Genomic DNA, 144,179 nt, shown 5'->3' on the forward strand with positions numbered 1-144,179 from the left:
CTTTCATGGCCCTATGGACTTATCGGCTTGGCCCATTAGCATTTTAGGTTTGATCCCTTAAGTATATATAGGGATGCATGTTAAGTCATTTTTATCATGAATTCTAGAGTGCTATCTACTTTACTTCCTAACGTGGAAAGTATATATGCAACAATTATAGTTTGACACACACTAACTTTACTGAAAACCTGCCTCATGAACTATTTAGGGGCATTATCTACCCTAGGAAAATGGTTGAATCTAATTTCCCTCATCAGACACCACTCTCTCAACCCAAAATGATGACCATGACCTCTAAGACCATAGAAAAACTTTTGCTCAGTCTACAATGGATTTTGGCAAATATCATGATTAAGGTCAATATGAATAAAAAGAGGGTCCTCATAGATGATCAGGACATTTGACCACATTCTAAAGCATGTGTTTTTAAAAGAGCTTTATGGTCAATGTTTTTTGCAAGTTCTTTATGCTGGAATTTAGGTAAACAAACAAAATTAATACCCTTAAGTTTGCATGCAACCTAAATAGGATCTATGTTATCTATATTGAACCTATAACTAAGAACATCAAAAAGAAACCTGGAAACCCTAGGGTATTTTCGAAATTAACATTAGAGGGTTTTAGGATAACATACCTTTTAGTTGTTATAGGAAATAACTAGAAATTCCCTTTGAAGATCTCTTGGAAGCAAGCACCACAAGTGTCATGCATCTAATGGAATCACACCCAAGCTAGCAAGAGAATGAATTAGGAGAGAAGAGAGGGATTTTCATCAAACGCTTGTGGTGGGAAGGCATGGAAGAAACCAAGGACTAGGGGACTCCATATATATTTGAGGAAACTTGGTGCCAAAGCAATAGTTCAAGAGATAAGCCTTAGATTTCCTTACTTGGTAACCAAGCTGCCCAATCCCCTTGACTAAGGGGCCTTGGACGAAAACTCTTAGGGTTTCCCTATAGATTTTCGTCCACCTCATTCCATGAGGGTTCTAGAGCCTTTCTTTATCAACTATTAATAAATAACAAAACAAACCATGTACTTTTAATTAATCCAATTAATCCCAATATTAATTCCAATTAATATCTGATTAACTATTAATTAAATAATATGATTTCTAATTAATATATTATTTTCATAACACAATAATAAATCATTTATTTAATTTATTATTCACATAATATTTTAATCTCTCTCTCTCTCTCTCCCTCTCTCTCTCTCTAAAATCATCATGTCCAATTGCTAGGTTTGAGGGAAAACCAAAAGGACTGTGCTACTATCAATTCAAGTGTATACCAATTTTAGTTATGGGCTTAGACACCTAATCCAACAGTCTTCCACTTGGATAAGTCTATAACTATAATTTCCAGTATAACTTCTGAATCGATCAACAAATTGTAGCTTCCAAAATCCGTTGTCAAACTCTTACCCATTCAGTTACGTTTCCAAAGAAAAGTGATGATATAATCCTCCATTCTGCAAAATATCATTCGAACATGAGACATGGAATATAATCAATCTCGTTTTCCAAGACTTTGTTTCCTTATTTATGATTTGTAATGACAAAGAACTTCTAATTGAACACATAAACTTAATCATGGTCGGGCCCGACACTATAAGTCAACACCAAATCACCGAGGGGCCCAAATATATCTCTTTTCCCTTTAGGGTAAAAGGAACGAATAAACTTTGACTTATATGTTTGCACCATTTACTCATCAAATCATGCATGACTATACATTTTATAACATCAATTTACTGATACATTTACATATTATCAATGTACAACCGACTTGTAAACTACAACTCATATATCTTTGTTTCAATAATATAAGATATTGTCGTCTCAAAATTACTGATGAATAATTCCTTGAAGTAATTCTCTGAGCGTGGGTTAATTCAATACTTAAATCTCCATTTCAAAGTACTCATGAACATTGTAGCAATACCATTGTTATTTCTAAAACTCCTTAGACAATCTAAATTCAATTCATGACAGTCTTAATTCACTACTTACTTCCAAAAGTATGATAGACTATTGAATTTAAATAATCATATTATTCAGGAAGTAAAACATGCAAAAATGAAACACAAGAATAAATAATTGACAAAAGGTATTAAACAAACACATAAATAATTCTCTATTATTTAATCACCAAAAGTAAAATACATTTACTTTGTTACAAGTATCGAACTAACTATCTAACTACTAAAACTAACATCATCTCTCAGACCAATGCTCCTGGCATGCTAAATGTGTTTAGCCCTACTCATACCCTTCGTAAGTGGATCTGCAGGATTCTCTTCAGACGATATTCTCTTCATAGTGAGGTGACCTTCTTCTACTCTATGTATGATGAAATGGTACTTTCTGTCGATATGTCTTGATCTTCCATGATCTCTTGGTTCCTTTATCAAGGCGACCCCCCCCCCCTTTATTATCACATAAAAGTTCCATCGACTCCATAATTGTTGGAACAACTCCAAGATCTCCGATGAAGTTCTTTAACCAAATAGCTTCCTTTGATGCTTCACTTTCCGCTATATACTCCGATTCATAGGCAGAATCAGCTACTGTCTCTTGCTTGGAACTTTTCCAAGTAACTGCTTCTCCATTAAAAGTAAATACACAGCCAGATTGAGAACAAAAGTTGTCTCTATCAGTTTGAAAGTTGGCGTCACTATACCCAGTTACTCTCAATGTATCACTGCCACCAAGTACTAGGACCCAATCCTTAGTCGTTCGCGGGTACTTGATAATATTATTAACTGCTATCCAATAAGCTTTACCAGGATTTCACTGATAACTACTGACCATGCTCAAAGGAAAGGACACGTCAGGGGGAGTACATGTCATATCATACATGATAGATCCTATGGCGGGAGCGTATGGAATCCTACTCATTTCTGCTAATTGCGCATCGGTACTAAGACTCTGGTTCTTACTCAGTTTGGTATTACTCTGGATGGGCAGTTCTCCTTTCTTGGAATTTTCCATACTAAAACGTTTTAGCACCTTTTCCAAATATGTACTTTGACTAAGTCCAATTAGTCTTTTACTCATATCCCTTAGAATTCTTATCCCCAGAATATAGGCAGCCTCACCTAGGTCCTTCATAGCGAAACACTTTCCAAGCCAAGGATTAACCTCATGCAAAGTTGGAATGTCGTTTCCTATAAGAAGAATGTCATAAACATACAATACTAGGAAGGTTACTATACTCCCACTATATTTGACATATACACATGAATCATCTTCACTTCTAGAGAAACCAAACTCCTTGACTTTCTTGTTGAAACAAAGATTCCATCTACGAGAAGCTTGTTTCAATCCATAGATGGATTTCTCAAGCTTTCACACTCTATTGGGAAACTTTGCATCAACAAAACCCTATGGCTAACTCATGTAAACATCCTCAGCCAACTTCCCATTAAGGAAATTCGTTTTGACATCCATCTTCCATATTTCATAGTCATGAAAGGCAGCTATGGCTAGCATTATCCTAATAGATTTTATCTTTGCCACTGGTGAGAGAGTCTCATCATAGTCAATCCTTGGGGTTTGAGTAAAGCCCTTTGCAACCAGTCATGCTTTGAATGTGTCCACAATATCATCCATGACAGTCTTCTTTTTGAAGATCCAATTGCAACCAACTGTCTTCCAACCAGGTTATTGATCAACCAAATTCCAAACCTGGTTGTCATACATCGACATGATCTCGTTTTTCATTGCCTGTTTCCATTTGGCTGCCTCAGGGCCTCCCAACACTTCCTTGTAGTTCGCAGGTTCATGCTAACTCTACTAGAGAAACAAAGAGGTAATGAATTGTCTACGGGTTCAACTAGAATCTTTTGCTCAGGTTGAACCCTAGCGTCTTCAAAGGTTTCTTCATCGTTTGACTCTTGAATCTCTTCAAGATCAATGGTACTCCCACTGTCCTCTTTGCACATGATCTCTCTCTCTCTCTCTCTCTCTCACGAAAGACTCTTCTTCGTGCTACAAAGACGAGGTTCTCACTAGGTCTGTAGAACAAATATCCAAAGGAATTATGTGGATAGCTGATGAAAATAGATCTCTCACTTCGAGGTTCAAGCTTGTCATGAGCCTCTTGTCTAACGAAAACCTCACAACCCCAAACCTTGATATGTGCTAACGAGGTAACTTTCCCTGTACACATCTCATGATGTAACACCATAAATTTTCAAACCAAAATTTTCATTTTTAAAAGCACATAACACTCATATATTGTATTTCATAAAACCACAAGTGTCTCAAAATGTCAACATAAATCTACAAATAAAGTAAAATCCCAGAATCCTCATCATAGTATTGAACAAGTGTGTAGAATCATGTCGGTACCTTCCCGCGGTCCTGAGAGGTACCTGAAACACATAACACATAACACGGTAAGCACAAAGCTTAGTGAGTTCCCCAAAATACCACATACATAAATAGTAAGCTTCTCACGGCTATAACTCGGCATGGACCCTCTGGTCTCATGCGTCTCGGTGTAGACCCTCCAGTCATATGTATCAGTGAGGACCCTCCGGTCTCACAGCTCGGTTTGGACCCTCCAGTCCAGTATCTCAGTGAAGACCCTCCGGTCCCACAACTCGGTTTGGACCCTCCGGTTCTATCTCAGTAAACACATAATATAGCATATATATCACACAGACAAGATGCATAATATCATATAACTCAAGTAAGCACATAGGACCCTCCGGTCGCACAAAGATACCACTCATGGTAAGTATAGTGAGAAGACTCACCTTGTAAGTAGGCTAAGAAAATGTATACTCCTCGAACACGAATCACCGAATCTAGCCTCCGCCTAATCACACATGATAATTATCTATAATTAACACCTTAATCACACATGATAACACCCCTCCATGGTCTCCATAAGTCATGATTGGCCAAACCCTAAAGTTAACAGAAGTCAATACTCTAGTCAACTGTCCATGTTGACCTGACTCGCCGTGTGTATCTATGTGACTCGTCGAGTCCCTATTGTTCCTCAGATTAACATCGCGAAACCCCAACTTAACTCGTCAAGTTGTCTCATCAACTGGTCGGGTTACCCTTGTCCAGACTTATCAGGGAAAACCCTAGCCAACTCGTCGAGTCCCTTAAGTCAATATCTCATTCAGACGTTTTAAGGCAGATCTACCACTCCAAACTCTATATCTAGCCTCCGAAGGTTCTAATATCACGTAAATCTTCGATCTTTACGTTCATGCATGGCATATTTCCTCCATAATGCCACTACAAGCTCTAACTAAGGTGTTTAAGCACAATAACTCTTTTATGGCTGGATAAACCTTGAACCTTTAGCCTCTATGGACCTCACAAGGTCCAGATCTGATGTCTCAATGCTTGGCAAACACAAGTCATACCAAATCTCAAGTAAATATGGAAAAGGCCCCAAAAGTTCATCATTAACAAGATCTAAACAACATGATGAGCAAGGTGATGGCTTTTACCTTCCAACAGAAACTCGACATGAAAGAATACTAGATCCCACAGCTTCTCCTTGTTCCTTGCTTGTATCTCACTTCTTCCCTTCCAAAAGACTCACCAAAACACTCACATATTAGCTCTATCACTCTCTCTTAGCTCAATGGCCGATTAGGGTTTGACACAGGGGAGTTGGGTAGCTGGTGAGGAAGAAATGAGGGCATAAGTTCCTTTAAATAGGCCCCAACCCTGGAGATTTAGGGTTTCATCTCACAGCGCCAACTCAGCAAGTCGACTCTCTGACTCGTCGAGTCGGTTATTAAACCCACGTGGTCAATCGTCTCTACTCGACGAGTTGAGGCACCAACTCGTCGAGTTCCTCAATAAATCTCAAAATTAAATATATAAATAATATACCTGGGAGTCTGGATGTTACACATGATGTGTTTTAGCAACCTTCTTAGTTGGTACAAGATTAAGTATATAGGTGACAATCTCTAAGGCATACCCCCAGAATAAAATTGGAAGAGGCGTTCGACTCATCATGGAACGAACCATTCCAACAAGGTTCGATTACGCCTCTCAACCACACCATTAAGTTGTGGTGTCCTAAGAGGGTCAATTGTGAAACTATTCCACATTCCTTGAGGTAGTTGCGGAACTCGATACTAAGATACTCTCCTCCTCTATCTGATCAGAGCATATTTATCTTCCTGTCTAATTGATTCCCGACTTCATGTTTAAACTCTTTGAAATTTTCAAAAGTTTCCAATTTATGTTTGATTAAGTAAATATAGCCATATCTACTATAGTCATCTATAAATGTTACATAAAATCTATTTGCATCCCTTGTGGTTGATCTGAAGCGCCCACACACATCTGTGTATGAGGTCCAACAAACCTTCACCTGTTTCACAATATCCAGTGAAAGGTGATTTTGTCATCTTACACAAAACAAGATTTGCATGAATCATCCGACCTTAGGTCAAATGATTCCAACACTCCATCCTTTTGGAACCGCCTTAATTCCCTCATTCAGGACAGATGGAACCATGTTATGGATCTGTTCAAGTTGGTCGATAAATCCCTCCTTTGTTTTCCCCGTCTCTGGGCACCTTAGAAGAGATTTGATTGGAAGGAGGGTGAGGAACGAAGACAGTGGTTTGATTGCTGGGATCCTAATTGCTTAATCGGCATTTCTGTCAATCGGCGGAAGACTCATGCATCCTGGGAGGGTACGACTTCAAGGTATGGACTCAATCGAACGACCAACCACTTTCCATGCGATGCGTTTCTTGTTAACGTGTCTAAGACGACAATGCCACAAGCATGCTTTATCTATACCATTAGATGAATCAATTTGAAATACACTATTTCCTAAATTGTCTACACGCATCACAGTTTCGTACAGACCATCACAAGGTAAAGCTTCAAAATAAAAAACACCATTTTTATCACTAGAAATAGAACTATTCAAATCATTAAATGAATATCTATAACCTTGTTTGAACAATGCATGCAAAGAGATAATGATTGACGAGTAGCAACAATTTATTAAATCTAAACTAACACTAGTACTAAGCACTAGACTATAAACTCCAATTTTGGAAACAAGAAAAGATCGTCTATTTCCCATGATCAATTTCATTCTACCCTACTCCACCTCCTCACTTCTTCTTAGCCCCTGAAAATCATTACAAATGTGAAATCCACATCCTGTATCAAGTACCCAAGAACGAGAAAATGATGAGTTATTAGATGAAATAATGTATATACTTGCAGAAGTTGGCTTCACTTTGCCATCTTTGATATCTTGCATATACTTTGGGCAACTTCGTTTCCAATGCCTCTTATCGTTGCAGTAAAATCAGATGGCCTCTTTGGGATCGGAATAGGGTGGATGATCAGAACAAGACTTTCCTTTAGGGCCACTACTGGATGACCCTCCATGAGACTTTGCCTTCCATTTTTGTTTCGGAGGACCTTTCCTCTTTTTACCCTTTCAGTGTCCAATGCCTAGGACGGGATCACTAGCAGGAGTGAAGGCAATACATTTTCCCTTCATTCTTGCTTTGTGCAATTGAGCCAGGGTGGTCTCACTATTGTTCAGATGGTATGTCATAATGAACTGATCATAACAACTACGTAAGGAATTTAGGGCAATGTCAATAGCCAACTCCTAATCAAAATGCACATTCAGCCTAACAAGGAGATCCATGTAATTATGCATCATTTATACGTGGCCAGAGACAAATTCTCTATCCTTCATCTTGCATTCCACGAGGGACTTGACAATTTCGTACTTTTCTTGATGATTTAGCGATTCCCACCAATAGAAAACAAAATTTAAAAGAAATTAAGTTAAGTGAAATTCCTAGGTCTTTTGAGATTCATTGAAACTATTCAATGGCATGTTTAATCTCATATTATGTTCTTCTACTTGTGACTGGGATACCGAGGATCACAAACAAGATGTGAATAACCATGCAAATGTGATTGGTAACCTCATTGTCATTTATCATCCTAATTGATGTGTTGGTAAACCACACACGCTCCATCAACAATGATAATTTATGAGATACCCATTACAACTTTATTAGTCCCTATCAGTGTGTTGGTTAACCACACACACTCCACAAACGACTTATAAAGTGTAACATGTAATTTCATGGGTTAGCATACAAATTCACATTTTTCTAAAGTAACTAAGATTGGGATTTTTTAATAAAAAAGGTTTAGATACTTTTAATAGCATTATACTTTTAATGAGAATTAATTTGTCCTATCAAATTCGTTCAGATAATGACCCTCCACTGATCAAGGAAGCGGTGGATGAGAGTGGACACCAATTTAACTACCATTTTATAGGCAATTTTCTTATACCCACTTATAGAATACCTTCGTGAATGAGGCGTACTAACGATTTGACTGGCTTAGTCTTATATATAGTAATAAATAAGCTTTTAATTTTACATATAGTATAAGGTGTATTTTAAACCTTTCAAAGTACTAGGATTTATATTATAAATTTCGAAATTAATATTCAATTAATTTAATTTAAAATAAATTAATAATGATTTAATTATTAACAATTAAATAATTAAATCAATTAAGGATTATCAAATTAAATTAATCAAATGATTTAATCCTAATCCTTACCCTCTAATTTTTGAAACTTAGGATATAGGATTTATCCAATTTTATAATTATCCATTTTAATCAAATTAAATTAACAATTATCAAAATATGGAAATCCTAATAACCTACCATATATCCAAAATATGTAGGGAGGAAGGCTAGGGTTTCAAAACCCTAGCCCTTAATTTCAAAAATCAAGGGGTGGAGGCTAGGGTTCTTAAAACTTGTAGCCCTTATCGTAATCATGGCCTCTTAGGGTTTAATTTCAATAAACCCTAATTGATCTATTCTTCTATTATAGCTATTCAATAGAAAAAAAACCAAACGCTCTTATACCACTGATGGAATTTAGGTAAAGAAACAAAATTAAAACCCTTAAGTTCGTGTAATATCCGGTTTCAAATCGCTTCATTATTTGGGGTCGTGGCCCGATTATCAGTTATCATAAGGCTTCAGGCCTTGGGGGAAGAGAGAATTAGCCCTTCTTGGATGTTGGTATTATAGATTAGATTATCCGAGTCTTCAATTGTGTTTCGGAGCCCAAGGGTATAACCTTAAATTGGTAGTTCGGACCTCTATGAATTTTGGGTTTATGTTTGGGAAGTTTTCTGGCAAAGGAGAGTTCATAGAATGGTGGAGCTTCTCTTTACCTTTCCGTGGATATAAGAACGTCAAAAATGGACTTAGAACGAAAGATTTATGGTCGTTTGAAGTTGAGACGTTTTGGAGGTTTGTCTAGTATGCGGGGAGTACTCTTTGAGTACGCAGGGTGCAGTGGAAGACATGATCGCGGATGCCATTTGAGTATATCGGGCGTACTCAGGAGTATGTAGGGCGTACTCTCTTTAGTTAGAAACCTTAGTTTTTGGGGTTTTACCCCTATTTAAGCTCATTATGTTCATGGGGACTTGCCTCTTATCAGCCTTCATACCTCTTAAACCCTAATCTCGACCCTTAGCCACCATCTTTGAGTTCTTAAGCCCTTGTGAGGAATCTTGGTGTGTTCTTGTGCATTTTGAAGAGATTGAAGGTTTTTGAAGAATCATCACTTGGAGTGGAGCTTGGAGATCCATAAGTTTCACATCTTTTGCAACCTTTTGAAGGTAAAAAGCTTTTATATTGACATCTCTTTGGGTAGATCTAGTTTGGGGTAGTTTATGGTACATTTTGGTCTCTTTTGTTGTCTTTATGAGAATGAGATTGCTCTAGGAGTTTGGTCACTAGATCTAGACGTTTTAAGTGTCCCAAATGTATAAAAATGTAATCTTGATGATTTATATCTACCCATGCAAGTGTATTTAGCTCTTTTATTGAAGTTATGAATCTAGGGCTTGGATTTGGGACCATTGAGCCATGAAAAAGCTCAAAGTTAATGACTTTATGGGTTGAGACATGATTTGGAACTAGTTCTAAGCATTGGACGTTTTGGCTTAAAGGTTTAAGACATTTTCTAGATGGGTTAAGAGCACGTAGCGTACTTTTAGACGGGTTGAGAAATGATTCAACCCCCGTGAGTTGGTCAAAACCCGGAGTACACTGGGCGTACTAACTGAGTATGTAGGGTGTACTCAGTCTGGTTGGGCTTCCTTGACTTGTTGACTTTTCGACCTTTGACCATTGACCAGAAGTTTAACCAGGGTTGACTAATGGATATTTTGGGCCTTTTAGGATATTAGGCCTTCTTGGATTAGGCCCATGATAGGTTTTGGGCCCAATTTGGATATTAGGCTTTCTCGAATTGAGGAGAGTCACGGAGAGTCTAGGAATCCTGTTCGATAAGGATTCATGGTTATGTCATGATTAGTTGCATTATTGTTTTTCAGAATGGTGATGAGCATACAGGAAGGACGTTCAGGTTCATGTTCAAGCTCGGGTGCAGGTACTGAGCCGATTGATGAGCGGATATGGGAGTTTATCCCGTCTGAGATCACCCTTGGTATTTTGGAGCAGACTCATGTGATCTTTGGTACGGTCAAGGAGGGGATTACAGAGATGTTGGATGAGCGTTTGGGCACGTTCCGTACTGAGATTTTGGCTATTGTTGGAGCTCGCACTCTTTCTTTCTGTGAGTTCCATGCTTGTGGAGCTCCTGAGTTCCTTAGGGAGAAGGACCCCATTTCTAGTAGGAGGTGGTTAACGGACATGGCAAACGCTTTCCAGACATGTTTCTGCCCTAAGGGGTCGAAGGTCATGATTGCTTCCTATCTTCTGAAAGATAGATCCCGAGATTGGTGGGAGGAGGTAGACTTCTCCTTAGGAATCGAACCCCTGGAGAGTATGACTTGGGATGAGTTTGTGACCTGGTTTAGGGCTGAGTTTGCACCAGCTATTGCGGTGCAACAATTGACGAGGGAGTTTCAGGACCTTCTTAAGACTACTAACAGTGTGGCAGAGATTACTGCCAAGTTCCGGGAGAGGGATTTGCTGGTTCCGCAGTATGTAGTGGATGAGGAGATAAAGAAAGTAAGGTATCATGATATGCCGAGGGCTGACATCAGGTAGTTTGTGAGTATGTCAACGTGCAAGACCCTGAATGATATGATTGGTAGAGCCCATGAGCGGGAGATAGATTTGGAGCACCTGGGGAAGAGGAAGCCAGAGCAGGTGCAGGAAGTTGAGGTCATGCAAAGAGACCCAAGACTTTAGACCAGTGGTTGAAGGGCCAGCAGGGCCAGGGTGAGTGTAGCACGTGCGGGAAGCAGTACGATGGGGTTTATCGTTCTAGGGGTATGGTTTGCTACAAGTGTGGCAAGGTTGGTTATGTCACCAGAGATTTTCCTCAGGGGACAAGCCTGTTATGTTTTCACTTCAACCAACTGGGCCAGAAGAAGGCCGACTGTCCGGAGTTGATGAGAGGAGCAGTGAGGACACCTGCTCCAGCCACTTTGAGGATTACAGATGGACACGAGGGTATCGTGGAGGTTCCTGTAGTGAGGAGCCGAGCATTACAGTCACATGTCAAGGGGATTTAAGTTCCACCCGTCGATGTCGTAGGTGTGTATTGCATTCTTTTCCCTCATTATTTTATTATTTTATTTATGATTGTATATTCATGTGTAGAATGCTATGTGGGTGTATCTAAGTCTCCTCCAGGGATTATATTTTTTTCTTCATGATGGTCTAGACATCTTATCTTGAGAATCTTCATATGCCATTTTGCATACCGAGAGCCATGATTAGGGGATGTTTGGGTGAGCCAGATTTGGATCACGATGTGGGAAACATTGGCTAACACCGGAGAAAGCATAAAGCAAGAAGAAACCAACAGCTTATCCAGTCTTGGGTAGTTTCAGCAACGATTCAAGAAATTCGCGAGGTGGACATGATGGTTTGGGATGATGGTTGCAGTTTTGTATGGAAATTTCTTTAAGTACAAGTAGGTCATGGCATCAGTTGGATACTTGCGTTGATATTGTAGTATTGTTCTTTGTTGCCCAATAAGTCGGTTGGGACTTTGTAGTGGAGTCGGTGGGAAGTGCTTAGGATTTTTGAGGCCGTTGAGATTTCGGGATGTATTCATCTAGTTTTGGGAAGGTGTGTGATCACTAAGAGTAGCTAGTACTGGAATGATAGTTCTTATAAGATCAGGTTGTCAACAGCTTGAATTAAAAGGTTGCCATATGGATGGGAATTCCATTATATCTTGGTGATTGGAAAGGCACAGTCGAATCCAAGTAGGGGAGAATCGTTAGTCTAAGGGATTGCACAAGGATGGATATTTGTGTTTAGTGGAATGGAGTGTTGTAAGACTGCAGGGTGGCCGTAGTGTGAGGTCCTGAAACAGATCTTTACCGATGATCAAGCAACAATCAATCACTAGCAATCAGAATAAGAGTAGAGGAAGAAGATTAATCAAGCTTGCACACGTTTATTGCAGTAAAACGTCTGGTACAACTCGATACAGTAAACCGTAAACACTCTAGCATCAACAACTAGACAAAGACCTACACCTCCACTATATATATTCGACTGGGCCGCAAACTGGGTTTACGGCCGTAAACGTGTTTACAGCCGTAAACTCACTCCCCGACCGTAAATAGCTAAACAACCCACAAAATTACTTTTAAAGACTCAAAAGAACAAATACAATGTAAGCCTAGACCAAACCATTAACTGGACCCTTCACGTAGCATTCACTAGATTGGCAGTATATGAGTGTTGTAAGACTGTGGGGGTGCTCGTAGCATTCACTAGATTGGCAGATGGTATTGGAGTGTTGTAAGACTACGGGGTGGCCTGTAGCATTCACCGGTTCTTGAGTAGTTGTGAGAGCATGGAAAATCTATAAGTTGGCCTGTAGATTCCTTCAGATGGGAATTAGACCATGGTAGGTCAAGTCGTGAGACTGTGGGAAGGCCACAACATTCATGGAATTAAGAAAGGTTGTGGGCCGTTCGAGGCCGGTTGTGGTATAAGACTACAGTTGGACATGTAGCATTCACTTTTAGCAATGGATTTGTTGGCATTAGGTTTGACGGTTGGTTATGATCTGTTGGATCGGAAGGGCTGTAGGAGCCATGATGGCAAGTTCTCTAGGACAATTCTTGTTAGTTAAGGCCTTCGTTCGGAACTCGCGTGGTGCGACTGTGTGAGACTTTTAGCCTCAGCAACCGAGTGGAAATCTGGTAAATCGGTTATTCGGAAGATATGTTGGGACCAGGGAGGTCTCAGCTGCATTTGGAAAGTAACTAGGGGGCAACAAGATGAGCCCGAGGCGGTATTAGTGATTTGTGACTCGTGTATGGAGTCGCTTGTTATTCGGTTAAGCCACTTGCAGCTTAGATTAAATAATCTCAGAGTAATTGATTCGACCCTACTGCGCAGCTCTCGTTTGAGTGTAACCGTTTCAGGGATGAGACTTCTACTCAAAGGATTATCTAAGCCTCCGGTCAAGTAAAAGTGTTATGTAACATTGAATGGTCAGTGACTCTGTTCCCAGTGGAAGCAACATGATAATCGAGGGTTGGAAGTGTTTTGATTAGTTTGGAATACAAAGTGGAGTTGTCCTGAAAATGATTTGGAGTGGGCTGTCTGACAAGGAGTCAGACAAGGTATTAGAATTTCGGATTTCGGACAAGGTGATAATGATTATTCCTCAAGGGATTAACTTTGGAATGTTGTTATATGTGTGAGTTGTTCCTTCAGTTCGTATCAGAGTTGTGGATGGGCTATTCAAGTTATCTTGTGTGGATGGGTGTTAGTAAAGAGCGATTCCATGAAAAAATCTAATTTAAGTGGGGGAGAGTTGTAACACCCAGTTTCGAATCACTTCATTATTCGGGGTTGTGGCCTTATTATCAGTTATCATAATGGTTCAGGCCTTAGGGGAAGAGAGAATTAGCCCTTCTTGGATGTGGGTAATCTAGATTAGATGATCCGAGTGTTCGATTGTGTTTCGGAGCCCAAGGGTATAACCGAAAATTGGCAGTTTGAACCTTTATGAATTTTGGAGTTAAGTTTGGGAAGTTTTCAGGCAAAGGAGAGTTGATAGAATGGTGGAGCTTCTCTTTACCTTTTCGTGGATATAAGAATGTCGAAAATGGACTTAGAACAAAAGAGGTATGGTCGTTTGAAGTAGAGGTGTTTTGGAGCTTTGTCTATTACGCAGGGCGTACTCATTGAGTATGCAGGGCGTAGTGGAATATATGATCGCAGATGTCATTTGAGTACGCTGGGTGTACTCAAGAGTAAGCAGGGCATACTCCCTTAAGCTAGAAACCCGAATTTTTTTTAGGGGGGGGGGGGTTTAACCCTTTTTAAGCTCATTATGTTCATGGGTCCTTGCCTCTTATCAGTCTCCATGCCTCCTAAACCCTAATCTCGACCCTTAGCCACCATCTTTGAGTTCTTAAGCCCTTGTGAGGAATCTTGGTGTGTTCTTGTGCATTTTGAAGAGATTGAAGGTTGTTGAAGAATCATCACTTGGAGTGGATCTTGGAGATCCAAAAGTTTCACATCTTTTGGAACCTATTGAAGGTAAAAAGCTCTTATCTTGACATCTCTTGGTAGTAGGGTTGGCAATTCTCGACACGACCTACGACACGACATGAAATAAATGGGTTTGGATTGAGTTTTTCAACCCACCAACCCGCTAACCCGCCAACCCGTTTATTAAACGGGTCATATATGGGTTTCTCAAAAAATAAACGGGTTGACCCGCCAACCCGTTTATATTTTTAATAAAAAATTTATTTTATTTTTAAATGTATTTATGTATCAAGTATTAATATTTAATAAGTATTATATAATATACACCATTTATTCATAGACAATTTGACTGTTTTGACATTTTGACTCGTGGTGGATGGCCTAAGGTCGTAAGTCGTAACCTGTAAGGCTAAGTCTGTAACGATTTTGCCCGTTTACCCTAAATAATAATATCAAAATCAAATCGCGTATGAGCATATCTCCCTCTTCCAGACTTCCAGTTTCCTAGTCTCCCACAATCCCACTATCCCCTCTGTTACTCTATGATCCCACTCTCCCCTCTATTACTCTGTGATCGAAATCAGGTATCGAAATGGTGTTGAAGAATTGACTTTGTTTTTTGGGAGAAAAAAATAGGAATTGTGGCTATTACTTTAGCACTTGATTTATCTATGTTTGTATTAATGTTTAGTTTGAACATGTTTCTATGAATGTTTTTAATTTTCATTTGGATGTTTAAGACTTAAGTGTGTAAAATTAGAATATGTTTGCATCAACCATCAAGAATTTATTCATGTTTAATTGTCAATTTTATTTATGGAATATGACCCACAAACCCAAATCTGACACATGAACCCGCCAACCTGTGAACTTGTATAAATAAATGGGTTGGCGGGTCATATATGGGTTTATGTTCCAAACCCGGCAACCTGTGACCTGCATATTTAAATGGGTCGTGTTTGGGTTGGCATATTTTGACCCGCCAACCCGCGACATGCCAACCCGAATACGACACGATTGCCATGCCTACTTGGTAGATCTAGTTTGGGGTTGTTTATGGCACATTTTGGTCTCTTTGGTTGTCTTTATGAGAATGAGATTGCTCCAGGAGTTTGGTCACTAGATCTGGATGTTTAGGTGTCCCATATGTATAAAAATGTAATCTTGATGGTTGATATCTACCCATGCATGTGTATTTATATCTTTTGTTTAAGTTATGAAGCTAGGGCTTGGATTTGGGACCCATTGAGCCATGAAAAAGCTCAAAGTTAACCACTTCATGGGTTGATACATGATTTGGAACTAGTTCTGAGCTTTGGATATTTTGGCTTAAAGGTTTAAGACATTTTCTAAATGGGTTAAGAGCACGCAACATACGTGGGGCGTACCTCTTGGTACACAACACGTACCGATTCAACTCCCGTGAGTTGGTAAAAACTCGGAATACACTGGGCGTACCAACTGAGTATGCATGGTGTACTCAGTATGTTTGGGCTTCCTTGAGTTGTTGAATTTTTTTACCTTTGACCATTGAACAGAAGATTGAACAGGGTTGACCAATGGATATTTTGGGCCTTTTAGGATATTAGGCCTTCTTGGAGTAGGCCCATGATGGGTTTTGGGCCCAATTTGGATATTGGGCCATATTAGGATTTTGTTGCTATCAGTTTGGGCTTCGGATTGTGGGCCAAGTGAGGAAAGGGTAAAATGGACTTTTACCCTGAGTATTGGGCAATCAGACTTGGTTTCCAACTTTGGGTTGAGGACCAATCATTTATTTGATGTTATTTGATGTTATTATGGGGATTTTCCAGTTCGGCAGTTCGAGCTTTGTTACTGATATTCAGCAGCTTGAGGTGAGTCTCTTCACTATCCTATGAATCGAAGGCACCAATGCCGGCCCATTGGCTTATGATATACAGGAAGAACATGGGGTGGCCCTTGGCATTTGTATGAAAGACCCGAAGGTGGCTCCTGGCAAATTAATGCAAGACCAAGGATAGGACCCTGGCAAATTGGTGGATAGTTTATATGTATAGATAGTATGCTAGTTGTCTTTGTGATGCTTGCATGGAAGACCGGGAGGTGGCTCCTGGCACTCGTCTGTAAGATCCAGGGTTTTGGCCCTGGCCTGGAAAGGAAAGACCATGATACAACTCGTGGCATAATGACAACACTATGGTTGGCACATAGCATTCTCTATTTTATGTATGGTATGTGGTATTTTGGGGAACTCACTATGCTTTCTGCTTACGACTTATTGTTTATGGTTTCAGGTACTTATGGTTCAAAAGGGAAGGACTCAGTGTGACTTCACTTCATCCACACATGTTTCCGCAGTGTGATGGTTTTGGGATTGTACTCTGATGACTCTTTTATTATAAATTACTTTTGAATGTATGAATAAAAGATAACTAGTGTTTTGTTTGAAATAATAATGAAATTTTTACATTGTGATTTTCGGGATGTTATAGTTGGCATGCAACCTAAATAGGATATATGTTTTCTCTATTGAACCTATCACTAAGAACATCAAAACAAAACCTACAAATCCTAGGGTATTTTCGAAATTAACATTATAGGGTTTTAGGATAACATACATTTTGGTTGTTACAGCAAATAACTAGAAATTCCTTTTTGAAGATCTATTGGAAGAAAGCACCACAAGTGTCATGCCTCTAATGGAATCACACCCAAGCTAGCAAGAAAATGAATTAGGAGAGAGGAGAGGGATTTTTGTCCAAGGCTTGTGGAGGGAAGGAATGGACGAAATCAAAGGCTAGGGGAATCCTTATATAGTTGAGGAAACTTGATGTCAAAGCTAGGGTTCAAGGGATAAGCCTTAGATTCCTTGCTTGGTGACCATGCAGCCCAATCCCCTTGACCAAGGGGCCTTGTACGAAATCACTTTGGGTTTCCCTAGAGATTTTTGTCCGCCTATTTCCATGAGGTTCCAAATCCTTCCTTTCTCAACTATTAATAAATAACAAAATAGTCCCTATACTTTTAATTAATCTAGTTAATCCTAAAATTAATTCCAATTAATTAGTGATTAATTATTAAATAAATAATATGATTTCTAATTAATATATTATTTTCATAACAAATTAATAAACCATTTGTTTAATTTATTATTCACCTAATAAATTAATCTCTCTCTCTAAAATCATCATGTACAATTGCTAGGTTTTATGACAACCCAAAATGATTGTGCTACTATCAATTCAAGTATATACCAATTTTAGTTATGAGCTTAGACAACTAGTCCAATACTTTAATATGGATTTCCTACGTTTATGACTAAACTTAAGGGACAATTTTTTCTCATAAACGAAAAAGAAACCTAAACCTAAATAAAAACTGATCATAAAAATATGAGTTATGAAATTATTGCTCATGATTTAAACATGTTGTACTAAAATGAGTTGTGAAAGACAATTTGATCCTAAATTATGTTTTTCATGATTTTCATGGCATACCCAACAATGTATTAGTATTAAACATATCCGATTTTAAAAATAATAAAGTACGCATGAAGAATATTAGTTATGGCATTCTTGATTAGGTTTTAAAAAGGTTTTTGACCAACACAAAATTTCAAAATTCATTTTAATCTACACGTTACTCTTTTCCACTTTATATAACATTTGGCATGCTCTTCAGTACTATAATGTTCATACAACAATCTTACAATAACAACTAATTAAAACATAAATGTAGATAAAGTAATCTAATAGATTCAAAATAGGGTATACTTTCGAAATTCATTGTGAAAATTACATTAATTTTAAGTTTAGTTGGTGAAAACCTTATATCTATCAATATAGAGCAATTAAATACATAAACTTAACTCTCTTTCTATTAGGTGATGAGTTCTAAGATTGTGAGGATTGTGAGTTGTGTCAAAACCGAGTTATAAGGTACGATCACAGTTTATCAAGATACATATTTAAATATCAGAGACAAATCATAGATATGGAGGGCCTTCTCATAGCTATTGAGGATGCAATGGTGGTTGGGATCATTACAGATGTTCTAGTGGGAGGTGCCGATTTTTCTATTTCACTTATTCTATGTAGATGATGTAATATTTTTGGGTGAGTGGTCTGAATATGAGGTTTCTAACATTTTTAGAGTTTTTAAGTGCTTTTATTTTGCTTCTATCCTTCGATTGAACATTTAAAATCTAGTCTTTTTGGTGTTGGTGTGGAGGCTAATGAAGTGCAAGAATTTGCTTATGTGGTGGGTTGTAATAAGGATGATCAATTTCCTTTTACTGGCTTTGACATCCCAGTTGGTTCTAATATATCTCAAGTTAAAGGTTGGAATAAGGTGGAGGAGAGGTGTGAAAAGATTTTATCCAAATGAAAAGTTCATATGATTTCCATAGATGTTAGTTCTATGTTGTTGCCTTTAGTTCTTGGTTATTTAGGAATTTACTATGTCTCCTTTCTTGACAGTGGCAGAACACAAAAGGGGCTGGGAGGCCATGCCCCCCCAGCTTTTTTAACCAATTAATATTAGAATTTCTGTAATTAATAATCATATAGTAATTATTTGAAAATCAAAACTAATCGACCCCTCTAGGTTTTTATCTACAAAAAACAAATAATTGTGTTCTCTAATTAAAAAAAATCATAACTAATTTAAATAATATCTTATCCAAGGAAACCTAATTTAACTAGGAATAATGAGTCTTATCAGATCGAACACAAAATTAATATTGAAAACTAAGTAATAACTCTATACAAATACCAAAAAACTCAATTACGGACTCCAATCTTCAAAACAAAAGAAAACCCTAAATGTTATCACCACCGCCATGCAACTCACCGGAGCTTTTAATCCGACTTAAATCATAATATTCAGGCTAGAACTTCCCGCATTTGAAAACGTAACTCTTCCATCGGACCACCGCATTGCAACTTATCAGGCCTTTTGCTCTCTCTCCTCGCCAGGTTAGTTGTCTCTTCCCCCCTACTTCTTGTCCTCTATCCTCGCCGAGTTGCTGGAGCCAAATGCCGGTAGAAGTATTGCATTCTATTGTTCGTTCTCTCCTCTCCGTCGGAATGAGGTACGCATGACCTCTATATCTGTTTCAGTCGCTCAAACCTAATAGACTCTCATTTGTATATCTGAACCCGATTAAAAAAAATGCATTTATGAATATTAATATGACATGACTTAGTAATGCAGTAACAACTTTGGAACAAGTAATCTAGCTGTGTATCTATAAGGTTGTAGCCTCTGTCACAGCTATAAAATTACAAATTAATAATAATAATAAATAGTGTTATCTACCTATCTAGATATATTACAATTTACAAATAATTCTTGATTTCAAAATCTATTTATTTTTGAAAAGACGATTAATTTTCAAGCTTTAAAAAAATAGATAAGATCTTAAATTAGTTTTTAAAGATTCTATGAACCAAATTTTAATATAAAAAAGACATTAACTTTGGAGTGGTAAAGAAATTATAGATTATTAGTTTTTTATTTTATTTTTATTTTTATCAAAATACTAGTTTTTTTAAAAATCAATGTATTATTATTTTCATTTAATGTTTGTTAATTTTTTCATGTAGTTTATATTAAAATGAAAATATAGTAATCATAGGTTAATTTTCATTATATAATTTGTCTGAAGTTTAAGTTTCGGCCCCTCTAGCATTATTGTTTGTGTTCCGCCCCTGTTTCTTGATGTCGGTTTAGGTAAAGAAACAATTAGAGTTGCTTAGAGCCATGTTTTTTTTTGGATGGGATAAAAATTCTCGAAAAATACATTGGGTTAAATGGGATATTGTCTTAGCTTCTAAACAAAATGGTGGTGTTTTTATTAGTAGCTTGGAAGCTTTATATTTGGATTTACTTCAAAAGTGAAGATGGAGATTTGTGTTACAGAACATAATTTATGGTTCAAAGCTATTGAAGCTTTGCATTGTGATCATGGATGAGTTTCTTTTTCTCTCAAAACTGAATTGAAGGCATGGTACTTAAGCGATGATTGTTACAGCTAGAAAAATGTTAAACAAAAAAGGTATTATTGTTTTTTCTGACGTAAAAATGGTTCGAAATGGTAATAGTACTAGCTTTTGAAATGATGCGTGATTTGGTAGTGTGTCTTTCAAGTATCGGTTTCATAAACTTTTATTTAAATATTGACAAGGATTGTCTCGTGAAAGATAAATATGTTGATAATAATTGGGTCTTGTAAAAGAGCCGAGATATTAAGGGAGGGGTCGTTTTGGAGCAATTTTACGGTTTGTTGAACATTCTTAATAATATCAAGCTTACAGATGGTACTGATATATGGATTTAGGATGTGGATGGGGCACATGAGTATGTGGTGAATAGCACATGAAATTATATTGATGAGTTCAATTTGGGTAATGTCAATATTCCTACGAGGTGGTCAAAATATATTCCTAGAAAAGTTAATATTTTAGTTTACTTAGCCACGTTAAATTGACTTCTAAGTAAAGTCAACTTATGTGAAAAGGGTATGGTTATCCCATCCAATTTATGTTCGGTGTGTACTTCTGTTGAAGAGTCTTGATCATTTAGGTAGCGTTTGGTATGTGGTACGGAACTGAACTGCACAGTACAAAATCAGTTGATAGGGTGTTTGGCAAATATGGAACAAAAAGTCAATGGGACAAAATATTGGTCAATGGGACTAAAATCTATAAAGTTAGTCCCACCCAAAATGGTGGAACTGACTTGGACAAAAAGACGTAATGCTTACAAAGACCAAAATACCAGGGGCAGAGCCAGAATTTTAGAGTAACGGGGGCTTATGATTTAGCCTATGATTGGCTCCTTAACTATCTAGGCATGTATTATGAACATTTTTCAGTATTATGAACATTATTCCTAATTTTATCACTAACATGATATAACTGTGGTTCATGAACATTTTTTTCATTGAAAAAAAATCGATGATTCTTTTTTCTCATGATTTATCCTATAACCGTAAGAAATTATATTACCAATCCTAATCAAATTATTAAAAACAAATTACAAAAAAATAAACAACTAAATACGATATATAATTAGAATTAAACTAACCTTCTTATTGAATATGAGATTTGAACTTTGGAGAGCAGTTGTAGGAGCAAAGATTCTTAAATCTAAATGAAGAGTCACCAATAGGTATGTAGGGTAGAGGGATTAACAAGTATTCATAGTTGAAGGGGTCTCTTTGGCTTTTGGCTACATCCATTCATCCAATATGGGCTTTAACTTATTGTTTCCCTTAGTTGGTAAAATACCCGATTAAAATGAGATGGGAATTAGGGGGGGGGGGGGGTGCAACACCGGCATGCCCCCCTATTGTCTTGTCTCCGCCACTACAAAATACCATCATCTCCTATATCTTCTTGTGTATATCGTACATATGAATAAACTCTTAATTTTTTATCCACCGCCTGTGTTAATGGATCTCTTTCGTTCATCTACTGATTTCATTTATCTTATTTCTCTACATCCAGGTCTAGCAAACTGGTATTGATTTTTATTGCATCTCCATCTTTTCGTCTAATTAAACTTCTTTCCTGCAAACCTCAAAGATTTGTTTTCCTTGAGCTCTCATATGCTTAGGTATTACACATAACAAATGCTATTATTTACTGGAAACTTGTTTAAATAGAATCGAACTCCAAAATATCGATTTAGGTTTTGAAAACGGGCGATCTAGTTTTTACAAAGGAATCACTTATACGAAAAAGGATGCAGGTTAGGTTTTTACAGTTGATATTCTTCTGCAATTGGTGGTTGTTTTTGCGATTTATTGTGAAATCGCCATATCCTTCTACGATTTTTTGTTGAATTTTCAAGTCACGCACTTTACAATTTTGTGATGATTTAAAAAAAATACTTGGGATTGGCCGATTGGGTTATATGAACAACTCATCTATTATATTTTTCACAACTCACTTCTCGATATGTGTTTTGTTGACAATCCATTATTTTTATTTCTTCAATTTTATTGTTGAATCCAAAGAGTTTGTATCTTAAAACTCACTGTTGTTAATATATATATTTTGTTGGAATATAGGTTTCATCGACTTCCTTTTATGTTTGATTGATATTTGATGAAACAATCAAGTTAAATTAGCAAATTAGCCAACAGATCAAAATAAGGATTACAATCTACATAATTTACGTTAAAAAATAGTTATCTTTAAAGTATTGTTTATTATTTTTTATTATTTTGTCTCAAGGACAATACGGTAATTTTAATATTTTGTTCTTGTTGTGTCCTAGTTCTATCAAACGTTATATAAGCAATTTGTTTTGTTATGTTCTGTTCTGTCCAATTCTGTCCAGTCCAATCCATTTTTGTCTCATTACCAAACGCTGCCTTATTTACTCTATGGTGGTGCAACAAGAACTTGGGGTGCAATTCGTAAATGGATGGGTTTACCTCAACCTACGTGTATCTCTATTATTGGCATTTAGGTGTGGTTTGACACTTTGCAAATGTCGACTTTGAAAAAAGATGTGATTGAGGCGATTTATACGACCACTGTTTCCGTATTTTGGAGTTTTTACCAAAATAGTGTTATTGAAAAAAAGATTTACCAATTTAGTATAGTTTCAAAAATATTTACCAAACTAGTGTTTTTCTCATTTTTCTTGTATTTTTTTGTTTTCCTTATTGTTTTTATTTTATTTCAATATTAGTTTTTTAATTTCAGTTTTTTACATTTTTTTAAATATCAGTTTTTTATTTTCTTTATTTCAGTTTTTTTTTCCTTTTTAACATATGTTTAACATAGTATAAAAAAAATTAAAAAAAACACATAATATCATGTATTATTCGTCAATTAAAAATAAAATATTTTAACACAGTTATAGACTTCGGTAAAAAAAAGCACCTTAATACTTTCTCTTTTGTAAATAGAAATCAAAATAATAAATAGAACAAATCATCTTTGTGTACATGAAACCCTTCCTCCTTACTTAAATTACCTGGGAGGTATAGTGAAGAAAATGGAAAAACATTTTAAATAGCTATGGTGTGCCTTTCTTTCTAATATTTGTATAAATATTATGTCTAATATGGCTATATGGGTTTGTTTGTTTTTTCTGTTTCAAAAGAGGAAAAGGTAGTTTAGTATTATATTATATTATTTTGCTTTTTGATAAGTTTTTTAATATATATATATATATATATATATATATATATATATATATATATATATATATATATATATATATATAATTTTAAAATTTATAAGGATATTAAAATAATATCGAAAGTTGGTAATGGCTAACATAATTTATTCAAAGACCATCTTATCATTTTTAATATATGTTTAACACGGATATTTTGACGTCATTTTAAAATTAAACATTGTATCACTATTAGAAAATTTTCAAACGGAACGAAAAAAATCTACTTTTCATGTTAATTTCTTGTGACGGATGACAATAATCTATGGTAATAGTGTAATTCATTAAAGTATATTATTTTTAATTGATGATAATGCATGAAATTATGTGTTTTTTTATATATTATGCTAAACATATATTAAAAAAAACAAAAACAAAAAAAAAAGTGATATTAAAAAAAAAAAACAGTAAAATACTGAAATTAAAAAAAAAAACTAATATTTAAATAAAATAAATACAGTAAGAAAAAGTGAAAAATACAATAAAAATGAAAAAGCCACTAAATTGGTAAATATTTTTGTAACTAAATATTTTTTTCAATAACACCATTTTGGTTAAAAACTCCGGTATTTTGGCCGTTTAGGAACTCCAAGGTGTTTAACAACAAGAAGAGAAAGTGGAAACGAGTGGTGATTCTATTATTTATTATTCTTTTTTTTGTTTGTTAATAAGAATAAAAAAATTGACATTAAGGGTCTCTTGCATTGGGCGTTGAGAATGACAAAGTGGACAGCTGCACAACATCCAATTTTTTTTTATGATATATTACATATATTCTTATTTAAATATAAAAACATATAATGACAATAAAAATCTTTTTTTTTCTGGCTCGTCCTAAGCCTTTAAGAGTATTTAATTTCTTAAGACCGGTTCTGACCTCTTGAATTCAAAATCCAGTTCATTCTACTATTTTGTAGTTGGTTTATTTTTTGCATGTTAGTTCCTTGCTAGTGTGGTTAACAAAAATCTTTCAAATGTTAAAAAAATGAGAAATTAAATATGATCCTACTTTTTGTTCTTACATATCCTCCTACCTAATGAAATGATGACATGTATAACATTTAATGTTCATTTAATGAAATTTAATGATATTTTAGGATACTAATACGATACATGTCACCATTTAAATGGGTAGGAGGATTTGTAGGATAAAAGGTAGGAGGATATTTAATTTCTCTAAAAAAAATATTAGAGACCATGATTTAAGGTATTCCAAAACTTGCAGTTAAACAGTCTTTAAGTTTGTGGTTATTTTTTGTAATTTGTTAACAAAGATAGTTAACTCGTTAAAAGAATTATCAATATGCGATTATCCCTTGGTGAATTATACTAGGTAAGAAACTCTCAAAGAGGGAGATGAAGTCTAGGATATAATGATTTAGTGCATGGTTTCCCATAGACAAAATCTAAACACAATAATAGCTCTTATATCCCAAAGAATAGACATAGCAACCACCCCCCCCCCCCCCCCCCCCCCCCCCAAATTCCTTAAATGATCACTCGCTAACCCATTAATCAGTCGCTAACAATTAAATATAACTATAATTTAATCAGTAACAATTACTTACATATACATTGTCTTCCTTAACTACCACCACCACCATGTTTCAAAATCCATTGTAACAAAATTCAGCCTATGTCATCCTCCCATCATGCACGCATACATATTAATTAATTAATTTAAACCACCCAGCCACATACGTCCTTGATTTTCGTAATGGAATATGACCAATTCTGACGTTCACATACCTTAATTTGCTTCTCTCACAATATTGAAGATGACACGTCTTTAGAATAGAATATCATTTGAATTTATTCACAGTTAACCCACACATGGTTTTCGTAAATTAGAGTTTGGTCAATGTAATTTGGACAAAATCGCATTTTTGGTCTATCTTTTCAAATGTTGACACGTTTAGTCAATATCGTATTTTTTTCTGTCTTTTGAAATCCTGACACGTCGCATCCGTATGGTATTAACAAATTACAGTATTCATCCCCCAGTCCAAATAAAACTACCATTCTACCATTTCTAATATAATTTTCTTTTTATTACGAATTTATAATAATTAAAAAAATACAAAAATGTCTTTTTTTGAAACAGTCAAATTATATAAAAGCTCTAGCAAGAAACTAAAGGAAAAAAAAAACAATTACATCAAGTTTATAGGTTGTTGGAGCCAACAAACCCAATTTTTTGAACGATTAATATTCCTATTACAAAACCAATTAAAAGAAAATTCTTTTATGGCATCAACAATTTGATTTCTCCTAATCTTCTTTCCGTCAAAAACTTGATCGTTTCGACAGCACAACAGATACCAAAGCGTAGTGAAAACAATAGCATCAATGAGACATTTTTCGCAGAAAAAGATGACAATTCAATAGCTTCAAACAATGCAGTAATGGAATCAACATTTGGGGTTAAAAATCAATCCATTTAAAGATTGCACTCCACGTTCTTGCTGCCACTTCGCACCTGAAAAATAAATGACCAAGTTGCTCCACTTTTAAAGCACACAGCTGACAAAGAAGCAAAGGAATATCGATTCCTCTTTTATCTAACTTCTCCCTAGTAGGTAATCGATCCAGAATAGTTCACCAAATGAAAATATTAACTTTTTTTTTGGGACAAAACGATTCCATCTCGGGTGAATGTTTATGGAAGGCAAAACTTGATTATCAATCCAATTTCTTGTATCAGCAACAAAAAAATTCTCGAATCTCCAATATTCCACCGCAATTTATCTTCTTCATCAGACAAAATATCACGATGAATCACTTCGAGCATATCTTGCAGTTGGGTGCTCTCGGCTCCACCTCTAATTTCTCTGCGCCACTGCCATCTCCAAGCATTATCATACCACTCATCAAAACAAAACATTCTCGGTTTGCTTCAAGGCAAAACAAATGAGGAAATAAATTAATTTTTGGTCACCAACCCACGTGTGATTCCAAAACTTTGTAGAATGCCTATTACTGATATTCCTTTGTAACACTGAATTGTCTATAACCTTTTTATCTACCAACCGATGTGTAGATAAAATAATACGAGACCAAGGTCCAAACCTACCAAACCTATTATGTCTCATCTTGAATCCTCCTTGCTCACTATACAACGCCTTTATCAATTTTACCCAAATCAATGTAGGATTAGTCAGCAAACGTCATCTCCATTTTTGTAACAACGCTACATTTAAAGATGATAAGCTTCCAATTTCTAATCTTCCTTTATTTTTGTCTCACATATATACCCACCCTACCCCATCAGAAAAAACACACTCCCTATTCTTCATTCTCGATCATGTTCACTTCACATCCTTTACTTCTTCTTATTCTTCTTTCTAGTCAACATACATCATCGGCTACCAGTCATCTAGCTACCTTAACCTTTAATTACTTAACAAATTTACCAAACAAGAGAGGATTGAATCTTCGATGGGAATGTTAAACAAATCATCTCTCTTCAATTTGAATCTGGCCACCAGAAAAAAGTAGGTAATTGGGATTAAATTTGATGGTGGGTTTCATGGTTTTAGTGGTAATGGTGAACATTATAATGGTTGTTCCGAGGATAGTTTTTGCTCAATTTTGAACATGTTCACCTGTAAAGGAGAAGTCATTTGCAACATAATATTTAGTTGATGATGTCATTATTAATTAGTGATACATGTGTAGATTATGTGTGTGCTTACTCATTACTCTTTACTAAAATCACGAGCTAAATCATAGGCTTATCATTTCGAATAAGAGGAAAATACTTGGTTAGTTTCCATATGTTTTGCATTTGTTATTTATGTAATTTTGATGTGAATACTCAAAATGTGATTCATATGTATGCCATATTTATCGTTTTGATCGATACCCATGTTTGGAATTCTTCATTTTGTCTCGTTTCTTTTTGTGACCAATTCTGAAATTTCAATGTTGTAACATCCCTCACTAGGACCTAGTTGAAATCATACTTAAGAAATGATTGTCCCAAAAATCCATAGTTTATGTTTGCCGATTTTTTTTCCAACATAGTAAATTTGATTTAAATTTTAAAACTAGCGAGGTTAGCAACAATAAACATATGAAAACAAGATTTAATCTCACCACACATTTTGTCACCTACTTAAACTCCAAGTTAATCCTTAACCCAAGTTAGGATCTTCAGTATGAGCACACACTAAAAGAAGCTAGGCAATGAATTTACGTAGTGAGTTACCTGAGCTTGGCTTATTTGGAGTAAGGGATGGCAATCTAACTTACTCGAATCAAACCTTCGAAAAACAAACAAAACAATATAAACACCTAGGTTCCATATCCCAAATGAAATCAAAGGGTCTTACATTCCATAAAGGATTATGTAACATCAGGTTTCTAGGTATGAATTTTAATGCTTAATCTTATGGGGTTTTAGCGGCCACGATGTGGTGAGGAAATCACCACGACGTGGTAGCCACTTTTGGTTCACACATCATTTAAGCCGCCACGACATGGTCATGTATTGGCCATAACGTGGTAATGTTAGGGTGAAAAACCCTAAATTTTTGGGCTTAAGGCCTTATTTAAAGGAAGTGATGGCTAGAGTTTCCTCAATACATAGCCTCCATCACCTCCAAAGTGCACTTAATCAAACCCTAGCCTCCTTGCAATATTTAGAGCCTATTTTTGGTGACTTTGTGATCTTGGAAAGAAGAAGAAGAAGGAGTTTATAGTGAGAGGATCCAGCAAGCAACTCATATCTATTCTTTTGTGCATCTTCTACACTCTTTGTATGTCCTCCATTTTCCATCTTTTTGGTTCCTTCCTTCTAGATCTAGGTTTTGATGCATGTTACTCATGATTTTGATGTTAGAGTCGAAGGATTCAATAAAGTTTGCAACTTTATTGATCGTTGAGGTCACAAAACGGATACATGCTTCAGATCTGAATTGTTATGAGGTTTTTGAATTCATGCATGGGGTTGTGACCCCATTTCTCCCATTTTGACCAAGATAAGAGAATAACATGCATTGGACATGCATGTCCACAAAGTAATGATTTGTATGGTCATTTATGAAGCAAGGATGCCTTCTAGGAAGTTAGAGCAAAGAGCTTTACGTGTTAAGAGCTTAATCAATTATGTTATCTTTAGAAAGAAACCACGACATTGTGTGATGTTCGCCATGACGTGGCAAGGAAAGGAATCATGACTGTTTTGTTAGTTTGTTGCCACAGCATGGTGACATTTTTTCCACAACATGGTGGTGCATCTTGTAAAACCAGATCTAATGTATCAATCGAAGTCACTAGAATTGGTGTGGAATCCCAATCTAATGATTAATGCAAAACAGTTATAATGAATTAAGAATACAATGTCGAATCTTCAATTCACACTATATTGATCAATAGTCTAGTACATAAGATCTCTATGCTTCTCGGTTCTCTCTCTCTCTCTCTCTCTCTCTCTCTCTCTAAACTCGAAATCAGCTAATTAGAATGACCAACCTTGAACACGGCTGAAACAATACTATATATACCTAAACCTAATTACAAAGGTCCGACCCAAAACCCAGCCGAAAGCATCATTAAGCCCACCGAAATCACATGGTGATTTCGGTCCAAACACCACCGAATTCATGATGTTTTCGGTCCTAGACCGAGAACTCTAAATCTATGTAAAGTAAAGTATAAACCATAAATCATGTCCCAACAATCCCCCCTTGGTTTATAGTTTTGTTTTCTTTTGAATCTTCTCTTTGTTCTTGACTTTAAGCTTCTATCTTCGATTTCTTCACGACTTCAAGACGAACATATGAATTTCTACATGAATGAATTAATCTTGAATCGTTGGAATTCCTTTAAAATTTGACTTTGAAAGCACATTGGGTATAGAGGCTTCTTATATAGGTTCTTGAAAATCAGCCCATTCAGTTTTGAAATACTTCAGAGATAATTACACAGAGACCGATTCTTCTGGATCACTTCAGCAGGTTTATAGATAGCAGCAAATTGATTAAGGAGGCTTCAATGCAATTCGCCACATAACTTCAAATACAGCTTCACCTCGTTTCTGGGGTTGAAAGGTTGTGTGTTGAAAAATAATCTTCACTTCTTTTTCCCTCGAATGAATATTCTTTGTCGATCACAGATGCATCTTGAAAAGTAACCATGACTAAAAAGTCTCTGTGGATCACAGAGTCATAAAGACCCTTCTCACCATAGTTGTTTAAGAACCCAACCTTGGCTCAGATGGAGACTACTCGCAGTATCTGTGTGAACACGGAGGAACGCAATGCGATTTGTTGAGTATCAGAGAGCTACTCATGGCTATTTTTGATGTTAGCCCCTGCATATCGTCAATCAAATATTTCAATACAGTTTTTCAAGTAAACAAGTTAATTTGGCCCTTGGCGAGACGTACAATGGTCTCTGAATCTCAGTTGAATTTACCATTCTAGTGTCAGTGAGAGTTAATTAGGAATAACTCACAAAACCATCATGTGACAAAAATATATGAGGACATATTTCCACAGTTTAGCATGACACGAGGTCAAAGCCCTTTGGCGGGACATTCAATGATAATCATGCCTTGCGAGGTGCATCGCCTCGGTGCCAATAACCGTTAATTCCTTACCTGCGGAGAATGTATCCGAGAATACATTTGAGTCTCTGCAGTTTTCCATGACAAAAAGAATGTCAAGACCCTGGGCGGGATGTTCAACGATATCTATTTCCCAGTTGGGCGAATCGCCCTGGTGCATGACAGTTCTTAGGTAAAGATAACTGACAAGACCAATTTTGACAATATGTACAGTTTTAGGCTTTCAAATGCTTAAATACGATAGTTCTTCGAGAGAAACTGCCTAACTGACAATTTGTACAGTTTCATGCCTTCAATTCCTTGTGAAAGTAATGTGAAGTGTAATTCCGTCAATTCCTTTCAAGATCTATTCTTGCACAAAAAATTCATACATAGTCTCCTTGAGTCTCTTCTTCTTTTGAATTCGCGTTTTAAGACAAATGAAAATTTTGAGATAAAAATAAAAATAAAATAAACTTAGCACAAATAAAAATAACTAAGAATAAAAATAAAATTAAAATACACTCAAAAACAGTAAAAATATTTTTGAATTTTTTATTTTTCTGAAAAAGAAATAAAACAAAAATAAACATATTTTTGGATTTTTGAATTTTATGTTTTTTTTGTTTGGTTTTAATTCTCCCCCTAAATTTGTGCATAGAGGAAAAATAAAAAGATATGAAAAAATTTAAATAAAACAAAAATAAAATACAAAATGTACAAAGAAAAAAAAATTGTCAGACTTCAAAACGAATCATTTTAAGAAAACTCAGGAGTATCAAGAAAATTCAAACCGTAATTCAGCAATTGAAGTTGCATCCAGATAACCTGAGAACAACAAGCAGAAGCAACAACGTATTTAGCCTCAGCTGTGTTTCAATACTGGAACGAAGTTAACATATTCAAAATTCATCATGTCGTTAAATATGGTCCCCATTTGTCTGATCTTTTCTTTCTCTCTTCCCGCAAAGGACACATACCCTCAATTAAAATTCTTAATGTCGTGCAGTTGAGAGATGTCTTCTGTCATGTGCATGGAACAACCACTATCAACATACCAAGGTCTGATGATATTCCTCCATAGCTGTTCCTGCACAAGTTGCGGGATTAATTAGTTTTGGGAACCCAGTCCATCTTGAAACTGGGTTGACTATTACTATCTACACGAGATACTATTTCCCATGACATATCCTGTTTATCAGATAAAGAACATAAATAAGTTACTGGACTATTGGACATTTTTTTTAAATGTGAACTTTCGGAACCCATTGGTAATTAGTTTAAGCATTTTAATGTTTAACCTAATGGGTGCTTAAACACTTGATTTTGAAATGGAACTACATTTTGATTTAGGCTTGAATCGCAAGTATGAGCTAGAGGACAATCCTTGAGATGAATTCCACCTCACCGATTTCGGTTTGGCTGAACCATCTCTCGAATTAGGCTTCTTGTCTGACATGCCCTTTTTGTCCTTGGGAGTCTGATTCTTGGCCTTTATAGCATTCCAATCACCATTGCGTGAACGTGACCTCAAAGGATTTCTTTTGCAAGATCTCCCCCTTGGCAAGTTCTACCAACCTTGTTCATAGTAGGGAACATATGACCGATGTGGGCAATTTCTAGCAATGTGATCGGGAGTCCCACAGTTAAAACAAGTTTGTCTTTTCAAATAAATAAGATTGTGACTTGGTCCTTGTCCAAATGAATTTTGTTTTAAAGAACTTCCACAAGCACAAGCACACTTATTATACCGTTTAACAAATTTTTGTGTCTTGAAATTTTCAACTGTGGGTTATTATCATCATAAGTTTTTGAAGCATTTTCAACAGAACTAGAATTATTTTTATTCTACTCGAACCCATCTTGCACTGTTACTTTATCTGCACATGAAGTAGAAACATTAGTATCGTTCACATTAATACTCTCGGTTGGTCCAAATTGTTCAGTCTTGATTGAGGAAGTTACAGGGGGTGACCATATTGTGCAGGTTTTTCTATTTCTATAGTCTCAGAGGCAGAAACATAATTATCATTAAAAGGAGGTGGAACACTATGATACCCTAGACCCTCACCCTATTTATCTTTCCACTTTAATTGTTTTTCTATCATTGACTCAACTATCTCATTTGACACATCGAATTTCTTAAAATTAAAATCAGCATCTTTAAATTTACCTTTTAATGCATCAAGTTCGGCAGTTAAGTTTGCAATTTTCTCTTTGGCAAAATGATAGTGAACACATTGGTGTTATATTCTTCTTTAATTCTGCTTAAATCTTTAGTTTTGCTTCTATTTTTCTTTAAGAGGCTTATTGACTTTCTTAATTTTATAAATTTCATTTTTAAGGTCAAAAATCTCTCTAACTAATAATTCATTTTGTTCACAGTATTTATTTATTTTATCTTCACATGATTGAGAGCATGAGGTTTTACTTACCTCTTTGGTATCTGGAGTTGTGATTGAACTGTTGTAAGAGCTCATTATTGACTAACAGAAAAAAATATGATTGTGCAATTTGATCTTGACCGAAAATCAAAAATAAATGCTCTCTAACCGAAAACACCAATAGTCAACATCCAGTTGACCGAGAACCTTGATGGTCAACCTTTTGTCCAAAAAAAAAACTTGATCAAAAACGGGGTTTCTTGACCGAGAACCTTAGCCGAAATCTCAATAACCGAGAACCTGAACCGAATATTCGAAGCCAAATATGCAGGCCGAAGACTCAAAGAGTACCGAGAAGTAAAGCTGACCTAGCCGAGAGCACAGTCGTCGCTGAGAACTCCGAGGCTGAGACCGAGAGCTTTGAAGCTGAGACCGAGAACTCCGAAGCTGAGACCGAGAGCTGGCCGCCAAAAACTCCTAAACCTAACCGAGAACTTGAAGTTTTCCGCTGAAATCACTTAAGCTAAACCGAAATCAAGGTTTTGATCGTGTTTCCTTATCCAATGAATCCCAAATTTAAAAATTTACCAAAAACGATCTCTAATGCAATATCCTCCAAAATTAGTGAAGAACATTAAAAAAAATGATGAACACGAAGAACAACAACAATTATTTTCGTTAAAAAGAGCTCAAAAACACCAGAAACTCCAAGAAAAACTCCATGACACGTTTAATATTTTGCCAATTCGATTGATACCAATCCTTGCTCTGATACCAATTGTAAAACCAGATGTAATGTATCAATCGAAGTCACTAGAATTGGTGCGGAATCCCAATCTAATGATTAATGCAAAACAGTTCTAATGAATTAAGAACACAATGTCGAATCTTCAATGGACACTATATTGATCAATAGTCTAGTACATAAGATCGCTATGTGTCTTGGTTCTCTCTCTCTCTCTCTCTAAACTCGAAATCAGCTAATTAGAATGACAAACCTTGAACACGGATGAAAGAATACTATATATACCTAAACCTAATTACAAAGGCCCAACCCAAAACCCAACCGAAAGTATCATTAAGCCCACCAAAATTACATGGTGATTTCGGCCCAAACACCACCGAATTATTGGTATTTTTGGTCCTAGACCGAGAACTCTAAAGATATGTAAAGTAAATTATAAACGATAAATCATGTCCTAACAGATCTGGTCACGAATGAGTTGGATAGACATGACGTGGCTAGTGGTTGGCCATAGCATGGTGACCATTGACTGTCTACTTTGACCTGGTTGAATTTTGGTCAATTTGGTAGTTTAGATAGTAGACTAAGGGGTTGACCTTATATGGTTGTTTAGGTGTTGTGTAGCTCCAGCCTTCCAACTGTACGAGTTATAAGTGTGCGGTGAGTCTTCTCACTATACTATGTAGGATGCTAGTTGTCTTTTTTACTCTTACATGTATGTTGGGTGAGTCCCTTATGTATGTTGCGCGGGGCCCGTTATGTGAATTGAGCAGGTCCCGTTATATATGATGCATAGGTCCCAATATATGAGTTGGGCAGGGCTTACTATGCTAATTGGGTGGGGCCCGTTATGTTTGTAGGTGGAGATCGTATGGTTATGTGGTATTTTGGGGAACTCAATAAGGTTTGTGCTTACTATGTTATGTTTAATTGTTTCAGGTACTTCGAGTTCCAAAGGGAAAGGTCCGACTTGATTGCACTACATCCCTTGGAGTTTTATTCCGCATTATTGATTTATGATTTTATTGTAACGTTTGAGAACACTTTATAGTCTGCTTTTCTTTTGAATAAATGAATGTATGATTTTTGGTGTTTGGAAATGAAATTTTCACTTGGTATTTTTTGGACGTTAAAGATTACTGCAACAATATTAGCTTAAAACAAATAAAAAATATTGGATTTAATAACTCGCAATGTAACATTTATATTCCATGTATTTTTCCTTTTTTACACGTACGCTGGGCGTACTGGGTCGAAAACTTAGTTGCGGAGGCATCCACGTATGTTGGACGTATGTGGAGTACGTAGGGCGTACGGGCACCTAGTACAAACCTAATTTGTAGGTTTTGTTCCCTATTTAAACACCCTAAGTTGCCCTTGGACCTTCTTATGACCAACCTCCACCTCTCTAAACCTTGAGACGAATCCCTAATTGCCATTTGAGTGTTGTGAGCTTGGAAGTGACCTTTGAGGGTGTTTTTGGTGATCTTGAAGGAAGAAGAACTCTTGGAGGTTGTATTAGTGTGGTTAGCGCTTGTGGATCCAGAATCATCACCAACTTGGAAAGCTTTTGGAGGTATAAAGCTCTTAACTTGATGGTTTGTTTGATAGATCTATTTAGGGCTTGTTTTTGTGCTTTTTATGGTCCCTTAAGTCATGCTTGAGAGTATGAGCTACCCCAGAAGCTAGGGATGGTAGATCTTAGAATATTTGAGGTTCCTTGTGCATAAAAATGCAATCTTGATGTGTTATATTGGACAATGCATGACTTAAGGATCTTATTATGGGTTTTAATGGTCAAAAACATGTATTTGGTCCCAATAAGACATACAAAGCAGTAAATTTGCAAACTTTACGTGTTCAGACATTATTTAGGACCAGATTTGAGAATTGGACTTAGTGGCTTAACCAATTAAGTACTTAATGGTGAGTTTGGGATGTTGTGGAGTATGTTGGGTGCACCCAGCTCGTACGTAGCATGTACTGGCCAAAGTTGGCATACGTCGGGCGTAATTCTGAGTACGTTGGGCGTACTTAGCAACTGTTGACTTTTGTTGACGTTTGTAGTTTGGTCAATATTTAGACTATTAGGGTTTTGGGCCTTGTTGGGTCACTAGTCTTTTTGACTTTGGGCCTTTGTTAGGCTTTGGGACTTCTTGGATTTGGGCCTATAATGGGCTTTAGGTATTATATAGGAATTTGGGCCATATTAGGCTTTTGGTGCCATTGGGTTAGGCCTCGGTTATTGGACCAAGTGAGGAAAGGGTTAAATAGTCTTTTACCCTGGGTGTTGGACAAATGAAGTAGATTCCCAATTATGGTTTATGGCCCAATTATTAATTGGGGGTTTATTTGATTGATTAGACCGTGGTGAGTTTACTCACTATACTATAGGACACTAGGATATGTTATGTGTTTGTCGTCTTTGTGACTCCTGTTGTATGTCTTATATGCTTGTGTGCCTGTTTGCTATATGTATGTGGGGTGAAATAGACCTGGTACAGCCTTAAGCTAACATATAAGTTGAAATAGACTTGGGGGTGAAATAGACATGTGGGTGAAATAGACCCGGTACGACCTTAGGCCAACACATAAGTTTAAATAGACTCTGGGGTGAAATAGACTCAGGGGTGAAATAGACCCGGCATAGCCTTGACCTGGCAGATATGTATGGTATGTGGTATTTCGGGGAACTCACTAAGCTTCGAGCTTATGGTTTGCAGTTTATGTTTCAAGTACTTCCAGATTGAAGGGGAAGAGCTCGGTATGATCGCATCACACACACCACGATTTCCATTCTATTTGACTCTGATGTATTGAGATGATTTATTGACATACTATGATTTTCCTTTATGGTTTTATGAACATGTTTTGGTTGATGATTTTATTATTATGAAAACGAAATTTTTGGTTTTAAATTTTGTGACTTTACAAATTGGTATCAGAGCCTTGGTTTGAGGATTCAGGCATACTCTCGGGTATATCTGAACTTAAACTGAGGGTTTGGCATATTTTTCACAAAAATAAATATTTAGAAAGAGTTTTTCTAATAAAAGAAAGGGGTGTGGTGCATGCAATCGACCGAGCTCAAGTAAATTTTCCCAAAATATTCATACATGTTTTGTGATATGATTTGATTTGTGAATTTGTGAATCACATGCTAGATTTGGGCTAAGGATCTGCCCAGAATTACATGATAGAATACCAGGAGAGATGCCTTTATGTGTCTTTTGTATGAGCTTGTAGACTTACATGCCAGTACTGATCGGTTAGTGATAGGATGGCTTGTTTAGGTTATGCCTTGATTCCGATTACATGATGCTCGAATGCTGCTCGCTTGATGCTTTTTTAGGAGTTCCCTTTAACATCAGCTAACTAGTAAGCGAATATGTTAAGTTACATATTATTAAGACTAGATAATTTTAGAAGGTTAGGTTTTAACTCTATTGCACAACTCTTTTTTGAGGCCAACCTTTGTAGAGTGAGACCTTTTATTCGAAGAATTATCTGATGTCAGTGATATGTAATTGTATTCGTGAGCTAGTTAGAGGGTGTTAAGGGGAGTTCCTTCTGCAGCTGATGGTAGAGAGTTGTTTGGTCGTTTCCCTAGGAAAACCTAGGAGATGATTCAGTGTCGTGAACCTTCTGTTATTGAGGATTGTTTGGATTGATAAGGGAGTGACTTGGAGAACTCAGTGCGATCCTTGAGGAAAGTACGGATAGATGTGGAAGGTAGTATGGTCCGGTACTACTGGAAGCAGAGGATCCATACTCGATTCAAGGAAAGCCATGATGATACCAGGAAGCTTGTAGAGTATGGGATTCCTCGATGTGTATATATATATAATTATATATATATATATATATATATATATATATATATATATATATATATATATATATATATGTTATGATGGTTTGAGTGGTCTATTTTCAATATAGTGGTCACTCGAAGAGGATCTGGTAGCGGCTCTAGTGTTGGTGATGGTTCAAGTTCGAGCTATGGGGCCGAACATATGGATGATCAGATACAGGAGTTCATTTCATCAGAGATTACACGCAGTATTCTTGAGCAGACTCCTGTGATATTCGGTACGATCAAGGATGGTATCATGGAGATTTTGGATGAGCGCATGGGCGCTTTTCATTCTGAGATGATGGCGATGATGGGAACTCGCACTTTGACTTTCCGTGAGTTCCGGGCATGTGGGGCCCCTAATTTCTTCAGGAAGAAGGACCTGATTGCGAGCAGGCGTTGGTTGGTAGACGTCGGGAACACCTTCTGATCTAGCCTCTACCCTGAGGAGGCAAAGGTCAGACTTGCATCATGTCTTCTGAAATACAGGGCTCGAGACTGGTGGGATGAGGTTGGACACACCTTGGGAAGAGAGGCGGTTGAGTCAATGACTTGGGAGGATTTCGTGACGAGATTTCGGGCCAAGTTTGCACCTGTGATTGAGGTCCAACTGTTGGCGAGGGAGTTTCAAGACCTTTTCCAAACTACTGAGAGGGTGGCGGAGATCACTAACATGTTCCATGAGAGGGCGTTATTGGTTCGACAATATGTGGCAGACGAGGAAATGAAGAATGCGAGACAACACGAGATGTTGAGGAGCGATCTCAGGCAGTTTGTGAGTAGATCCTGTTGCAAGACACTGGATGATATCATAACTCGAGCCAGAGTGAGGGAGATTGAGTTGGAGATGGAGAAGGAGAGGAAGTCGGATCAGGTTTAGGGTTTTGAGGCTTTGCGCAAGAGGCCCAAGGTTTTTGATTCGATATCGAGAGGCCAATAGGGTCGGGGCCATTGTGGCAAGGGCGGCCAATCACACGATGGAGCTTGTAGGGGTGGTGGTTCAGGCTGCTACAAGTGCGGCAAGACTGGGCACTTTAGTCGGGATTACACAGCCACTACCCATGAATCGAGTCTGATTTTCTTACATTGCAACCAGAGGGGCCATTAAAAGGCCGATTGTCTGTGTCTAGCAGCGGCAGGACCAGTTACAACACCCGCTCCAGCGACTTTGAGGATCACAGATAGCCATCAAGGCAAGGCGTATGCACCTGTTGTGAGGAGTAGGGCCTTTCAGATGACAACCGAGGAGGCTCGTGCAGCACCTGATGTGGTGACGGGTATGTATCTTCTCGTTATCTCTTTATTTATGCTGATTTTTCTATGTATATCTATGTGTTTTGTTTTAGGATCGTTCCTTGTGAACGGTATCTCTGCTTTGGTATTGTTTTATTCAGGGGCTACTCGATCCTTTGTATCTCTTGCGCTCAACAAGAGGTTTGATGTAACACTTGGTTTCAGATTTTCCTTGTTTCTTGGGGCTGCGGCCTAATCATCAGTTGTCATGGAGTTTAGAGTTCCGGGAAAGGAAGGATTTAGCCCATTTCGGATCTAGTTGCCATGGTTTAAGTGATCCATGTATTATATTGTGTCTTCGGAAGCCAAGGGTATGACTGTAAATTGATATCTCGGTCTTTTATGGGTTTTGAGTTTTATTTGGAAGATTTTAAGGCTTGGGTGTATTGTTAGGAGCGTAGGGCTTCTCGCCACCTTTTCATGGATATAAGGTTCGTCGGCAACAGGCTTAGGATGAGTGAGTTATGGCATTTTGAAGTTATTAACAGAATTGGCCCTTGGATGGAAAAGCTTGCAAATCAGTCCCACACATACAAGGATGCATGCATGTGTTTAGCTGGGTACGCCCAACGTAAGCTGGGGTACACCCAACGTAGAGATGGAAAAGTGGACGCGGGTTTGGGGAGACGTACGCCCAACATACACTTAGGATCCCCAAAACCCTAATTGTTAGGGTTTGCACCATATATAAAGACTTTATGTCTACCCCAACCTTCATCCTTTCAGCCTCCACTGTCCCTAAAGAGTAGAAATCGAACCCTAAGCCTCTTGTATGGCTTGTGAGCTATTTTGGTGCACATTTAGGGTGGTTTTGAAGAAGAAGGAGTTAGAAGAAGGAGCAAGAACGTGAAAAGATCTTATAGATCCAGAAGTTTGACATCTTTACTGACTCATTAGAGGTATCAAGCTTTAACCTTGACCATTGCATGTTTAGATATAGTTTTGGGGTGTTATATGTGGAATTTTGGCCCCATAGTTGAGACTTCTTGTGTTCTGGTAGTTCCATTCCATAAGAGTTGTCCTTTTGAGCTCTTGGAAGCATTTAGAACCATAAAAATCGGGCCTTGAAGGTTAAGCCACAACCATGCAAGTGTTAGATGGTCACAAAGTGTGTTTAGGGACTTAAATCATGTCTTAATCACCCATCTGTGCATGTAAAGACATAAAGTTTGTAACTTTATGGTGAAAGACGTCTTAAAGGGCCTGGATCTATGTTGTAGACTTTAGGACTTAATGGATTAAGTCACAAAGGAGTTTCTTAGGAAGCTGGTCAATACGCCGGGCATACCCCTAGTACGTTGCGCGTACTCGGTCAACCTCCCCGAAGTTGGTCAAGGGCAGCGTACGTGCCATGTAAACCGCGATTACGCATGCATAATGGTCAAAGATTTTTTTGGGCCTTAGGAGATTGGGCCTGAGTTTGTTGGGCTTCATGACCCACTGTAGAGTAAGGCCTCTGTGCTTAGAACTAGGTTTGTATTGGGCCTTGGTGGGGCTAATGGTTTTGGGCTTTAGTATGCCCAATGGGCCTTGACCTTTGGGCCATCAGAGAATTATTATTTGACAAGGATTGTTGGGCTTTAGGGAAAGGCCCATGCAATGGTTTGGGCCCAATTTGGAAAATTGGGCCATTAGTGGGCTTTTATGGATTTTGTAGTTTTGGGCTTGTTTGGTTTTTAGCTTCGGCCTTATTTATGAATCTTGTTGGGCCAGGGGTAAAATGGTTATTTTACCCCAAGTCTAGATTATGGATCATGGTTTGGGACCCAATTGCTAATTGGGTGATATTTGGTATTGGTAGCTCGAGGATTTGCGTGGGAAGCAGCTAAGAATTTCTTGTAGTGATCTTCAGCAGTGTGAGGTGAGTTACCTTCCCAGTAGCAGTTGGTCGAGGATTTGGTTATTGACATATTGATTTTGCTTATAATAGGGGATGACACTATGGATGTTTTCAGACTATTGGTTTTATAATTATTTAATTAAAAATGAAATGTTTGGTCATGAATTTTGGGATGTTACAAGTTGGTATCAGAGCCTTGGTATGAGGGATTCGGACACACCTTCGGGGGTGTCTGGACTCAAATCGAGGGTTTGAGAGATTTTTACAAGAAAAATAATTTTTCAAAATTAAAATTTAGGGTTTTAATAAAGAACAAGGAGTGTGATGCGTGCAATCGGCCGAGCTCAAGTAAGTTTTCCCCAAGATACCCATACATGTGTATTATTTGATATGATATGATTATAAGAATTGCATGCTAGATTAGGGCTAAGGATCTGCTCAGTATTTCATGATAGGAGAGATGCCTTTATATGCCTGATTGTATGAGCTTTAGTATTGCATGCTACTATAGATTCCTGATAAGAGGATAAAATGGCTGGATTGATTAGTATTTTTTTTCATTGTCTGAATGCTGCTTGCTTTGTGCTTTGTGGGACTCTTAGCAATGTGAGTTAGCTATTAAGTGAATATGTTAAGTCACATGTGGCACAGGCTGGATAATCTCGGAGTGATGGACTTGGCCCTATTGCGCAGCTCTCGTTTGAGTCCAACCGTTCAAGGATTGTGTCTTTTACTCAAAGGATTATCAAATCTCTGTTGCATGTGACTATATTCATGAGGTAGCTAGTTGAAACTACTGGGAATCCTTCAGCGGCTGAGGACTGGGAGGGTTCGGGAACCTAAGAAAGCCTAGGATATGCTTTAGTAGGTTAGTAGTGCGGTTTAGTGAGTTTTGGGTGCATCACTTTGAGAAAGTGACTTAGAGGATTCGAGAGGATTGTTGAGGAAAGTCTGGATCGTACTACTGAAAGCACAGGATTCATACTCGAATCGGTGAGAGTCTTGAAGAATCTGAGAAGCTTAGGGTAGGAGAATCCTTGAGTGTGTTTTGATCAGTGGTTCGTGGTTTTTTTTTTCAGTTTGGAAATGAGCACTCAGGGAGGTGGTTCTGGTTCGGGTTCCGACTCAGGTATAGGTGCTAAGTCGATTAGCGAGCAGATGCGGGAGTTCATCTCGTCGGAGATTACCCACGGTATTTTGGAGCAGACCCCTATGATCTTTGGTTCAGTCAAGGAGGGGATTTTGGAGTTATTGGATAGTCGCCTCGGGGACTTTCAGGCTGAGATCGTTACGAGGAAATTGAGGGCTCATCTGGGGCCCAAATGCTTATGCATCCCTGACATCCTTCAGGAAGGAAGATCCTATTGTTAGATTTTGTCATTTGGGACCAGAGGTGGGTTATGCACCTTGTCTTCAGGAGAGTCAACCACATTATTGGATCACTGTGGAGATTTCGTGAGGCCTATGCGAGGAGTTACCCGACATCATTGGGCGTGTCACTGATAGGTTGATCGCTAAATTCAAAGGTTAGACTGCGACTGTTCAGACGATTGATGAGGTAGTCGGGGTAACTCGGGTACAGGAGATTGGTTTAGATAGGAAACTGGGGAAGAGAAAGTGGGATCATGGTCTGGATCGACGACCTAAGTAGTTAGATGCGACTGTGGCTAGTGTCAGAGACCCGAGGGGTCGTGGTGGTTGCACGAGGGATGAAGGTGCACATGAGGATATTCACAGCAGGTCAAAGTGCGACAGGTGCGCATGGAAGGGTCACCTCCACAGAGAATGCACATTGGAGGTTGAGTTGTCCCATCATTGTCATCAACCTAGTCATATCAGGGAAAATTGTCCCCGCTTAGTGGTTGAGGCAGCTCAGGTTTCATCGCAGATACTTCGGCAGGAAGAGAGATTCAGGGTTTCTTCAGGCGATATTGCGGGTATGTTATATTTTTCTTTCCTCATAGTTCTATCGGTATTTATACTTGTCGGAATCTTACATCAATTTGGGGTAAGCACATATTCGGCTCATTTATTTGCTCATGTTTGGGTTAATTATATCTTCAAATATTGTCATATTCCATTTGCATAACATGAATCGTTTGTGGGTTAGTAAGGGGTTGTGTCTTATATAGCGAGTTCCAAGTGATTAGGTGTCATTTTGGGTTGCGGTCGGGGTGGGCTCAGGGGTATTATGTGGACGGTATGTGGTTAGCTTCACCGAGCTAGTCCTCCTGTATCGATGGGGTATAGTGGTTTCATCATTTGTTCTGGTATGATCGACGGTGGCCTATAGGAGAACTTCTGGGCTCTACCACAACCGTTGCTAGGAGAGGAGCGGTAGCAGAAAGATATCGATGTTAGTCACATGGGTTGATTGGTCATTGGATGTTCCAAGGGGACTGTATTTTTCGCATGGGTTGTGTTCGATTAGATTTCAGTGGTTCTGCGAAAATGGAAGCAGGAGCGAGGATTCGTCAGCCAGGGTAAAGGTCAAGGCATTTGGAGTTATCAGTATTTTTGAAATTCAGAAAGTGTTCATCTGGTCTTCAGTGATTGTGTGGTCTTTTGAGTTGGCTAGCAATGGATCACTAGCAAGGTTAAGCGTTGGTAGTCAGCGGGTCGATCGTTGTGAGGTAAAAAGGATTGGGGATCCTTCAATTATCGTGCACTTTGAGAGTTTAGTCGATTCAAAGTGGGGGAGAATCAACCAGGGATTCAGAAGCAGGAGCGGTTTTGAAACTGGGATAAGTTTCGCATCCTTGTCAGGAAGAAAGACAACCCAAGAGACCGTATGGATTGAGGATAGTGTGAGTTGGAAGTTCGAAAAACTTGCCAATAATGAGGTCGTGTTCTCGGGATATTTGATAGCAGGCTTTAGGGAACCAGGTTGGGGATTCCAGTCAGGACATGAGTTCGGTTTAGGATGTTAGACCGTGTGTGTGCTCGACTTTGGATGTGTTTGCATTGGTAATCAGCGGTAAGACCATGTTCAGCGGTTGAGACAGCGTGGAAAGTGTTGTAAGACTGCGAGTGTAGCCGTAGCCATCACAAGGTTGGCAGATAGTGCTAGAGTGTTGTAATACTGCGGGTGTAGCCGTAGCATTCACAAGGTTGTCAGATACTGCTAGAGTGTTGTAAGACTGCGGGTGTAGCCACAACATTCACAAGGTTGTCAGATAGTGGGAAGTGTTGTAAGACTGCAGGTGTAACCATAACATTTATCAGGTTAGCAAATAGTGCTAGGGTTTTGTAAGACTGCGGGTGTAGCCGTAGCATTCACTAGGTTGGTAGATAGCATGAGATTGTTGTTAGATCGCGGGAAGAACCGTAGCACCCACCAGTTCTGGTGCAGCAGTAAGGACGTGACAAACCCACAGATTGGGTTACGGGTTTACCCAGCTGGATTAGACCTGTTTGAGCTAGTGATAAAACCGTGGGAACACCACTACAATCATGTGATCAAGGAAGAAATGAACAGTATAATGTCGTTTGTAATATAAGGCTACCTTTGGTCTTGTAGCAATCACTTTTAGACTTGGATTTGGTGTCGTCAGTATTCGATGAATGGACCCGATCAGTTGGGTCAGAAGGTCGTTAGAGCCACATTTAGGCATGAGCAAAAGGACCGAACCGGCCAGAACCAGCCCGAACTGGACCCGACCCGGGAACCGGCTTCGGCCAAAATCAAGAACCGAACCGGCCCGGCGGTTCATCCGGTTCTGGGTCCGGTTTTTGCCGGTTTTTCGATTTCGGAACCGGTCTTCGAGAAATAAGAATGTATTTTGGGGTTACGGTTTCGGTTTATGCCCGGTTATTGAATGTGATTATAAGCTCAAATGTCTTTGTTTACAGATATTTACGTTTTTTTCTGGACATTTCCTTTTCTATCTTTTCTTTATCACAAGGAGATGGATGAATATAAAACGAAAACCAAGGTTTATGGTTATGACCGAGTACAACTCCTATGGCACTATGGTATATGGATGATGGAAAGGGTTTGTAGAGTGTTGAAGAAATGCGATTAAAGGAACAGCATAAAACAATATTGGTGGCCTGGTATTTGCCTTAAATATCAAATCTATTATTTAGTTATTTATTTTTGAATATTTTGTTGAATTGAAATTTGAAATTAAATTTTTAGGATTTAAAAAGAAGAAAACGAAGTGGCAACAGTTATTTAGACGTGCTTTGATTCTGTGGGTCTTTGTGTTTTACGATCACTTTTTTTTTTACGTCCAAATTAGGACTCCAAAGTCCAAAGTGTTGATAATCCGAAAAATTAATATGTTAAAGTTTTAACGTGAATGAAAGAAAAATTTAAATCAAAAGTTTGAGTTCCAAATTAGGAGTCATTAACTATTTAGATAAATAGGTAAAACGCTTCTGTATTAATTTTTGGTATGATGTGTATATACAATAAACATTATTTTGCTTTGTTACGCACATGTATATGGCACACAAACTTATTTCGTGTAAGATTCACAAACGCATGCATACCTAAAGAGCTAAGTTATTGTTCCTACTAGATCTCTTTGATATATTATGTAAAAAAATCGACATTAATCTAATTAAAGCCAAGGTTTTTTTTTTAAAACTCTATCCGGTCCGGGTCCGGTTCCGGTTTTGGGCCGGTTCCAACGACTGGTTCTTACCGGGTCCCAGTTCCAAGAATTGATGAAATTTTAGTATCGGTCCCGGCCCGACCGGTTCCATCGGGTGCCGGTTCCGGTTCCGAGACCGGTTCTAGCCGGTTCCCCGGTCGATATGCTCATCCCTAGCCACATTGGCAAGATAACTAACAGAAACTATAGACAAATGAGGATTTCGTTCGAAAGCTGTGTGGGGCGACTATGTGGGAGCATTTTGGCTCAACAGTCGGTCTGGAACCCGGTAATGCTGATGACTGGAAGACGAATTGAGACCATGGAGGTCTCGATGGATTTTGGAAAAGCATCCAGGAGGCAGCATGTTGTTTCAGGTAGTTTTAGTGTTTCGTGCAGTATTAGCGATTTGGGTTCCGTGGGAATGACGAGTATCTAGGTGTTTGGGTTATGCCAAGTCACTCACAGCAGGATTAAATAATATTAGAGTAATTGATTTGACCCTGTTGCGTAGCTCTCGTCTGAGTCTAACCGTTGCAGGGATGAATCTTCTACTCGAAGGATTATCTGAGCCTCCTGTCGGGTCAAGTGTTCTGCAGCTGGTTTGGGTCAGTGGCTTGTTTATCGTAAGTTGCGTCAAGATGATCATGGTTAAGAGAGTATGTTTGGTATGTTACTCGGTAAAAGGCTTGGTTGGTAATATTACGGCATGCGCGGTCTTTCAGGAGGTCAAACCAATGCGGATTTTAGGTCTCGGAAAGGTAGAAGTGGCTTTGCGGGAGCTTAAGGACTTGTTTTCTTCGGGACAGAATTTCGGCTTGGGTTTCGGTTATCTCGGGAACATTGTCTTATGCGCTGAATCTTCGATTGCGTTCCTCAGATTGTTGTTTTGATATGAGTATTAGTAAGGAGTGATTTCGAGGACGAAATCTAATTTAAGTGGGGGAGAGTTGTAACACTCGGTTTCAGATTTGCCTTGTTGCTTGGGGCTGCGGACCAATCATCAGTTTTCATGGAGTTTAGAGCTTCAGGAAAGGAAGGATTTAGCCCATTTCGGATCTAGTTTCCATGGTTTAAGTGATCCATGTATTCGATTGTGTCTTCGGAAGCCAAGGGTATGACTGTAAATTGATATCTCAGTCTTTTATGGGTTTTGGGTTTTATTCGGAAGGTGTTAAGGCTTGGGTGTGTTTTTAGAAGCGTAGGGCTTCTCTCCACCTTTTCATGGATATAAGGTTCGTCGGAAACGGACTTAGGATGAGTGTGTTATGGCATTTTGAAGTTATTGGCAGAATTGACCCTTGGATCGAAAAGCTTTCAAATCAGTCCCACACATGCAAGGATGCATGCGCGTGTTTAGCTGGGTATGCTCAGCGTAAGCTGGGGTACGCCAAATGTAGAAATGGAAAAGTGGACATGGGTTTGGAGAGACGTACGCCCAGCATACAAGAAGTACGCCCAACGTACACTCAGGATCCCCAAAACCCTAATTGTTAGGGTTTGCACCATATCTAGAGACTTTATGTCCGCCCCAACCTTCATCCTTTCAGCCTCCACTATCCCTAAAGAGTAGAAATCGAACCCTAAGCCTATTGTATGGCTTGTGAGCTATTTTAGTGCACATTTGGGGTGGTTTTGGTGGTTTAGAAGAAAAGGAGTTAGAAGAAGGAGCAAGAACGTGAACAGAGCTTATAGATCCAGAAGTTTGGCATCTTTTCTGACTCATTAGACGTATCATGCAACATCCCAAAAATCAAGACCAAAAATTTCATTCTAATTCATTAATAAAAGCATAAGTTATCAAAACATTTCATCAAAACATTGTTATCAGAGTTCCACATCAAAAATCAGAGTAAAACATCCCAGGTTAGACATCATGGTGTGTGTGTGTGCGATGAAGTCGTCACGAGCTCTTCCCTCCGCTACCGGAAGTACCTGACACCAAAACTAAAAACCGTAACCACGAAACTTAGTGATTTTCCCAACCTACCACATACCATATGCATAACCACATACTGGGCCCCTGCCCGCTGCATCGGGACTTGCCCGACATCGGACTCGCTCCGGAATTGGGCCCCGCCCGGCATCAAACCCCGCCTGGCATCGAGTCTCGGTCGGTATATAAATCTGTTTCTCTTAGGCCTCGCATGTCTCCCGGCCCCGCCCACTATACATATACAATCACATAAACATACTAACACATAAAGCAAACATACTCTACTATATTCTTGTTCTAAGGCCTTGCCTATCTTGGGATTCGCCCCTGCTCTGCTACTGATGAGTCGTGGAACCCCGTCCACACTCCTGCTGATAGCGAGATATGGGCCCCACCCACACTCACTTCCCTCCTACCACTGGCCTCGCCCCTACTCTACTAAATGATGAGATATGGAACCCCGTCCACACTCAGTTAGTGATGAGATACGGGACCTCGCCCACACTCACCTCCCTACCAGGCACATACATGTATCACAAAGACAACAAGTATAATTTACTAAGCAACATATAACATTCTTCGGGCTTACCCCGACATCGGACCCTCGCCCGGAAACATACTACCGACACATGCAAGAATCACAAAGACCTCTAGCATACTAACATACCTCGGGCCTTGCCCGACATCGGATCGTAATCCGGAACATATATGATAAAAATGCCTAGGGCTAACCCCCGGGTCTTCCTACTATACACAAACATAATTGGCCGGAACTGTGGCTGTAGACCCATACACACAATGAGGAGACTCACCTCGCAATGCTGAGATCCTACAAATAAACCTCTGGCTGCTACCCCGAACTGCTGCTCCTTCGGCTCCTCGAGCTATCAGTACCAAAATAACACTTAGCCCAAAAACCAATAATCCTCCTTAGGTTAAAATGACCACTGGTCCATATCTAGGACCCAAAACCATAATATAAAAAGGCCCAACACTAGGTAGGCTTCCGAAGCCCATTAGTGGCCCACTAATGACCCAATTTGCTAAATTGGGCCCAATCCCTCTAATGGGCCTTACCCTAAGCACAAACTTGTTCTTGGCCCAAATTATCTTACTTATGATGGCGTACTACGGCCCAAAGACCCAAAGTACAAAGCATGGCCCAACCCGATACCCAAAACTTGCCAAGCCCATATATGATGAGTACGCGGGGCGTACTCCTCTATACGGTAAGCGTACTGGCTGAATGGAGTGTACGTTGCACGTACCTGCATGTACGCCCAACGTACTCCTCTGTTAAGCCACTTTTCCCATTAAGCGCTTAATACTCTAATCCAGAAGCTACAATTACAGATCCAAGTCATATTCAACGTCTTAATCCATAAAGTTGATTACTTGGTGGCTTGCAACCAACCAAATAAGCCCAAACTTGAAATGTGACAACAAAATTCCATGGAAATGACTAGATCTCATGCATGGTCACAAATGGACCCTCAACATTGAAACTTTACTGGTTATGGGACTCATATGACACTAAGGGTGGCAACCCCAGACCTAGAAAACGAGTTGAGTCATAAAGGTCCATTCTTGGGACGTAAAAGGTTCAAAAACTCCATTAACATATATCTAAGCATACTTGAGGAAAGTTTCAGGCTTTATACCTGAAGATGATCTGAAATGAAGCAACAATCTCAGATCTACAGATTCTCCTTTAAACCACCACCTTGCTTTGCTCTTTGCTTGCTTGGAAAATGTCTTCACAAAACCAAAATGCCCTCTAATGGCCTCCAAAGCTGCAAGAACACTCAAGGGAGGATTAGGGTTTCGTGGTAGTTGTCTAAAGATGAGATGGAGGCTGATATCTAGCGCATAATGTTCTTTATATAGTCACATGCCCTAAAAATTAAGGTTTAGTGACTCTGAGCGTACGTTGGACGTACTTCTCGTACGCTGGGCGTACGCTGTCAACACCCGCGTCCAAGAAACATTTTACGCTGGCGTACCCCAACTTATGATGGGGCATTGGGCGTACTCTCGCGCATGCCACCTTGCATGCATGGTATCTTCTTTCCATTTTCTCCATCAGGGGCTAAAACTGACAATAACTTCAAAGTACTATAACTTCTTCGTTCTAAGTTCATTTATGACGAACTTTATATCCACGAAAAGGTGGCGGGAAACCCTACGCTCTTAGTCATGCCCCCAAACCTAAAACCTTACGAATAAACTTGAGACCCATAAAATACCGAATCGCCCCTACCCTTTGGCTTCTGAGACCACAACCGAGTACTTTCAAAACTGGATGTTACAACTCTCCCACACTTAAACTAGACTTCGTCCTCGAAGTCTTCTGTGGATACTTATCTCGGGTACTTCTCATGGGTCACAGTAGCCACTCCAAACTAGTATGAATTATCACAACCATTCTTATACAACGCTTAACCTTGTCTGCTCAGTCCGATCCCCGAAAGGGCCGCTACACTTGACCTCCTAAGGTCCAACCATTACCCTGCGCAATCGATGGCCTTCCCAAGGCAACTATACATAAGCGAAAACCTTTCATGTCTCTGGAAAGGACAGATCCTTCGCTGTAACTAATCTCCAGCCACTCCCAGTGCTGGTCCCTTCGCTGTTACCCACTGAATGCTTCCACTTACTATGTCCAGATGCTGAACGCTCAACTCAGCGTGAAAATCAGATAATCCTTCAAGTAGAGGATTCATCCCTGCAACGGTAGACTCATACGAGAGCTGCGCAATAAAGTCAAACCCTTTACTCTGAGATTATTTAATCCAGCTGTGAGTGACTTAGCACCTCTCGGTCAACTAGCTGCTCCACTCTAGAATTTTCTTATCACTACCTGTCTGAAGATCCTGTTGTCTCTTATCCGCTTTTTGGATGAACCTGGACCACCCTGGTCCTAACTGGTCTGCCATCATCTAGGTTACCAGACTCCCACCGGTTACTGAACCCAATCTCAATCTCTCAGTCGTTCCCAGCGACTTCCGATGAAACTTCGACTATCTGAACCTGCTCTATCTACCTTGCCACTCTGACTCTATAAGTCCTGGGATCCTCGATCCCCTACCTTGACCCTACGGTCTCTACCAGGTCCCACCTACGCTGCTATAAGTACACGGGCCTCGCCCACGGGTCCCACCCAAACTATATCTCGGAGCGACCTCTTCCACAGGTCTCACCTTTCTAGGGCTATGCAGACCCACTCCTCCTCAAATCTCAGCTTGCTATCCTTTCTTGACTCTTATCATGCCGACTAGGAGATACAGACTTTGCCCACACTCTGCTAACTAGGAGATACGGGCCTCGCCCACACTCCGCTAACTAGGAGATACGGGCCCTCGCCCACACTCTGCTAACTAGGCTGCTAATGAATGCTACGACTATCCTGTAGAATTACAACCCTTTTCTCACTATCTGACTGCTGGTGGATGCTACGGCTATCCCGTAGTCTTACATCCTGGCTAAACCCGCGTCCTTCTGGGAATTCTTTGACCTGGTTTCTCAACCCAACTATCTACTGTCGTGAATACACGAACTCTACGTCGGGAAGTTTCCCAAACTTCCATTTCCTGCACTACTCTATCCAAATGGTCAATCAGGCTGCTTCCCTATCCAGCAGGATGCGAACTTATCCCGGCTCACACTTACTTCTTCTCCTGAATACTTGAATGGTTCTCGCCCACTTCGATTCAACTAACTCCTTATAGCTCACAGCCTTGAAAAGGATTCCCCATCCTTCTTACCATCCAACAATCGATCCGCTCGTAATCCGACGCTCACCACTGCTAGTGATCTAACTGACCAGTACCAATCAATACCTCTCTTGAAAAACTAGCGACACATATCTCGAGTTCTAATCATACTTGCTACAGTTACTGCATCATGAGAACCTTCTTTAAAAGGGAACTATCTCTAACTACTATTCTAAAATCCAAGGTATGAAAATGGCATATAACTCAATCATAATCAGGCCACAAAGTTCTAAAATACTTTTACCAATATCGATGTAGTACCATAACAATAAAATCATAAATAAAAGTTGATAGGAAAGCAAAAGCTACACACCTACAACATCGGAAGCTGCTCGTGCCTCCTCTGTGGTCAGCTGGAAATCCCTGCTCCTCACCGTAGGTGCCTCTGCCCGGCCCTGACGGCTGTCGGTGATCCTCAACGTCGCAGGGGCAGGCGCTATCACTATTCCATGGTAACCAAACTCGGACATTGGGCCTTCTTGTGGCCCCGTTGACTGCAATGGAAGCAGATCAGGTCTAATCCCTGGGTGGTGCTAGCTGTACAATCTCTGCTAAAATGACCAAGCCGCCAAAATCACCACCACTACCACTTCTGAACGCACCCACGTGCGTCCTGCCACACTTGCCACATCGGCTGTGGCTCTGATAGTCCCTCGATCTCAAGTGTGACCCCTTGGGTCTCTTGCCTGAACCTGTGGCTACCTGAATCTCATCCGGCTTCCTCTTCCTCTCTGACTCCAGGTCAATCTCTCTTTCTCTGGCTCGAGCGATCATATCCTCCAGCGTCTTGCAGCTGGAGCGGCTCACAAACTGTCTAATATCGCTCCTCAACATCTCGTGATATCAGGCCTTCTTCATCTCCTCGTCCGCGACATACTGTGGAACAAGAAGAGCCCTCTCCCTGAACTTGGCGGTAATCTCCGCCACAGTCTCCGTCGTTTGCTGTAAATCCTGGAACTATCGTGCTAACTACTGCACCTCAATCACCGGTGCAAACTCGGTCTTGAACCTGGCCGAGAAATCACACCATGCCACCGCGTCCAACGCGACATCATCCCCAATGGCATGTCCAACCTCCTCCCACCAATCCCATGCTCTGTCCTTCAGATGACAGGAGGACAGTTGGACCTTGTCCCCCTCCGGACATCGGCTCGTACGAAAAGCGTTGGCAACATCGGCCAACCACCTGCTGCTAGCGATGGGGTCCCGAGACCCATGATAGTTTGGAGCACCACAAGCTCTGAACTCTCGGAATGTCAGGGTACGCACCCCCATCATGGATATCATCTCAGTACGGAAAGCTCTCAGCTTCTCATCCAGAAACTCTAAAATGCCCTCCTCGACCGAACCAAAGATCACAAGAGTCTGGTCTAGAATACTGCGTGTAATCTCTGCTGAAATAAACTCTCTCATCTGCTCCCCGAGTTGCTCAGCTCCTGACCCCAAACATGATCCCTCGCCTGCACCAGAGCTGCCCACTAGTATAGTACGTAACGTCACCATTCTACAACATATCATAATAACCATCAGAATACTCATTGCTACTGAGGGATCACACACGCACTACAAGTTCCCTGGTTTTATCTCAACCCTTCTTGAAACGAGTACGGATCCTCTGCTTTCAGTAATATGGGGCCCTACTACCTTCCACATCTATCCATACTTTTCTCAAGAATTGCCTCGACTCCACCAAGTCCCTTTCACTACTACTATTGCTCCCAGCACTAATCCCATCCTAGGCTTACCCTAGGGAAATCTATAACCCAACCCAGTCCTTAGCTGCTGAAGAACTCTTCATAATGCCAATTAACCACTACGTGAATACCATCACATGTAACGAGGCTCGGATAATCCTTTGAGTAAAGGACTCATCCCTACGACGTTTGGACCCAGACAAGAGCTGCGCAGTAGGGTCAAATCCAACACTCTGAGATTATTCAACCCTGGTCACATGTGACTTAACGTATTCGCCTAGTAGTTAACTCCCATCACTCAAAGTCCCACCAAGCACAAAGCAAGCAACATTTAGACCAACGGAAAATCTAACCAGACACATAAATCAAGCAATTCTATCCACATATGAGGAATCTGTACTAGCACGCGATTATAAGCTCATACACATATAACAGGCACATAAGGTATCCTCCTAGATCCTTAGCCCTAATCTAGCATGCAGTTCTCATAAGCATATCATATCTAAACAAACATGTATGGGTAATTTGGGAGAACTTACTTGAGCTCGACTGATTGCATGCACCACACCCTTTTCTCTTTACAAAATTCTTTTCTCTTTTAAAAATTCCTTTCTCTTTTCAAAATTCTTTTCTCTTTTCAAAATCCTTTTATAGAAATAATTTTCTTTAGAAAATTTTTATACTATTTCCTTAGTTTAAGTTCAGACACGTCCGAGAGTGTGCCCGAATCTCTCAAACCAAGGCTCTGACATGCCCTAAAAATTAGGGTTTAGTGACTCTGAGCGTACGCTGGGCGTATTTCTCATACGATGGGTGTACCCCTTCAACACCCGCATCCAAGAAACCTTTGACGCTGGGTGTACCCCAACTTAGGCTCGGCGTACTCTCGCGCATGCCACCTTGCATGCATGGTACCTTTTTTGCCATTTTTTTCCATTAGGGGCCAAAACTGACAATAACTTCAAAGTACTATAACGTCTTTGTTCTAAGTCCGTTTCCGACAAACTTAATATCCATGAAAAGGTGGCAGGAAACGCTATGCTCTTAGTCATGCCCCCAAACCTAAAACCTTATGAATAAACCCGAGACCCATAAAAGACCGAATCGCCCCTACCCTTTGGCCTCCGAGACCACAACCGAGTACTTTCAAAACTGGATGTTACATATTAAGCTTTAACCTTGACCATTGAATGTTTAGATATAGTTTTGGGGTGTTATTTATGGCATTTTGGCCCCATAGTTGAGTTTTCTTGTGTTCTGATAGTTCCAGTCCATAAGAGCTGTCCTTTTGAGCTATTGGAAGCATTTAGAACCATAAAAATCGGGCCTTGATGGTTAAGCCACAGCCATGCAAGTGTTAGATAGTCACAAAGTGTGTTTAAGGACTTAAATCATGTCTTAACCACCCATCTATGCATGCACAGACATAAAGTTTGTAACTTTATGGTTAAAGACGTCTTAAAGGGCCTGGATCTATGTTTTGGACGTTAAGACTTATTGGATTAAGTCACAAAGGAGTTTCTTAGGAGGCTGGTCAGTATGCCGGGCGTATCCTTAGTACGCTACACGTACTGGGTCAACCTCCCCGAAGTTGGTCAAGGGCAGCGTACGATGGGCGTACGTGCCATGTACACCGCGCGTACGCATGCATAATGGTTAAAGGTGTTTTTGGGCCTTAGGAGGATGGGTCTGAGTTTGTTGGGCCTCATGACCCACTGTGGAGTAAGGCCTATAAGCCTAGACCTAGGTTTGTATTGGGCCTTGGTGGGCCTAATGGTTTTGGGCTTTAGTGGTCCCAATGGGCTTGGACCTTTGGGTCATCGGAAAATTGGAAAATTGGGCCATTAGTGGGCTTTAGGGAAAGGCCCACTAATGGTTATTTTAGGGAAAGGCCCATGCAAGGGTTTGGGCCCAATTTGGAAAATTGGGCCATTAGTGGGCTTTTATCGATTTTGTAGTTTTGGGCTTGTTTGGTTTTGGGCTTGGGCCTTAGTTATGAATCTTGTTGGGCCAGGGGTAAAATGGTTATTTTACCTTGAGTATAGATTATGGTTCATGGTTTGGGACTCAATTGCTACTTGGGTGATATTTGTATTGATAGCTCGAGGAGCTGCCTAGGCAGCATCTAAGGATTTCTTGCAGTGATCTTCAACAGTGTAAGGTGAGTTACCTTCCTAGTAGCAGTGGGTCGAAGGCTCCAATGTCAGCCCACTAGTAGTTGTTACAGTAGAGATGATTTTCTTTGTGATAATTGTCTGGTATACCAGTATCTGTTGAGATTGATGTGCTTGTATGCTATGTTATTACGTGGTAGTGTTAGGGGGTGAAATAGTCCCCGTAACCGGTCGGAAAGACCGAATGGGTAGGCCAGCACCCAGATATGCTAGGCAGTATGTGATATATGTGTTTATATGCTAGGATATTATGTGGTAGTGGTAGGGATGAAATATTCCCGTAACCGGTTGAAAGAGACCGGAGGTGAGGCCAGCACCCAGATATGCTAAGCAGTTACCGGTTGAAAGAGACCGAAGGGGAAGCCAACACCCAGATATGCTAGGCAGTTACCGATTGAAAGAGGCTGAAGGGGAGGCCATCACCCAAATATGCTAGGAGGTTACCGGTTGAAAGAGACCGAAGGGGTAGGCCAGCACCCAGATATGCTTGGCAACGTATTTGTTGTATGGTATGTGGTATGATGGGGAACTCACTAAGCTTCGTGCTTCCGGTTTTCAGTTTTGGTTTCAGGTACTTCTTCTTCGAAAGGAAAGGAGCCGGCATGATCGCAGCGCATCACACTATGGTTTTCCGCATTATGAGATTCTTGGGAGTTGTACTCTGATATTGTTTTCTTATGACATGTTTTGGTTATTGACAAATTGATTTTGATTATAATAGGGGATGACACTATGTATGTTTTCAAACTATAGGTTTTATAATTATTTAATTATGTAAGTCCCTAATCTACTTGTGTATCAATCAGATTCGTTTGATGGTGGAGAATCCCAATCAAACGGATGATGTCAGATCAAACAGAAGAGAAGGAGAATAAGAAGATGATGAATCTATGTATGAATTGATTAGAATGAAGATCCAGATACAAGAGATTCACACTCACAAAACTTCTCTCTAGTTTCTCTCTCTAGAATACCTTACCCCCTCTTGTTCTCTTCCTACTCCTCACCCCTAACACCTATATATATGTACTTGGGGAACATGGGCCGTAAAAGGGTTTACGACCGTAAACCTGTTTACGGCCGTAAACACCCACCTGGCCGTAAACCTGACCGTAAACACATAAAATATTACAGAAAAATACAATTTCCCAGAAAAGCAAAGTATAAACCATAATTTTGACCCAACAATCTCCCCCTTGGTTTATAGCTTTCTTTTCTTAATTGACCCAACAAGCTCCCCCTAAAAAGTAGCTGGCTTTTCTTGTTAATCTTCATTGGGAGCTTTGCTTCAGCATTTATCTTGAAATTATTCACAACTTCAAGATGAACTTGATGAATCTTCAATGAATGACTTCATCTTGAGCAGTTGGGCTTTTCTTCAGAATTTGGCTTTGAACGCGCGTCAGGCGAGGAGGCTTCTTGTACTGATTCTTGAAAGATAGCGCTTTCAGCTTGAGAATCTTCAGAGAGAACAACAGAGAGAACTAATCTTCAGGATCACTTCAGTAGGTTTAAGATAGCAGCAGACTGATTGAGGAGGCTTCAATGCAATCCGTCACCTAATCTTCAAGTGCAGCTTCACCTTGCTTCTGGGGTTGAAATATTGAATGTCGAAAGAATAATCTTCATTTCTTGCTCCTTCGAATGAGAATTCTTCGATGATCACGGATGAAGCCTTGGCTCAGAAATCTTCGACACAAACTTCATGAGTCTCATCTACACCTGAATTCACTTTTCAAGACAAAACAAAACTAAAAAAAATTTAGCACACAATATTTTTGGATTTTTCATATTTTCCGAAAAAAAATAAAACAGAAACAAAAATATTTTTTGATTTTCTTGAACAAAAAATAAAACAGAATATAACACTATTTTTTTATTTCAATTTTTTTTTTGATTTTTGAAAATTTTTAATTCTCCCCCTAAATTTGTGCATAGAGGAAAACCATGAACAAATTTAACAAAAACAAAAATATCAGCACACGCCTGTATGTCTAGATCTGGTCAATCACCGGTATTGTGGTCCACTTAAACACAAAGGGTGTTGACATTGGGACAGACTATAAGTGACAAGTCATTGTGATATATATATATATATATATATATATATATATATATATATATATATATATATATATATATATATATATATTCCTAAATGGACATTCAGCTGACGACGACCAAGGATATTGTTGTCCACTTAAATTAAGCAGCAAGATCTACAGACAACCTATTAAATGGTTCAATTTTAGATGTACTAGAACATGTTTCCCACTTCCTGATATACCCCGGTAATCAAGAACTTCCAAAGAACTCCTTAGTTTAGGTGAGTATTCAATCATTAAGAAAGAAGTCAGATATAGAAGTGCATATGTTGTATCCCAGGTCGGATGTCTTCCAATCACACAGAGGGAACAACATATGACTAACATAGATAGAGGGATTGAGAGGTAGAATGTTGCATATGCTGTGTCCCAGGTCGGATCTTCCGATCACGCAGAGGGGACAGCATATGGCTAACAGATAGAAAGAATTTCCATAGATAAGGAGGTGCGTAGAATTAGAGTTGCATATGTTGCAATCCAGGTCGGATATGTTCCAAGGAAGCAACATATGACTGACAGATAGAAAGACAGAAATAATTTCCTACAGACCTACTTTATCAGAACCCCCCAGTTGCCCTATCAATACCGGAATTAAGGACATGAGTCCATACATCAAGGAAATGTTGAGCCACAGTTCTAGATAATTAACTTTTAGTGTATCTCGCAGGTTCCCATGTTTATCTCACTGCTCAATCTACCCGAGCGTTGTATGGTCAGTCCAAATGAAACTATCTAAGTTCATATTGTCTAGTCCTTTCATGGTCAATCAATGTCTAGTCCTTTTGAATCCTTTGTGCCTACCAGCACATTGAATACAGAGTCTAGACAATTCGGCTTTAGTGCATTACATGAATTGCATATTGCCCTTTAGCACTAGACTTCATATCACTTCCCAAACAATACCTACTAACGAAAAACTATTAAGAAAATGAAAAATTGTCTTTAAAACGAATCAGAGTAAGATAAACTCAGGAGTATAGAGAAGAAAACGCAAACTGTAATTCACCGATTGAATTTGCATCCAGAAGATCTGAGAACAACACGCATAATCTCAGAACAGATCTGAAAATTCTTCATGTCATTAAGCACTAACCCCATGTGTGATCCCTTCTTTTCTTTCTTTCCCGCAAAGGACACATACTCCCAAACAAAGATATGAATGTTGTACAGTTGAGAGATGTCCCCTATCATGTGCCTGGAACAGCCACTACCAACAAACCGAAGTCTGATGATATGCCTCCATAGCTGCTCCGACACAGAGCGGGATTAGTTGTTCTTTGGAACCCAGTCCATTTTGAAACTAGGTCCACCTTTGTCATCCTTGCATAGTACTCTCTCCCATGACATGTCCTATTTATCACAAACAGAAGATGTAGAAAGATTAGAATCGTTAGAAGATTTGGGAGAGTGAGCCTTTGGAACCCATTTGTAGTTGGGTTTAACCCATTTCTTTTTCGATCTGATGGGTGGCTTGGTACTTGCTTTTGATCTTGATGTCGGCCGTTGAGATGACTTTGATTTTGGATTCACGGGAGCATCTCTTGGATTTGGCTTCTTGGCCGACATTCCCTTCTTGCCCTTGGGATTCGGATTCTTGGCCTTGTATGTTTGATTCTTGGCCTTCTGCACGTTCCAGTCACCATGGTCTGAACGTGAACTTGAGGGGTTTCTTTTGGAGTATCTCCCTCTTGGCGCGTTCTGCCACCCTTGTGCATAGTATGGAACGTATGCGCGATTTGGACAGTTTCGGGCAATGTGTCCAGGTGTTCCACAGTGAAAACAAGTCTTTTTCTTCACTTGGAAATTGTTTCTTCCTGCCCCTGGTGGCGTATCCTTGCCTTGTCTCTTATTTTTCCCACAAGCACAATTACAACAGGCACTCTGTTTCACTGGAATTGGTGGCCTGTATTTCTCAACAGCAGGTTGATCAGAAGCATCTGAGTTCGAAGCAACAGATTCAGAGCTCAAGGAGATGTTGGTTTGTTCAATGGTTTTCTCCTTGTTCTCATCTTCTGCTACTTTACCTGCACATGAAGTAGAAGCATTAGAATTTTCAACCTGAATACCTCCTGAAACAAAACCAGTTGGTTTGCCATATTGATGATGCGCCTCCCTGTCAATTTCTTCCTGTGTCGTAGGGATGGATGTGTAGTTATGATTGAAAGGTGGAAGAACACTATCATACCCTAGACCCTTGTTTTGATTATCTTTGAATTTTAATTGGGTTTCAAATAAGGACTCAACTGTCTTACTTGACGCAGTATAATTTTTGAAACTAACATCTGTTTTTCCACACTTAATTTTCAAAGCACCAAGTTCTTTAGTTACAACATCAAGTTGTCTCTTAATATAGTCATAAAGTTCACATTTTTCACTGTATTCTGTCTGAATTCTCTTAAAGTCCTTTATTTTTGTTTCTAACTGGGCCTTCAGGGGTTTCTGTCCTTTCCTGAGTTGATATCCTTCATATCTCAGGTCCTCAACTTCTCTTTTTAATAAATCATTATGTTCACGAAGAATTTTAATCGTAGCTTCACATGATTGAGAACATGAAACTCCATATGATTGAGAACATGAAACTTCACATGAAACTTCATTGACCGGAAGGTTTGTGGAACTCATTGTTTTTCCACACTTCAAAGCGTCAAGTTCTTCAATTATATCAGCAAGACTAAGACGACTGAGATCTTTTGTCTTCTTGATGTCAGCCATGTTCATATCCCACGATTTCGGAAGTGCATTCAACAGCTTTTTGTTTATCTCATATTTAGTCAAGAAGATCCCAGCTATATTCATCTCAGTAGTAAGTGTAGTAAATCGCTGCAGCTGAGCTTCCAGGGTTTCTCCAGGGATATAATCGAACATGTTGAAATTTTGTCTTAACATATCCTGACGACTCTCTTTCATGTCTTCAATTCCCTTGTAGACCTCAAAAACCATTAAAAGTCAAATTTAAAGAGTCAAGCTTAAAAGTCAAACTTAAATTTAAAAATGTCCTTTGACTATAAACCTCAAAAGTCAACCTTAAAAGTCAAATTTAAAAAGTCAAACTCAAAAGTCAAACTTAAAAGTCAAACCGAAAAGCTAAATTTGAAAATTTAAAAGTTAAACGAGAAAGTCAAAGTTTAAAGTCAAAGGTCAAGTTTTAAAAGTCAAAGTCAAAATTTTAAATAAAAAGTTAAAAATAAAAGTCAAAAATTAAACACTAAAATTTTTGGTTGAAAATGTAATTTAAAATTAAAGGAAATTGATTTTTTGGGTTAAAAGTGACAAATTTGCGAAAAAGGAACCGAGAAAGACACTTTATGAATTAAATTTCGAAGGAGTGAAGCAAGAGGCTTCCTAGACCAACTGGTAAGGCGCGTGCTTGTTGATTCTTGAGACCTGGGTTCGAATCCAGGCACCCCCAAAACTCCTTTCCCTTTTTTTTTTTAAAGTGTGCGATGCGAGGATGCTGGGATGCGAGGACGAGGTTGCGAAGCGAGGATCGTCACCGAAGCGAAGACCGAGACTGCTGGACTGCAAACTCCGAGGACTGGCCGTAAACTCCGGCGGAACCCTAGCCGTAAACGCCGCCGCCGCATCGCTGGTTACGACCAAAAATAGCGATTTTTGCCCCTTTTTGCTCTAAAACTCGATCAAAAAACACGTTTTTATCAAAAACACAAAGAACAAACCCCCCCTAATTTTCAGAGATCTATCCAAAAAAGCAAGAATTTTTCAAAAATAAGATGAAATAAGCTCCAGATCTGACAAAACCGACTGATACAACCAAGCTCTGATACCAATTGTAAGTCCCTAATCTGCTTGTGTATCAATCAGATCCGTTTGATGGTACATAATCCCAATCAAACGGATGATGTCAGATCAAACAGAAGAGAAGGAGAATAAGAAGATGATGAATCTATGTATGAATCGATTAGAATGAAGATCCAGATACAAGAGATTCACACACACTAAACTTCTCTCTAGTTTCTCTCTCTAGAACACCTTACCCCCTCTTGTTCTCTTCCTACTCCTCACCCCTAACACCTATATATATACTTGGGGAACATGGGCCGTAAAAGGGTTTACGGCCGTAAACCTGTTTATGGCCGTAAACACCCACATGGCCGTAAACCTGACCGTAAACACATAAAATATTACAGAAAAATACAATTGCCCAGAAAAGCAAAGCATAAACCATAATTTTGACCCAACAAATTAAAAATGAAATTTTTGGTCATGAATTTTTGGATGTTACAAGATGGTATCAGAGCCTTGGTTTGAGGGATTCAGACACACCTTCGGGGGTGTCTGGACGCAAATCGAGGGTTTGAGAGATTTTTACAAGAAAAATAATTTTTCAAAATTAAAATTTAGGGTTTTAATAAAGAACAAGGAGTGTGGTGCATGCAATCGGCCGAGCACAAGTAAGTTTTCCCCAAGATACCCATACATGTTTATTCTGTGATATGATATGATTATGAGAATTGCATGCTAGATTAGGGCTAAGGATTTGCTCAGTATTTCATGATAGGTGAGATGCCTTTGTATGCCTGATTGTATGAGCTTTAGTATTGCATGCTAGTATAGATTCCTGATAAGAAGATAAAATGGCTGGATTGATTAGTTTTTTTTCATTGTCTGAATGCTTCTTGCTTTGTGCTTTGTGGGACTCTTAGAAATGTGAGCTAGCTATTAAGTGAATATGCTAAGTTACATGTGGGACAGGCTGGATAATCTCAAAGTGATGGAGTTGTCCCTATTGCGCAGCTCTTGTTTGAGTCCAACCATTCTTGGATTGAGTCTTTTACTTAAAGGATTATCTGATCTCTATTGCATGTGACTATATTCATGAGGTATCTAGTTGACACTACTGGGAATCCTTCAGCGGCCGAGGACTGGGTGGGTTCGGGAACCTAGGAAAGCCTAGGATATGTTTCAGTAGGTTAGTAATGCGGTTTAGTGAGTTTTGGGTGCATCAGTTTGAGAAAGTGACTTAGAAGATTCGGGAGGATTGCTCAGGAAAGTATGGATAGGTGTAAAAGGTAATATTGGGCCAGTACTAGTGAAAGCAGAGAATCCATACTCGAATCGGTGAGAGTCTTGGAGAATCTGAGAAGCTTAGGAAAGGAGAATCCTTGAGTATGTTTTGATCAGTGGTTCGTGGTTTTTTTTTCAGTTTGGAAATGAGCACTCAGGGAGGTGGTTCTAGTTTGGGTTCCGACTCAGCTGCAGGTGCTGAGTCGATTAGAGAGCAGATGCGGGAGTTCATCTCGTCGGAGATTACCCGCAGTATTTTGGAGCAGACCCCTATGGTCTTTGGTTCAGTCAAGGAGGGGATTTTGGAGTTATTGGATAGTCACCTCGGGGCCTTTTGGGTCGAGATCGTTACGGGGCAATTGGGGGATCATCAGAGCCTAATGCTTATGGATCCCTGAGATCCTTTAGGAAGGAGGATCCTATTGTTAGCTCTTGTCATTTGGGACCGGAGGTGGGTTATGCACCTTGTCTTCAGGAGAGTCTACCACATGATTGGATTACCGTGGAGATTTCGCGAGCCCAACGCGAGGAGTTACCCGACATCATTGGGCGTGTCACTCATAGGTTGATCACTAAATTCCAAGGTCAGACCACGACTATTCAGACAATTGATGAGGTAGTCGGGGTAACTCGGGTGCAGGAGATTGGTTTGGATAGACAGCTGGGAAGAGACAGCATGATCATGGTCTGGATCAACGACTTGAGCAGTTAGATGCGACTGCGGATAGTTCAGAGATCCGAGGGGTCATGGTGGTTGCACGAGGGATGAAGGTGCACATGAGGATATTCACAGCAGGTCAAAGTGTGGCAGGTGCGGATGGAAGGGTCACCTCCGCAGAGAATGCACATTGGAGGTTGAGTTGTGCCATCATTGTCATCAACCTGGTCATATCAGGGCAAATTGCCCCCGTTTAGTGGTTCAGGCAGCTCAGGTTTCATCTCAGATACTTCGGCAGGAAGAGAGATTTAGGGTGTCTTCAGGCGATATTGCGGGTGTGTTATATTTTACTTTCCTTATAGTTCTATCAGTATTTATAGTTGTCGGAATCTTACATCAATTTGGGGTATGCACATATTCATGTCATTTCTTTGCTCATGTTTTGGTTATATCTTCAAATATTTTCATATGCCATTTGCATATCATGAATCATTAGTGGGTTAGTAAGGGGTTGTATCTTATATAGCGAGTTCGAAGTGATCGGGAGTTATTTTGGGTTGCGGTCGGGGTTGGCTCAAAGGTATTATGTGGAAGGTTTGTGGTTAGATTCACCGAGCTAGTCCTTTTGTATCGATGGGGTATAGTGGTTTCATCATCTGTTCTAGTATGATCAGCGGTAGCCTATGGGAGAACTTCTGGGCTCTAGCACTACAGTTGCTAGGAAAGGAGCGGTAGCAGAAATGTAACGACCTAAATTTTCAAATAAAATTTTTCATTTTTAAATAATCAAAAAAATTCCAATAAACCACAAAATCTCAAGAAAAATTGTTTTCAAATTCATAACATCAACATTTTTATTTCAAATATCAGAGTGTCCCATAAAAACGCCTAAGAGAGTGCATGCCGCGCCATCAAGCCTTGCCCTTGCCCTTAGGCTCAGAAGTACCTTAAACAAACCAACAAACTGTAAGCCAATGCTTAGTGAGTTCCCCAGAGCATACCCTACACAATCCACATAATCACATAATCCATATTAGCTATAAAAGTTACATAAACCACATAAGCCATGCATACAACATGCAAGGATGCCATGGAAACCCTCCAAGGTCTTATACCTAATGCCACTGGAACCCCCATGTGGTCTTAACTACCTGCCATGGGAACCCCCACATAGTCTTCCTGCCATGGGAACCCCACATGGTCTTCACTAACTAAGAAAATATCATATAAGATAAACATGAAAATATACTAGGATGCCATGGAAACCCTCCAAGGTCTTACATCAATTGCCATGGGAACCCCTACATGGTCTTAATATATTGCCACGAGAACCCCCCGGGGTCTTTCATGTAAATTTCATACCAACATAAAACATAATCAATCAATAATCCACATATCATAAAATGGGTTGGCCTTGGTGCCTTAAACCCATTGGTATGGTGAGAAGACTCACCTCAAATGCAAACTGTAGCTGAATAGGTCCAAGCTCCGAGTATCAACTCTCCCAACTCCCTAATCATAAACATCTCCTTAATATACAACTCAACCATTCAAACCATTAAAAGTCCAACTTGATCAACCATGGTCAAAGTCAAAGTCAGCGGTCAAGGTTAACAGTCCATGTTGACCCAACTCGTCGAGTGCATCTAGAAACTCGTCGAGTGCATCTAGCAACTCGTCGAGTTCCTTCAGTGTTCAGAAAACCAGGGAAAACCCTAATTAAATCGCCGTGTTATCCTATCAACTCGCCGAGTTACTCGTCAGACCGAAAACGGGAAAAACCCGATCCAACTCGCCGAGTTATCTTATCAACTCGTCGAGTTTTCCATTGTCTTAACATAATCAGTCCTTCCAGTCGAATCCAAACCTCCAAACTATAGATCCAGTCCCTTAGGAATGAAATACCAGGTAAAGTTGCAAAATTTACGTGCATGCAAGGCCTCAAAAGGCTCAAACACTAAAACTAAGGTTCATACTAGGTTTGGAGCATAGAAAAGGGCCTATACAAGATAAAGTGAGCAACTTTATGTCCATGGAGGCCTAGAGGTGTCCAGATATGGAACCATATCCTCATGACAAGTCAAAATCCGAGTATGACACCATTTTGCACCAAAACTGACCATATACTTCCATAAGATGAGATCTAAGCAATTAGAGGTCAAGGTAGCAACTTTTTACCTCCAAATGAATGCTAACACCAGGTTGATATCAGATCTAAAGCCCTCTCCTCACTTCAATCTCTTCAATCTTCAAGTTTCCTTCCAAAAAGCATAAGATTCACTCTCCAAAGCTTACACACACTCAAGAAGGCACTAAAGCACGACTAGGGTTTCTCTCTGGATAGTTAGGGCGATAAGGGAGGCGACAATTGATCCATAAGTTCCTTAACTAGGGTACAAACCCCTGCAAATTAGGGTTTTCCTTTACAACACCTACTCGTCGAGTTGGGGCCTTCCAACCCGTCGAGTAGACCCTAATTCCCGCGACCAATATCATTCTCTACTCATCGAGTTGGGGCTCCCCAACTCGTCGAGTCCAAATGCAAAATCCTAAAAACTTGAAAAATAAACGATACATGGAACAAGCGTTACCAATCTACCACACTTGAACTAGACTTCGTCCTCGAAGTCTGCTGACGCAAACAAATCCGGGTAGTGATCTCACATTTCCTCTTGCGGCTCCCATGTCCAATCGGAGCCTCTTCGATGCTGCCATTTCACCTTCACTAACTTAACTTCTTTGTTACGTAGGACCTTGGTCTTCCAATCCAGAATCGAAATGGGCCTCTCAATGTAGTTCAGGCTCTCATCCACCTGAATGTCGTCCAGAGAAACAACTGCGGCCTCGTCTGTGACACACTTCCGAAGCTGGGACGCGTGGAATGTGTTGTGTATCTGGCTAAGGTCGTCCAGCAGATCCAAGCGATAGGCCACCTTGCCCACCCGGGCAGTAATCCTTAACGGTCCAATATATCGGGGCCCTAGCTTTCCCCTCTCCCGAAACCTAATGACACCCTTCCATGGTGACACTTTCAGCTAGACGAAATCCCCCACCTGAAACACAAGATCCGATCGATGCCTGTCAGCACAGCTTTTCTGATGATTCTGTGTAACTCACAGCCTATCACGTACTTGCTGAATAACCTCAGTAGTCTTGAGCACTACCTTGGTGCTCCCCATGACTCGGTGCCCTACCTCACCCCAACAAACAGGGGTCCTACACCTCCGACGATACAACATCTCAAACGTGGTTGGTCAATACTAGCATGATAACTATTGTTATAAGAAAACTTTGCTAGTGGGAGGTATGTATCCCAACTCCCTCCGAAATCCAATACACATGCCCGAAGCATATCCTCCAGTGTCTGGATCGTCCTCTCACTCTGGCCATCTGTATGGGGGTGGTAAGCCGTGCTGAAATGTAACTCAGTGCCCAGTTCCTCGTGGAACTTTCTCCATAATCTAGATGTAAATCGGACATCCCGGTCAGAGACCACTGATAATGGCACTCCATGCCTAGGCACCACCTCTCGCACATAAATATCCGCTAATTTCTCAGCGGAGATGCTCTCGGAGATCGGAATAAAGTGGGCACTCTTCGTCAATATGTCCACAATAACCCATATGGCATCCACACCCCTTTCCGTCCTCGGTAACTTCGTGATGAAGTCCATGGTGATCTCTTCCCATTTCCACATAGGAATGGGTAACAGATGAACCTCGTTGTGAGGCCTCTGATGTTCGGCCTTGACCTTCCTGCAGGTCAAGCACCGCTCCACGAACTACACAATCTCCCGCTTCATGCACGGCTACCAGTAACTCAACCTCAAATCTCTATACATCTTCATGGCCCTAGTGTGAATAGAGAACTTGGATCTGTATGCCTCCTCCAGGATCTTCTGCCTCACACCTCCAGTTACCGGTACCCACACCTGGCCACACTGTGTCAGAAGACCTCGGCTATCCCGAACAAACGAGGGAAATTGACCCCAAATCCACTCTATCTTCCAATTATCTTTCTTTATGTTAGGGTCGAAATGTTGTAATAGTCGAGGTTTGTATTTAGGGTCTTCGAACATTTATATAATGTATTTTACTAGGGCATAATATTCGAAGCTTCATGTTTAGTCCTTAGTATATTTTTTGTACGCTTTTCTCTTCTATAAATAGGAGTGGTTACTAGTGTCTTAGTAACGAAGTCTTTACAAAATATTCATTGTACTCTGTAAAATTTGCAAAAGCGTAATAGAGCCAAACAGATCATATTTACATCTGTGTTTAATCCTTTCAATTCTACTTTGAATTTACTCTCTAATTCGTTCAATACTTGATTCTTTGTCACATCAATTGGTATCAGAGCAGGAATCATATCTCTGATCTGATTTTCACTTTGTTCAAAAGGTTTTTGAGTCAAATTTTTGATTCAAAAGTTTCCGCACTTTTTTAAAGTGAAAAATTGTTTAGATCTAAGTATGTGATTCGATTATGCACTTAATTCATTGAATCGAGTATTCTAAGAGTGATTGTGATTTGAATCATACAGTTTGTTGTTAAATTCTCAAAGTTTCTTCAAAAATTCTCAAGGATCTATTCCGTACAACAATGGCGTCATTCAATCTGAATTCCATGACTTCATTTTCTCATCTTCTAGGATCATCCACCAAAATTCCTATGCTCATCCCTGAGTATTACTATCAGTGGGCTGATCGTATGCAGGATTATCTCAATGGATTGGATGAAGAACTGTGGAATTGCATTTCTGGCAATCTCAATCCACCATCGAATGTTCAACCAATTGGTTCTTCCTCTGGAAACTCTGAAGTTGAAAATCAATCTGATCGTCTGAAAAAGCTGGAGAAAAGGTGTATAAGAGAGCTAAGAGGAGCTTTGCCTCCAGTTGTTTACAATTACGTGAGGAGTTGTACAACTGCAAAGGAAATCTGGAACAATCTCAAGGAAAAATTTCAGGGAAGTGAGAAGACGAAAGTTAATTCTGTGAAGCAATGTTTAGTGGAGCTGAAGGACTTCAGACAAAAAGATGGTGAAACAATTGAAGTTTATTACGATCGTCTTAATGAATTGATATATCGATGCAATCGATATGGTATCACTAGATCAGCCATGGAATTCAATCTGATATTTGTTATGGGACTTCGAAAGGAATGGCGTAGTGTGAGCATGATGGTGAAGAATCAGCAGAGCTTTGATACGTCAACATTGAATGACTTGTACAACCAACTTAAGACTCATGAAAGCGAAGTGAACGAAATAGCTGAAGAATCGAAGGCTATGTTGGGAGGTCCACTAGCTTTGGTTTCGAAGATCTCTGAAAAAGATGTTGAGAAAGATGCTTCGGATGAAGATGAAGGGTTCATCATGAACTCAGATGATGAGGCAGTTGCCTTTTATTCAAACAATCGTGTGAAAAAATTCTTCAAAAAGCCTTTCAATCCGAAGGCAAAGTCGTCTGAGACAAAAGGGAACTTTCTGAGTAAAAGTGTTGGGGAAGAGAAAAAGAAAGATGAGATGAAAGATTCGAAGGCTGTTGAAGGAAAGTCTGAGAAGAAGCTAAAGGGAGATGCTGGGATTGATTGTCATTATTGCAATGGTGCTAATCACCTTGCTAATGACTGTATGCTTCGAAAGAAGGATGAGAGAAAGAATAAGGTCAAGGATGAGGCGTACTATGCTGAAAAGTTGGAGGAGGTTCGTGCGAAAGCCAAGAATTTGTCTCTGGTTGCAAAGGGTGCGAATGAGAATGAAGATGGTACTTATCAAATCTGGTCATCTGGATCAGATGATGAGGAAATGCGAAATCCAACCCATGGAGCTATGTTTGCAAAAATGGAGGAAGAATCAGAGGAGGAAACATACGAAGTGCATGGAAGATGTTTCGTATCAAAAGCTGCTGACAAATCACCAATGACCACAAAGGTACGAAACATTCTTGAATCTTTTAATATTCCAATACATGCTTATAATTCTGAATTAGTATCTTTTGATGAAACTGTTACTTATTTTGATTCTATTGTGGTATCTGCTAGCAATGAGGCTAAGAAGCTGTCAATGCAATTGCTAGAGACACAGAAGAAATTAGATTCGAAAATCACTAAGATAGATTGTCTAGAACTTCAAATAACGAATATCATGGTTGATAGGGACAATTTATCTAGTGATAATAAACTGTTGTTAGCACAAAGAAACATTTACTGTAATGCTGCTAAAAGATTATATGGGAAAATAACTGAACTTCATCATTCATGCGAAATCAGTAAAGAACAACATAGAAAATTGCTGTCATTCTTAGCTTATGAAAGAGCTAAGGTAGATAACATTTCGTATGACTGTGAAAAAGAAATAGCTGATTTTGACAAAGTTCCGAATGACAAGTATAGATATGGAATTGTCAAGGTTGATGAATGTCTTGATTCAAATGATTTAGTTAACATTGTAAATGATACTTTGACTAAAACTGAACAAATTCACATTTTGAAAAAGACTGAGAATTCATCATCTGATTCTCAATCTAATTTTGCTGATATTGAAGATAATTCTGACAATATTAGTGAAATTAGTGAGCTTGAAGATGTTGATTGTTCTCAGTTGTCTATTGTTAATGTTGCTTCGAATTCTAAAGGGAAAGAAAAAGTTAAGGATTTGATGGTTGAGAAAGAAACTGATATTCCCTCAACTTCGAAAGTTAGTGAAATGAACTTTGTGGATCTCAAAGATTACCAAACTGATGATAGTGATGATGAAGATGTAGAGAAAGTTTCGAAAGAAAAGAAATCTTCAAAGAAAGAAGTAATTCCACGAATAGTTGTTGACCAAGTGTATGGTGATACACAAAAGTTCGAAAAAGTGATGAATGAAAAAGGTGAACATTATCTTGAAACAAACACGGTGGTTTTTCCGAATTTCAAATGCACAGATGATGTCATTTTTCCAAATCAAGTTTTCGTAACTACCGGAAATGTTGAGAATATCAAACCAGAGTTCAAGAAGATGGTTGAGGAGGATAATTCAAAAACAACTGAGGAAGGTTTTTTCGCGAATCAAAACACAGTTGAAAACAACTTAACAAATAATTCATATATTTTTCAACGACAAAAACCACAAAAACAATGGGTTGAAAAATCAAAAGTTGAAAAAGAGAAAGTAATTCGTGTTGAAAAGGAAAATGAAAAGGTTGTCAAATTAAACTCTAAGGAATTTAAAGATCAAATTGACAAATTTTCAAAGGAAAACAACATTTCAAAAAGACAAGCACGAAAGAAAATATTTTGGCAAAATATTGAGTCTCAAACGATGTCTGAATCACAATCCATCAAAAAGGTTTTCAAAGTTAAAAATGATTCTTTTTCAAAAACTCAACAATCATCTCAATCAAATCAAACAAGGTCTGAAGTACATAAGCAAACAAAGTTTTCGAAAGTTTCTGAAACTAACAAAACAAGAGATTTTTCAGAAAGATCCAATTCAAATCAAAAAGTTTTTCAACGTCAACATTTTAAATCAAAAATTGATACATCCTATGTTTACTCTTATGTTACCAAACCCAAAGTTGATTTTGTACCTCAAAAGCCAAATTTTCCTAATTACACAAAGAAAGAAACTATGAGGATGTCACGGGAAAAAGGAATGACTTCAAGGAAGAACATTGATCATTGGCTTGACGGAAGAGGAAAAATGTATCAGTCAAATAAATATTCAAAAGAGCAAATTCATGAAGCATACGAAAAGTATGTCAATACTTCTTCGAATGGCATCTCATCATCTAAGGATTCGAATATCTCAGTCAAAACATGGAGACCTGTCACAAAAGCGAAGACTGTTCAATCACAAACTCAAGATGTGAAGGGAAAAGTCAGTGAACATTCGAAACTATCAAACACTTATGTTTCAGTTCCTTTAGATGATGAAGTGAACTTAATTAATAGTCTCAAAACCAAAGTTTGTGATTGGGTTAAAATTTCTTCATTTCATTCGAAATTGAAATCTAATTTCCAAGGACCCAAAAAGCCTTGGGTACCTAAAATTTTTCATTGATTGCAGGTATTGTGTGACGAGCAATATGATAACAAATGGTACATTGATAGTGGTTGCTCTCGTCACATGACTGGAAAGAAGGAGAATTTAAGAGATTTTCGAAGTCTCAAAAATGCTGGAGTAGTAAAGTTTGGGAACAATCAAAAGTGTCAAGTCATGGGATATGGAAAAATCACAAATGGACAATTCACAGTGAATCGTGTTGCATATGTTGAAGGTCTTCAACATAACTTGATTAGTGTTTCTCAACTTGTTGTGGGCACTGGCAATCAAGTTCTTTTCAACGAAGAAGGAAGTGTTATTTCGAATGTTAACACAAACGAAATATTACTGAAATCTAAAAGGAAAGGTGACATGTTCACTTTGGACATCAATCCAATTGTAGGCAAACCATCAGTATGTCTTCTTTCGAAAGCTACATCTGATTTAAGCTGGTTATGGCATCGAAGACTTTCACATCTCAATTTTTGAAACATAAATAAACTTGTGGTACAAGATCTGGTAAGAGGTTTACCTATACTTAAATTTGACAATGATTATTTATGTGCAGCTTGTGAAGTTGGAAAGCAACATAAACAAGGTCATCCAATCACAATTGATTCGAAAATTATTGCACGTCTTGAGTTGATACATATTGATTTGTGTGGTCCTTCAACTGTTTCAACTCTCAACAATAAACGGTACATTTTAGTTATTGTTGACGATTTTTCCAGATTTACGTGGGTTTATTTTCTCAGGCTCAAATCTGAAGTTGCACAAATTATGATTGACTTTATCAAAAAGATAGAAACCACGTTGAAGAAGACTGTTAGAAAAATCAAGAGTGATCATGGAACTGAATTTAAGAACAAAGTTCTTGATTCATTTTTGGTGGACAAAGGAATTTCGCATAATTTTTCATCACCATATACACCACAACAAAATGGTGTTGTAGAAAGAAGGAATCGCTCATTATGCGAAGCAGCAAGAACCATGTTGGCATATGCGAATTTACCTCAATATCTATGGGCTGAAGCTGTTTCAACTGCATGTTTTACTCAAAACAGATCGTTCATTCATCGTCGATTTAATATTACACCATACGAAATTCTGAATAATCGTAAACCTAATGTGATGTTTTTTCATGTTTTCGGATGTAGGTGTTTTATTATGAATCTCAAGGATCATCTTTCGAAGTTTCAAGCAAAAGCTGATGAAGGAATTTTTCTTGGATATTCGCACAATTCAGTGGCATATCGAGTGTTAAATAAGCGAACACGAAAAGTGGAAGAAACGTTCAATCTCACATTCGATGATTATTATGTTAAATCAAATGAGCATAGATTTACGAATCATCCAATTTTACAAGAAACACAAATTGAAACTGAATCTATACAAATGGATGATATTGATTATGATTTGATTTTTGGAATTTCAGATCATGCAGTTGATGCTGAAGTTCATGCTCCTGATAATCACATACCAGAATTTTCAAAACTTACTGATGATTCACCATCGACTCCTCAAGAACGCGAAACTATGAGTGATAGTCCACTGGAGGGGGAGCAATTGGATTCGAATACTTTAGATGATGAAGAGCATTCTTTCGAGGGGGAGAAAGAACAATTGAATGCTGAAATTGAGGGGGAGCATGCTGTTGAGGGGGAGCATAATGTTGATGATACTTGTTCGAATGCAAGCTCAGAAAATGATGAAATATACAAAGATACCCCTTTGGAATTGGATCCAGCATATCCACCCATGGAAAAATGGACAAGAGACCATCCGAAGGATCAAGTTATTGGGAATCCACAAGAGGGAGTTCTGACAAGAGCTCAAATTCGTGCAAAGAATGAGGTATTGAATACTCATCAAGAATTTTGTATGTTTAATGTTTTCATCTCTAAAATTGAACCACAAACAATTAAGAATGCAATGGAACACTCAGATTGGGTTGTTGCAATGCAATCGGAGTTGTCTGAATTTGAACGAAACAAGGTTTGGAGATTAATTCCTAAACCTGAAAATGTTTCGATTGTCGGGTTAAAATGGATTTTTAAAAATAAAACCGACAAAGATGGAAACATTATTCGAAATAAAGCCAGACTTGTTGTAAAAGGATATTCACAACAAGAAGGAATCGACTATGAAGAAACTTTTGCCCCTGTCGCAAGACTCGAGCCGGTTCGAATATTTTTGGCTTATGGAGCTTACAAAGATTTTGATGTTTATCAAATGGACGTGAAATGTGCATTTCTCAATGGAGAGCTTGAAGAAACAGTTTATGTGGAACAACCCCCAGGTTTTATTAACAAAGAATATCCTAATCATGTTTATATTTTAGATAAGGCAGTTTATGGTCTGAAACAAGCACCAAGAGCATGGTATGCAACACTTACATCATTTTTGAAACAATCTAAATTTAAACAAGGATCAGTTGATCCCACATTATTTTGAAAGAAAGTGGGGAATCATCTAATGCTTGTTCAAATTTATGTTGATGATATTATTTTTGGCTCGACTGACCCTGCTTTGTCTAGAGAATTCGAAGATTTGATGAAAAGCAAATTTGAAATGAGCATGATGGGAAAAATCAATAATTTCCTTGGATTGAATATTTGTCAAAACAGAGAAGGGATTTTCATTAATCAGGAAAAATATACGAAAAATCTGTTAGAAAAGTTTGGATTGACGAATAGCACAAAGCTTCGTGTACCAATGGCAATAGGCATAAAGCTAACACCATCGTTGGACAAACCTGTTGTTGATATAACGTTGTATAGGAGCATGATTGGTTCATTACTTTATCTAACAGCAAGTAGACCTGATATCATGTTTTCTGTGTGTAATTGTGCTAGGTATCAGTCTAATCCACGCGAACCACATCTTACTGCAGTGAAGAATATTTTTCGTTACCTTAAAGGCACAATTTCGTTAGGATTATGGTATCCTTCGAAAACTGGATTCTTCGTTCAAGCATACTCAGATGCAGACTTGGGTGGTTGTAATCTTGATCGAAAAAGCACAAGTGGAGGGTGTCAATTTCTTGATGGCAAATTAGTCAGCTGGCAGTCGAAAAAGCAAACGTGTGTGTCAATTTCCACAGCTGAAGCAGAATATGTGGCTGCTGCTGCTTGCACTTCGCAAATAATATGGATCCAAAGTCAATTGCGTGATTATGCAATTAATATGAAAAAGATTCCATTATATTGTGATTCTCAAAGTGCAATAAGAATTTGTCATAATCCTGTGCAGCATTCAAAGACTAAACACATAGCTCTTCGTTATCATTTCATTAAAGATCACGTGGAGGATGGAAACATTGAAGTACATTTCGTGAAAACAACTGATCAGTTAGCTGATATATTCACGAAAGCTTTGGATGAAAAATCTCTAATGCGAATAATAGAAGGTCTTGGAATGATCGATGGCAATTCTGTTCCATGCGAAAAAGAAGAATGATAGGCGAAAAAGAATGAATCAGAGGCGCTGAATAAAAGATAACACAAAGTCATTCAACATTCAGAGGTTACTGTTCATGGTCAACGCTTCGACCGCTTCGAATTCGCATGATTGTCACTTATTTTCAGCGTTGAGTTAATGGTTACTGTTCATAGTCAACGCTTCGACCGCTTCGAATTCGCATGATTGTCACTTATTTTCAGCGTTGAGTTAATGGTTACTGTTCATAGTCAACGTTTCGAACGCTTCGAATTCGCATGATTGTCACTTATTCTCAGCGTTGAGTTAATGGTTACTGTTCATAGTCAACGCTTCGAACGCTTCGAATTCGCATGATTGTCACTTATTCTCAGCGTTGAGTTAATGGTTACTGTTCATAGTCAACGCCTCGAAAGCTTCGAATTCGTACATTTGTCACTTTTCAAGGAATGCCAAATATTCGTCTGTTTAAAACAAATTCAAAAAGATTTTCTTTTGTTTTGTCTTTAAATTTTCGAAAAATCAAAATTTCAAAAAGATTTTCTTTTGTTTTGTCTTTAAATTTTCGAAAAATCAAAATTTCAAAAAGATTGTCTTTTGTTTTGTCTTTAAATTTTCGAAAAATAAAAAATTCAAAAAGATTTTCTTTTGTTTTGTCCTTAAATTTTCGAAAAATCAAAAATCCAAAAAGATTTTTGTTTGTTCGGTCTATATTTAAAAAAAAAAAAAAAAATTTCAAAACAACAAAAATATTTTTATTTTTAGACTTTTGTTGCAGATTATGATGATGATTCAGAGGGGACAATGCAGGCAGTTTTAGGGTCAGGTAAAATTTTTCGTATGAATTAATATGTTTTTCATTATTCGAATTAGTTAGGTTGTCCCTAGAAGCATGCTGCTGCATGTCGTCCAAAGCCTCCATGACTCAATGTGTGTGTACGAAAGCCTTAATGAAATGTTTCGTACGAAAATTTCTTCCTAATCAGGCTTATATTCACATTAGTCTCTGAGCTACCTTACTCTTCTCACAATGAGTTAAGAGTTTTCTGTTTGGTCCAAAACATAACAGAGGTACTTTTCGTGTCTTACACCAATCTTTTTCATCCAAAACATTCTTACACGATCACACACAAAGACGTATATCCGAGAGGTCTCTGATCAAACCCATCGAGACTTAGATATATAAAAAATCTGTGTTTATGATCTGACATCATGAGTCCATGATGGAAGTGAAACCCAAAAATCTTAAAAATTAAGGAATTGACGGGGAACATTGTTCCAGATATATATGAAACTTTTGTTTATGTACCAATGTTAGAAACTCCAAATCATATTCATTTCGAATGAGTGGTCTTGATCAAGCATTCGAAACCCACGATGTTTGTTACCCAACAAGATCCAGTATACAAATTTTTTATGAATATGATTTCCATGTGAGTTTCATTCGAATGTCCTAGTCATGTTAAAATTTTTCAAAGCCGACTTGTCACTGACTACACTGGTCATACAAGTAATTTCTGTTACACTTTATCACCTTATGTTTAGGTTGACATGTAACGAAATATTGAACCTACCCACGAAGCATTCTTAAAAGAAGCCCTTTGATACTTATCAAAAAGTATTCGATTGTAATTCACGGGAACATACACAAGCTGTTGATCATCTTTCTTGATGATTAACGAAGCAACCTTTGCCCGGGGTTTAACTGCCTTTGTGTCAAATTAAATTTTTGACATCACAAAATTTAAAAAAAAAAAAAAAAATTTGTTTCTTGTCTAAACTTTCTTTGGCACACTACACACACGAAATCCTTGAGGTTCTGAGTAATACCAACTCAGGCTGATGATTTCGAACATCTGGCAAATGACTTCGCTTTTTATCCCAAAAGTGAAAGAGCCTTGCCTCCATTCGAAGGGTTCTAACGGTTACAATTCTATTAAGGGGATAATGACAGGCTGTGTATACGTGACGTATGGTATTTTGCCCGGTTTTCCAGGTGATGTGACAGACACTTTTTGACGCATGGCTACCTTTCCGCTGAACAGGTCCGATTTTCAAGGTGCCACGTCGGATCTCATTAAATGCATCCCGCTTCAAATTCAAATCATTTAGGGTTACATATAAAAGGCGGTTCAAGAGTACTTTATACGTTTATGCGATCAAAACTCAAAACTTCCTAAATTCTCTGTTCTTCATCTTTTTCAAACCCTAACAATGGTGACTACTGCTCATGTCGATCCTTCTACTGAAGATACTTCTTCTGCACCAGTTATGAAGATTCAATCTACCAATTATTATGTGGATGGTGAACTTTCTCAATGTCCAGAAGAATTCAAGATGCTTATTGTTTCTTTAAAACACTCTGTTTTATCCAAAGCAATGTTCAATTCCTTTTCTGTTCCGGTATCCTGGCTTTCTCAAGCAGGATCTACTGCCACATACAACAAAGCCTCTGATTCGATTACTTTTCACCTAATCAATGACAAAAAGGTTAGGCTTTCCAAGAAACTGTTTTGTCAGATTCTTGACATTCCAAATACACCTCCTTTTGTTGAATTTCAATTCTCCCAAATAATTCATATGTTTAATGAAATGGGATATCAGCCCCCATTGTCAAAGATAAGTGACTTTAAGAAGTCTGGTCTTCCAAAATTATGGAATTTTTTGTTTGGAGGTTTATACTATGGTGGCTAGTTTATACTATGATCTTCCAGCAGACTACTCTACACAGCTATGGAAGGAATTCCAAAAAGGAGTAGAACATACGAATGTTGTTCATGACATTTCGTGTGCTAGGTACTGGAGTCTAATTCTGCAACATTTTTACAACAAGGAAGGCATCTTGGTTTCTAATGAAGAAGAGAAGGTTACTTTTCAATCTTATCACTCTCCGAAGGAAGTTGTTGACAATGATGATGAATTTCCAAACGTTGCTCGGATTCCAGACGCGATGCTTAAAAGGGTGGATCCTACGAATCCTGTTTTGATTGCATATCTGAAAACATTCGATTCTTCTATTCCTACGGGAATTTTGTTGCCACGCGACGAAAAGAAGATCAAAAAGTCGAAGAAAGCTGATCCTGCTTCACCTGAAAAGAAAACGAAGGGTTTACATCCTCTAAATCTTCAAAGAAGAAGACAGAAAATGTTGTAGTGACAGTTGAAGCAACACAAGTGATTGAGCCAATAGTGGAAGAGACTCAAGAGAACGTGATTATTCCTTCGAAAACAGGGATGTTTCGAAGAATCAAGATGAAATCCACTCACAAACGAAAGTCACCATCACAGAAGTTGATTCACAAGCCTCAAATTACTCACCAAGGAGTTTTAATTCGTGAGGTACCTGTTCCTGTTTCTCCCGGATCCAAGAAAAGAGCAGCAGAAGATATGGCAAAACACTTGTCACAACCGAAAAAGAAGAAGACGAAGAAGACTCGATAGATTGTTTTATCTACTGAGTCTACAGAAGAGGATGAACGAATACCAGAAACTCCAGAGTTCACTTCTATCATTACAAGTTCCATTCCTGAGAAGACTGTTATCATACCACCCGAAGTTTCGATTGCCAAGTCAATTTTTGAGGAGGTTTGAACTTCAGGCATCCCTGCACACGTATCTGATACGGATGCAAATGTCAACATGGGTGAAGGTGGTTCGAAAGATGCAGATCAAGGTCCAATTATCTCTACTCCTTTCGAATCATTGGTTTCTGTTACACCAACATCAACTATTCCTCTCACATCAACCACTGTTTCACCAACCTTTGAACATATCATCAATCAACCAATTACTTCCATTTTTTCCTCTCAATCCACTGATACACCCAAACCATCTTCACCCACTGAAACTGATAATGAAGGGTTTGGTGGAACATTCGAAGACCTAGAGTTTCATGATGAAGAAGAAGAATTTCCTGATCATATGTTTATGACAATGAAGCAATACAAAATTCTTAATCAAAAGTTGAACTCCATCATTCAATCTCAAGCTGATCTTGGCGGAGGTTCATCTATTTCAAGTTTGGAGGTTGATTCTATGCTCAAGATGTTTGAATCAAGAGTAATCAACAAAGTTTCTGGAATGATAAAAGCCTCAGAGTCTGTTATTTTAGAAAAGGTTGATTATACAGATCAGAATTCTGAGCTTCGTGTTAAAACTCTCAGATCTGATTTTATGGGAGAAGTTAAGGATCTGCGAAGCATAACAAAAGAACGACATGTTCTTTTTGTTCAGGAAGTCAAGAAAGTGAGGGAGGATGTTAACTCCCAAATTCACGAACTTCGTGAAGACATGAAAAAGGAAATTTTATCTGTTCAACATGATTATGCGTCCTTGAATCAGAAGGTCGTTATCATTTGTGATGCTGTCACTCGATTTCTCAAGCTATACGAAGGTTTGAGTTCTCAAATAACTCAAATCTCCAAGTCTGAAAGTGAAAATTTTGAAGGTGTGATCAAGTTGTTAAAGGAGTTGAAGGAGATCTCAACGAAACCGGTTTTGTCACCGTTGATTACTCCATAATTTTTATCCCAGAAGTTTGTGCAGTTCGAAGCCATACTTAACAAGCAACTTGCTCCACTATTTCGCATATCTAGTCTTCTTCCCACAACTATTGCCCCTCCTGTTTTCACAGGGGTGCAAGGGGGAGAAAGGAAGTCAACAGAAGAAGAAGCGAAAGTGGTGGGCAAGGTATTTCCATCTAGCATCCCTTCAACAAAACCAGTAATTGTGTCTGCTCAACCAGTGACCTCAACAATCGTAACAACATTACCAATTACAAGAACAATTTCGAAAGGAATTGTAATTGGTAAACCTTTGGAATCTGGTGGAAGTGGTTCGAAGCTAAAAGACGTAACTGAAAAATCTGCTTCGAAAGACAAAGGAAAATCAATTCTGGTTGAAAAATCTAAAGAAGAAAAGAAGGCTGAAGCTGAAGCTGAACTCGAGAAAATGAGGCTTATTCAAAGCATCATGACTCTGAGGGCTGGTGATCCGAAGGGTATGAATAAAGGTGATCCAGCAAAACATTACAACTATGAAACAATCGAAGCCTTGGTTGCCTTTAATCACATGTACTCATTTGATAAGAAGCCAAAACAGAGTTATGTGGTTACAAACACTGATGCATGCCAGTTGGATTTCCCTATAAATGAGATGATGTTCATCATGCCTCAGTTCAAAGCTGAAGGGAATTTCAAAGAAAAAGATGAAGGGACTCATATGAAAATTCGTTTTCATGCAGTACTTGGCAAAGCCCCTGAGGATGTATGGTCACTGATCAAGATCAAGAAGGTGATAAGCATGAAAAAGGATGTGGTCTTTGAAAACATTGTTCAAAATGTTAAATATGTTGTGGCCAGGGCAAATGGAAAAACATGCGAATTCACTATTGCGGATTTTCCTCTGATGAACTTGTATGACCTTATACAAGTGGCATTGCTTCTGAAAGACAAATCCTTTTCTTTTCTGCAAAACACAGATCCAGAGGAATTCAAACTTGGAGTTGCTCACATCAAAATCTTCATTGAGAATTATTATGAGTGCCTTGCACTGACTGATGTGGAGTTAGCTACTGCAAAGGGAATGGAAGTAAAAGTTCCAATGGCTCCTTCGTTGACTCAGACTGAGTTAAAGAAAAATGCTGATGGAGAAATATGTTTAAAGCCATTTGGAATAGTTTTTGCTGGAAAGGATAAAGCTGGAAAAGCGAAGCGGTTTTTGTTCCAAGCTAGCGAAGTGGAGAGATATTCTACATCTCAATATACGAACTTGATTGTTCGTATGAACCACTGCAAAAAGAACAATGAAGGAGACAAGAAGGAATTGAAGAAAATTATTTCTTGGTATACTGAGGTTCGAAGAGTTTTGCTGTACTCCATTACTCTACTTACAAACTGAAGACTTCGACTTTGATTACAAAGGGGGAGATTGTTAGGGTCGAAATGTTGTAATAGTCGAAGTTTGTATTTAGGGTCTTCGAACATTTATATAATGTATTTTACTAGGGCATAATATTCGAAGCTTCATGTTTAGTCCTTAGTATATTTTTTGTATGCTTTTCTCTTCTATAAATAGGAGTGGTTACTAGTGTCTTAGTAACGAAGTCTTTACAGAATATTCATTGTACTCTGTAAAATTTGCAAAAGCGTAATAGAGCCAAACAGATCATATTTACATCTGTGTTCAATCCTTTCAATTCTACTTTGAATTTACTCTCTAATTCGTTCAATACTTGATTCTTTGTCACATCACTTTACACCCTGAAACTGATCTTGCTTGATCATATCCAACAATGGAGAGATCACCGTCATCCTCAAACAAACATTCTCGATCGGAGCACTTGCCGCTTTGCGACTCAAAGCATCCGCCACCACATTAGCCTTCCATGGGTGGTACAAGATCTCGCAATCATAATATTTCAGTACATCCAACCACCTACTATGCCACATATTCAGGTTTTGTTGATGCATGAAATACTTCAAACTCTTGTGATCAGTAAAGATGGTGCAACGAACACCATATAAATAAAGCCTCCAGATCTTGAGGGCAAACATAACCGCCCCCAATTCCAGGTCGTGAGTGAGGTAGTTCGCCTCATGAGGCTTAAACTTCCTCGAGACGTACGCGATCACATGTCCTCTCTGCATCAGTACAATGCCTAACCTCGTGATAGACGCATCACATCACACCACCAAATCATCCTATCCATCGGGTAGTGTTGAAATTGGGGCCTCACATAACCTCTGTCTCAAGGTCTCGAAACCCAACTGCTGGTCCGGGCCCACCAAAAAGTCACATTCTTCTTGGTCAAACGGGTCAAAGGTACAGCAATCTTGGAGAAATCCTGTATGAATCTCCGATAGTACCCCGCTAAACCCAAGAAGCTACGAATCCCAGCTGCATTCTTTGGTACTGCTCATCACATCACCGCTTCAATCTTGGCTGGATAAACCAAAATACCCGTTTGGTTGATGATGTGTACCAAAAACTGCACCTCTCTCAACCAGAAATCACACTTTGAGAACTTGACGTAAAGCCTTTCTGTCCACAGTGTCTCCAATACCTCCCTTAGATGTTGTTTTTGCTCCTCCTTGGTCATAGAATAGACCAAAATATCATTAATAAACACGATCACCGACCGATCCAACATCGGCCTACAAACCCTGTTCATGAGATCCATGAACGCTTCTGGGGCATTGATGAACCCAAATGGCATCACCACAAACTCGTAGTGCCCGTACTGAGTCCTGAAAGATGTCTTCGGTATATCCACCTCCTTAATCGTCATCTGATAGTACCCTGACCGAAAAAATCATCCATCCTTGGAAGCGGATAATGGTTTTTCACCGGTAGCTTGTTCAGATCTCGAATATCAGTACACATCCTGTGTGATCCGTCCTTCTTTTTCACAAACAGGATCGATGCTCCCCACGGGGAACTACTCGGACGAATAAACCCTAGGTCTAGTAGCTCCTGAAGGTGCGTAGATAGCTCCTGAAGCTGCGTAGATAGCTCCTGCATCTCGGGCGGAGCTAGCCGGTACGGTGCCTTGGCTATCAGAGCAGCACACGTCACCAAGTCAATGTGAAACTCCACTTGCCTCTCCGGAGGCACTCCAGGTAACTCCTTGGGAAAGACATCCCTGAACTCATGTACAACTGGTACACTGCCCAAATCCGTCGAGGTCTCAACCCTCGTATCCGAGATATATGCCAAAAATCCCGAACAACCCTGATGAAGAAGTCTCCTAGCCCTCGTAACTAAACAGAGGGTTGGCCCCTGCGAGGCCCTCTCTCCATGAATAACCAGTTCTCCCCCACTTTGGGTTCGAACCCTCACCAACTGGCGCTCGCAATCTACCATGGCCCCTTTGGCCCACAACCAGTCCATCCTGACGATCACCTTCATCCCTCGCAACGATATCGGGACTAGATCAATACGAAACCTCTCCCCAAGCACATTCAGGACACAGTCCCGATACACCCTCGCAACACTCACGGTGCGGTCATCCGCAATCTCAACCTCAAGCGGGGAATCCAAAGCCCCCAGCACATCCCAGAACTTATTGCTAAGCATAAGAGATACAAACGATCGGGTAGCACCCAAGTCGAATAGAGCGTGAGCCGGTAAACCATTGACCAAAAAGGTCCCTATACATGAGCAAAAATATACACATAAGAAATGCAAATCAATATAGAGCAGGAAGATAAAATACAAACCAACCACAACGTCTGGCACTGCTCGAGCCTCCTTGGTGGTCAACTGAAATGCGCGGCTCTTCACCGCTGGAGTATCCGCCTTGGCAGGTCGGCCATCGGTGACCCTCATCGTGGCGGGCACAGGCGCCGCCACCGCTCCTCCTCCTCCATGCAACCTCGTACACTCGGCCTTTTTATGGTCAGTCTGGTTGCAGTGGAAACAAATCAGTCTCTTCTTGGGGCAATCCCTGCTCACATGGCCCGACTGACCACCCGTATAACATACCGGGCCCGTCCCTCGAAAAGCTCCACCATGAGATCTCCCACACTTGGCACACCGTCCACGACCCTACTGGCCCCTACTAGAAGAATCCGAGTTCTTAGGCTTTTTAGCCTGACCTACTGTTGTCTCTGCCTGCTCTGGTTTCCGCTTTTTGCGGTACTCCAACTCCATCTACCGATCACGGGCCTTCTCCACCATCTCATTCAGGGTTTTACACCCTGTAAAGCTCACAAACTCTCGGATATCATCCCTCAGCATAGAATGATACCTCGTCTGCCTCATGTCCTCATCTGTAGCATACTGTGGGATCAACAATGCTTATTCCCAAAACTTGGCGGTTATCTCCGCAACAGTCTCGGTGGTCTGCTGGAGCTCCTGGAACTCCCTCACTAATTGTTTCACCTCAATAGGTGGTGCAAACTCCAAATGAAAGCGTCTGAAAAACTCTTCCCATGTCATCTCTGCCACACCGGCTGCTCCCATCTGGCTAGTCACCTCTCCCCACCAGTCCAGGGCTCTATCCCTCATCATAGACGAAGAAAATCCCACCTTTGCTGCATCAGGGCAAGAACTCATGTGCCGGGCATTCTCTATGTCTGCCACCCAGTGTCGGCTAACGATCCTTGACCCCAAAGAACTCTAGTGCCCCGCACGCCTTGAACTCCCGGAACAAGGGAGTTCAGGCCCTGACCTGGCCCGCAGCAATCTCGGCTCTGAATGATCTGAGCCTCTCCTCCATGATCTCCATCATCCCTTCCTTGACCGTCCCAATCACTAGGGTAGCATCAAGGATGCCCCTCGTCACCTCGGCTGCAATAAGCTCGCGCAGCCTTTCATCAATGGGCGTTGTACCGTCGCCCGACCTAGATCTGGATCCTGATCCCCCTGTTCCCAGCCATGTCACCACCATTCTGATCTGTAATACCACAAGACAGAATGATAAAATATCCAAAAAGGGGATCTTCCCACACCGGTTCTCCTTAGAGCTTCCAGGTCTAACTCTAGTCTGGGTACAAGTCCTGTGCTTTTAGTAGTATGGGCCGAATACTACCTTCCACACCTACCTGTACCTTTCCCAAGGCTCTACCTGATAACCCTAATTCGTTCCAGAAAAAACATATCTCATGGGTTACTGCATAACTAAAACCCTAGGCTATCCTAAGATTTGCTCAATCCCATCACATCAGATCTCAAATCAATCATAACAGGTTGCCTTATGCATGCAAATTATACACTAAATAAGATCAAATAGACTTTCGAATAAGTGGCCAAATCAATTATTCTAAGGCTATAAGATCCTAACCATATACAAATTTTAAAGCATACACATATCGGAATCCATCAGGCTATCATAATACAAATATTAGTATAACATGGCTAACATATTGGGGAACCACTTACTTGAGCTCGGCTGATCACACACATTGCACCGTCCCCTTTTCCATTTCAAGAAGTTTCTAAATATTTGATTTATGAAAACAATCTTTACCATTTCCTTAGTTTGATTCCTGACACACCCAAGAGTGTGCCCGAGTCCCTCAAACCAAGGCTCTGATACCAACTTGTAACGACCCAAATTTTCAAATAAAATTTTTCATTTTTAAATAATCAAAACATTTCCAATAAACCACAAAATCTAAAGAACAATTCTTTTCAAATTCATAACAACAACATTTTTATTTCAAATATCAGAGTGTCCCATAAAAACTCCTGAGAGAGTGCATGCCGTGCCATCAAGCCTTGCCCTTGTCCTTACTCTCAGAAGTACCTAAAACAAACCAACAAACTGTAAGCCAATGCTTACTGAGTTCCCCAGAGCATACCCCACACAATCCACATAATCATATAATCCATATTAGCTATAAAAGCTACATAAACCACATAAGCCATGCATACAACATGCAAGGATGCCATGGAAACCCTCCAAGGTCTTATACGTATTGCCACTGAAACGCCCACGTGGTCTTAACTACCTGGCATGGGAACCCCCACATGGTCTTCCTTCCATGGGAACCCCCACATGGTCTTCACTAACTAAGAAAATATCATATAAGATAAACATGAAAATATACTAGGATGCCATGGAAACCCTCTAAGGTCTTACATCAATTGCCATGGGAACCCCCACATGGTCTCAATCTATTGCCACGGAAACTCCCCGGGGTCTTTCATGCAAATGTCATACCAACATAACGCATAATCAATCAATAATCCACATATCATAAAATGGGCCGGCCTTGGTGCCTTAGACCCATTGGTATGGTGAGAAGACTCACCTCAAATGAAAACTGTAGCAGAATATGTCCAAGCTCCTAGTATCAACTCTGCCAACTCCCTAATCATAAACAACTCCTTAGTATACAACTCAACCATTCAAACACTTGAAAGTCCAGCTTGATCAACCATCGTCAATGTCAAAGTCAACGGTCAAGGTCAACAGTCCATGTTGACCCAACTCGTCGAGTGCGTCTAACAACTCGTCGAGTTCCTTCAGTGTTCAAAGAACTGGGGAAAAACCCTTACCAACTCGCCGAGTTATCCTATCAACTCGTCGAGTTACTCTTCAGACCGAAAACGGGAAAAACCCGATCCAACTCGCCGAGTTATCTTATCAACTCGTCGAGTTTTACCTTGTCTAAAAATAATCAGTCGTTCCAGTCGAATCCAAACCTCCAAACTATAGATCCAGTCCCTTAGGAATGAAATACCACGTAAAGTTGCAAACTTTACATGCATGCAAGGCCTCAAAAGGCTCAAACGCTAAAACTAAGGTTCATACTAGGTTTGGAGCATGGAAAAGCGCCTATACAAGATAAAGTGAGCAACTTTATGTCCATGGAGGCCTATATGTGTCCAGATATGGAACCATATCCTCATGACAAGTCAAAATCCGAGTATGACACCATTTTGCACCAAAAGTGGCCATATACTTCCATAAGATGAGATCTTAGAAATTAGAGGTCAAGGTATCAACTTTTTACCTCCAAATGAATGCTAACATCAGGTTGATGCTAGATCTAAAGCCCTCTCCTCACTTCAATCTCTTCGATCTTCAAGTTTCCTTCCAAAAAGCATAAGATTCACTCTCCAAAGCTTACACAAACTCAAGAAGGCACTAAAGCATGGCTAGGGTTTCTCTCTGGATAGTTAGGACGATAAGGGAGGCCCCAATTAATCCATAAGTTCCTTAAATATGGTACAAACACCTGAAAATTAAGATTTTCCTTTACAGTGTCTACCCGTCGAGTTGGGGCCTTCCAACTCGTCGAGTAGACCCTAAGTCCCACGTCTAATATCGATCTCTACTCATCGAGTTGGGGCTCCCAAACTCGTCGATTCCTGGTGCAAAACCCTAAAAACTTGAAAAATAAATGATACATGGAACAAGCATTACAAATATACCCTACTTGAACTAGACTTTGTCCTCGAAGTCCACTGATGCAAACAAATCCTGGTAGTGATCTCGCATTTCCTCTTCCGGCTCCCATGTCCATTCGGAGCCTCTTTGGTGCTGCCATTGCACCTTCACTAACTTCACTTCCTTGTTATGAAGGACCTTGTTCTTACTATCCAGAATCGCAAGGGGTCTCTCAATGTAGTTCAGGCTCTCATCCACCTGAATGTCGTCTAGAGAAACAACTGCGGCCTCGTCTGTGACACACTTCCGAAGCTGGGACGCGTGGAATGTGTTGTGTATCTGGCTAAGGTCGTCCAGCAGATCCAAGCGATAGGCCACCTTGCCCACCGGGCAGTAATCCTGAACGGTCCAATATATCAGGGCCCTAGCTTTCCCCTCTTCCGAAACCTAATGACACCCTTCCATGGTGACACTTTCAGCTAGACGAAATCCCCCACCTGAAACACAAGATCCGATCGATGCCTGTCAGCACAGCTTTTCTGATGATTCTGTGTAACTCACAGCCTATCACGTACCTGCTGAATAACCTCAGTAGTCTTGAGCACTACCTTGGTGCTCCCCATGACTCGGTGCCCTACCTCACCCCAACAAACAGGGGTCCTACACCTCCGAGTATACAACATCTCAAACGGTGGTCGGTCGATACTGGCATGATAACTATTGTTATATGAAAACTCTGCTAGTGAGAGGTATGTATCCCAACTCCCTCCAAAATCTAATACACATGCCCGGAGCATATCCTTCAGTGTCTGAATTGACCTCTCACTCTGGCCATCTGTTTGGGGTGGTAAGTCGTGCTGAAATGTAATTGAGTGCCTAGTTCCTCATGGAACTTTCTCCAGAATCTAGATGTAAATTGGACATCCCTGTCAGAGACCATTGATAATGGCACTCCATGCCTAGCCACCACCTCTCGCACATAAATATCTGCTAATTTCTTTGCGGAGATGCTCTCGGAGATCGGAATAAAGTGGGCACTCTTCGTCAATATATCCACAATAACCCATATGGCATCCACACCCCTTTCCGTCCTCGGTAACTTTGTGATGAAGTCCATGGTTATCTCTTCCCATTTCCGCATAGGATTGGGTAACAGATGAACCTCGTTGTGAGGCCTCTGATGTTTGGCCTTGACCCTCCTGCAGGTCAAGCACCGCTCCACGAACTACACAATCTCCCGCTTCATGCAGGGATACCAGTAACTCAACCTCAAATCTCTATACATCTTCGTGGCCCCCGTGTGAATGGATAACTATGATATGTGTTCCTCCTCCAGGATCTTCTGCCTCACACCTCCAGTTACCGGTACCCACACCCGGCCACACTGTGTCAGAAGACCTCGACTATCCCGAACAAACGAGGGAAATTGACCCCGAATCCGCTCTATCTTCCAATTCTCTTTCTTCACACCCTCCACCTGAGCTTGCTTGATCATATCCAACAACAGAGAGATCACCGACATCCTCAAACAAACATTCCCGATCGGATCACTTGCCGCTTTGCGGCTCAAAGCATCGGCCACCATATTGGCCTTCCCTGGGTGGTACAAGATCTCGCAATCATAATCTTTCAGTACATCCAACCACCTCCTATGCCGCATATTCAGGTTCTGCTTATCCATCAAATACTATAAACTCTTGTGATCAGTAAAGATAGTGCATCGAACTCCATACAAATAGTGCCTCAAGATCTTGAGGGCAAGCATAACCGCCCCTAATTCCAGGTCGTGAGTAGGATAGTTCGCCTCATGAGGCTTCAACCACTTCGAGGCGTACACGATCACATGTCATATATGCATCAATACATCGCCTAACCCCGTGATAGACGCATCACAATACACCACCAAATCATCCTACCCATCGAGTAGTGCTAAAATCGGGGCCGCACATAACCTCTGTCTCAAGATCTCGCAGCCAACTGCTGGTCCGGGCCCCACTAAAAAGTCACATTCTTCTTGGTCAAACGGGTCAAAGGTACATCGATCTTGGAGAAATCCTGTATGAATCTCCGATAGTACCCCACTAAACCCAAGACGCTACAAATCTCAGCTGCATTCTTCGGTACTTCCCACCGCATCACCGCCTCAATCTTGGATGGATCAACCAAAATACCCTCTTCGTTGATGATGTGTCCCAAAAACTGCACCTCTCTCAACCAGAAATCACGCTTTGATAACCTCCTTTAGATGTTGTTTGTGTTCCTCCTTGATCATAGAATAGACCAAAATATCATCGATAAACACGATCACCGACCGATCCAACATCGGCCTACAAACCCTGTTCATGAGATCCATGAACGTTGCTGGGGCATTGGTAAGCCCGAATGGCATCACCACAAACTCGTAGTGCCCGTACTGAGTCCTGATAGTTGTCTTCGGTATATCCTCTTCCCTAATCCTCATCTGATGGTACCCTGACCGAACATCAATCTTTGAAAACCAAGATGCACCCTGCAGCTGATCGAAAAAAACACCGATCGTAGGGAGCGGATAACGGTTTTTCACCGTTAGCTTGTTCAGCTCTTGATAATAAATACACATCCTGTGTAATCCGTCCTTCTTTTTCACAAATAGGATCGGTGCTCCCCACGGGGAACTACTCGAACGAATAAACCCTAGGTCTAGTAGCTCCTGAAGCTGTGTAGATAGCTCCTGTATCTCGGGCGGAGCTAGCCGGTACGGTGCCCTTGCTATCGGAGCGGCACCCGACACCAAGTCAATGTGAAACTCTACTTGCCTCTCCGGAGGCACTCCATGTAACTCCTCGGTGCCTTTGCTATCGGAGCAGCACCTGAACTCCTGTAAAACCAGTACACTGCCCAAATCATTCGAGGTCTCAAACCTCATATCCGAGATATATGCCAAAAATCCCGAACAACCCTGGTGATGAAGTCTCCTAGCCCTCGCAACTAAACAGAGGATTGTCCCTAGCGAGGCACTCTCTCGATGAATAACCAGTTCTCCCTAACTTGGGGTTCGCACCCTCACCAGTTGGCGCTCGCAATCTATCATGGCCCCATTGGCCCCCAACCAGTCCATCCCAACGATCACCTTCATCCCTCGCAATAATATCGGGACTAGATAAATACAAAACCTCTCCCCAAGCACATTCAGGACACAGTCCCGATACACTCTCGCAGCACTCACGGTGCGGTCATCCGCAATCTCAACCTCAAGCGGGGAATCCAAAGTTCCCGGCACATCCTGGAACTTCTTGCTAAGCGTAAGAGATACAAATGATCGGGAAGCACCCAAGTTAAATAGAACGTGAGCCGACATACCGTTGACCAAAAAGGTCCCTATACATGAGCAAAAATTTACACATAAGAAATGCAATCAATATAGAGCAGGAAGACAAAATACGTACCAACCACAATGTTTGGCGTTGCCTGAGCCTCCTCGATGGTAAACTGAAATGCACGGCTCTTCACCGCTAGAGCATCCACCTTGGCAGGGCGGCCATCAGTGATCCTCATCGTGGCGGGCGCAGGCGCCGCCACCGCTCCTCCTCCTCCATGAAACCTCGGACAATTGGCCTTTTTATGGCCAGTCTGGTTGCAGTGGAAACAAATTAGGTTCTTCTTGGGGCAATCCCTACTTACATAGCCAGGCTGACCATATGTATAACATACCGGGCCCGTCCCCCAACAAGCACCACCATTATATCTCCCACACTTGGCACATCGGCCATGACCTTGTTGGCCCCTACTGGAAGAATCCGAGGTCTTAGGCTTTTTACCCTAACCTACTGCTGTCTGTGCCTGCTCGGGTTTCTGCTTGGTGCGGAACTCCAACTCCATCTCCCGCTCACGGGCCTTCTCCACCATCTCATTCAGGGTTTTACACCCTGTAAAGCTCAAAAACTCTCGGATATCATCCCTTATCATAGAACGATACCTCCTCCGCCTCATGTCCTCATCTCTAACATACTGTGGGATCAACAATGCTCGTTCCCAAAACTTGGCGGCGATCTGCGCCACAGTCTCTGAAAGGTCTAATTATATGGTTTGGGCTAGGCATCAAATGTATAGATAAGTTAGGGCATTTGTCAATGTATTTTGGAGTCTATTGTGTGTGTTTGACGTTTTCGGTCTAGGCAAGATTTCGGTTGGGAAGTGACCGAAAACAGGCTTTCGGTCAGCCTGACCGAAACCTGTTTCCGGTCCACATTAGTATATATAGGTTGTCAGGTGTCATTTGTCAGTTGTTGATCTACAGTTGTTTAATGTGTGGTTTTCGGTCCATTGAGTTGTATCAGACGGTTTCATGTGTTAATCGTATGCAAGCTCAAGTTCATTCCATCTTCTACTCATTTTCTTCTTTATTTTCATTTTCTTGATTGATCATTGGTGAAGATCCTTCCATCAAGGACCTTACAATTGGTATCAGAGCTAAATCGGTGTCAATCAAGGTTGTTATTCAGTTCTCGGTTTTCACAGCTTTGTTTTTCACGTTCTCGGTATCTAGGAGCTTACTATTTGCTCGAGTTTTGAAGATCAAATCAGAATCTGCAACGTGTGGGATTGAAATCAGCTTGAAATTCAGCTTTTCGGTTGAATTCTCATTGTTTTCGGTTGGATCTTCATAAACCGAAAACTTATCTTCAACCGTTTTTCTGTCCGATCTAGTTTGTTTGGAGGCTGTGTTTGAGGTTTCAGTGTGTGGAAATCAATTTAGGATCGAAAATCTAAGTTTTTCATTGAAAACTGTTAGTTTTCGGTTCAATCTTCAGAAACCGAAAACTGTTCTTCAACGAAAATCTGTTGTGTTCTTCAACCGAAAATCCAAAATTCCTTGAATCTTCAGAAACCGAAAACTCTTGATCCTTCTTAAACTGAAAATCCTTGAACATCCTTAAACCGAAAATCCTTGAACATTCATAAACCGAAAACCCTTGATCCTTCATAAACCGGAAACCCCTTATCATTCAGAAACCGAAAACCTTATTTTCTTTCAACCGAAATCTCTCAAACATCATCACACCGAAAATCTTGTTTTCGGTCAACACCACTCTACCGAAAACCTATTTTCCTTGATCTTTTTGTTTGTTTTTCAAGTTAATTTTTATTAAAAATTTAAAAAAATCAAAAACAACAAAAATCAAAAACAAAAAAATGGAATCTCAAAGCATGTCAGCTCATCACGAATTAGATGCGATTATGGGAACCACTTCTCGAATTCCCCGACTGTTATCCGCGGAAGGATTTCCATAACGGAAATATCGGATCGAAAATTCCATCAAAATGAAAGATTTCAAGATATGGCGAAATATTCTAAGAGGTCCAATTCGCATCACAACCACATTGGAAGATAGCACCATAACTGACAAGCAGGTTGAAAATTACACGGACGATGATTTTGAGATAGTCGAGGAGCAGGAAAAGGCTCTTTCTACACTTACCATGGCATTATCTCCGGAAATTGCTCAAGGTTTCCGTGAGTATACATCAGCAAAGGCGTTATGGGAAGCACTGATTGAAGTCTATGAAGGCAATGAAGACATGAAACAGAGTCGCCAAGACATGCTGCGACAAAAGTTCAATATGTTTAACCATGTCTTGGGAGAAACACTTGAGAATCAGTTGCAGAGATTTATCACACTTACCACAGAAATGAGCTCTGCCGGTGTTATGGTGACAAGATCAGAGATAAACAAGAAGCTGCTGAACTCTCTACCAAAATCCTGGGACATGAATGTCTCAGTGATAAAAAAGACCAAAGATTTAAACAGCTTGAGTTTGGCAGAAACGATGGCAATCATTAAGGCTTGTGATCTCGATGATAAGCAAAGGGAGATTAATCATGTTAATTCATACTCCACAACAAATCTTGGGATCTAAACCACCAACAACACTAGTTTCTCAAGCTTTTCTACCCCTCAAGCTCCTCCAGTTTCTCATGTTCCACAAGTTCAACCCTATGTGAATCATCAGCCTACCTCATATGTGATCCCTCAAATGCAACACATTCAAGTTCCTCAACCTCAAACTTTAGCTCAACAAGTTGGTTCTAGTGTTGGTTCATCCACAGCTGCACCCATTCAATCTCATGGAATCAGTTCTCAAGCTTCATCTTTAAAAGAGAAGGAAGAAAATCTGGCCCTCGCCACTGGTTTGGTAAATTGCTACAACGCTTTTGTGGCCGGAGAGCTTTCCCCACAACTGTCTTTTGCTGACCTAGACCAGATCCATCCAGAGGATGTGGAGGAGATGGACATCACCTGGCAAATGGCCATGGCTGTTTTTAGGGCAAAGCAGTTCTCCAAGAAAACTGGGAAAAACAACTGGAGCGTGAACTCTGACAAAATGGTGGGGTTCAACAAAGGGAAGCTGCGATGTTACAACTGCCATGAGCCTGGTCATTTTGCCCGGGAGTGTCCAAAGCCAGACCGAAGAGAGAATTCTGAGCGAACCATGGTGCCGGTGAACAATGTCAACAGAGGATCATCTTCAAGCAATCAGACTGCTAACTTGGCGATGGTGGCCCAATCCTTTGATTGGGAAGATCAAATCCAGGCTCTGAATATTTCAGGACCTGAAAATGCGCATCTTGCTCAAATCAAGGATTGTGTGGAGGAAGAAGCAGAGAATGACCCTGAAGAAGAGATGATGAATCTTCAGTTTGCGTTCATGGTGCAAACTACTCCTGAGCCAGCCAAACCCGAGGTCAGTGAATTTGGTTGCTCTCAATCTTGTATGAAAACTGTTAAATTCTTACGTGACAAAATTGAATTAATATAGAGAGAGAAGAGAGTGTGTGTGAACTATGTGTATGGAGCATCAATCATTTCATTGAATACATCATAGATTCATCTTCTTCTTCTTCTCCTTCTATTCTATTAGATCTGAAATCATCCGTTTGATTGGGATTCCGCACCATCAAACAGATCTGATTGATACACAAGCAGATTTGGGGACTTTCAAGTGGTATCAGAGCTTGGTTGTATCAATCAATTTTTTCAGATCTGGAGCTTATTTGATCTTATTTTAAAGAGATTTTTGCGTTTTTGGATAGATCTTGGCAAAATAAGGCGGGGGGGGGGGGGGAGGGGGTTTCTTCGCGTTTTTCATAAAAACGAGTTTTTGATCGAGTTTTGGAGCAAAAAGGAGCAAAAAATGTTGTTTTTCGTCGTAACCAGCGATTTCCGAGGTTCTCGGTCACGTGTTCGGTCCGACGTTTTCGGTTCAAGATTTCGGTCCGAGGTTCGCACGTGTTCGGTCTAGTGGGTTTGCGGTGCACGTGTTCGGTTGACACACGTTTTCGGTCTCGCCTCGGGTTCACGGCTCAGCAGCTTCGCTCTCGGCTCAACAACGTTTCCGGCTTCGCACCTTCGTCCTCGCGTCAGCTTCATATAAAAAAAGGGAAAGCAGAATTGGAGGGTGTGGGGATCGAACCCGGGACCTCTAGTTCATCAACCCCAAGCCTTACCCAACTCGGCTAGCCGATCCTTTGTGACAATCCCTCGAAATTTAATTCAAAACACCTCCTTCTCGGTTCCAACTTTCGAATTTTGACACTTTTAACCCCAAAAATCAATTTCTTTTATTTTTAAACTTCATTTTCACCCAAAAATTTTAGTTTTTAATTTTTGACTTTATTTTTAACTTTTGACCTTAAAATTTTGTTTTTGACTTTCAAGTTTGACCTTTGACTTTAAACTTTGACTTTTTCGTTTAACTTTTAAATTTTCAAATTTAGCTTTCGGTTTGACTTTTCAAAGTTTGACTTTTAAGTTTGATTTTTTAAATTTGAATTTTAAGGTTGATTTTCTCGTTTTGTTTTTAAGTCAAAGGGCAATTAAAAAAAATTAAAATTAAAAAAAATAAGATAAAATAAAATGAGTTCCGCATCAATTCCGGTAAATGAAGTTTCATGTACTCCATCTTGTGAAACTACTATTAAATTTCTCCGAGATCAAATTGATTTGCTAAAAAGAGAAAATGAGGACCTTAAATATGAAGGATATACTCTTAGGAAAGGTCAGAAACCATTAAAAGCACAATTAGAAGCCAAAATCAAGGATTTCCGAAAGCTCCAAGAAGATTACAACAACAAGTGTGAAAATTACGATTACATTAAGAAACAACTTGCTGCTGTAACTGAAGAACTTGACGCTTTGAAAATTAAGTGTGGAAAAACAGATGTTAGTTTCAAAAATTATACTGCGTCAAGTAAGACAGTCGAGTCCTTATTTGAAAACCAATTAAAATTCAAAGATAATCAAAACAAGGGTCTAGGGTATGATAGTGTTCCTCCCCCTTTCAATCATAACTATATATCCATCCCTATGACACAGGAAGAAATTGATAGGGAGACACATCTTCAATATGGGAAACCTGCTGCGGTTGTGCCAGAAAAGGTTGAGGTGAACGTTTCTAATGATTATACTTCTTGTGCAGGTAAAGTAGTAGAGGATGAGAACAAGGAGAAAACTATTGAACAATCCAATGACTCCTTGAACTCTGAATCTGTTGCTTCTAACTCAGTTACTCCTAACAAAACTGCTGTTGAGAAATACAGGCCACCAAAACAAGCGAAACCGACGGCTTGTTGCAAGTGTGCATGTGGGAACAACCTGAGACAAGGCATGGACACGCCACCAGGGGCAGGAAAAAATAATTTCCCAGTGAAGAAAAAGACTTGTTTTCACTGTGGAACACCTGGTCACATTGCCCGAAACTGTCCAAATCGCACATACGTTCCCTACTACGCACAAGGATTGCAAAACGCGCCAAGAGGGAGATACTCCAAAAGAAACCCCTCAAGGTCACGTTCAGACAATGGTGACTGGAACGCGCAGAAGGCCAAGAATCAAAACCACAAAGCCAAGAATCCGAATCCCAAAGGCAAGAAGGGAATGCCGGCCAAGAAGCCAAATCCAAGAGATGCTCCAGCGAAACCAAGACCGGCTAGGTCTAAGTCATTTCAACGGTCGACTTCCAGTTCAAAAACAAGTGTCGGGGCACCCATCGGACCGAAAAAGAAATGGATTAAACCCAACTATAAATGGGTACCAAAGGTTCAATCTCCCAAATTATCTAACGATTCTAATATTTCGTCATCTTCTATTTGTGATATGCAAGATATGTCGTGGGAGAGAGTTCCTTGCAAAGATGACAAAGGTCAACCCAGTTTCAAAATGGACTGGGTTCCAAAGACCAACTGATCCCGCTCGGTGTCGGAACAGCTATGGAGGCATATCATCAGACTTCGGTTTGTTGATAGTGGTTGTTCCAGGCACTTGATAGGAGGCATCTCTCAACTGTACAACATTCAGAACTTTGTTTGAGAGTATGTGTCCTTTGTGGGAAAGGAAGAAAGGAAGGGATCACACATGGGGTTAGTGCTTAATGACATGAAGAATTTTCGGATCTGTTATGAGATTATGCATGCTGTTCTCAGACCTTCTGGGTGCAAATTCAATCGGTGAATTATGGTTTGAGTTTTCTTCTCGATACTCCTGAGTTTATTTTACACTGATTCATTTTGAAGTTAATCTTTTATTTTCTTATATTTTTTCGTTAGTAGGTATTATTGGGAAGTGATATCAACAAGTGATAACAGGCAATCTGAATCTGTGTAAGGTACCAAAGCTGAATTGTCTAGGCTCTGTCTTCGATGCGCTGGTAGGCACGAAAAGTTTAATGGACTTGACTAGGTACAGATGAAGTTAAGGAATCTAGAGACTTGTTTTTTCTAACAATGAAAAGTTTAATCCCCATGATCTGATTCCAGATTGGTCACCATAACAATGAACAAATTTCTTCTTTTCAAGATCAGTACGAGTGATTTTTGGTTGACCTAGAAGCGCGTTGTCATCTGAACTTCTCTTGAACATGATTTGCGGTTTCTTGGAGGATTCATTCGGCTTTGCTTTCTGGATGGATATTATATGAGGAGCTTGGACAGGTTCTGTGGGAAATTTATCATAGATCTTAGTTTTCTTGGATGAGGAAGAGTCACCAGGATGGGTTCCAGATGGAGGGTCAACTCGAAGGATTTCCACTGAGGACTTGAATTTGTCACCAAGTTCCTCTGTCAGTTTTTGTTTCATGTCAAAGTAGCATGCTGAAAGAGCACCAAGGTGAGTTTCTAGATCTGTAAGTTTCTTAGTCTTCAGTGACTTATCTGCTTCAAGATCGTCAATACGAACAATGAGGTGAGCATTGGTGGCCTCAAGATCAGCAATACGAGACTCGTGCTGACTGATCAAGAGGTCTCTCAATGAGTTTCTGGTTCAGCACACCAATCTCTTTTCTCAGCTCAGGTACCGAGGAATCATCATCTCCAGAAAAACCTTCCTCTAAGGATATTCCTTTTCCACGAGAGGAGTGTATTGGACTTAAATTCTGAGCCATATGCATGGCTAGCCTCTCTGAGGCAGCATCATGAAAAGGCCTAGGAGGAGATGATCCCTGGCCAGCAGACGAACCACCAGCTTCATGGATAGAGCTGGGACTCTCTTGAATGGGCACAGATGAGGAAGGAGCAAATGTTGTAGATGGAGGAGTCTCTGTGGTTTGAGTTTGATCAGGAAAAATTACTCCCACCCTTGGATCAATTCTCCGTCTCTTTATCGGGGGTTGGGAGGTCAGGATTGTCTGGGAATCACTTGTAACTGGCTCGGATGTAGGAACCGCATTATCAAGGGGAGGAATCCCTGATGATGTGTCCATTTGAGTTGAAGAATCAGCCACTTGAACCGTAACCGGAGGCACAGTCTCTTGAGCATCAGCTTTCTCCCTTATCTCCGGTGTTTGATTAGCACCATCATGGATGCAGTCAAAGAAGTCATCAAGGTCTTCGTTTGACAAAAGATTCTCATTCACACCATAATTCACCGCTACATCATCTCCGTCGTAACCAGATAGGTCAAGATCCTCATAATCATCATTTTCTCCTCCTTCACTGGAATCACTTTGAACTGTCACATTCTCAAGATCATGATCTTCAACAACAATGGTGGACGGAGCAACATCTTCAATCTCATGGTCTGAAACGGTGATGACATCATCATTTACATTTGCATAATCTGACGATGCTTGATCTGTAGACTCTTGTTCCGGGGACCCATGAGATTCTGACGAGTCGGCCAGTTCCATAAACTTTCCAAATTTCACGAGTGGATACTTTCCCTGAAACATGATTTTCCCTTTCGATTTTGCTTGATGAGGCTTATAATGTTTGGTCCGAAGGATTTCATATCAAGAATCTCTCCTGTCTTGACCAAATCGGGAAATAGGCTGTTGATGAAGATCTGTATAAATCTTGGATAAAGCAGGAATTGATCCTTTGACTTCTTGTTGAGATTTGTAACCATTTCCTCCAAGATGAACTTAGAAAAATTGAAGTCAATCCCTACAGCCAATGCGACTATTGCCTGAGTATTTCTCGAGGCTATTTCGTCTGAACCACCCTTTCGTCCAAATATGCAGTTCACGAACACGTGAGCTAGAAACCTCCAGTAAGGAGGTAACAACTTCTTTAGGGTTGGTGGAAAGACACCTTCGTATCCCATCTTCTCGAGATACTCATCAACAAGTCTCAGATCGATGTCAGTCGGGTAAGCAGCTTTGTCATCAATCTTCAACATATCTATGATGAATTGCTCAGAGATAACAATTATGCATCCCCTGACAGAAGCTTTAATTGTCACTGATCCATTGTCTCCATTCTTGACACTTGCAGATCTCCAAAATTCGTTGATCAGGTTCAGATAAACAATGGGGTTCCAGGTAAGTGCGGTTGAAATGCAGCATTCCCTTAGCCTGTACATCATCGATTTGAACTCGATATGTGCTACTGGAGTATCGTCAAGAAGGATGGACACATTGTGACTGTCTGTAATTTTTAGACTTGCCATTTTACCTGCACAAAACTGGCCAGGTGAGAAAACATTTGATAATAACAAATTAAAAATTATTTTCTCAATTAATTCCATTTATTTTGGCCATTTAAAATAAATTTAATTTGTCAAAAATTTGGTTCTCGGTCAAGACAGTTAGACCGAAAACCCTAGGATCGAACACATGTTGATCGAAAGCTAATTAGGGAATCGAAAATGGCTTAAGTGAGCCGATTTGACCGAACACGGCTTCGAACGAAAGCCGTCTAAGCCGATTTGACCGAAAACGGCTCGGCTTGACCGAAAGCCGGTTAGCCGGTGAACCGAAAACGGCTCGGCTCGACCAAAAGCTCCGACAGTCATGTTTTCACGATTTTGCTTCGATTTCATGGTCGATTCTCGGTAAAAATTACATGGATGAGGTCGGAATCTTCATACCTTCGATTATGTGAGGTCGATTGAACAAAATAACACAAAAAAATTGCGGAGACTAAGAGAGGATTGAGAGGTTTTCAGTTTGTAGAGGAGAAAATGAGAAGGGAACCGAAATCGGTGTCCCCATTTCTTTATATACCCGGTTCAAAACTAGTGGGTTGCACCCGAAAATGATGAGGCCCAATACTGAAAACAATTTCAAAAACAAAACTCTTGGAGGATTAAAATAAAATAGAATAAAATAAAATAAAATTTTCTAAATTTTACTAATCCTAAAAATTTAAAGAATAAAAATAAAAATAAAAATAATAAAATAAAAAAAAACATTTTCTAAAATTTATCAATCCTAAAAAATGAGAATAAAATAAAATAAAAATACCAAAATTTTTAATTCAAACTAATTTTAATCTTCTATCTTTAAATTGATTAAATTTTTTTTTTTGTGATATGGGATCAAAGTTGTTAGACAATCATTTTCCATTTATCAGTACCTCTCCTTTCATGAATAGGTCTGGTCGATCGTCGGTATTGTGATCCACTTAAGCATGAAAAATTGTGATAATTTTTAGAAATTTTATCAGTGACAGGACAGATTGATCCTAAGTTACTAGATAAAAATACCTAAGGACCATTTATCTGACGACGACCAAGGATATTGTTGTCCACCTAAATTGAGCAGCGAGATCTACAAACAATCTAGAATTGTTCAATTTTAAGTGTACTAGAACATGTTTCCCGCTTCCTGACATACCCCAATAATCAAGAACTTCCGAAATACTCCTTACTTTAGGTGAGCAGACAATTATTAATAGAAATGATAGATTTAGAATGCATATGATGTACACTTAGGTCGGATCTTTTAATCACGCAGAGAGTGAAACATATGACTGACTAGAATTTCAGAGGGATTGAGAAGTAGAAGGTTGCATATGCTGTGTACTAGGTCGGATTGTTAATCACGCAAAGGAGACATCATATGACTAACAGATAGGAAGAATTGCATAGATAGAAGATGCAGAGAAATAGAGTTACATATGCTGCAGTCCAGGTCGGATATTTCGATCACACAGAGGAGGCAACATATGACTAACAGTAGGAGAGAAAGAAAATAATTTCCTACAGACCTACTTTATCGGAATTCCCAGTCGCTCCGTCAATACCGGAATTAAGGACAGAATCCATACATCGAGGAAAAGTTAAACCACAGTTCTAGATACGGGTTCCTTAATGTAACTGGTGGATTCTCATGTATATCTCCCTGCTCAACCTATCCAAGCGTCGTATTGTCAGGCTAAGTGGAACTATCTAGGTCAGAATTTATCAAGTCTCTAGATTCCTTAAGTTCATCTGCACCTAGTCGAGTCCATTAAATTTTTCGTGCCTACCAGCGCATCGAACACAGAGCCTAGACAATTCTGCTTTGGTACTTTACACAGACTCAGATTGTTTGTTATCACAAGCTGATATCACTTCCCATCACATCACTTCTCAGTAATATTTTTGAATTTTTTTTGTTTTTCTAATGTTTTTGGATTTTCTGATTTTCTAATGTTTTTGGATTTTTAATTTTCTAATTTTTGTTTGGTTTTTGTTTATTTCTCCCCCTAAATTTGTGCATGGGTGAGAATGAAATTAAAATACGCAAATTTAAACTAACCTAAACAAAAATTAATCCTCAAAGCGAATCATTTTCAAAAAGTTAACCAGCACATCGAATCGAGCTTTGTTAAACGGCTTGGTGAACATGTCCGCCACATTATTAGCAGTGGGAACCTGTTCTAGCCGAATGAGCGAGCGCTCATAACAATCTCTGATAAAATGAACTTTGATGTCGATGTGCTTGGTTTTTGAGTGCTGGACCGGATTTTTAGCAATTTGGATCGCAGCCTCATTATCACAGAATATAGGGGTTTCTTGAAAGTTCAAACCGTAATCCAACAGCTGATGTTGGATCCATATAACTTGAGAACAACAGGCAGACGCAGCTACGTATTATGCTTCTGCTGTTGAGGTCGAGACAGTATTCTGCTTCTTGCACTGCCATGACACCAGCCTATCTCCTAGAAATTGACATCCGCCTGAAGTCGATTTACTGTCAAGCTCGCAACCTCCGTAATTGCTGTCTGCAAAAGCATAAAGATCAAATTCGGAATTTTTCGGATACCAAAGACCCAGTTTTGGGCTGCCTTTGAGGTACCGAAAAATCCTTTTAACAGAAATAAGATGAGACAGTTTAGGATTAGCCTGGTAGCGCGCGCATTGACAGACCGCAAACATAATGTCTGGGCGACTTGCAGTCAGATACATCAGCGATCCGATCATCGATCTGTAGTACGTTTGATCTACGGATTCGCCTTCAAGATCAGGAGTCAGCAGTGGTCTTTCCGCCATGGGCGTCAAGGCAGGTTTGGCGTCTCTGAACCCGAACTTCTCGAGCATATCATCCACATATTTGGCTTGATGAATCAGGATTCTGTCTGAAGATTGTTTGACCTGAAGCCCCAAAAACGTGGTCATCTCCCCCAAAGAACTCATCTCGAACCGCTTTTTCATAACGTCCTTGAACTCCTTGCATAGTTGTGGACACGTCGACCCGAAAATGATATCGTCCACATATATTTGGACAATAATTTGATCTGGACCGACATGCTTGATGAATAGGGTCTAATCGATAGTGCTACGGGAATAGCCATGGTCGAACAAGTGCTATGTGAGGGTAGCATACCAGGCTCTGGGAGCTTGATGCAGCCCATACAAAGCCTTGTCTAACTTGTAGACATGGTTAGGAATTTTTGAGTTAACAAACCCAGGAGGTTGGTCAACATAAATCTCCTCCTTCACCTTGCCGTACAAGAAATCCGTCTTGACGTCCATTTGATATACGGTGAACTTCATGTAGGAAGCATAGGCGAGGAAGATACGAATAGCCTCCAAGCGTGCCACCGGAGCATAGACCTTTGTATAATCAAGACCCTCTATTTGTCTGAACCTACGAACCACCAATCTCGCCTTATTACGTACAATGATACCCAAATCGTCTTGCTTGTTCCGAAACACCCATCTGGTGTCGAGAGATTTCTTGCCTTTAGGCAGCTCCACCAACTTCCAAACCCCGAGCTTTTCGAATTGATTGAGCTCGTCATGCATGACATCCACCCAACTGGGCTCATTCAAAGCCATTTCGACGTTCTTGGGCTCTATTTGAGAAATGAAGCAAGAATAGAGACATGTGTTGACGTCTCCACTCTGGCTTCTCGTTTGAACTTTGTCGCCCAGCTGGCCAATGACGTTTTCTATCGGATGATCGCGCTGTATGCGAGAGGAGATTGCGTGACTGATGTCATTGATTGAAACGGGAAGATTATGGATATTAATAGCTCCGTCATGTGCTGAAGAATCCACGGTAGATGTACCAGCTTCGTTTGGTGGATTTTCTACAAACTCATCATCGATTCGTTCGGGAAAGAGAAGTTCCATCAAATTTTGAGTGATAGCGGAAGTATCTTGGTTCATGAACTCTCTTTCGACCGGAGTAAGAGGAGTAGCATCAGCATCTGGAGTAGGTTGTTGCGTTGATGACTCAGGAGTTGCGATTGGAACAGTAGACTCCACCGGAGGATCAGTAGCAGAAACCAATGGTGGTCTGTAGACAACCTCTTCATCTTCGTATTCAATGATATTCTTCGAGCCAGAGGTAGACCCAGCTTGGTTATCAGACGACACACTAAAGGATTTGAATAGAGATGTGTAGTCAAATAGCCAATCAGGACCCACCCTAGCGTCCGTCTAATTCTCTTCAAGCCAGCGAACATCGAAAGATTCCACGATTTATTTCGTCTTCTTGTTGTATACCCTGTAAGCAGTACGAGCAGCGTATCCGACAAAGTAGCAATCATCAGCTTTTGCATTAAACTTTGGGTTGGATTCCAAGTGGAGAAGGGTGCAAGGGCAGCCAAATACTTGGAAATGGCTGACAGATGGCTTGTGTCCATAGAGAATCTCATACGGGGTTTTCATCTGGGCTTTGTTGATCAGGACACGATTTTGAACGTAGCAAGCCGTGTTGATCGCCTCCGCCCAAAAGAAAACTGGAAGTTTAGAATCACATAGCATCGTCCTTGCTGCGTCCTGTAGCATCCGATTCCTCCGCTCAGCAACACCATTTTGTTGTGGTGTCCGAACAGAACTGAATTGACGCACAATACCCTTCTCAGCGCAGAAATGATCAAGAACAACATTCTTAAATTCTGTTCCATTGTCTGTATGAAGCGCTTTGACTCGGTTGTTGGTTTGGTTCTCGATCATTAAAATGAACTTCTTGATGAGGTCAGCGATCCCAGCTTTGTTGGACAGAAAGAAGACCCACGTGAAATGAGAGAAATCATATATCACAACAAGACAATACGAATTTCGGTTGATGCTGAGGACGTTGACCGGACCAAACAAATCCATATGCAACAATTGGAGCACCTGACTGATGGAGTTGACCTGCTTTGGCAGATGTGGTTTCCGATGATGTTTGCCTTGAGCACATGAAACACATTTTTCAAAAGTAATAAAATCTCTGACAGGTAGACCGCGGACCATTTCGTTCTTGGCAAGACGGTTCAGGTTCTTTGCATTTGCGTGGCCGAGTCGATGATGCCACAACATTGCGTTTTGTTCTGAGACTTTGGAAAAGAGACAAGTGACTTCATCGGGTACATTGCTGTTCATGTCGATAATATAGGCATTCCCATCCCGCTTAGATTTGACGAGAATCCACTCCTCCGGAATGACAATGCTTGGCTTTAAGATTAGATATTCTTTATCGGTGAAGTGTGTTGAGTAACCCTTGTGGCAGATTTGAGAGACACTCAGCAGACTGTGCTTCAGCTCAGGAGCATAGTCGACATTCTCAAAACTGAGCACTCCATTCGTCACCGTTCCTTTCTGTGTTATCTTTCCGCCTTCTCCGCCCGCAAAAGAGACATATCCCCCATTAAATGTCTGAATGTCGCGCAGTTGGGAGATATCTCCAGTCATGTGCCGGGAGCAGCCGCTGTCGACATACCAGGGTCTGACGACATTCCTCCGCAACTGTCCCTGCACCATGAGCGGAATCATTTAGATTTGGGAACCCAGGTCATTACAGTCCTGGGTTGACCCTTAACTTTCACAGATTTTTCCTTTGATTTCTCTTTTTCAATAGGTACAGAGGATGATGATGACTGATCAGATTTTAATTTTGGCACCCATTGAAAATTAGGTTTTGAAACATTTTTCGTTTGAGTTTGCTTCGAGCCGGTGGATTTTCTACTCGAAGAGTTTGAAGATCCAGACCTACTCTTTGACGAAATCGACTTTGGCTTAGCTTGGGTCGATTTTGGCAAACTATTTGTGAATTTATTGAAAACCTGTTTGTTCTTTTGAAAACCTGCCATTTTCTTGTTTTGATTTGTTTTCCAGTCATCATCTCGAGAGTGAGTTCTTGAGGACTTTCTAATTAAAGACCGTCCTCTAAACTCATTCTCTCCTCTTTGTGACAAGTAATGCACGAACATTCGATTGAGACAGTTTCTGGCAATATGACCAGCAGTACCACAATTGAAACAAATTTGTTTATTATCATTGGAAATGGTACTGCTCTTGTCAGATTTCTTGCGTTTATTAACATTTCTAGCATTTTCACATTTGCAAGAACAAGCACAAGATTGTGAAGCAAACGTAGAAGATGTAGAAGCATTTGAATCAGACATAACATCTTTATCAGAAACAACACAATTTTTAAAATTATCAGTCTGAAACAACACACCACCAGAAACAAAAACATTAGTGTTTGAGTTTAACACAGATTCATCACAAAATTCAACACCAAATTTAGACACAAAATTATTCGACTCAGACTTTTCAGCTTCTTGCTCCCCCTGAACTACTGACATATATGCACTTGAGGTAGAAATGTTAGTATCCAAAATTTTATCACTAGGCCCAGTTGCTTGTTCAACAGCTGGCCTTCCATAAACCATGAAAGGTTCTATGTCAATGTCTTGTTGAGATAGAGGAGTAGCAGTGTAATTATGATTAAAAGGAGGAGGGACACTCTCAAAACCTAATCCTACTTTTTTCTGGTTTCCACATGTAATGTCCTTCCACTGCATCTGTCCCTCTATCATTTTTGCAACTACTTCACTTGACCCATCGAATTTGTTAAAAATAAATTCAGCATTTTCAAGACGATTTTTCAATGAGTCAAGTTCAGCGGTCACAACAACAAATTTTCTTTTGAGATGATCATAGTTCTCTCATTTGTTGCTGTAATCCTCTTGCAGTTTTTTAAAGTCCTTTGTTTTATTCTCTAATTGTGTTTTTAAAGGCTTTTGATTTTTCCTAAGTGTGTAACCCTCATACTTAAGGTCCTCGTTCTCTCTCTTGATTAATTCAATTTGGTCACGTAAGAATTTAACAGTTTTCATACAAGATTGAGAGCAACCAAATTCACTGACCTCGGGTTTGGCTGGCTCAGGAGTAGTTTGCACCATGAACGCAAACTGAAGATTCATCATCTCTTCTTCAGGGTCTTTCTCTGCTTCTTCCTCCACACAATCCTTTATTTGAGCAAGATGCGCATTTTCAGGTCCTGAAATATTCATAGCCTGAATTTGATCTTCCAAATCAAAGGATTGGGCCACCATCGCCAAGTTAGCAGTCTGATTGCTTGAAGATGATCCTCTGTTGACATTGTTCACCGGCACCATGGTTCGCTCAGAATTCTCTCTTCGGTCTGGCTTTGGACACTCCCGGGCAAAATGACCAGGCTCATGGCAGTTGTAGCATCGCAACTTCCCTTTGTTGAACCCCACCTTTTTTTCAGAGTTCACGCTCCAGTTATTTTTCCCAGTTTTCTTGGAGAACTGCTTTGCCCTAAAAACAGCCATGGCTATTTTCCAGGTGATGTCCATCTCCTCCACATCCTCTGGATGGATCTGGTCTAGGTCAGCAAAAGACAGTTGTGGGGAAAGCTGGAGGAGCTTGAGGGGTAGAAAAGCTTGAGAAAGCGGTGTTGTTGGTGGTTTGGATCCCAAGATTTGCTGTGGAGTATGAATTAACATGATTAATCTCCCTTTGTTTATCATCGAGATCACAAGCCTTAATGATTGCCATCGTTTCTGCCAAACTCAACTTGTTTAAATCTTTGGTCCTTTTGATCACTGAGACATTCATGTCCCAGGATTTTGGTAGAGAGTTCAGCAGCTTCTTGTTTACCTCTGATCTTGTCACCATAACACCGGCAGAGCTCATTTCTGTGGTAAGTGTGATAAATCTCTGCAACTGATTCTCAAGTGTTTCTCCCAAGACATGGTTAAACATATTGAACTTTTGTCGCAGCATGTCTTGGCGACTCTGTTTCATGTCTTCATTGCCTTCATAGACTTCAATCAGTGCTTCCCATAAGACCTTTGATGATGTATACTCACGGAAACCTTGAGCAATTTCCGGAGATAATGCCATGGTAAGTGTAGTAAGAGCCTTTTCCTGCTCCTCGACTCTCTCAAAATCATCGTCCGTGTAATTTTCAACCTGCTTGTCAGTTATGGTGCCATCTTCCAATGTGGTTGTGATGCGAATTGGACCTCTTAGAATACTTCGCCATATCTTGAAATCTTTCATTTTGATGTACTTTTCGATCAGATATTTCCATTTTGGAAATCCTTACGCGGATAACAATCGGGGAATTCGAGAAGTGGTTCCCATAATCGCATCTAATTCGTGATGAGCTGACATGCTTTGAGATTCCATTTTTTTGTTTTTGATTTTTGTTGTTTTTGATTTTTTTAAATTTTTAATAAAAATTAACTTGAAAAACAAACAAAAAGATCAAGGAATATAGGTTTTCGGTAGAGTGGTGTTGACCGAAAACAAGATTTTCGGTGTGATGATGTTTGAGAGATTTCGGTTGAAAGAAAATAAGGTTTTCGGTTTCTGAAGAAAAAGAAGGTTTTCGGTTTCTGAATGATAAGGGGTTTTCGGTTTATGAAGGATCAAGGGTTTTCGGTTTATGAATGTTCAAGGATTTTCGGTTTAAGGATGTTCAAGGGTTTTCAGTTTAAGAAGGATCAAGAGTTTTCGGTTTCTGAAGATTCAAGGAATTTTGGATTTTCGGTTGAAGAACACAACAGATTTTTGTTGAAGAATAGTTTTCGGTTTCTGAAGATTGAACCGAAAACTAACAGTTTTCAATGAAAAACTTAGATTTTCGATCCTAAATTGATTTCCACACACTGAAACCTCAAACACAACCTCTAAACAAACTAGATTGGACAGAAAAACGGTTGAAGATAAGTTTTCGGTTTATGAAGATCCAACCGAAAACAATGAGAATTCAACCGAAAAGCTGAATTTCAAGCTGATTTCAATTCTACACGATGCAGATTCTGATCTGATCTTCATACCTGTAAGATAAACAAGTTGATTTTGCGAAACAACACAAAAAAATTTCGAGGGTTTGAGAGAATACTTGGACTTTTCAACAATGAACAAATTTCTTCTTTTCAACACAAAAAATCAGATCTATTCATGAAGGGGAATTGACTGACAAACAGATTAAGACTGTCTAACAACTTTGATCCCAAATATTTTTGTTTTTGTTAAATTTGTTCATAGTTTTTCTCTATGCATAAATTTAGGGGGAGTATTAAAAATCAATCAAAAATCAGAAAAATTCAAAAATCAAACAAAATTCAAAAAATTCAAAAATCAAACAAAAATCAGAAAATTAAAAAAAAAACAAACAAAAAAATCAGAAAATTAAAAAAAAAATTAGTGTTACCTCTATTTTATTTCTTGTTCAGAAAAATAAAAAAAATTTTCAAAAATATTGTGTGCTAACCTTGTTTTAGTTTTGTTTTTATCTTTTTGTTTTGTTTGTCTTGAAAAGTGAATTCAGGTGTAGATGAGACTCGTGGAGACTGTATTGAAAATTTCTGAGCCGAGGCTTCATCTGTGAGCATCGAAGAATTCTCATTCGAAGGAGCAAGAAATGAAGATTATTCTTTTGACATTCAATGTTTCAACCCCAGAAGCAAGGTGAAGCTGCACTTGAAGATTATGTGACAGATTGCATTGAAGCCTCCTCAATCAATTTGCTGCTATCTATGTACATGCTGAAGTGATCCAGAAGATTCGTTCTCTCTGATGTTCTCTTTGAAGATTCTCAAGCTGAAAGCGCTATCTTTCAAGAATCTTTTCAAGAAGCCTCCTCACCCAATGTGTGTTCAATGTCAAATTTTGAAGATAAGCCCAACTGCTCCAGATGAAGTCATTCATTGAAGATTCATCAAGTTCATCTTGAAGTTGTGAAGAATTTGAAGATAAATGCTGAAGCCAAGCTCAGAATGAAGATTAACAAGAAAAGCCAGCTACCTTTCTAGGGGGAGCTTGTTGGGTCATTTAGAAAAGAAAGCTATAAACCAAGGGGGAGATTGTTGGGTCAAAAATATGGTTTATACTTTGCTTTTCTAAGCATTTATTGTTTTTATTATTTGGGCCGAAGATAGTATAGGATTAATTGTAGCTTGGACCGAAAACCCATGTGTTTTCGGTCTAGCATTGGATTATTTGTATTTTGGGCTTGGCCTTAGGTCCATATATATATAGTGTGAGGAGTGCATGAGAGGGACATAACCAAAGAGCCAAGGAGCTTAAGTGTGTGTATTCTAAGGTGTGAGAGAATACAGAGAGAGAAGAGAGTGTGTGTGAACTATGTGTATGGAGCATCAATCATTTCATTGAATACATCATAGATTCATCTTCTTCTTCTTCTCCTTCTATTATATTAGATCTGAAATCATCCGTTTGATTGGGATTCCGCACCATCAAACGGATCTGATTGATACACAAGCAGATTTGGGGACTTTCAGTCTCGGTGGTCTGCTGGAGCTCCTAGAACTCCCTCACTAATCGTTGCACCTCAATAGGTGGTGTAAAGTCCAGATCAAAGCGTCTGACAAACTCTGCCTATGTCATCTCTGCTACACCGGCTGCTCCCACCTGACTAGTCACTTCTCCCCACCAGTCTCGGGCTCGATCCCTCATCATACATGAAGAAAATCCCACCTTTTCTGCATCAGGGCAAGAACTCGTGTGATGGGCGTTCTCCATGTCTGCCACCCAGCGTCGGCTAACTATGGGATCCCTGACCCCGAAGAACTCTCGTGCCCCGCACGCTTTGAACTCCCGGAATGAGGGAGTTCGGGCCCCGACCTGGCCCACGGCAATCTCGGCACTGAATGATCTGAGCCTCTGCTCCATGATCTCCATCATCCCTTCCTTGACCGTCCCAAAAATCACTCGGGTAGCATTAAGGATGCCTCTCGTCACCTCGGCTGCAATAAGCTCACACAACCTCTCATCAATGGGCGTTGTACCGTCGCCCAACCTAGATCTGGATCCTGATCCCCCTGTTCCCAGCCGTGTCACCACCATTCTGATCTATAATACCACAAGACAGAATGATCAAATATCCAAAAAGGGGATCTTCCCATACCGGTTCTCCTTAGAGCTTCCAGGTCTAACTCTAGTCCGGGTACAGGTCCTCTGCCTTCAGTAGTATGGGCCCAATACTACCTTCCACACCTATCTGTACCTTCCCCAAAGCTCTAGCTGATAACCCTAATTCATTCCAGAAAAAAACATATCTCATGGGCTACTGCATAACTCAAACCCTAGGCTATCCTAAGATTCAATCAAATCCAAACCTCCAAACTACAGATCCAGTCCCTTAGGACTGAAATACCATGTAAAGTTGCAAACTTTACGTGCACACAAGGCCTCAAAAGGCTCAACACTAAAACTAAGGTGTATACTAGGTTTATAGCATGGAAAAGGGCTAGACTAGATAAAGTGAGCAACTTTATGTCCATGGAGGCCTGGAGGTGTCTAGATATGGAACCATATCCTCATGACAAGTCCAAATCCGACTATGACCCCATTTTTCACCAAAAGTGACCATATACTTCCATAAGATGAGATCTAAACAATTAGAGGTCAAGGTAGCAACTTTTTACCTCCAAATGAATGCTAACACTAGGTTGATGCCCGATCTAAAGCCCTCTCGTCACTTCAATCTCTTCAATCTTCAAGTTTCCTTCCAAAAAGCATAATATTCACTCTCCAAAGCTTACACACACTCAACAAGGAACTAAAGCACAACTAGGGTTTCTCTCTGGATAGTTAGGACGATGAGGGAGGCCACAAATCATCCATAAGTTCCTTAAATAGGGTACAAACCCCTGAAAATTAGGGTTTTCCTTTACAGTGTCTTATCATCGAGTTGGGGCCTTCCAACTCATCGACTAGACCCTGAATATTAGGGTTTTCCTTTACAGCGTCCAATATCGATCTCTAATCCTCGAGTTGGGGCTCCCCAACTCATTGAGTCCTAGTGTAAAACCCTAAAAACCTGAAAAATAAATGATACCTGGAACAAGCATTACAAGAAAGATATCGGTGTTAGTCGCATGGGTTGATTGGGCATTAGATGTTCCAAGGGGACTGTATTTTTCGCATGGGTTGTGTTCGATTAGAGTTCAGTGGTTCTGCGAAAATGGAAGCAGGAGTAGGGATTCGTCAGCCAGGTTAAAGGTCAAGGCATTTGGAGTTATCAGTATTGTTGAAATTCAGAAAGTGTTCATCTGGTCTTCAGTGATTATGTGGTCTTTTGATTTGGCTAGCAATGGATCACTAGCAAGGTTAAAACCATGGTCAGCGGTTAGACCGTGTGTGTGCTCGACTTTGCATGTGTTCGCATTGGTAATCAGCGGTAAGACCATGGTCAGCGGTTGAGACAGCGTGGAAAGTGTTGTAAGATTGCGGGTGTAGTCGTAGCCTTCACAAGGTTGGCAGATAGTGCTAGAGTATTGTAAGACTGCAGGTGTAGCCGTAGTATTCACAAGGTTGTCAGATAGTGCTAGAGTGTTGTAAGACTGTGGGTGTAGCCATAGCATTCACAAGGTTGTCAGATAGTGGGAAGTGTTGTAAGACTGAGGGTTTAGTCGTAACATTCACAAGGTTGGAAGATAGTGCTAGAGTGTTGTAAGACTGTGGTTGTAGCCGTAGCATTCACAAGGTTGGCAGATAGTGCTAGAGTGTTGTAAGACTGCGGTTGTAGTCGTAGCATTCACAAGGTTGGCAGGTAGTGCTAGGGTGTTGTAATACTGTGGGTGAAGCTGTAGCATTCACTAGGTTGGTAGATAGCATGGGATTGTTGCTAGATCGCGGGAAGAACCGTAGCACCCACCAGTTCTGGTGCAGCTGTAAGGACGTGGCAAACCCACAGATTGAGTTACGGGTTTACCCAGCTAGATTAGACCTGTTTGAGCCAGTGATAAGACCGTAGGAACACCACTGAAATAATGGGATCAAGGAATCAATGAACTGTATAAGTTCATTTGTGATATAAGGCTATCTTTGGTCATGTAGCAATCACTTTTAGCCTTGGATTTGGTGTCGTCAGGATTCGACGAATGGCACTGATCGGTTGGGTTAGAAGGTCGTTAGAGCCACAGTGGCAAGATAACTAATAGCAACTATAGACAAATGATGATTTCGTTCGAAAGTTGTGTGGGGGCGACAGTGTGGGAGCATTTTGGCTCAGCAGTCGGTCGGGAACCTGGTACTGCTGATGTGTCACATCCCCGAACCGAGTAAACGGTGGAAACTTCCGAGGGCGGATGACATCATGTACAGTATCACAACAATTGCATAATAGATATCAAAGCATCACAAACATTGTATTGATAATTTAATATTTACATTGTATTTGAATAATTGTTTGACTCCAAAAGCATACAACCAAAATATAATACATAACAATACTAAGCTCCGTCTTCACCAAAACATGTGTGGGTTCCTGTCTACTGATTTCCTGAGAATACAAGTGATTTTGAAAAAGAGTGTCAACAATTAAGTTGGTGAGTTCATAAGCATTTTGTATGAGAAATATGTGTCTTTGTTCCTTGAAAATGATAGTTTGTTCTTCGAGAAAATCCAATATTTTCTTTTATATGTAATATAGTCTTAACTGTTCCAAGACCAAAATGTATAAGTATCATTGTACTTTGTAGTAGTATAGTGTAGTTTTATATCTTTATAAAACTGTTTGAACGTATGTTTCCAGAATGTAAACTGTATTATAATGGAAAATAATGTATTGTAGTTGTATCTGTGTAGAACCCTTTGAATGTATGTTCCCAGAGATGTAATTTGTATTGTAATAGAAAATGATGTAATGTAGTTGTATCTAAATAAAACTACTTGAAGACATGTATGTATTCGTAAACCAAATATATTGTTAATACCCCTTGTGAGTTATTATAACCATACTAATGCGACTAGATGGCCTGTACGACGTTCTTCAGGCGTCGGAACTGTAACGACATTTGTCACCCCAGACCTGCCTGTCCAATTGTAGCTAACAGTTTAGGTGTGGGATTTTCAGTCCCGTATAGATCTGTACACAATTGTCTCGCTCTCTTACGGGAGATTCTGGCTATTCAGGACTTCTATTGGTACTTAGATAAGTACTTGAAGACGTGTCTTACAAAGCCATATTGATTGTTTACGTGTAGTATAATGAAGAACTCCTTTTATAGTATTTACATAGTAAGAAATAATTATACTTTCAAAACAATTATTTCTTTGTTCCCAAAAAGGGTAAAATGGTGTAAATGTTCCATAAACTATACATATTATAGTTTATAAAAATGTTTCGTTGAAATAATAAATCCTTTGTATGCTATTATCAATTTACTCTAATAATAAAGTGAAATGAAGTAATTATACAGGTATGTTTATATAATTATACCATTTTTGCTCAACATATTAAAAAAGGGTTAAAGTTTTATTGTAATCATATATGTATATGTATATTTATATTTTATAAAAATATAAATGTAACGATTCATATTTTAACACGAGTTTCCTTGTGTTATACTTGTATTCTTGCCCCCCCCCCCAAAAAAAAAAACATAGAAAAATCATGGAGAACGTAGGGGTATGAACACTCACCTCGGGTGTGTTCTTGGTCGGACAACAATCTGGCAGACGAATTGAGACCAGGGAGGTCGGTGGATTTTGGAAAAGCAGCCAGGAGGCAGCATGCTGTTTCAGGCAGTTTCAGTGTTTTGTGCAGTATTAGCGATTTGGGTTATGTGGGAATGAGGAATATCTAGGTGTTTGGGTAATGCCAAGTCACTCACAGCAGGATTAAATAATCTCAGAGTAATTGATTTGACCATGTTGCACAACTCTCGTCTGAGTCTAACTGTTGCAGGGATGAATTTTCTACTGGAAGGATTATCTGAGCCTCATGTCGGGTCAAGTGTTCTGCAGTTGGTTTGGGTTAATGGCTTGTTTTTCGTAAGTTGCGTCAAGATGATCATGGTTAAGAGAGTATGTTTGGTCTGCTACTCGGTAAAAGGTTTTGTTTGGTAATGTTATGGCATGGGCAGTCTGTCAGGAGGTCAGACCAATGTAGATTTCAGGTCCCGGAAAGATAGAAGTGGCTTTGCGGGAGCTTAGGGACTTGTTTTCTTCGGGAAAAAAATTACGGGTTGGGTTTCGGTTATCTCGGGTAGATTTTCTTATGCGTTGAATCCTCGGTTGCATTCCTCAGATTGTTGTTTTGATATGAGTGTTAGTAAGGAGTGATTTCAACGACAAAATCTAGTTTAAGTGGGGGAGAGTTTTAATACTCGGTTTCAGATTTTCCTTGTTGCTTGGGGCTGCGGCCCAATCATCAGTTGTCATGGAGTTTGAGCTTTGGGAAAGGAAGGATTTAGCCCATTTCGGATCTAGTTGCCATGGTTTAAGTGATCCATGTATTTGATTGTGTCTTCGAAAGCCAATGGTATGACTGTAAATTGATATATCGGTCTTTTATGGGTTTTGGGTTTTATTCGGAAGGTTTTAAGGCTTGGGTGTGTTGTTAGGAGCGTAGGGCTTCTCGCCACCTTTTCATGGATATAAGGTTCTTCGGAAACGGCCTTAGGATGAGTGAGTTATGGCATTTTGAAGTTATTAACAGAATTGGCCCTTGGATGGAAAAGCTTGCAAATAAGTCCCACGCATGCAAGGATGCATGCGTGTGTTTAGCTGGGATACACCCAACGTATAGAAGGAAAATTGCACGCGGGTTTAGGGAGACGTACGCCTAGCGTACAGGAAATACGCCCAACGTACGTTTAGGATCCGCAAAACCCTAATTGTTAGTGTTTGCAACATATATAAAGACTTTATGTCCGCCCCAACCTTCATCATTTCAGCCTCCACTGCCCCTAAAGAGTAGAAATCGAACCCTAAGCCTCTCGTATGCCTTGTGAGCTATTTTGGTGCACATTTGGGGTGGTTTTGGTGGTTTAGAAGAAGAAGGAGCAAGAACGTGAAAAAAGCTTATAAATCCAGAAGTTTGGCATCTTTTTTGACTCATCGGAGGTATCAAGCTTTAACCTTGACCATTGCATGTTTAGATATAGTTTTGGGGTGTTATTTTTGGCATTTTGGCCCCATAGTTGAGACTTCTTGTGTTTTGGTAGTTCTAGTCCATAAGAGGTGTCCTTTTGTTTTGAGCTCTTGGAAGCATTTAGAACCATAAAAATCGGGCCTTGATGGTTAAGCCACAACCATGCAAGTGTTAGATGGTCACAAAGTGTGTTTAAGGACTTAAATCATGTCTTAACCACCCATCTATGCATGCAAAGACATAAAGTTGGTAACTTTATGGTTTAAGACGTCTTAAAGGGACTCAATCTATGTTTTGGACGTTAGGACTTAATGGATTAAGTCACAAAGGAGTTTCTTAGGAGGCTGGTCAGTACGTCGGGCGTACCCCTAGTACGCTACGTGTACTGGGTCAACCTCCCTGAAGTTGGTCAAGGGCAGCGTATGTTGGGCGTACATGCCATGTACGCCGCGCGTATGCATGCAGAATGGTCAAATGTGTTTTGGGCCTTAGGAGGTTGGTCCTGTGTTTGTTGGGCCTCATGACCCACTGTGGAGTAAGGCCAATGGGCCTTGACCTAGGTTTGTATTGGGCCTTGGTGTTCCTAATGGTTTTGGGATTTAGTGGGCCTAATGGGCTTGGACCTTTGGGCCATCGGAGAATTCTTATTTGACAAGGGTTGTTGGGATTCAAGGAAAGGCCCATGCAAGGGTTTGGGCCCAATTTGGAAAATAGGGTCATTAGTGGGCTTTTATGGATTTTGGACTTTTGGGCTGGTTTGTTTTGGGCTTGGGCCTTAGTTATAAATATTTTTGGGCCAGGGGTAAACTAGTAATTTTACCCCAAGTATGGATTATGGATCATGGTTTGGGACCCAATTGCTAATTTGGTGATATTTTGTATTGATAGCTCGAGGAGTTGCCTGGGCAGTAGCTAAGGATTTCTTGTAGTGATCTTCTGCAGTGTGAGGTGAGTTACCTTCCCGGTAGCAGTGGATCGAAGGCACCAATGTCAGCCCACTAGTAGTTGTTTACAGTAGAGATGATTGTCTTTGTGATAAATGTTTGGTAAGCCACTATCTGTTCAGATTTATGTGCTTGTATGCTATGTTATTACGTGGTAGTGGTAGGGGTGAAATAGTTCCCGTAACCGGTCGGAAAGACCGAAGGGGTAGGCCAGCACCCAGATAAGCTAGGCAGTATGTGATATATCTGTTTATATGCTAGGATATTTTGTGGTAGTGGTAGGGGTGAAATAGTCCCCGTAACCGGTTGAAAGAGACCGAAGGGGAGGCCAGCACCCATATATTGTAACACCAGTCAAAATAGGTCAATAAACAATCACATGTGATTATGCCAATCATGTAATGTGATTTTGTTAAACTAGTAATGTGATAAACTTACTATGTAATTCATGTTAAAGTATGAACTTTCATGATACAACTCAAAGTATATGTCCATACGATTCCAAAAATGTAGAGAACGTCTGAATCTGACTTCGCGTGAAGAAGTTTTGATAAACCGAACACTATAAAATCTTTATAACAAGAGGAATTTAAAATAGGCTTATAATTAGATATTGTAATCTATTATAGAATTGTAGTACTCGGAATTACCTACGCGTGCATATAACAAACGTAAAAAACGGAGTTCATATGCAAAAGTTATGGCCTTCCGAAGATGTCGCTGTCAGAAACCCTAATTTGACTGAACTCACGACGTGAGCATAAAAACTCACGACGTGAGGAGTCAAACCGCCAAATTTCGGATCTAGAAGGTGTGACGAGGTTGCGAGGGGATAAGATCCAAAATCACGACGTGAACATTGATATTTCACGACGTGAGGAGTCATTTTGCCACCTTTGGAAGCTAGAAGACGGATGACAAGTCTACGAAGAGATAAGCTTGAAACTCACGACGTGAACAATGAGTTTCTTACATCGTGAGGGTCCAAAATCCTTACTATAAATAGCAGGTCCGACTTTAGCTATTCCTTACACCATTTCCCTTTCTCCTCTCTCCTTTGCTGAAGCCCTCTTGCATCCCAAGCCCAGACGACCTCGTACCGCTGACCGTTTCTGCTTAGATTACATAAAATCACGCTACTAGGGTGAGTTTCACGGCCCCACTTTCAAATATTTCGTGGGAAAACGCATGCTAAATATTATATATACGTTATTATTATGTCTATATGATAGTATATTAGTATCAACGTAGATAGTTATAATAACCAGGATATAGTTATTTCGTATCTGAAAGTATACAACTATCGTAAAGTTGTTAGCATGTTATTGTTATAGTAGTATACTAATGTAGATCTTGAGTTATACTTAGGATTCTATATATATTTCATGTGCGATATAGTTCCGAAGTTGTATTCAGAAGTTCTATATATAAAGTATGTTGTTATTATTGGTTTTATGTCAAGATAAAACTTGATATGCTATATGTTGTTATTGCTAGTTTTATGACAAGATAAAACTTGGTATGTTATATATTGTTATTTTTGGTTTTATGTTAAGATAAAACCTGGTTTTACTTCAAGCTATAGCTGTTATACTGCCTAAATGTTATGAAGTTAGGAGTAATGTTTAAAAGCATAGTCTAGTAACTTAGGGTTTTAGACATGAAGATGCTTTTGTTGTTAGAGCTATAGGAAGCCATCAAAGTCTACATGAGCTATCTCATTCATCAACTAAGATTGGGGATCTTAGTGGAAGTCCTCTGACCTGTAACCGTTAATCCTGTGTGAGCGAGGAAGTCGTGTATGAATAAGATACGGGTTGACGACCCCACTCGTGGTTGTTAATTACAACCCAAGAAAAGCGAGTGACGATCCGTTCCTTTTACTTGTTATTCCGGCGTCGATGAAGCGTGCGGTGTTGTTTCTCATGGTAAATCATGAGTGTGTTGTTTCTCATGGTAAATCATGACTGTATTGTTTCTCATGGTAAACCACGAGTGTGTTTTGTCAGAGGTTTTGTTGTCAAGCAGCGGTTACAGGCTCATGGTAGCAACTTGTTAGAAACATTATACTTTGTCGTATACAAGTATTAATGTTAAGTATAAGTTTCCCCCTACTTATACCTTAGGTACTACTTGTATATTAAGTAGATGATTATACCTAACATACATACTCGTATAGAATTGAAATAAGATTTATACGTAGCAACTTTCGTTTGTATGGAATTACAAACACTTATGTTTATAGTATATGAGGCTCATAGGTAAACTACTTATTTGGTAAGTAAACTTTTATACCTAGGATATATGTACTAAACGTTGGAGAGTCAAAATGATACTTTCAAACCTATACTTTTGAACTTGGAAAATGTATTATTTTATGGAGTCAAAACCTGTGAACTCACCAACTTTATCTTGACGTATTTTAAATTGCATGTGTTTTCAGGAAGTTGATAACTATGGCACGAGAAATGACGTTACACTGCCCGGTGTTTCCGCCCACGGCCGGGGTGTGACATATATGCTAGGCAGTTACTGGTTGAAAGTGACCGAAGGGGAGGCCAGCATCCAGATATGCTAGGCAGTTACCGGTTGAAAGAGACCAAAATGGAGGCCAACACCAAGATATGCTAGGCGGTTACCGAAAAGAGACCGAAGGGGTAGGCCAGCACCCAAATCTGCTTGGCAATGCATTTGTTGTATGGTATGCGATATGATAGGGAAACTCACTAAGCTTCATGCTTACGGTTTTCAGTTTTGGTTTCAGGTACTTCTTTTTCGAAAGGAAAGGAGTCGGCATGATCGCATTGCATCACACTATGGTTTTTCGCATTATGAGATTCTTGGGAGTTGTACTCTGATATTGTTTTCTTATGACATGTTTTGGTTATAATATAGGATGACACTATGGATGTTTTCATACTAATTGTTTGATAATTATTTATTAAAAATAAATTTTTTGGTCATGAATTTCGCGAGGTTACATTTGCCGATGCTCCAGGGAAGCTGGATTGTCCATTAGAGTTTGAGATTGTTGATGATCGTCCTGTGTGAGTATCAAGGATTCATCGAGGTTCTGTCTTGGAGTTGTTCAGTGAGTGGTATCCAATTGATTTTGTTCCTATTCCCCTACGTGAGAGCAAGGTTATTGTGGGGATGGATTGGCTGAGCCCCAATGGGACAATGATTGATTGCGAGCAGTAGGTGGTAAGTATCCGGACCCCAAGTGCGGGAGAGTTGGTGATTTAGGGAGAGGGTGTTCAGCGTGGTTCGGTGTTATGTTTAGCAGATAGGGCCAGGCGTTATCTTCAGCAGAGTTGTTCTGGATTTGTGGCCTATGCAATGGATACCCGAGAGAATGGTAAGGCGACTGTGGATGGTGTACCGGTTGTTTAGGAATACATGGATGTATTTCTAGAGGGTTTTACTAGAGTGCCTCCGAAGAAGCAGGTGGAGTTTCGGATTGACTTGGTTCCCGTGCGGCTCCTATAGCCAAAGCACCTTGTCGATTAGCACTTACTGAGATGCATGAGTTCTCTACACAGCTGTATGAGCTGTTAGAAAATCGATTTATTCAGCTGAGTAGTTCGCCATGGGGAGTGTTGATCCTGTTTGTGAAGAAGAATGATGGGTCGCATTAGATGTGTATCGACTACCGGGAGCTAAATAAGCTAACGGTGAAGAACCTTTATCCACTCCCAAGGATTGAAAAATTATTTGACCAACTACATGGTGCATCTTGGTTTTCCAAGATTGATATGTTTTTGGGTTATCATCAGATGACGGCCAGAGAGGAGGTTACGCAAAAGACAACCTTCTGGACTCCTTATGGTCATTACGAGTTCGTGGTGATGCCCTTCATGCTCACCAATGCTCCAGCCGCATTCATGGATCTCATGAATCGTGTATGTAGAGCTATGTTGGGTCAATCTATGATTGTGTTTATTGATGACATCCTGGTCTATTATAAGAGCCAGGAGATGCATGAGGAGCATCTGAGGGAGGTATTGGAGACTCTGAGGAGGGAGAGACTGTATGTGAAGTTATCCAAGTGTGAGTTCTGGTTACGTGAGGTGAAGTGTTTAGGGACCTTGTCAACCAAAATATTATTCTGGTCGATCTGGCCAAGGTTGAGGTGGTGATGAGATGTGAAGTTTTGAGGTCTCCATTTGAGATTTGGTGTTTCCTTGGTTTGGTGGGTTACTATCGGAGATTCATTCAGGATTTCTCCAAGATAGCGGTTCCTTTGACTCGGTTGAAGAAGACCGTCACGTTTCGTTGGGGGCCTGAGCAGCAAGAAACTTTTGAGACCATGAGACAGACATTGTGTGAGGTACTGATTCAGACCCTTCCGTAGGGTGTTGAGGATTTTGTGGAATATTATGATGCGTCGATCACAGGTTTTGGAGTAGTGTTGATGCAGCGAGGTCATGTGATTGCTTATGCTTCGAGGCAGCTGAAGCCTCATGATGAGAATAATCCAACGCATGATTTGAAGTAGGGGGTTGTGGTGTTTTCCTTCAATATTTGGCGATATTACATCTATGGGGTCTGTTGTACTAAGTACACATATCACAAGAGTTTGAGGTATTTGATGGACCAGCCGAATCTGAACATGAGGCAGCGTAGATGGTTGGATGTGGTAAAGGATTATGATTGTGAGATCCTTTATCACCCGGGGAAGGCCAACGTGGTGGCCGATGCTCTATGGGAAGATGTGTAGGACCCCGATATGTTGGGGTGACGTCGGTCAGCGAGTTATGGGGAGTACTGAGGTAGTACTCAAGACTACTGAGTTGATTCAGCATATTCAGGCTAGACATCAGATAGCACAGAGTCGGCAGAAGAGCTATACCGAGAAGCTTCGATCAGATCTAGAGTTCCAGGTTAGGGACATGGTGCTCCTGAAGGTGTCACCTTGGAAAGGTGTCATCTGATTTAGGAAGAGGCGAAAGTTGGGACCCAAGTATATCGTTCCTTTCAGGGTTTTGACCCAGGTGGGCAGGGTTGCTTATTGCTTGGATCTACCCGAGGAGATTAGTCAGATCCATATCATGTTTCACGTCTCTCAGCTGCGGAAATATTTGGTTGATCATTCCATAGTGGTTCCATCGGAGGATATTCAGGTGAATGATCGCCTGAATTATATTGAGAGATTGATTGCCATCCTTGACAGGAAGACGAAGGCTCTATGGAACAAGTCTGTGGTTCTTGTAAAGTTGCAATAACAGCACCGCAAGGGTTCAGAATGGATGTGGGAGCCTGAGGTCGACATGAGGGGAACATTATCCAGAGTTGTTTGCAGCGATGAACTTCTAGGACGACGTCTGATTCAAGTGGGGGAGAATTGTAACATTTTCATTCCAGTTATTTTTCCCTTTTTTCCCTCAACTTAAAAATTATTTGCATTTTGGTCCCTGGCCCGTAAGTTGGACATACTAGGTCGAAAACTTAGTCGCGGAGGCATCCACATACGTTGGGTGTACGTGGAGTATGTAGGGCATACTGATGATTATTTCAAAAACATCACCAATGTTACTTTAATGTCAAAACAAACCCATCAAAATTTAAAGTCCATGAAAACATAATGATGAAAACCCAACATGTCCAAATGGTATCATAACTAAAGATACTAAATTAAACTACCCAATGGTTCCCATCCTCACCAAGGCATCATGTCAAGCTACATGTTCTAATTCACAAAAACCAACAAGCAAAGAACAAGTGTTATCATAAGCTAGGTGAGTCAATATACTACAGTGTTAAGAGAACACACATATCATAGATGGATTCACACAAAACATCCACACACAATCAAAGACTCACAAACAAGACATATAACATCACATCGCCTCACAAACACAGGTTTAGCTCAATTTATTTTAGTTCTTCTTTTAGAGCTTCTTTTATTAGTTACTCTCATCAACGCCGATGTAACTAATTTTATTTTATCGCTTCGCCACTTAAATATTAAAATATAATACTTTGTTTCTCATCTTTACATTAATAATTACTCACCGATCACCATCGTTGTAATTATTCAAGTAATACCTCCTAGTTAGGGTCTATTTATTCACCCCAAAACCCCCAAGGCAAGACCACGTTCGCTACTAACGTGATCAGCAGGACCCAATGCACTAAGTAACGAGCGACTCTCACCCGTAATCATTGCCCCCGGTGTGTTGCGTTCGCTACTCCGACTTTGCACATACGTATACATGCGTTGTCGTTAAGGATTGGTACGAGCGGTGCCAATTCCATCAAGTTACACCTTCCAATTCCCACATGATTTTTGCACCGGTCCTACCGCTTGACCATCATCACTCCAGTCCCGGTATACCAAGGTGCACCAAGACCATGTCCCAAGTGGTTGTCTAAAAAAACCATTCGGCGTCAAAGTTGGCTTAAGCTCTTTATCCTATAGGTATCTTTTCACCCACAATGCCATCATAATATCCGGATAAGGTATATACCTATGACTAGGTTACTACCCTTCGCCCTGCTAGTGTATTCCTAATTTTAGTTTAATAATAATTAATTAAATAATGAGTTACACTTTTACCCTCTGTTACGCGTTTCAAACCCAACAAATAATAGGGGTACGATATACTCCTAAGAACACTACTATGTTGCACTAAAAGATAGTACAAGGCAAGTAGGGTCGATCCACAGAGACACGGGATAAAAGTCTACCTTTTTGCACAAGGTACTTTGGTCACAAAAAGGGGTGGAGTTTTTAGTGGAATGATTAAACAAACAAATTGAAAGCACAAATAAGCAACTAAACGAATGAATTAATTTCAGATTTGGTAAAGACTCCAACTTCATGTATGACAACTTAGCAATGTGATTCAAAGATGACACAATATTTGTTCAGTTTTATCTAAGTTGGTACTTGAAAGTGTCAACAAGCTCTAACACTTCCCTTTCACCACATTAATTAACCAAAACAAGCTCTTTGATTAATCCTAACCTTACTAATCTAATCTAAACAAGCTCTTAGAATTAGATTACAAGATTGCATTAAGCACTATGTGAAAGTTCCCAACAACACCCAATGCTCCTCACAAGCTCGGGAGTGTAAAAGTGTATGAATAAGATTTACACTAGATTTATTCAAAGGAATTCAATTTAGTGTTTGTTACTTGTTGAATTTCACAAAACAATTATGGATTGTGTAAAAGAGATAACTTGAATGACCTAACCATAATTCAAATGGCCAATGAGAATCACAATTAGAATCAAACATTCGATTGAAGTAAAATCAAATTCATTAGATAAAAATTGAAAACAAACATCATGTTATATGATTGAAATCACTGCCAAGAAGTCAAAACATGAAATTGAAGAAACTAGGCTTCTAGCCACACATGGCTAGAACAAGATCACAAGTCTAAAAGATGAAATTAAGTGCAATTACAATTTACAAATACTAGAAATAACGTTTCCAAATGATTAAAGATTAAACCCTTGCAAAAAGCCTTCGAAATCCCCTCTCAAAATGTGCTCTGCTATGCTCCTCTGCCCCCTAATTGAACCAATTCTCGACATATGAAAAATAGGAAAAACTGCCAAAAGGCAGTTTTTAAGTCGAACACGCCCTGTGTTAAAATAGAGTAAATCAACACGGGTCGTGTTGATTGAAAACATAGCCATCAATCCTCGATTCCAGCTCTAAAGTACGATGCTCAAAAGTGCACAGTTGGCCGAACACGCCCCGTGTCCAAATAGGCAAAAGAGACACGGGCCGTGTTCAGTGAAGTCAACATGTCTTGATCTGGTCAAACACGACCCGTGTTAGCTTTGTAGTGTAATCCAACACGCCCCGTGTTGCTCTCTGTGTGCTGATCCAAACTTGATTTTCTTAATTCTTCCGTTCTTTGCCCGATCATCCCGCAATCTTCACCAATGCTTCCCGGCACCTCCAAAAGCGCGCTCCAACCTCTGGTTTACCTGAAAGAGACATGAAAGTGTGAAAATAAGGTCGTTCTAGAGACTAACATGAATATGATAATAATTCAAGAATAATGAATTATAACTAAGCTAAATACATGCATAAAAGAGACTAAAAGTTGTGCAAAAAAAAGGTGCACAAAATGCACCTAACAAATCTCTCCAAGCTTAGACCTTTCTTGTCCTCAAGAAAGAACAAGAATCAGACGAAACAAGATGATTTCTAGATGGCAAAAAAAACATAGAGCAAAAAGGGACGGAAAGATCCTAAGTGCTGGGAATAAATGCATGCAATGCAATACCATGAAAAATAAAGATATGTACAAAAGCACTTGAGAAACAAAATGAACTAAAAGAAAATTTTAAAAACAAAAACAAAATATGTACTTTTGTTAATAAATAAAAAATATGATCAGACTTTACATCAATGGGGCTCCAATCATTAATACCTAAGCGACCATCATGCTTCCTTCTACATATCACAGACTCTCAAAGTGAGGAAGACTCGAAATGGTGTAACCCAATAATCCAACCTCAGTTTTATTTAAACTTTATACTTTAATAAGCTTTATGGGCGAAAATAACACAGTTCGGGATCTCATGTCCATAAGACTAGATGGCTAAGAATCAGAATGGATGCGTCCTTAAGAACCCGTCACAGCGAATCAGCTTTCGCCGAAACAGCGAGCCCACCCGAAGGAGCGCGCTCCTATGCTTTCACTTTTTCGAGAGCCACAAGTATCATATCACATAGTTCTTCATTCGCCAGATTTGACTTTGAGGCGGCTTTTGATTTTTGATTAAACTTGAATTTGTATCTTCATTTTGAGCTTTGAATTCTTCAATCAACTTTTGAATTTCTGAAAGTTTCTTCTATTAAGTGCTTGAAATTTTTGATTTGGGTACTGGATGTGACAGTTGTACCCTGTTGAGAGAAAAACTTAGAGACACACTTGAACAAATGTTAGAACAAGTAGATTGTGGAATAGTTAATCTCAAAGGATCTAAAAGCTCAACAATAATATAAATAAGTTATAGTTAGATAGTTAGAGAGTTAGTTGCAGAAAAGTAAAGAAATAGAAATGACAACAATTGTTACATCAAGTATACACTTAAGTTGATTCATAACGAGGAATGCATTCAAACCAAGTTAATAAGGAAGTTCAAACTTAGTGATTAAGTCACATAAGACTTTCTCCGAAGAGAGATTATATTCAGATGAATTCTGGTAAGATTGAAGTAGAAAGAGATAAGTAATAGAGAGATAGAAAAGATAACTTTAGAAATGTGTATTCAGATGGAATGCATAAGTTATCCGTATTGAATACAAAGAGAATGAGCTCTATTTATAGAGACTCAGAAATACACTAGATTACATCTCTATGAGTAGCCATGCAAGGCATACTGGACAATAGAGTGTATTACAATAAAGATAAGTAAAGTAATCTAGCTAAGTGACTGCGGTAGGTAGACTCCGGTTGCGGTTGCTGATGAACAAGATTTGACTGCGGGTGCTGAACTTGTTGCGGTAGCTGGAGTGGTTGCGGTAGCTAAGTTCAAGAGGGTCACTTTCATGATTCAACAATTTCCCCCTAAGTGACCTCTTTAAGTTCAGTTCAGCTATCAAGTTTGAGGAACTTGATCAGGATCCACCAAAACCTCCTGATGTTTTCCAGCCAAGTGATTCTCCTTAGGATTTCGAATTTGACTTCTGCGGTAGTATGCTTTGATCTTTCAACTCCGACTCGGCAGATGTCTAATTGCTTCTTGGTCAGGCGATGCATGGCAGTCATAGGAATGAAGTATTTGACATTATCAGTCTTCCTTTTGAAAATGACTCCAAGTTCAGGAAAGTTGGTTGCGCCTAAGGATCTTTCTTGAAAGCCTTCGGTAGGCATAGGCGCAGGTTCGAGTGGTGGCAGATCAAATTTTTGAGCTATGGTGGGGTAGATGTCCGCATCGATCTTGGCAAAGTCACAGACTGTTTCCTTCAGAAAAGTGTTAGCCCTTTCAAGCGCAATCTTCATTTTAGGGTGCTTCTCGGACTTGTTTCGGAACACTTTGGCAATGAGGAAGATTTCTTCCGGATTCATGCAAGGAAAGTCTGCCTGGATGCGGACATAATCATGCTCTCTTCTTGTGAGGGTATACTGGATGTAGTCAGCCTTCATGAACTTCCGGATTTTGTAGTTCTTGACTGCGGATGGTCTATCGTTAGACCATATGTTTTCAATGGAGGAGGCATTTTTAGCAGGGAAGAGACTAAGTCTCTCAAACTCCATTGGCAGTCTTTTGTGATCAGGAAGGATGCGGTCAAATTGCTCAAAAACTGTGAAGAATTTGGCATTTGGAGAAATTGGGACATCCCAGTATCCGTCCGATGGGGGTTTAGCATAAGTGAGGTGGGGTCTGTAATCTTCGTCCAGCAGTCGGCGGTGCGGATTGATCCATGAATTTATTAAAGATTCGACCATCATTGTGTCAAAACCGCACTTTCTCCAAATTAGCTCTGCAAGTTTGGATGCCTTCCAGTCTTGTTTTCTTTGAGCAGTGGCAGGGGAGTCCGTTGAGCTTGGAGATGACATGTTTTCCGCGAGGTTTTTGAAGTGAGGGGGAGTCACTGGCTTTTCAGGAGTGACTTCCTTTTGCGGTGAAGGGATATGTGGTGGAGTGTGATGAGATGGTGTAGGTGTGGGAATTTTTTCTGTGATGATGGGGGGACTTTGATGTTGTGAGATGGATGGATCAGAGTGATGGACTTGTTCTTCTTCACTTCCCCCTCTTGAGGGATGCAACGGAGGAGCTTCCCCAAGCCATTGTTTAAGTCCATCAACCTTGGCAAAAACATCTTGGAATTGAGCTTTGAGGGCTTCGGCCAACTGTTGATTGTTTGGAATGGAGGAGCTGAAGAGTAGCCTGTGGATTTCCTTGGTAAGCTGGAGGATCTCAGGACCATGAAAGTTGGAGGACAGAGATCATTGCAGTCTGTTGATGGTCGATTGAAGAACGGAGATAGTGGACTCATAAGCAGTGTGAGTCTCATCTATCAGCTTCTGAGACTGCGTGGCTTGATCCGCGATGGCTGCTTGGAGATCTGTTTTGATTGCGGTCACCTCAGTGATGAGGCGTTCCGCAGCAGCCATAAAGTCTTTGTGATCCGCCTTGCGATTGTTGTCAAGGGACCGGATCCCCATTTCTACTTTGAGAGAAATCCTCTCAGCAGCCAAGCGTTCCCTTGTCTCCAGACGTTCTAAACGTTCGATCAGGGACTGCGGTCCCGGGGTGTCTTCAGGTTGCGGTTGAGTTGGCTTGACCGCAACTAAGATCTGATCAACTTTAGCTTGTAAGCTCATGAACTCTTTTCTGGTGACAACATTCTTCTTCTTTTTCTTCTTGTCTTTCGGTTTGGAAGTTGAATGATGGGAGACACTGGATTCATCTTCCTCATCAAACATCATGAGGTCAACATCAGAAGGGCTGGGCTTGTTGACCTCTTGAATATCGTCATCATCAAGACCGAAGGTTGGAGCATAACTGACCTCGATTGCGGTTCCTTCGTCTTGTGATTCATGGACTATTGGAGTGGGATTTGGATTGGGAGTTGGAGTGACTTTGGAGGTACTTGCAGCTGCACCGGAGGCTTGTGCTTTAAGAATTGTTTCAGCCATCTCGGTCATCCAGTCTTGAACTTTCTGAATAGTGGCTACGGTACTGGCATTGCTGATATCATTTGCCCAATACTTAGCCACTGACTGGATTTCTTGCTCTTTTATCTGTTGCTGCTTGATCTGTTGATCCTTGCGGGCTTGGAATGCCCTTCTGAATGCAGCATACTTTTTGATTTCTGACTCAGTTACCGGTGTGTACCGTAACCATTAGTCATTAGATTCGTCGCCGTCAAATCCTGGTAAACGCACCGAAGTATCCTTCGGGTCCACGGATCCTTGCACGTTTGTGCTCACCGTGCCTAAACCACCTGCTGCGGATGTAAGCAGAGTAGGATATCCTGAGCTTCCTTGGTCTCCTTGACCTGTAGTCAAGTGTGGCCTCGGCTCAGTTCTGGCATGGGCGGAAGAAGTGCCCTGCGGTTGGGAAGGTGTTTGTAGTGTTTGGGTGACGTTTAAAAGGATGGAGTGCAACTCCTCGGGAGAAAAGAAATGCAGTCGGGAAGCCCTGGAGACCTTAGGGCGAGCGCCAGTGTCATCCTCTTGGGAGTGAACTGGGGGGAGTCTCCACGAAGTTGTGAATCAGACTCACTTTCTGAGTCTGATTGGAAAATGATTGTGGTGTTGAATGGGTCTGCGGCCACCCCAAGGACTACTGGAGCCTTTTGAGAGGCTTCAGTATAGGTCCGGTCACGCATTTGGCTAGGGGAATCGGTTTTTCGTTTCTTAAGGATAGCAATTGGTTGCCTATCCTCATCAGAATTACTACTGGATATGGGTGCGGTTGGTTTGGTTTTACGTTTCTTGGTGGGTGCGGTTGGTTTAGGAGCATCCTTCTTAGGAGTTTTTTGTTTCTTCTTGGTTGCCAATTGCTTTCTTCTTTGAGAAACATTGGAGAGTGTAGTGGCAGAAGGGACTGCGGTACCTTCAAGGTTAACAATTGCGGATGGTTGTGGAAGAGGCGGGGTAGGAGGGTATGGGGCAATACCTTCCGTAGCCTCAATGTGATATGAGACATCAGCAGTCTCAAGACCAAGTGTTGTAAGAATGTGGGTAGGGAGTCTGCGGATAGGTCCAAAAATAGTTTGATTGGAAGAGGGATTGTACCTTTTGAGATCCTTAGTGACAATGAAGTTGATGTCACTACCCATATCGATTACAGCACCCGCATGAAGGTCTGAGATGCAGAGTGACCAGAACCTTGCAAAAGTGAGCTCGGTTGGGTTCTCCTTTGGGCTTTCTTTGGGAATGTATTGAAGGAAGTCGTCCCATAGGATCTGACCGTAGTTTACATCGTGCCCTATGAATATGCTCCACACCAGCTCCAATAGCTTGAGTCCCATGTTGTCAATGCCTCCGGTTCTGCCGGATAGACAGCGGATGATGAAATGGCACACAAACTGCCAAACCGCAGGCAACTGATTTTTCTTAAATTCACCAATTCCTCTAATTGGTTTCTGATACCCCATTCGGTAGAGAGCATAAGTAACGTCCACCATGGAAGGAGAGAATATCTTGATGGAGGGATGAACCAGAAGGTTTATGGCAGTGAGAAACTTTTCTTTGGACAGGATGACCAAAGAATCGTTAATCAGATTGAGGTGAACTTCTTGACGGTTTTCGATTGGGCGATAGGCGGAGAATGCACACTTGAAGAGGGTTGACACTGGAACAATGTGACAACCGTCAAAATTCGAGTCGGTTCTAGATTTGAATAAACTTAGTTGCATATATACGCACGACACATACTGGACTTAGTGACTAGAAGCTCAGTTATAACCTACTAGAAACTTGGAAGCAACTAGAAACAATGGATAATGTACTTAGATTTCACATTGATATGTGAATTCTACAACTACTTAACTGTAGAGGCTATCCATATTCGGGTCACTCTTTGACTCGAACACCTTTTCATGAATCATATACACACATCATGCACTTGACCTAGAAGTAGAAATTAGGTCAAAGTCTCATAGAAACTTAAGTCAAAGTTGAAGACTAGGACTAGTATACTTGATTCCTCAATTTCGCTTGAATCTCGGAATCACTACATAGAATGCCAATAAACCGATAAAAATAAATTACAAACATTATTTATAACTATAAAAGAGTTATAATACCATAAGATAATTTAAAGTCTCAAATATTCTATTTATTTTGATATCCAAATTTTTACAAACTCTCAAAAACCCTAAAAACCCTAAAACTTAAATTTTATAAAGTTTAACATCAAGAATTCTATAAAAATAGTTATGAAACTTATAATATTATCTTAAAACAATTAAATTCAGGGAAATATAATCAAGGAAAATAAAAATTTAAGTCATTAACATTCATCCTTAATTTATAAGTCGAAAATCAAGGTTTCATGAATAAAAACTTGATTTTAGTACACATTTTATATAAAATTTAGATATTTTATAAAATAACTTAAATTTTATAAAACAAAATGAATGAGAAAGGGTTATTATACTCAAAATTTCGGACCCCTCTCTTCCCATATCTCTCTCTCACACTCTCATTCTCCAACACACACACATCTCTCTTCTTTCTCTCTCTAGAAAACTCTCTCTACCTTCTCTCTAATTTTTTTTTCTCCAAACACCACAACCACAACCTCTTAACCACGAAATTATGGAGATTCATAAGGGTTTTTCAAGCCACAAATAAATTTAAGGTAAAGAACATACATCTCTTGAAGATCCACAACAATGATTTAAGCCATGCATGTGCATTTTACTTCAAAAACCGACTTCTACTTCTTCATCTTCTTCAAACTTGTTTTCTTTTTTGTTAAAATGGTTTTTAGAACATCATGGATGTGTTTTAACACCATGCATGTATGATAAAAAAAGGTTGCATGTTCATGATCTTAGTGCAAAAATCGATTTTAAGGATTAAAACATCAAACTCAAGTTAAGAGTTTTTGAGAAACAAAATTTTGTTCATAAATGAATGTATACATTTTGATAAGTTTTAATCTTTTGATCTCTGGAAACATGACTAGAATATAAGTTTATCATGATATCTTTTAAAATATTTCAAAAGATTTACTCAAAGAAATGATGAAAACTCATTTTTCTAACCAATCACCATGCATGCAATCTGCCAGATTTCTTTACCTGACTTTAAACTGTCATATCTCACTCATTTATTAACCAAAATTCGGGATTCTTTTTCTGAAATATAATATTTTGAGTTAGCTTTCAAACCCATCTGACCTCACTGGAAAATTCAAATACTTCGATTTTTAGCAATTTTTACAAAACTGTTGCTCAATCAGCACCTTTTTGTGAATACTAGTTTTGTATTGCATGTTCAAAGGACTTATTCATCACTAAAAGTCATTCAAAAATTATTTTGAACTCTTAATATCATGTATTAATAGGTACAAAATGATCTTGATTCAAAAGTCTTTGTAACATGTTGCAAAGATTGTCATAGTAACATCAATAATCTTTACATAAATCACAAGAACCAAGTTTTCTCTATAATTTATTGAGCCTTTAGGCATGGTTTTCAACATCAAAAATAAGAAAACAATTTTTCATTGTTATTAAATTGTATGAAGATGCATTCTGGAAATTTTCAGCTCAATATATATTTTCTTTATTTTTATATGAAAATAATAAGAAAATAGAGTGTTAAATCATATAAAATACTTACACTAGTAAATAAGTTCTGGAAAAATTCTTGGATGATCCTTTAAGTTAATAAACATTCCCCATGAAGTTTCAATGACTTTTGTTACTGTTTAGTATGGTTTTTAATTTTCTCTGTATTTAGCTCTAATAAATCATAAAACCACTTTAGGGAATGTGAAAATATTATTTCTTATTTTTCGCAGCTTGTACCCTGTATTTAAGACTCGGAAAAATATTTTGGGAATTTTTCAAAATGCATATCTATTTTTCCATGATTTTTGTGTTTATAATGGATTAAAAACAGGAAAAATAGTTTTACTCATCCAAAATTAATAAAAATTTACCAGAGACTTTTATAATATGTTAGGATGATAAATAAAAATTTTGATGATTTTTATCTTCTGTATGCTATTTTTCTTCTATTTTCCCAAGATTTAATACACTTAAATGTACAAAAATCATAAAAATTGTGTTAAACTTTTTGAAAACACATATTAATAATTTTCCCAGATTATGTACACTGTAAAACAGTTACACAAAAATTATAAGAATTTTTCATGATAATTTACTATTTTTCCATGATTTTATGATTATTCAAGGAATTAAATGGTGAAAATAGTTAGACAAATCAAAAATTCAAGAAAATTTATCTTAAGGTGTTTGACTTCAATTAAAAAAGAAATACAAAGTTTGGGAAAGTTTAGAACTAAATTGATTTCGTTTTGAATATTTAATCATTGGAACACCTCTAAAATGTTAAATATTAACATTTCAATAATGAAAATTATCCACTTAAATTGTTATATAACAATTGATTCTTTGAAACTTAATTTCCACAGAAAAATGTTTGTAACTTATCAATATTAAATTTTGACACATTATTGGCATAATTCTATTGTAGTAGTAAGTATACTAGTATTAGATTTCAATTAGAGACTCATTAGTGTGTAACATCGTTGTAGGAAAACGATAGTGGTACGAGTGGAGCGTAGATCAAGGCATCATTTGCATCATCTCAATGCATTGTGAGTATTCACGACTCCCCTATTTTCGGTTTTTATGTTTTGGGGTGGAAAAGCATGTCCTAAACTATTTATGTTCATTATATTTAGTTGACTCGTATAAACTTGATAACTATATTTTGCATATTGTGAGTATTCACGACTCCCCTATTTTCGGTTTTTATGTTTTGGGGTGGAAAAGCATGTCCTAAACTATTTATGTTCATTATATTTAGTTGACTCGTATAAACTTGATAACTATATTTTGCATATTGTGAGTATTCACGACTCCCCTATTTTCGGTTTTTATGTTTTGGGGTGGAAAAGCATGTCCTAAACTATTTATGTTCATTATATTTAGTTGACTCGTATAAACTTGATAACTATATTTTGCATATTGTGAGTATTCACGCACTCCCCTATTTTCAGTTTTTATGTTTTGGGGTGGAAAAGCATGTCCCGAAAAACTATTATTTAAATGTTGTATTTAAATTGATTTGTATCAAACATGATTGCTATTTTATTGCTATGTCTCTCTATGTATGTCTATGCAACACGGAACATGAGAACTTATCGTACTAAGGCCCTTCCCTTATCTCTAACCATTAACTCTTTGAGCCAATGGTCATTATGGATAGCGCTATTAGGAATTGACAACTCCTCACTCGCCCTATTGCTGGAGTGCATGATACCATATTCATCTATGGAACGATAAGCATAGATCTTGATAGGGCTTCAGTCATAGGTTTGGTTGAGACTCATTGTTTGCTCATACACATACAAACTCGTTTCTCGTTATAGCAATAAACTTGTTATTAATTATAGCAATGAACTTTGTTTCTCATTACAACAACGAACTTTTATTACTGAAAACTTATATACATGTTTTAGCAATGAAATTGTTTGCTCCTTGTAGCAACGAAATTGATTGCTCATTTTAACAATGAAACTTGTTTACTCGTTTGAGTAACGAACTTTATCTTCCATGAGAATATGAATGTTGCATCTTATTTGGGCAACATACTTTATCTCTCATGATGACAAAGAACTTTGTTTTTACAAACTTATTTACTCATTTTAACAATATACTTTTATTATTGGAAACTTTTATCAAAACTTTGATTTCAATTCATGGAACCAATATTATTTTGTTTATCTGTGAGTACTCACCAACTATTTTTATAGTTGACGCTCGTTTTACATGCTTTTTCAGGAATCATCGAGTAAGTGGCACTTAGGGACACTTCACTTTTAGGAGCATTCGCATGTGTTGTATTTCAATTTACATTGTAATTTCTTTTAAAAGTTGTTCAAACCCATTGTGAATTTGTAATGATTTTTAATACTATGGTTGGTGTTGTCTTTTAACTTTTGCGATGAAACCCTTTGTACTGCCACGCCCTGTGTTTCCGCTTTAGCGGGGTGTGACAGGAAATGGTATCAGAGCCGAAGGTTATAGAGAATACCGGTTTTCCTTTGGAGAACCACAACTATAGCCAAAAAATTTCAAAATGTTTTTTAAACTACTGAACATACTACTGGTATAACTAATTCAAGTACGCATTATTGGACTTTAATTAAGTATAGCCTGGCCAACTATGCTTAATTAAGGAAAGTTAATGCGAGGCTGGAAACGGTTATAGTAGAATTATGTTCAAAACAATTTTCAATTTAAACTTTTGAAAAACAAAATTTTTGGTGTGCGTACGGGCATTGCATATTATATGCATTCATCTAGATACACTTAGAAACTAAGTTCACTGTTATATCAATGCCCTTATTTAGAAATATTCTTATCCCTTATCAAGTGCTAGGTTAACCACTTAGGTTATATCACTAGCCACTCTAAGAGCAATGCACATAGTACTGATAATGGGTATTCCTCGGTAGCTATTGACTTTAGATATAAGGTTAGTAGTTAGATATACACTAGTAATAATCTTAAGTCGAAACCAATACCAATTATCCCTCAATACCTCTTCATCGTCTTCGTACTAGAGTTACAACTAGGAAAAAGCGTTTCGATACCGACACGAATGATAATTGGAGCATCGCGTAAGGATGTAGATGAGTCACCACCAAGTAATCACTTGGATACCATTGGCGGGCATTCCGGATTCGACTCACAAGGAGACACAAAGGTTTAACCTATTGCTACTAATACGTGAGACCTTATTACTACGCTACGATTTAGCTTTAGGTTGTTTCCATCTTCAGGTTAAAACTTAACATAGGATATCCCTTTGACCTCTATAAAAGGCCACGAAACTGCATTGACACCATAAAACGTTTTTCAAACAATTTTTCTTGCCCTTTATCTTAGGGAAAAAGACATCGGTACTCGTCTTATACTCGCCTTGTACTCGCCTTAGTATTTAGGTACGATCAGCTACACTAATATACTTATTCCTTACTTCTTAATCTTCCATCGAAAAATTATTTCGTTTTATCGGTTTTATTTATCATCAATAAAATATTTCATAACCACTTCAATCAACTTAGTAGACATTTCTTAACAATGTAAGCCATATTCTCGCTAAAAATCTTCTGACAACTTGCTTTAACTTAACACTTTTCTTCAAAACTCAATTTAACCATTATTGGTTTTAACCTTGCTATTTCAATTTTATTTCAAATCCATTTCAATGGATAGATGTGTTTTTAAGGGCATATAAACCATTTTAAACCTTGCTTACCATTTTGACACGTTTTCGAAAAACTAGAAACATTTTCTTTTATAATCGTGTTTAAACTCTTTACTATAAAACTTAAACATATGACGTTAAAGTTCATATTATGTGTAAAAGCTTCATCGGATCTTCAAACCACTTTTGTTTTAAGACTTTTGACTACTTCCCCATTTAGGCATCGTACTTTACTTAAATGTGTTTTCTTGAAACCCAACATGGTATTTTTACAACTTTCTAATCCAAATGTGTTTACAAGACATCACTGATGCCTACATTTCAAAACACACCTTATTTGTTTATTTTATTTCAAATTAGTTTTATAATCTGTGTTTATAAAACTTACAACATTGCAAAACTTAGTGTTCACTTTTAAATTTCCAGTGACACCTTCAACAATGTATAATTACTCTTCTAAATCTATTGAGTCTTTATCTTATATGTTTTAACTATTATTGAACTCCATTCTAAAAAGTCAAATTGTCAGATTTTCAACTACCGTTTGTAGTGCTTCTTCTTTTTCACAAATGGAGTTTAACTTAATAAGGTAACTCGTGATTATTAGCAAACATTCTAAGACTCTCACATGTCTATTTAATCATCAATATACATCAAATATTAAAGTTTGAAATATATCTCAACCTGGTTTTAATCTACCTATAGGTATTGTTCTTATAATTTTAACAATAACAATCATTGCCGCCGCTACCTTCCTTTTTCTTTCCCCGCACTTGATTTCTTGCTCTCCTTATGACTTTAGATCTTGCACACCCATAATAGTAACATAATACATTGTCTAACTTTGTTTCTGTCTATTTTGCTTCTCCTGGTATCATGTTTGTACACATACATACTAGAAGTCTATCCTTTCGTTTTGAGCGATTAATACATGTATAGCCGTGAGGAATAATTTTTATTTAGTCAACTTTGATATATATTCAATTACGCCTTTTTATCATATACATCTTGTTTTTATTTTGAAATCTCTATAAACAAGTGATCCTTATTTGCATTTGCTCTTTCGTTCTAAATTCAGAAACTTGATATAAAATGCAATTTTCATTGTATTTTTCCTTATAATTAATACACAAGATGAAGACTCTTATGCTTATAAATTTTCTATATCCGGAAAATATATGTGAAGGATATGTATCCTTATGTTTCTTCTTTTCTTTAAATACATCAAGAATTTTGAATTTTACGATTATCTATTCTCTAAATGATTGTTTTTGTAGAAACACTAAACTATGAATGCCCTATTTTGAAGATTGACATTTTTACACCTTTCTTAAAATAGTAATTTACTTTGCAATTTTCAGTGAGTTCCTAAACTCTCAAGCTTGTTTTCATAAGTATTTTGACTCCTCGTAAACTTAGATTTGTCCTGACTTAGACAATTAGTCAATTTTTCAAATAGCGTAATATCAATAATTTCAATAAAAAAAATTTCCCTTAATGACGACTTAAACCTTTAACTTTAATTAATCTTTATATTATTTTACTACTTTGTTGGATCGCCACACATGTATCTTCATTATCTTGGAATTATTACACATTTTGATAATAGTGAGATTAATTATCATTTCTAAACAGACATTTTGATAACAATGAGATTTTTAATCACTTCTAAACACTTAAAATATATACACAATGTGATTTAATTTATCATAAATTTTCATTGCCTCCATTTGCACCAATGACTCTCTAAATATATTTATTCTTCGAATAAGGTTTTATTATTGTAAGAGTAACCGTAGTAGTAATTATAGCCTCGGAGATGCTCAATCATTCGTAATTTATTTTGTCGACGACACTTAATTAGCCTTTACATTTGAGATGTACCAAAACTTCGTTGCCTACCCTTAGTACGTATTTTTAGGAACTTACCCTCAATCGCTTCTCTTTCATTCGTGCTACCCCTTGCTACTACATCTGGAAAGGATATATCCTTTCCAGATGTAGTAGCCAACCCGGAAGTGAACAAATTGTTCCTAATCTCTTCTTTATTAGGCGGCGAATTTACACTTAGTGCTAATTTAGAACGCGACTTAAGGATCAATGCGGATTTAACGCTCAGTGCAGTTAGTGCTTCAGCAAAACTTATAGCTCTCTTAATTCAGATAATATCTAACTAGATGATCTTTTTCGACTAGGTCGCCATGTTTGGATCATGATTTCCATGATCCTAATTTCTCGCAATCTAAATTGTAGAACTCGAATTAAGGAAACATTAATTTGACTATAGCTAAAGAATTGGGCTTTTCCCTTGAGGAAATAAACCCGAAATAATCAAAGAACATTGCAAGTCACCACCTCTCCAACTATATAATTGTATTCGACTGAGTTCTAATAGAATACGTCACGAATTGAATTTCGGGGCGAAATTCTTTCAACCGGGGGGGGAATGTGACAACCGTCAAAATTCGAGTCGGTTCTAGATTTGAATAAACTTAGTTGCACATATACGCACGACACATACTGGACTTAGTGACTAGAAGCTCAGTTATAACCTACTAGAAACTTGGAAGCAACTAGAAACAATGGATAATGTACTTAGATTTCACATTGATATGTGAATTCTACAACTACTTAACTGTAGAGGCTATCCATATTCGGGTCACTCTTTGACTCGAACACCTTTTCATGAATCATATACACACATCATGCACTTGACCTAGAAGTAGAAATTAGGTCAAAGTCTCATAGAAACTTAAGTCAAAGTTGAAGACTAGGACTAGTATACTTGATTCCTCAATTTCGCTTGAATCTCGGAATCACTACATAGAATGCCAATAAACCGATAAAAATAAATTACAAACATTATTTATAACTATAAAAGAGTTATAATACCATAAGATAATTTAAAGTCTCAAATATTCTATTTATTTTGATATCCAAATTTTTACAAACTCTCAAAAACCCTAAAAACCCTAAAACTTAAATTTTATAAAGTTTAACATCAAGAATTCTATAAAAATAGTTATGAAACTTATAATATTATCTTAAAACAATTAAATTCAGGGAAATATAATCAAGGAAAATAAAAATTTAAGTCATTAACATTCATCCTTAATTTATATGTCAAAAATCAAGGTTTCATGAATAAAAACTTGATTTTAGTACACATTTTATATAAAATTTAGATATTTTATAAAATAACTTAAATTTTATAAAACAAAATGAATGAGAAAGGGTTATTATACTCAAAATTTCGGACCCCTCTCTTCCCATATCTCTCTCTCACACTCTCATTCTCCAACACACACACATCTCTCTTCTTTCTCTCTCTAGAAAACTCTCTCTACCTTCTCTCTAATTTTTTTTTCTCCAAACACCACAACCAGAGCCTCTTAACCACGAAATTATGGAGATTCATAAGGGTTTTTCAAGCCACAAATAAATTTAAGGTAAAGAACATACATCTCTTGAAGATCCACAACAATGATTTAAGCCATGCATGTGCATTTTACTTCAAAAACCGACTTCTACTTCTTCATCTTCTTCAAACTTGTTTTCTTTTTGTTAAAATGGTTTTTAGAACATCATGGATGTGTTTTAACACCATGCATGTATGATAAAAAAGGTTGCATGTTCATGATCTTAGTGCAAAAATCGATTTTAAGGATTAAAACATCAAACTCAAGTTAAGAGTTTTTGAGAAACAAAATTGTGTTCATAAATGAATGTATACATTTTGATAAGTTTTAATCTTTTGATCTCTGGAAACATGACTAGAATATAAGTTTATCATGATATCTTTTAAAATATTTCAAAAGATTTACTCAAAGAAATGATGAAAACTCATTTTTCTAACCAATCACCATGCATGCAATCTGCCAGATTTCTTTACCTGACTTTAAACTGTCATATCTCACTCATTTCTTAACCAAAATTCGGGATTCTTTTTCTGAAATATAATATTTTGATTTAGCTTTCAAACCCATCTGACCTCACTGGAAAATTCAAATACTTCGATTTTTAGCAATTTTTACAAAACTGTTGCTCAATCAGCACCTTTTTGTGAATACTAGTTTTGTATTGCATGTTCAAAGGACTTATTCATCACTAAAAGTCATTCAAAAATTATTTTGAACTCTTAATATCATGTATTAATAGGTACAAAAAGATCTTGATTCAAAAGTCTTTGTAACATGTTGCAAAGATTGTCATAGTAACATCAATAATCTTTACATAAATCACAAGAACCAAGTTTTCTCTATAATTTATTGAGCCTTTAGGCATGGTTTTCAACATCAAAAATAAGAAAACAATTTTTCATTGTTATTAAATTGTATGAAGATGCATTCTGGAAATTTTCAGCTCAATATATATTTTCTTTATTTTTATATGAAAATAATAAGAAAATAGAGTGTTAAATCATATAAAATACTTACACTAGTAAATAAGTTCTGGAAAAATTCTTGGATGATCCTTTAAGTTAATAAACATTCACCATGAAGTTTCAATGACTTTTGTTACTGTTTAGTATGGTTTTTAATTTTCTTTGTATTTAGCTCTAATAAATCATAAAACCACTTTAGGGAATGTGAAAATATTATTTCTTATTTTTCGCAGCTTGTACCCTGTATTTAAGACTCAGAAAAATATTTTGGGAATTTTTCAAAATGCATATCTATTTTTCCATGATTTTTGTGTTTATAATGGATTAAAAACAGGAAAAATAGTTTTACTCATCCAAAATTAATAAAAATTTACCAGAAACTCTTATAATATGTTATGATGATAAATAAAATTTTTGATGATTTTTATCTTCTGTATGCTATTTTTCTTCTATTTTCCCAAGATTTAATACACTTAAATGTACAAAAATCATAAAAATTGTGTTAAACTTTTTGAAAACACATATTAATAATTTTCCCAGATTATGTACACCGTAAAACAGTTACACAAAAATTATAAGAATTTTTCATGATAATTTACTATTTTTCCACGATTTTATGATTATTCAAGGAATTAAATGGTGAAAATAGTTAGACAAATCAAAAATTCAAGAAAATTTATCTTAAGGTGTTTGACTTCAATTAAAAATGAAATACAAAGTTTGGGAAAGTTTAGAACTAAATTGATTTCGTTTTGAATATTTAATCATTGGAACACCTCTAAAATGTTAAATATTAGCATTTCAATAATGAAAATTTTCCACTTAAATTGTTATATAACAATTGATTCTTTGAAACTTAATTTCCACAGAAAAATGTTTATAACTTATCAATATTAAATTTTGACAGATTATTGGCATAATTCTATTGTAGTAGTAAGTATACTAGTATTAGATTTCAATTAGAGATTCATTAGTGTGTAACATCGTTGTAGGAAAACGATAGTGGTACGAGTGGAGCGTAGATCAAGGCATCATTTGCATCATCTCAATGCATTGTGAGTATTCACGACTCCCCTATTTTCGGTTTTTATGTTTTGGGGTGGAAAAGCATGTCCTAAACTATTTATGTTCATTATATTTAGTTGACTCGAATAAACTTGATAACTATATTTTGCATATTGTGAGTATTCACGACTCCCCTATTTTCGGTTTTTATGTTTTGGGGTGGAAAAGCATGTCCTAAACTATTTATGTTCATTATATTTAGTTGACTCGTATAAACTTGATAACTATATTTTGCATATTGTGAGTATTCACGACTCCCCTATTTTCGGTTTTTATGTTTTGGGGTGGAAAAGCATGTCCTAAACTATTTATGTTCATTATATTTAGTTGACTCGTATAAACTTGATAACTATATTTTGCATATTGTGAGTATTCACGCACTCCCCTATTTTCAGTTTTTATGTTTTGGGGTGGAAAAGCATGTCCCGAAAAACTATTATTTAAATGTTGTATTTAAATTGATTTGTATCAAACATGATTGCTATTTTATTGCTATGTCTCTCTATGTATGTCTATGCAACACGGAACATGAGAACTTATCGTACTAAGGCCCTTCCCTTATCTCTAACCATTAACTCTTTGAGCCAATGGTCATTATGGATAGCGCTATTAGGAATTGACAACTCCTCACTCGCCCTATTGCTGGAGTGCATGATGCCATATTCATCTATGGAACGATAAGCATAGATCTTGATAGGGCTTCAGTCATAGGTTTGGTTGAGACTCATTGTTTGCTCATACACATACAAACTCGTTTCTCGTTATAGCAATAAACTTGTTATTAATTATAGCAATGAACTTTGTTTCTCATTACAACAACGAACTTTTATTACTGAAAACTTATATACATGTTTTAGCAATGAAATTGTTTGCTCCTTGTAGCAACGAAATTGATTGCTCATTTTAGCAATGAAACTTGTTTACTCGTTTGAGTAACGAACTTTATCTTCCATGAGAATATGAATGTTGCATCTTATTTGGGCAACATACTTTATCTCTCATGATGACAAAGAACTTTGTTTTTACAAACTTATTTACTCATTTTAACAATATACTTTTATTATTGGAAACTTTTATCAAAACTTTGATTTCAATTCATGGAACCAATATTATTTTGTTTATCTGTGAGTACTCACCAACTATTTTTATAGTTGACGCTCGTTTTACATGCTTTTTCAGGAATCATCGAGTAAGTGGCACTTAGGGACACTTCACTTTTAGGAGCATTCGCATGTGTTGTATTTCAATTTACATTGTAATTTCTTTTAAAAGTTGTTCAAACCCATTGTGAATTTGTAATGATTTTTAATACTATGGTTGGTGTTGTCTTTTAACTTTTGCGATGAAACCCTTTGTACTGCCACGCCCTGTGTTTCCGCTTTAGCGGGGTGTGACAAACAACATCTGTGAAAGCGTCGAAAGGACCAAACAGAGGATGATTCTTGAGAAACTTGATCATCAGTTTGGTGGGAGCATTGTATGAAGAATGATCTTCAAACACTGCTCGAAAGTTGCTCGAGGCAATTGTTAGAGAGACTGAAACGGTAGGATTTACTGAGCCTGAAGCCTTGGATTGTTTCTTTGATGCACCTGATTTCACCATTGTAGAAGCTTAGAGAAGAAGTAGAAAAAACAGAGTGTTCTTGAGAGATTTGAGAGGGAGGTTTCGATGTTCAGAAAGCGTAAAATGAAATTGGGAAAGAAGATGGGTTTATAAAGGGGTGAAAATTTTATCAACCCTAGGTAAAAGGTAAAGATAAGGTAAAAACGTCGTTTGGGATTTGGGGGGAATCTTTGAATTGAGGATTAAATCTCAGCCACAACTAATCAAACGGTTTAAAAAAGATTTGGGAGATTTACTAAAAAGGGGTTTGCATTTAATGAAAAGTCAGACATCTATCAATGTGTCAGGTGATCGTGGGGTGAGGGGAAAGGAAGTTGTAACGGATGGGACGTGTTTGGGGAGAGGAAAAGACAGATTAAGGATGTGATTATGGAATACGTGCTTTTTGTCGTCATGCCTAAAAATAGGTCTGACACAAGGTTTATTCAGAAAAAGACAGTTTCTCAAGGGAATTTTTTTTAATGTTTTATTTAATGAAGGATCATTAAATAGCACACAAAGATTCAAGAGTTGATGAAACAGTTGAGAAATCAGCAAAGTGATCGCGGATGGAAACTGTATTATGGATGGATATGACGTTCCGGATGGAAATTTCATTGCGGATGGAAAGATGAATGACTGCAGTATAAGAACTGAAAAGAGCACTTGTACAAAGATTAGTAATAACAAACAATAAAGACCCATGAGAGATAAGTATGATTTATGGTTGCGGTACCACGACTGCGGTACCTAAACCATCTATCATAAGTAACTCTCGGTTAGAACCGCAACGGAGACCAAGGATGGTCTGCGGTATCTAGTAATTCAAAAAGAATTGTGGGTCTAGATTCATCATTCCTAACATTTGCAGGAAGGTGTTAAGCTTTGTGGAGTCGAGCGCTTTTGTGAACACATCATCAATCTCTTCATGATTATGGACAAAGATGAGTTCAATGTTACCTTTCAAGATGTGGTCTTTAATGAAGTGATACCGTAGTTCAATATGCTTAGTCTTGGAGTGCTGAATTGGATTGTGAGAAATAGCAATAGCACTTTCAGAGTCACAATAGATCGGTATCCGCAACATTCTATACCCGTAGTCCAATAGTTGAGTTTTCATCTAAAGGACTTGAGAGCAACAGCTGGCTGCGACCATATACTCAGCTTCTGCGGTAGACAGAGAAACACAACTTTGTTTCCTTGAGGACCAGCTGACGAGTCTTTCGCCCAAAAATTGACATCCTCCTGATGTACTTTTGCGGTCTAATCTGCATCCGGCATGATCCGCATCCGTGAAAGCTTGCAGGCTGAAGTCATTGCCTGCGGGGTACCATAGACCAAGAGATTTGCTTCCTTTTAGGTACCGTAGAATTTGTTTGGCTGCAGTCATATGTGACACTTTTGGGTCAGCCTGATACCTTGCACATACACCAGTTGCAAAGACAATGTCTGGCCTGCTTGCGGTGAGGTACATCAAAGAACCAATGATACCTCTATAAGTCTTGTGATCCACAGATTCGCCTGAGGGATCAGCAGAGATCTTATAACCGAAGGCCATGGGGACCTTAGCAGAAGAACAGTTGTCCATGGAATATTTCTTTAAAAGTTCAGTGGTGTATTTTTCTTGATGAATGAATATCCCTTGCGGAATTTGTTTCACTTGAAGTCCTAGAAAGAAGTTAATCTCTCTATTCATGCTCATTTTGAACTTGTTGGTCATGAGCTTAGCAAATTCATCCACCATTTTTTGATCAGTCGATCCGAAGATGATATCATCCACATATATTTGTACAAGCATAAGATGGTTATCATTTGCTTTTCTAAATAACGTGGGGTCAATCATTCCTCTCTTGTACCCGGATGAGACAAGGAATTCAGAAAGAGTCTCATACCATGCTCTTGGGGATTGCTTCAGACCGTAGACTGCTTTTTCAAGCTTGTACCAGTGGTCTGGGAAATCAATATTTTCAAAACCTGGAGGTTGCTGAAGGTAAACCTCTTCTTTTAATTCCCCATTGATAAAGGCACTCTTAACGTCCATTTGGTGTACCTTGACGTTCTTGTGGGTTGCGTATGCTAGGAAGATCCGGATAGCTTCCATGCGTGCTACCGGAGCATACGTTTCATCGTAGTCAATGCCTTCAAGTTGACTATACCCCTTTGCAACTAGTCTTGCCTTGTTTCTGACTACCGCACCAGATTCATCCAGCTTGTTTTTGAATACCCATCTAGTGCCAACAATAGAGTGACCACGTGGCTTCGGAACGAGCTGCTAAACTTTGTTTCTTTGAAATTCTTCTAGCTCTTCTTGCATTGCAGCTATCCAGTCAGGTTCAAGCAATACTTCTTTGATCGTTCTGGGTTCTACCGAGGACATAAATGTTGCGTAGTGGCAGTGATCAGATAGGTCCCTTGAAGATCGAGTCTGGATACCTGCGGATGGGTTGCCAATGATTTGACCTGGTGGGTGGTCCTTCGTCCATACGTGAAGACGGGGTTGTAGATGATCAGCAGCTGCGGTAGAGGGAATATCTTGAATATCAGAAGAATCTGCGGTTGGAGATGGCAGATCCCCATGGACTTGAGAACATCCTGCTGAGTCATCTTGGTTTGTTGGAACAAGAGTGGAATTTTCTTGAGCAGTTGGAAGTGGTTCCCCCTGGATTGTTGATGGGAGTTCCTCTGGAACCTGAGAGGGTTCCCCCTGGACTGCAGATGGAAGAGTGATAATCCTTGAATCGGTTCTCGTGTCAATGTTCTCTATGAGTTCATCATCCGAATCCGAAGATACGTTTGATGGTAATGTTTCTCTGCGGGTGGGAATTTGAACAGCATCTGGTATTGGAACCTCGATGGTTGGTGCTTGATCCGGAGTAGAGCTTTCCCCCTCAACCGGAGAGGTGAAAGTATTGAGAGATGCTACTTCAGATAGAGATGGATCAGAAATATCAGCATGTTGTTGTTGAGCTGCGGATGACACAAGAACTTCGGATAGTTTCGCCGTTTCAACAGGATCGAAAAGATCGTCATCATTGACTTCAACTAGATTTAAGGGTCCTGAAGAAGCAGGAATATCACTTTCCATGATTGCGGTGGTTTCATTGGATGGAGGGGCGTTGCGGATGTGAGAATCATCAAATTTCACATCGAAGCTTTCAATGATTAGCCTTGTACGTCTGATAAGCACCCGGTAAGCAACTTTGTTAGTGGAATAACCAAGGAAGATGCCTTCATCAGACTTCGGTGCAAACTTGTTAAGCTGATCGCGGTTGTTGATCACGAAGCATCTACACCCAAAAATATGAAAGAAACGAACATTAGGCTTGCGGTTGTTGAGGCCTTCATATGGTGTTTTGTTGAGACGTTTGCAAACAATGCTTCGCTTTTGTACAAAGCAGGCAGTTGCTACAGCTTCAGCCCAGAAGTAGAGAAGAAGGTGTGCAAAGTTGAGCATGGATCTGGCTGCTTCTACCAGAGTGCGGTTCCTTCTCTCTACCATTACATTTTGTTGTGGTGTATAAGGAGTTGAGAAGTTGTGAGTGATGCCTTTGGAAACCAAGAAACTATTGAGAAGAGAGTTAGTAAACTCGGTTCCATTATCACTACGGATACGTCTTACTGGAAGCTTTATCTGAAGTTCCATTTCCTTTATGAAGTTGATGAGAACCTGCGGTGTTTCTGACTTGAGTCTGAGGAAGAAAACCCAAGTGAAGCGTGTGAAGTCATCAACTATAACCAGTATGTACTTCTTGTGATGGAGACTGGCTACGGTTGATGGACCGCAGAGATCAATATGTAA

This window comes from Lactuca virosa, chromosome 6, assembly GCF_052849685.1.
Source record: "Lactuca virosa cultivar CGN04683 chromosome 6, Lactuca_virosa_CGN04683_v6, whole genome shotgun sequence".
Lineage (NCBI taxonomy): Eukaryota > Viridiplantae > Streptophyta > Magnoliopsida > Asterales > Asteraceae > Lactuca > Lactuca virosa.